Genomic DNA, 144,179 nt, shown 5'->3' with positions numbered 1-144,179 from the left:
GTTTCATTTGTTGAACAGAATTCAGAAGAAGTTTTCAGAAATGCCACAAAGTCTGTGCACATCTGTGTGGTTAGATGAGGGAGCTCAATAATGTGTCTTTGACCTTCATTATGTATGTTTTGTTTATACAGTGATAGTAAATAAAATAAAAATAATCTAAAACTCCATTCTCTGAATCTTCTCACATTGTTTCCTATAGTCAAGTCAGACATTGATGGGGCCATTAGGGAGGGCCCTATTGTCTTTCAGGTGTGAATTGCTAAATATTCATGGGCCATTGCCACACCTATGAATAATCCCTTTCGATCACAAAACATGTTTTATAAAATTTAAATCAATATATTGTTTTCTCTGAACGAGTGAACGAGATGATTTTCACATCATTTGGTTGAAAAAATTCTAGCCTACGACATCCAATTATCTAAAGTCTTGTAAAGAAATGTCCTGTATGTGCTTCATGGCCTTATTTCAGTGACTTCAAAACTTTAGATTTTCAATAACCACGCATAAACATAGTTTTCTCAAAAACACAAACATGCACATTAATGTTGCTTGCATATTATTGTAGCCCAATATGTGCTGATTACAATGTAATCTGACTTTAACCATTCATATGTTTTTAAGATACTGAAAAAAGCACAAATGTCAGGGCATGTCAAAACTTCTTCAGGGCCCCAAAACACCTCAGGCCCCAGAGGGTTAAATATGATTGACTTTTTTTTTAATCAATGTACGCTGAGAACAGGAGGCCTCAAAATGGTTTCTGCTGTGCGAGGGCAACACTGTGCAGTATGGGCTTAACAAAATGGCAAAAAGCGTGACTCTGGTGAGACTCAAAACCACAACCTTTGAATGGCCTCATCTGGAATTCCAGAAGTCCAATGCACTATCCATTGCGCCACAGAGCCGGTCAATATGCCAGGCTGGGCCACTGAGGGCTTTTCTTACAGATTTGTGCCTATCCAGCTCAGCCAAGTGGCACGCTGTGTGGGCAGAAAGACAGGTCCTCAGGTCTTTGCACAATTGAGGCACGGTTCAAAAATATACAGTGTAGTTGGGGTCTCCCATCCAACAGTGAGACCAGAGACAGCCACCGGTGGAAAGGCACCGCTGGGATTCAAACCCAGGATCTCCTGTTTACAAGGCAGGCGCTTTGACCAGCTAAGCCACGGCGCCACCTCGGTTGGATCCGTTAGCCTGGGATGCTATCCTTCAAAAGCAGGTGAGAGGGTAGTGTTGCAAGAGAAACCGCCCGCTAACCTCGAGCTTCTCTGTGTCCCCATTCGCCGTCCGTTTTTTGGTAAAGCACGAGCTCGGCTGTATTGTGGCGCGCAACCAAAGGCATCGCTGGGATTCGAAGGCAGGATCTCCTGTTTACTAAACTAGCCTGGCAGCACGTTAGCCCTCCGGGAGGGCGACTCAGACGATCCAGGCTTCCAGAGAAGAGGCCAGGGGTTGGCTGACCGTGCGCTGGACAGCTTTAAGGCGTTTGCCGACAACTGAGTCTGGGCGATTTGCAAAATTACCCACTCGCTGCCCTTGCTATCCCTGTTTGCGGGTCGCTTTTGGAAAAGTTTGCGCTTGCTGGACTGGAAAACCGCCCAAGGCACCGCTGGGATTTGAACCCAAGATCTTCTGTTTACAAGACAGGCACTTTAACCAACTAAGCCACGGCGCCACCCCGCACGTAAAGGGGTGGGGAGGGCGGCTCAGAGGATGCATGAATCAACACTTTGAATGTCCTGCTGCCTCCACTTGATGCAAGACAGTGATTGCCATACCTCACTGAATTGGTTCTTGGGCATGTTTTGCTACCTTTTAAATATGATTGACATTTTTTTTTTAAATCAATGTACACTGAGAACAGGAGGCCTCAAAATGGTTTCTGCTGTCTGAGGGCAACACTCTTATTATGGCCTTAGTATGGGCTTAACAAAATTCCAAAAAGCACAAATCTGATGGGACTCGAACCCACAACTTTTGAAAGGCCTCATCTGGCAGTCTAGAAGCCCAACACGCTATCCATTGCGCCAGAGAGCACGTCCAGCTTGGCCGAGTGGCAAGCTGTGCACTGAGCAAGCAGGTCTGTGCACAATTTAGGGACGCTTGCTGGACTAGAGCTCAGCCCAAGGGACCGCTGGGATTTGAACCCAGAATCTCCTGTTCATTAGACAGGCGCTTTGACCAACTAAGCCACGGCGCCAACCTGCATGTTAGGCGTGGGGAGGGCTGCTCAGAGTATCAAATCAGCATATTAGATTTCTGAAGGATCGCATGACACTGAAACCTAGAAAAATAATGATGCTGATTATTTAGCTTTGCATCACAGAAATGAATTATTTTTAAAATTATATTAAAACAGAAAACATTGTTATAATGACATTTCACAAAATCACTTTATTTTTGTATTTTTATCGCATAAAGGCAGATTTGATAAGCATAACAGACATTTGACCAATACTGTAATTGATTCTTTTTGCTTCATAATTTTTTTTTTATCTGCTATAAAATCTTAAAATATGGTCCACCCAAAAAGTTCAAATTCTTTTATCTCTCTCGTTATAAGAATTAATGTGTTTTGCAGTGCAGTTTCCTTGAGTTAATATTTTGTAGTTTTCTTGTCTTTTGCAGTTTACTTCAGTTAAGAGTGTGATGACACAGTTCTGTCTGGGAATGTTTTGTCTGTCTGTTTCAGGGTTATCTGTCGACAGGAAACCAGTTGAGTCTTCCTTACAGTTGCCCTGGATCATCTGTAATTTTCCTTCCCATATGTAGAAGTATTTGCTTAAATGATATGTGAATCCCCGCCTATATGAAGGCTTGTAAGGGTGCTGTATAAAAGATGGGACTGCCCCATCTTCTTTGGTAGATAGCAATAAACCAACTTGTATTAGACTTTGGTGTGTTGTTGTCTATCCCAAGCGCTTGTTGCTGATCCACTCGACAGACCTGAGAAACTGCAGTGACCCAGAACAGAGGTTCTCGTGTTATTCCAAACCTTAATGGCTTTGTTACTTTTTGTATTCTTTCTATATTTTAAATATGACATATTATGAATTAAATTTTAGTTTGTACCATGCACTTCATCATCTATCAATCTTATTTGATTCTGGTGAGCCACACATTTTAAATGTAAAATGCATTGGTTTAGGTTGGCTGGTTCAGGATGGGCCAATGAACTTGGAAGCTATTCTGGTGGTAAACAAAAGTGGAGAGAAAGAGAACTTGACACAGCCTGATAAATGAAAACCAGACAACAAGCACAACTGTGAACTGTGTTGCACCCTCTCAAATGATGAATGTGAATTTATTCAGATTTGACTATTAAGCAAAACGTTGCATTTGTAATGCATTGTATTTAGATATTTCGTATCTAATAGTGTTATATTAAGACTAAATTTATGGCAAGAAAATCTAATGTGAAGATTCATAAACTACAGATCAACTATCAAAACAAACCTATGCCCTTGTATGATGATTCAGCAAAACATTTAATAATAGGCTGTTATTTACAGTCGCAGATTCCAAGGATGACTATGATGCAAGACACCAAGTTCCTGTCTTGGATTTGTACTGAAATGCAGCCCATATTTCATGTTTTTTTTCTGGCATGACAAGGCCCTTGAAGAGCTTCACCTCAACATTCAGGTAATCTTTACCTGTCTGAAGGCTGTCATCAGACGTGGCCACTGCAAGCTCAACTCCCCATCTGTGATATACTGTTGAGGTATATTATATATTAGACAACATATTAATTCGCTTCACTGGAAATCATTTTAAAATGTCAAGTAAATGATGACAATTTTCATTTTTGGTGAACTATCCTTTCATCAGTTTCTTTAATTTGAAATAAAGTTTCTGAGCTAGCTTGAGATTAAATGTGGGTCATGTTCTTTGAAGTTATATAGTTCTCCACTGTAGTCTTCAAGCTTTGCACATGTACAGTAGCTCTTCAAAGTTAGCCTGAAGTTGTTAATCAACACATGCACACAGTTTCACAAAAAATACATACAAACTCTCATTAGATCACATTGCACATACACAACTAGTGCATCTAAAAAAAAAAAATAGAATATCATGAAAAAGTTCTATATTTGTTGCAATTTAATTCAAAAAAGCAAACTTTTTTTATTCTAGATTCATTGCACACAAACTGAAATGTTGCTAGATATTTTTTGATGTATTATTCTGATGCCTGGGCTTCAAAAACGCCTCAGCAGTGCCACAGGATTATTGCCTCCATGTCACGCCGCATTGAAGCCGTAATTTGTGTAAAAGGAGCCCCAACCAATTATTAAGTGAATAATTAAATCTACTTCAGAGATCTTGAACATTTCTGTTTTGTATATCTTTTTGATCTTTGGAAAAAATATTCAAATTTTTTGAGGGACTGATTTTTTGTATATATATTTTTAGGTTGTATCAATCTGAATTAAAACTAAAAAAAAAAAAACCTCTTGAAATATTTCAGTTTGTTTGCAATGAATCTAGAATATAAGAAAGTTTCCTTTGAATAATTAAATTACAAAAAATAAAGAACTTTTCCATGAAATTCTAATTTTTTGAGACACACTTGTACACATGCAAACAGAAAACATATTTAAAATGCATAAAAAAGTAAAAATAAATAAATAAAAATCACAGGAAAAGGTTATATAAAATACATTTTCACTACTAGTGTTTATCCAGTTATGGCCAGCTACATTATTACCTTATTAGACATTATAAACTCACATCCCACACAGAATATGTTGTCTTTTTTGCTATTGTCATCACACACTGAACTGCCTAAGTCTGATTGGGACCATGGGTCTCCAAATATGAAGACCAGCCTAATAGGTCAACAATGGGGTCATGGGCAAAATCAGTCTCAAATGCCCTTGAATAAAAACAAAACCATTCACAACAGAACTTTCAAATCTGTGGACTCAACCAAAATAAATGACCCAATGTTCACATGTTGGACTTACATTTAATACATTTTATCTTCATGAGCCGCAGGGTGTAATTTGGATTTGTCTGTGCATGTGTTGTTTTACTTTCAAAGGTTTGGTGCCCATCCACTTCGATTATATGACTGACAGACTGCACCGGTTTTAGTCAAAAATCTTTGTTTGTGTTCTGCTGAAGAAACAAAGTCACCTACATCTTGGATGCCCTGGGGGTAAGCAGATAAACATCAAATTTTCATTTCTGGGTGAACTATCCCTTTAACATAATTCCATAGCTGTAGATGTGTGAAGAAATGAGAAGAGGGTAATCCAATGAATCACTCTGTTGTCTAAACATGATTTTGCAAATGGTTTTTCAGGTCATTTTGATATATGAAACTCTCCTCACACTGAAGACACTTGTAAGGTCTCTCTCCTGTGTGTATTCTAATGTGAACTTTTAGGTTTCCTTTAACCGTGAATCTCTTTCCACACTGAGGGCAGGTGAAAGGTTTTTCTCCAGTGTGAACTCTCATGTGATTCTCAAGGTTTGCTTTTTGTGTAAAACTCTTTCCACAGTGATGACTCATGAAAGGCGTTTCTCCAATGTGAATTTCAACATGTTCCTTAAGGTGATTCATGTCTGTGAAACTCTTTTCACATTGATGACATTTAAAACCGTTCTCTCTTGAATGAATCCTCATGTGATTATTAAGGCTTAAATTATTTCTGAAACACTTTCCACACTGATTGCATGTGAACGGGTTCTCTCCCGTGTGACTTCTAATGTGAATCTTAAGGTTTCCTTTAACCGTGAAACTCTTTCCACACTGAGGACAGATGTAAGGTTTCTCTCCGGTGTGAATTCTCATGTGGATATTAAGGCTTTCTCTGTATGAGAAACATTTTCCACACTGATCACATGTGAAAGGCTTCTCTCCAGTGTGAACTCTCATGTGAATCTTGAGTTTTTCTTTTTGATTCCAGGTTTTTCCACACAGTTTGCAGATGAAAGGCTTCTCTCCAGTGTGAATCCTCATATGATTAGAAACGGTTGATTTATGTGAGAAACGTTTTCCACACTGACCACATTCAAACGGCTTCTCCCCAGTGTGAACTCTCAGGTGACTCTTAAAATCCTCTGTTCTTAGGAAGCTCTTCCCACAATGTTGGCAGGTATAAGGTTTCTCTCCAGTGTGAATTTTAATGTGGACTTTAAGGTTTCTGTTTTTACTAAAACTCTTTCCACAATGTTGGCAGAAGAAAAGTTCCAGTCTTCTGAGCTCTTTTTTGAGAGGAAGTTTTTTCAGTCTGTGAAAAACTAAAAGATTTTTCTCCAGTTATGAAATCATGTTTTATATCTTTCTCTTCCATTTCATTCAGATCTTGACTCTCCACTTTTACTGTCACAGTGTCTAAGGCAAAAAAACAAATGCATGTTAAGCCCAATTGAATAGCATAACACTATGCTATCCGTTATGGAGCGGAATTATTATTCACATTTTGAGTTTGTGTTATGCACCTTTACATAGACATATAAGCATGCTTGGATGGCTAGAAACACTTTTAAAAATTTACAGATAATGTACTCACCCTCTTGTCATCCCAGATGTTCATATCTTTCTTTCTTCAGTCGTAAGGAAATTTCAGGATTTCTCTACATATAATGGACTTCTATGGTGCCCCAGAGTTTGAACTTCCAAAACAGCTTCAAAGGGCTCTAACTGATTACAGCCAAGGAAAAAAAGGTCTTATCTAGAAAAATGATGGGTTATTTTCTAAATTGTTTTACAATTTATATACTTTTTAACCTCAAATTCTTGTCTTGTCTAGCTCAGCAAGACGAGGGTTTGAGATTAAAAAGTATATAAGTTGTAAATGTTTTTCGAAAATACCCATTCATTTCGCTAGATAAGTCCCTTCTCCTCGTCTGGGATCATTTAGAGCCCTTTGAAGCTGCATTTTTGAAAGTTCAAACTCTGGGGCACCATAGAAGTCCATTATATGGAGAGAAATCCTGAAATGTTTTCCTCAAAACAAAACAAAAAAACACCATTTGTTTACGACTGAAGAAAGAAAGATATGAACATCTTGGATGACAAGGGGGTGAGTACATTATCTGTAATTTTTACTATAGTACACAAGTACTATCTAAATTATTCTCAAAATGTATTCTGTTTGTAAATGTAAAGTAAAAAACAGCAATAACTCACTGGATCATATACAAGCTAGTCTCAGTCTGTCTGAAAAAATAATGTCGCTAAAGGTTCATTGAGAGTTTGTTCCTCAAATTTACATCGTGGGTCTTAATATGAAGAAGATTCCACACATCTGCTGCTGCTACGTGAAGAAGAGAAGAAACACTCATCCTAGACCAACTTCTGATGATACATACATTTACAACTGAGCTGGACAGAAGATCAAGGTCATAACAGAGGTTTATTATTATTATATATATATTTTACATATTATTATGCGTTATTATAAACATACTGGCCATGTTATCTGCTCTTTAAACCTCTATAAATCAAGAACTAATGTAGACAGCATGCAGTAACTAGAGCAAGCTGTGTCAACTGGAGAAATGTTTCATTTTACTAGCAGACTGATGTTTTTGAAGCTCTGAACATTGTAATATCCAAGTTTTAGTATTACACAAATAAAATGTTTAATTACTACACAAAACATTAAGTTCTATTAATTTCTGTAGAGCTGGACATTTTAATAATGATCAAATGAGTTCAGCTTTGAAAATGAAAACCAACCTGTTTGTTCCTCAGTATCTTCATGTTTGACTCTGAATGTTACCTCAGTCTTCATGTCTTCACTCTCCTCTTTAAAAAACGCCATCTTGACAATTGTGTTGCGTGGATCTCAGTTTTACCAGGAGTTTTTCTGTGTGTTTGAACACTTTGTCCTGTTTAAGTTCAGAATAATAATGAAAAAATAAACTGAAATGAATAAAAAGGACACACAGAAGATTCCTATTTGCATTAAGTTTAACTTAGTCTTTACTGAAATAGCATGCTACATTTAAAGTATTACAGGTTCATTAAAAAATCATTACCCATGCTGATTATTATTATTATGTTATTTTCGTTGCATTTCCAGTTTTGGTCAGCAGCGTGTGTTGATTCGAAACAGTGAATCATTTTGCGAATCAACTGATTCAATTGACTCGGAATTTCTCAAAGATCCGTTTCTCCATCACTGACTGAATTCGTGTTTATGATAAACTGGTTCAGATATAGGGAGCGAAATCAGATGCACTGTTTATGAGCGCTTTATTCACACAAAATAACCTTAATAAGTTACACTCTGTAATACTTAATTTCACATTTTTATAAACAATTCTCTCAACGAGTTGTTTTGATGTAAACACTTTAAAAGTTTAAAAACACTCTTCAGCCGAATCACAGACGGGAGCGCAGCGCAGCCTTATGACGTCTTCACCAGGCCAAAATAAAAGTCCTGTTCGTTAGAGTATAGAATTTATTATTAAAAGTCTTATTTTTAAATGCAAAATCAATATCTTTTCATCAAATTACAGGACTATAAAGGCAATAATATTTGGTTCATAATATTTATTTGGTTCAAGTGGATTTCATTAAAGGTCCATACAAATGTAAAGGATTACATTAAAAGTGGATTTAAAAAAGTTGATTTTGACAGTCTGTCTGAATGGAAATCTTTAATTAAAATGCTTATATATATATACTATGTTAATAAAATGTAATTTACATTTCCCCAGATTGTCTTTATTAAAAAGATATAGTATATAATATCTATAATTTCTTTTTATTTTAGATTAAAGTATTAAAGGTATTAAAGTACCTTGGAGATTAAAGTAACCACAGAAATAAGCAAATAGTTACTTAAAATAGATGTGTGTTCATAACAATTACTGCAAAATATAATTATGCTGGTCAAAATTTAATCATAGCCTAAGAAAAAAAAAGCAGATAGATAAAATAAAAATAAAAGGAATATATTTTGCTTAACATGATTTCACATGTGTATTTATAGACATATTAAGTGTCACATTTTGTCTTTATTGATGCTTCTGCTTAATTTCTTTAATTGGTGTCTTTGTTCCTGCTGATCAATATCTGAGTTAAATGTGAAAGCAGTGTCTGAAGGTGATACTTTCCCTGATCTCTGTGATAATGACTGTTATTATGCTGATAGTCGCTGAAAATCTGGGCAAATTCCTGTAACTGCTGTACATTAACAACCTTAATGTACTGTTTTATTCCAACAGCAAACAAGGGCATTTTTCAAAAGAATTTTTTTTTTACTTTTGTGTGTCATATGTATTCAAATGTATTGCAATACTTATGTATTGTTGTATGTGTAATATGTAGATCATAAAACTAAACAAATGGCGTAAATATCTCTACATTGAAGAAACATAGGTTAGCAAAAATGGAGACATATGGTCTATTTGAAACCCCATACAACAAAGGTTCATGTGAGCACCTGACAACTTGTAGAAAATACTTTATCTAAATGCTTTTAAATTTGTGTTTTGGTTGTTCTGTGCTTATGAGAAGACAGAATGTTCTGTGCTTAATGAAAAAGACAAAGAAGACACTGTGTAACAAACTGTTTAGCAAAATGTGTGTGTGTAGTTGCGAACTCTCTACATTTATGTCATCTCTGAGAAACCTTTGTTTACAGGCACGTAGGAGAAAAGAAGCCCTGCAAAAGTAGTAGCAATTTGAAGGTCACTTTAGACTAGACTTTTGGTCACTCTAAGAAGAAGAATGGGATGGGGCTGTATTTTCTTTTCTGTCCAGGAACGGTTGGCGATAACAGGCCCTGATTGGAGGAGAATGGTTGAACGATATCAGGAGGAGAGGCCTGCAGAATCAAGAATATAAATGCATATTTTAACTTTGTGAGACATTCCTGGACTGCCCAGAATGTCAGATTTGATATTGGCTGTTCTGGAATCCTGAGCTCAGCACTCTTTGATTTTACTATTAAATTGGCTTTAAACGTTGACGCGGACTCGAGCTGTGTTATTTAAAGGGCGAATAAACGAGCTGGGGGGAAGTAGGTATTTTTACAATACCGGCAAATTTCAACAATTTGGAGGGGGGCACCCGGATTCGCCCGAGACGAGGAATCAGAAACTGAAGGACATCTCCATTTCAACTCCTCTGCGCAGAGAAATAAATAACAGGTAAGCAGTTACCTTTTTCATAAAAAACTGCAGTTTGGCTACTACTAAATTGAAGAGTTGAATAGGAAGTGAATATCAGTTTTGCGTTTTGTACAAAATTGGGTAAAGTCAAAGAGTAAGAAAGTAAAATAGGGTAAAGGATATCCAGTGATCTCAAATAAAGGAATTAAATTAGTAAATGAAAGAGAACTCCTAAAACATAAGGTTTTCCTGACGAGGTTGAGTTTTCCCAAGGATTTCCAACAAATTAGAAAGGACATAAGATAAGAACCTCCTAAATTTGAGATCAAGTGCATGTGGCATATGCGTTTTGTGAAGTGAAAGAAGTGTGTATGTGTATCGTTTATGTCAGTTGATCTTAAATAAAACTAATATATGAAGAGAGAGTACATATAGAAAACTATAATAGTTGAATTGAGGGGTACGATAAGAATTCAAAGAACAAAAAAAATATTCCAAGAAATTGGTTGTGTCAATTGTTTGGACATCGTCCAGACTGCAGACGGTGTGATACAATTGTGAAACTCAACTGTTGATAAAGAAAGGATAAAAGTATAAAAGTTGGAATGGCGACATATAAGGAAAGTTGGCGAAAATTGTGGAAATGGTAATTAGGAAGAAACATAAATAAATATTAGTAAATACTTTACCAGTATCAGGTTTCAATGAATGAATGTTAAAGTAAGTTAAAATAAATATAACAAACAATAAATAAATAAGTAAATAAATAGATAACTAAATAAAATACATATTGAGCAATTTCTGATTTATTTCATTTTGTTGCAAAGGCAACAGTTTAATATTTTTAATTGAGCCTTGTAAATTATTTTAATAAGCATTAGTTTTAATTAAAATATAATAACATGGGAAATGTTGTAACCCTTGATTAAAAAAAGAAACAGTCACAAGGGATGGCCCAAACAGAGCCAAAAGAGATTAAGGGAAGGCAAAAAGAATTATTAGGGTGTTGGTCACGCATGGCTAGCATAAGTGAAGGCATGAGTGACCACCCCTCAGCACAAAGAGCTGAATTGCGGGCGTTGATATGTGCTCTAAAAATGGCAATAGGCCAGAGGGTCAACATTTATTATGACTCAACATATGCAGTATCAGCAGCACTTACTGAGCTGCCAGGGTGGGCAAGATTTGGTTTAGTAATGTCAACAGGGAAGCCGATTAAACATGCCCAAGAAGCCACTGAGCTATTGCAGGCCATACATTTTCATTGGCTATCAAAAAGTGTGTGAAGCACACACAGGGGGTGGGACTTTGTAGCGCTGGGTAACGCTGCACCTAATGCAGCAGCTAAAGGGGCTGCTGGTTATACTGACAGTCAAATGCTTCCAACAACCAGTGACAAATTGACTTCTTTAGCTCCCGAAATTACTGTCCGATATACAACAATTGACTGCGTCTCCTGAAGAACGCATATCCTGGTTAAACTTGGGAGCAGTGAGGGATGGGAAGGGAATTTGGAGGGGTCCAAATGGCAAACTGGTGCTGCCAGCTTCAACGGCGGTCTCGGTACTGTCAGAAGCTGACAGCATGTGCCACAGGGGAGAGAAAGACATGAGAAAGCGTATGAATTTGACTTTGAAACAAAAATTGGCTGAAATATGTTCTGATACAGGGACGAATTGGCTTAATGTTATTTCAATTGGTTTGATGTCTGTACGTTGCACTATTAATAGCACAACTGGTCTAACACCATTTGTGCTGTTAAAAGGGCGACAATTTCTTGGGCCTTGGGCCCCTTTCAGTAAGGAAGCTGGCCTGTTGCCACATGGGGACTACTATGACAAAGTAAGGGCGGTTATTAACATATTATCTCCCCAGAACCCCACCTTTTCACAGGACTGGCAGCAGGTGACTGAAGCCCCCAGAATCAGTGGGTAAGACTGAAATTGATGAAAAGAAAATGGCTGTCTCCTAGATGGTCAGAGCCCATGAAGGTCACTGCAAGGACCTCACATTGTGTTCGACTGGCAGGTAGGGGAAAAACTTGGTATAACACATTTTGTGTGAGCTGTGATCCTCCTTCCAGGTCGCTGCAGGCTACCAGAGTTGACCTGCGAGCAGGTCAAAGAGAGGGAGAACAGGAAGCAGAAAAGGACACAGCAGAAGAATCAGCTTAACCCTCAGAAGCCAACACAGGGACACAAAATTACTGTTCTAGAGAGGGTGGGAGATTTGCTAAAAATTAGCGAAGACATTCCAATTGCACATTGCATTTGCGCTGACTATGCACTAGGGGCAGGTGTAGCAAAGCAAATAAGAGACAAATACGGGGTAGAGCAGTTGCAGAAACATATTAGCACCCCAGGTCAGTGCATTCTAACCACACATGAAATAAAAAAAAATATATAATAATAATAAAAAAAAATTAATTAAGATATTTCATTTAGGTACTAAGTGGTGGTGCAGGGACCTGCCCACGTACAAACACTTAAGAGATAGCCTAGAAGAGCTCAAAGAGCTGTGCAAGAAAAACAAAGTACAGGTAATGGCTATACCAAAACTAGGCTACAGGTTAGACTGATTGGACTACACAAAAGTCAAGGAAATAATTGAAAGTGTATTCGCAGACGGGGACATACAAATAATTGCACTGAGCAGAGATGGGTTTTAGGAGACCACTAATAGTGAGAGGGGGTGGACCAGGGATGTACCCTTTTAATGCAGATGGGACAACAACAAGAATATAAACCTTGGGGGTACTCAGATATGAACGCAGTTTTGCTGAAGTTTCCAGAACTACCTAAGGAAGAGACAGAAATAGACAAACTGAATACTCAATTGTTAAAGATGCAGATAGAAACCGAGAAAGACAAATCTAAAAAGAAAGGAAAGGAAGTGCAGCAAATGCCAGTGCAAGAACAAACAAGCCAGAGTGCTCCCCCACCACAGTTTCTACAACCTACAGCACCACAGCCCTATTGGCAGACTGGTGTCAGTCAACAAAAGGATCCCTATGATCCATACACAGATTGGCCTCCCACCAACAGGGGCAGGGGATTAAAAAGGGGTATGAATATGAAAAATGATAAGGGAAGGGGTCTGTCTGCTCCACCATCGAGGGGTTGTTTCATTTGTGGAGACTTGAGTCACTGGAAGGGCGAATGCCCACGGAAGGGACAACCTCCTGCAGGGGGACGGGCTCCCTTCGGAGGAGGGGCTCTAAGGAGAGGGGGAGCTGTCCCAAATGCACTTTCATTGCCTGCCAACCAACAGGTGCCCGGTCGATGCCCAGTCTGGGACCAGGCAGGTGATGCGGAGTTTTACTGACGAGGCCCACAGAGAACCAGCAGGGGGGCAAAGGTTGAACCCTACCTACAGGAAGAAACACTTTCATCTGACACAGTGAGAGTGCGAGGGTTCTCTGGGGAGTCAGAAAGGTGGCCACTAACTAAGCTTATTCTTGTACTCCATAGGTGCACCATCACCCTTGTTGGGGAGAGACATTTTAGTGAAATTGGGGGTAAGAAATTTTTTTTTTTTGTAGTCCAGATGGGATCTATATAAGATTTCCAGATGGCACAATTCATAATTGCTCCACTGGAGGGGGGCTGGTACAAGGGGACACAGGACAATGGGTTCTAGAAAAGGTGGTGGAAAAAGGGGCAGATATTTATTGGCTATTGCTAACTACACCAGACATGCCAGACGTTACTAAAATTGTACAAGAATGGACTTCATGGATGTCCTCAAAATTTTCACTGTCAGCCCCGGTTGATCCGTTGCAATGCACTCTATAGTATGACAGGGAGGGAGATGAGGTATATATGGAAGAATTTCAGAAAGAGGCAGGGATGAAAAATGCTAGGAGTGTCTTAAAATGGATTTTTGAGGCAGAACAGGAATCTATAACACTAAAAACTGATTTGGCCAAAGCTGCAGAACTGCAGACCCCAGATTATTCTGTACCATTCCATTTGGATGTCAGTGAGCAAGGGGCTAGTGTGAGTAGGGTACTGTTCCAAAAACAAAACCAACAGTGCAGGGTTCTGTTGTATGTGAGCGCCCCTTTGGACCCAATTGAAAGAAAACAACCCCCTTGTGCGAGATTTGATGGGCCAGACAGGGTTGAAACATTTATAACATTGAGAGTAGATGTGTCAGGGAAGGACCCAGTAGGACTTATACGAATACTGGTAGAGAGCAAAAACGCCACAACTGCAACTGGTCAAGGATATCACAAAGCCAGGTAAAGTTATTAGAAGTACTGATTACAGCAATATCACCCCTCATGATATAGTTACAATGGAAACAGGGTATAAAGAGACAAATTTATGGATTGATTGGTTACATGGGAGAGCAGCTGAATTGAAACTGAGTGGTTGTCTGGCTTGTGCTGCGGCTAGACCTGAACTTAATACTGAGCCAGCTCTGTTACATCCTGAAGACAAATGGGGTTAGGAGTGTATATTGAACATGACAAAAATGGCAGAACCAAAGAACTGTTCTGAACTGAGCAAAATTTATACTGTTACAACTAATCTCACTTCTGTAGGGGCTGCACACAAGGTAAGAGAGGGAAATTATACCTGTTTCAATTTCACTTCCTCTGGAAACGGTAAGCTAGTAGTAGGGAACTTCAGAGTGTCATGGTGCACAGTAATCCACCAGAGGGGGCAGGAAATGGTGGGGTCATGGGATAGAGCAGGTCTGTATTGTGCATGTGGTACAGGTGTGATGATAGTTAGGCCAACAGAAATAGCAGAAATTGTGCCCTATGGTGAGGATGGCTGTGCCTTTAACTTTGAATGGAAACAGGTGGAAGCAGGTTGAGAGCAACCTGGTTAGGAGAAAAGAGAACCTCCTCCGTACCAGATGCCTTTGCTGACAGATGAGGGTGCATATGATGATGAGGATGAAGAAGTGTGATCTCTTTCAGAGATCAAGAGAGGGAATTGTAGAAAATACTTTTTGTTAATGCTTTTAAATTTGTGTTTTGGATGTTCTGTGCTTATGAGAAGACGAAATGTTCTGTGCTTATGAAAAGACAAAGTGTACACTATGTAACAGAATCTGTTAGTAAAATGTGTGCGTCTAGTGGCAAACTCCCTACATTTATGTCATTTCTGAGAAACCTTTGTTTACAGGCACGTAGGAGAAAAGAAGCCCTGCAAAAGTAGTAGCAATTTGAAGGTCACTTTAGACTAGACTTTTGGTCACTCTAAGAAGAAGAATGGGATGGGGCTGTATTATCTTCTCTGTGCAGGAACGGGTTGGTGAACACGCCCTGATTGGAGGAGAATGGTTGAACGATATCAGGAGGAGAGGCCTGCAGAATCAAGAATATAAATGCATATTTTAGCTTTGTGAGACATTCCTGGACTGCCCAGAATGTCAGATTTGATATTGGCTGTTCTGGAATCCTGAGCTCAGCACTCTTTGACTTTACCATTAAATTGATCTTAACTTTGATTTTAACGCGGACTCGAACTGTTTTATTTAAAGGGCGGATAAACGGACTGGGGGGAAGTAGGTACTCTTAGAATACCGGTAACTTCCAACTGTTGTCAAAAATCAAATTATAAATTTTTTTAAAATCTTTTATTGTAGGCTGGTCCTAATATTGGAAAGCACCAAGGCTTGATATTAACACCCGCCAACCTGTCAAATAAAGCAATGATGAAGACACAAAGTAGTTGGGTGGTGAGCCTCAAAAAGAGTGAAAGTTTCTGTGTAATTCTGTGACTTATTTACTCTTCCTCGTTGTGTGTTTGAGAACCACCAAGTCGTGGTGAAACTACATATTCTACATGCCACATCTTTGGTGATGTCATTTTTGGTGCTGTAATTTTGGCAATGTCACCGTGTTGCACTGTTGCGGCCTGTAAAATAATGTTTGTATAGAGACTGAAATATTCACAAAATAGAGGCTATATACAATTTTGCATTTTTCAAAAGATATAACTTACACCTTTTGTAATAACATATGTAGCATCTTTGTCTATGTCACTGCACTTGGGTAGTGTTTTGCAAATGCCACGCTTTTGCACTGGTTCGCCCTGTAAAAACAAACTCAATATAAACTAAACATACTCAAAAATGTACGCTTATTTTATTTAATGTCTATATATTTAAATTAACTCTGAAATTACCATCTGAATAACATCTGTAGGTAATGTTCAGATAAATGTTTTGTTAAATGTATCTTTTGTAGACTTCCTTGGTCGGATAAGTACATCTTGCGGAAGACTGTTCCTCAAGATGTATTCAGTGTATCGTCCCTTTAGTGAGGTGTACATAGTCATAATGAACTCTGTTGGTCTAAGTTTATGTTTTCTTTCGAGAATTGATTTTTTTTACAATACCAAACCAATTCTCAGCGTAACAGTTGGTGTCTCGTGTTTGGCATTGGTCTTCAGATGTAGATGGCAAGGTTGCAGGAAGATCCACAGAATCTCTCTTTAGGTCTCACGCATCAAATTCAAGACACTGATGCTGGCATATAGGACAGCCACTGGATCATCACCTGCCTACCTCCATTCACTACTACACATCTACACTCCTTCCAGAAGACTGAGATCCTCCAGTGAAAGACGCCTCATTGTACCACCACAGAGAGGTATTAAATCACTGTCCAGAACATTCTCGGTCAATGTTCCTGCCTGGTGGAATGATCTTCCCACCTCTATCTGGAATGCAGACTCCTTAACAGCTTTCAAACGGCTGCTGAAAACCTATCTTTTTCGACACTATGTGACTCAATAAAAAAATAAAAAAACATTCTCCTCTCTTCTTAATCCTCCCTTCTAGCCTGTTTTTCCTCTCTTTCTTGATCTTCTCCTTCTAGCCTGCAGTCTTCTAACAACGCCTGATATATGGTATTTTTGAGCACTTCCTATGTTGATCTGCCTCCTTAGGATGAATCACTTGTTGTATTCCCAATTGTAAGTCGCTTTGGATAACAGCGTCGGCTAAATGAATAAATGTAAATGTAAATGTAGGTTACCCAGAAGTATGCCGCTCCAAAGTGGAAAGATTGGCATGTAAGTCTCCAAAAGAAATGGGACAATTCCTGGGCAGTAGTATGTATTTGGTTGGCATTCCTCATTTGTTTCTTCCTCCAAAGTTTTCAGAACGGATTCAAAGATGCATCTGAAGTGTCTACTGTAAGGAGAACCACTATTCCACTGTTTGAGATGCTGTTTCATCAATTTCCCAGTTTGGGGACTCTTCTGTTGTTTCTTGCATGGGTATTTCTTGGATTTATCATGTCCTGCAAATATGCTACACTGATTGATACACTAGCGGTGATGTGTCTTGAAAGCAGTGAAAAACACAGGGCCTTGAAAATGTCCACCGCATCGACCACACACATGGTCTTTTGCAGTCTAGCAAATACAAAGGTGGCAAAGGTTTTCAAGCCTTTATTGTTGGTTTTTCTGTGAAAAGCAGCAGAGATGGCTTTGATTACGTGTGCCGCGCACAGATGCAAAATGGTCTTAGATCAAATGTCTGACCATTTTTTTCTGCCTTTCGCAGATCGCATGCACACAAGCACTGATTCTTTGTTGAACGACAGAAGAACTGCTTGCATTAGAGACCAGCTGTAATCCGTCTCTACACGGTGTATTTAAACAGTGGTATACGTGGACAGTTTCAGTAAAAACTGCATGAGCCAGAAAGTAATAGGTGGCACAGAATGGTAAGGTCAGAGCATAGTACAATATTCTCTTTTTTTGACTTGGTACACTGGAGATGACAATGCCTGTAGAATCTAAATACAGCGTCACAGGGGACTTCTTTAAGCAATGTGCTCAAATAGTCATCCCCTTTTCGGTGTAAAGGTGGGCGCCAAATGGATTGACTTGAAAATTGCGTACATACCCCGGTGTGTTATGGAATGATGTGTCTGTTTGTCTGATAATTGACTGTGTCAGCTGGGTCTCCAGTAAAATGTTGTCATGAAGCTGCATGTTTTTTTGTTTTTTTTTTCATGAGAGATGTTTTTCAGGATGTTTTTATTGAGGCTGTGTGTTATATTTCCCGCAACAAGCTCCTCAGCTGGGGTGTTTCGCAATCTGTTGTAATATAATTTGCTCACAACTTCAAGGACATTTCAGGCTAGAGCTCCCCGCCTGATGTTACTCGCTTGTCTAAAGCGCTTATGAGATTTTTGTGAAGAATTTCACCAGAGCGGAACACGTACTGATGTTTCAATGGTTTACGTGTGATAGTGAAGTTGTAAGTAGCACGATAGTGAAGTTGTAAGTAGCACCGCATGTCTGGAAGATACATTTGGCCCTCACCTTTATATATGGACAATGACTTTTCGGCTTCCTGTTACACGCACGTGTTGGTATTTAAACTTAAGTGGACAGCAAGGACTGATTTTCCGTAACTGTATTCCTTTCAAAGGTGATATTTTTTTCCATTTTTTTGGTTTTATAAGGAATTTGTTGATTTATGTGTGCTTTCCGAAAAAAACGTAACAATTACCTCTGTACCCCCAGCTGCTGCCTGTCACAGTCTGGCTGGGTTGAGGAGTGAAGATGGAGCAGGATAAATGGAGTAGATAAATATATAGAAGTTTATTAAATAAAACACTGCAAATGAATACAAAACAAACAAAAACCGGGAGCAAGAAGGAGCACATGAAACATAAGTAACATTAACAACGGACAGCTGGGTACTCAGACACAGACTTGAATACACAGAAAACAAGGCGTCGTAACAAACAAGATAACGAGATGACGAGGGGGGAAATACAAATATGGGCAAGACTGAACCAACTAATACAAAACCAAAAGGGGGGAACACAGGACTAAACCATTATCAACTAGAAACAGGGGGAAAAACACTGGGAAAACAGAACAAGACAGGACGAAATACTGACACTGCCCACATGTCTTTTCTTGCAGCACCCTTTCCCCTTTTTGTTTTTGCCATTGTAGATTGTACAATAGGTAGATTGTAGAAATTCTACTGTTTGGTAGTTTGCTTTCTTATTAAAACTGAAACACTAGTTGCGGCACCTTTATAACCAGGGGTCTGTTCTTCGTACCTCGCTAACTTAGTTAGCTGGATTTGTTTGTTAAGAATTTGCGTGATCTTGGATCGCTCGGTTCTTTGAAGCTCATCCGGGACTTGCTGTCATAGTAACAGGTGCGCAAGCTTAAACCTGCTCTGGAGCAGGTTTATTTCATGTACACAGGATTTAGGCTGCCCTCCTGGCGGGTTATGATTGGTTGAAATGGCGAGGTCACATCTGATTGGTTAAAGAGCAAGACTGACGCGGACTGACTCACGTGGGAAAAGAAGTATCTTGCAAGAAAGTGTATATATATATATATATATATATATATATATATATATATATATATATATATATAAATACACACACTACCGTTCAAAAATTTGGGGTCAGTACATTTTTTTTTAAAGAAATGAATACTTTTATTCACCAAGGATGTATTAAGTTAATAATTAAAAATGTATTAAAAGTTTATAATAAATAATTTACATTGCTATATATTAGAGGTGGGCCGTTATCGGCGTTAACGTGCTACGTTAACGTGAGACTCTTATCGGGCGATAAAAAAAATATCGCCGTTAATCTATTATCAAAGTTGGGTTGGGAGCTGGGTCTAAACTACGCAAGCTATGATGACCTTCACCTTGATAGTTTAGCGCGGATGTCTACCTAGCCGAATTGAGTGTATGAAGATCCGTGATCCGTACGGACCAAACCGGTTCGGCACGCATGTGATTCGCGGATTAACTGTTAAATTTAACCATCATAGAGTAAAAGTTTATAATTGGCACATGTTTTGTCTCGCCAATTTACCAATTCAAACAATTTAAAAAGGGAACACGCACGCTGACGCACACACCTGAAGAGAGCACGCGCACCGAGAGAGAGAGAGAGAGAGAGAGAGAGACAGAGCCAGAGAGAGACAGAGAGGCACGATTCACACAGATTGATTCCTCTTTAACTTCTTTTTGAACGGAAACACACAAACAAAGTCGTGTCTTACAGTTTTTTTCAGTCACTAACAAGCGTTTGTCCAAACAGTTGTCACATTTTCAAAACTCTAAACACAATTAGCACAGCATCGGTCTTTTGTGGCCATACCATTCACACATTTCATGTCGTTTTCACCCAATATGCAGTCAGTGAACACATTTACACAATGCTTACATTTTCTTAACAGACAAGCTATACCTCCCAACAAAACTATGGATTGTTTTTGTAGTATTTACGAATGTTAACACACAACATCCCACAATAGCAAAAACAATATTCCAAACCTTAGATACAGTATAAAAACCTCTGCTTCTGCAATGATATCAGTTCAAAAACAATATCAATATCAAAAATATATCTCAGCTGATAATAAACAAACAATTGAATAATTGACACACTGCTGATTTATGTTGGGTAAATTGGGCCAACCACAGCTGATTCCAGTCTGGCTTAGACTCAGAGGCAGTGGTTATTTTTTTCTATTACATTTACACTTATACAGTAAAATGAGGACTTTGAGGAGTGATGTTTTGGAAACAGGGTTGGGGTCAATTCAGGAATGAACTCAACAATTCCAGTTCAAAGAAGGAAATGGAATTGGAATTAGAATTCAACAACAATTACAGGAAACAGAGTTGGAATTGAATTGGAATTACAGGATGTGGAATTCAATTCAGGGAAATTTCACTGAATTCCATTCATTGCTGTTTCTGAGCATCTATTTGTGATTGCATTTAGAGACATACATTTGAACTTTATTTATGATGCTTTACAAATATCAAGTAAAGTACGAAATAGAGTTGATCAAATGCAAGTAAATAAAAATTTAATTGAATGACAGTGGTGATAAGTTTCTGTATGTACTGTACATTCAATATATGATTACCACATAATATATGTCAACTCACAAAAAAAAAAAATTAGTCATGTTCATGTATTTCATTCACTTTTTATTGTATCGAATTATCATCATTTTCTGAAATTTGGCATGTGACATGACCATGCTTAACATTCTAAACATACAGTACTTTGTATTTCTTTTATATGTTTGTTGTTTATGTGATTTACAATATTTAATGTACTATAAACTAGCAACTCAAGTGGAATTTTTTTGAATTTATTTGATTTCTTTTTTTTTTTTAGACCGCCCCCTTTTTTTATCTGGGCTTTTTGCTGTTGTTATTTTTTTTCTTTTTCTTTTTTGTTCAGAATGCTCTTGTGTGTTTCATGGATATTTTGTTCACTGTAAGCAATACAGAAAAACTTTTTCTGTTCTATCATAACATGTTTCTACTGTAGCTCCTGTAATAAACAGAAAAAGAAACTTTGCTTTTTACTGGAATGCTTTTGAATGTGAACATTACTGTACATGTGGACAGACAGTTCCCAACCAAGAAATTTAGTGTCAAAATGGTGGATTGCATGTTCTGCATGCAAATACCTGTAAAACGGAAACATAAAAAGTCAATGCAGTTTTTGTAATGTCAACAATAGCCAGTATTTTGAAACCTGGTGTACTTTGATTGACTGCATGTACCGTGTGAAGTGAAAACAAGTGTTATTCTTTGACAGAATAATTTCATTTTGAGTCAGATTTCCAGTGTTTTGGTAAAGTTAGTGTGTGCAGAGAACGATGTGTTCTATTTTGAAATGAAGAGTTAGTATATATTTAACAAAATGTATTTTTGAGAAGAAAATTATCCATTTGGCCAATTGTGTTTTGTAGGTGTGAGTCTGTGTTAAGAGTTTAGAAAAAGTATCTGAAGTATGGGTAAACGCTTGTTAGCGATTGAAAAAAACTGTAATACCCGTTTTGGTGTTCTGGTAAACACAGTCGGTTATGTCTTCAGTGAACCGAAACAGCTGAGAAAGAGATGCGTGCCAGTAGTCGGTACGTGCATTATGCCTTAGAGAGACAGCATCCTATAAATACCTGCAGTGAGAAGCACTAGTTAATTACAATTAATTATTAAATTTCCGCACCTGAATTCTAGGGTTATTGATTTTATTAGTAACTTTATGTTGTATTCATTTACACTTGTTATTTGTGTAATTGTTCTTGTTTTGTTACTGACTTTATTAGTTCAGCTAGTAGTGTTTGCTGTGGATTAGAAGTAGCCTACTTAAAGTAAGCATTCAGTAATTAGTAAAAAACAAACTTTTTTGTTTTGTTTTGTTTGTTTTTTGCTGATCCAAAAAATGATCCCGATCCGTGACTCCAAATCCATAATGTGATCCGAATCGTGAGTTTTGTGATCCGTTGCACCACTAATATCCATGCCCTTGCGCATCTGTGTATTAATCTGCAACGCGCACGTCGCGCAGCCTTTTACTCAGAAGTAGGCTACATGCAGTGTGGGAATAGTTGGTTACACAAGTTTGTATAGTTAATTGTGTTGTAAATGCAATTGTCAAGCAGTTTGTGATGCATTTTGGAAACAGGAGATGGGCCCCTGGTCTAATGCGCCACCTGGCTTGAGAAACCCGATCTCAAAGACTTACTTTTAGTCATTATTTGGGTAGCACACACATTCTGAATGCCTTAAGCAGAATTCAAATTAGCCATTTTAATCTAGATTAATTCCAAAATTAATCTAGATTAATCTAGATTAAAAAAATTAATCTATGCCCACCTCTAATATATATATATATATATATGGAAAAAAATTATACAAATAAATATAAATACAAAAACTGAAACAGTTTTCTATTTTAATACATTTAAAAATGTATTTATTTTAAAATTAATTTATTCCTGTGATTTCAAAGCTGAATTTTTAGCTTAATTTCTTCGGTCACATGATCCTTTAGAAATCATTCGAAACAGACTGATTTGCTGCTCAAAAAACTATTACTATTATTATTATGCAAAAAACAGCTGAGAATAATTGTTTTAGGTTTCTTTGATGAACAGAAATTTCAGAAGAACAGCATTTATCTAAAAATGGAACTTAACATTTTTGTAACATTATAAATGTATCATCAGTTTTGATCAATGTAAAGCATCCTTGCTAAATAAAAGTACTAATTTCTATAACTTCCCCCCAAAAAATTTCTCCTAAAATTAATTATTTACTCCAAGCTTTTGAATGGTATTGTGTAGTAATGTTAAAAAGCTTTTTATTTTTTATTTTATATTTTTCTTTGGATCTTTCTATTCAAAGAATCATGAAACATCTCAACTGTTTTAAATATTGATAATAATTATAAATGTTTTTTCAACAGCAAATCAGCATATTAGAATGATTTCTGAAGGATCATGTGACAATGCTGAAAATTCAGCTTTGCATCACAGGAATAAGTTACATTTCAAAATATAATATTTTACATTTCAAAATATTACTGTATTTTGGATCAAATAAATGCAGGCTTGGTGAGCATAAGAGATAAAAAAAAAAAAATTCTAAACAGTAGAGTACATTTTACAATGCATTCTTGGAGTAACATGATGCCCGATTTGGACAAATCACTGCAGCATCTCATAAGGCAGTATAATTTTGTTGTATACTGTTTAGAACTAACCGTTTCAAAACCTAGTAAGCAGCACATCTAGGAAACATGTTTAGGTACATTTGAGACTCTAAACAGCAGGAGAAAAGCAACAGAGTAAATACTGCAGCAGCTCTAAAGCTGGTGTCAAGTCCATTACCTTTTTTGCTTCTGCCGATCTCTTTCTTTCCGTGAGGAAGGTCCCAGATGCTGTCCTTTCTCCAGTTCTTCACCCGCAGCCTTCAGGACGTGACCCTGCACTGAGGTGGGCAGCTTACCAATCAAAGGGGCCACTAACCAGACCCCTGAACGCTCGGAGGAACTGGAGGAAACACAAGAATAACATCAGTATTTGAGAAACACGCAGGGCATGAGCCCAAGCTTAGACATTGATAGGGACATTGATTTGTGTTGTTTGAAAAAGAGAAGGCCAGTCCATCAATTCCATCAAACTAAAAGTAAATAAAAGCAAAGGGCCCTCTGCTGCAAAGCAATGATTGGGGTCACTGACCTGAGAACAGGTTTGAGTTTGCTGGCACTGTTGCTATTGGAGACAGAGCTGCCCGAAACAGCAGAGCCATTCCAGGTTGGGTTACTAGAGTTCATCTCAGCAGACTTCTGGAAAACTTCAATGGTGGCCTTGGCGATGTTCTCCAGGAGAGAATACAGCTCCTGTAAAGTAAAGAGTAGATTCAGGTACAAACCTTGAAGAAAAGATGAGAAACCATCAAGTTGAGATGAACTCAGTAAACACGCTTCTGCTTACGTTATTTGAGCTTTGCTTGATCATGAGCTGCAGTTCCAGAGAGGACTGTCTCATGGTCCACTGGTCCATGTTCTGTAAGCAGAAAAACAGACGGAATATGGAAAGAATGCTTTTAAAGAAATGGAAGCAGAGCTTAAGGGTGTTTTCACACTTGGCCCTTTTCAGGGGTCTGAGCACGGTTCTCTTGATTTTTGTCCTGCAGGATTTTTAAGCTCAAATTTAATACTTTAAGACTTTTTTAAGACCTGCACAAGTAAAATTAATACCATAGCAGAGTAGGGCAATGTCTACGGTAACATATTAAACTGTAAAATAATTTACAGCATGATTTACAGGTTTTTACAAAAACAAAAAGTTGTATAAAATTGTCAAAAGTATTAATTATATTAATCTTAAAAAATATCAATCAATTATTATATTAATTAATGCATTATCTTCTTGTCGATCCACTAGTTCACATTTACAACTTACTGCATGTTTGCAGTGTAAAATCTTTGGTTGATTTTCACTTTGGTAGAACAGAAACAGCAGACGGCAGACGGCCTTATTGGAAATGCAAATTCATTCTCTGCCAGCAGGTGGCATTTTCAGAGCGGCAGAAATATTGCAGTTTTCCGGTTAACTGCAAATTTAAGACCTCTTGAAATCATAAGACTTTCTTGTACAATTTTAGACTATTTATGGCCTTAAATTTGATACAACTACAATTAAGACTTTAAGACATTTTAAGGACCCGCGGAAACTCTGTGTCCCATTTATGTACATTCCGAATGATCTAAGACCTCTCAGAGGCAAAGTGAACCGAGACATGGTCTGAGTAGAGTTCGCTTTCGGCTAAAGGTACGGTTTGCTAAAAACACATGAACACAAACTGACCCGGGCTCATCCGCTTGACTGGTCTGCATAAAGCCAAGTCCTAATTCCAGTTGAAGACCTCTGGTGTGACTTTAAATTCAGACCTTGAGCCAGAATCTCATCACCAAACACCAATCACTTGTACATACACTATATGGACAAAAGTATTGGAACACCCCCTTCTTTAGAACAGAAAAAGGCACTTCTAAAACTGTGGCAACAAAGATGGAAGCATAATTCATGTATTTAAGAATTGTATTTCCATCTCTATTGCAGAGGCTTTGGAAGTGTGTAAAATAACTGTACCTTTATGTACAAGTCATTGGTGTTTTGTGATAAGTTTTTGACTCAAGGTCTGCATTTCAGGCTTTCAGCTGGGATTACAACTTGGCTTTATGCAGCCCAGTCAAGTTCTTCCATACTGACTGAATCAATTATTTGTATTTGAACCCTGCTTTATACACAAAGGGATTGTCAAGTTATAAAAGAAAAGGGTCCCGTCCAAACTGTTGCTATAAAATTAGAAGCACACAATTTCCTAGAATATCATTATATGCTTAAACATTGAGATTTGTACTCATGGAAATTACTACAGTAGTCAAACCAGGTCTTTAGAAGGGGTGTCCTAATACTTTTGGCAATATAGTGTTTTGTCTCAATCGAACAAACATCTGGGAAAGAAATTCCATTTGTAGCAATATACTGATTTGTGCATTACTGTAGTTCTAGTACAGCAACCTAATATGAGAATAAGTAGAATCCATGCTATTCATACGATTAATATGCATTTTAATTTCGTCATTTGATTATTACATTTATTGCTTAAATCCTGCTTTTAAGGATACCTATAATGTATGACAACACCCTAAGAGACCCTGCTGGATGTTAAGTGCGAGGAGGCTCTATCTTCACTAGAGATGTTTCGATACCCTTTTTTCCTTCTCGATACCGATTCCGATACCTGGGCTCGGGGTATCGGCCGATACAGAGAACTAATCCGATACCAGGGTGTGTAATTTTATATACAGCTGTAGATAATACTAATAAATTATTTTATGGTGTGCTTCAGACTTATCCCTTAATAAAACAAACATACAGTGATATATACAGTGAACTAGAGTATTTTTATTATATGACATACATTTAACAGTAATATTTTTTATATAGTTAGTATTACTAATCTGGTTTTCTGACGTACATCAGCCCTGTTTATAACAGAGAATTTTGGTCAGAATTTGAAAGATTCTCACTAGATCTCGCTTAGTTTCGCTTTCATTTCGCTTGCCGTTTTATGTTTCTTATCTGAACAAAGCGGTGGTCGCGCCAGTGTGACCGCTCACGAAAATTAGTCACACTGGCAGAAAAAATGGTCACAGTCTGGAGCCCTTTAATATAAGTGTCACGCGCGCTTCAGTACAAGTAGTAAACAAATCCATGCGCCTGTACCATTTACTAACACAGCCACGCATAATTCATATTTAAACAGTCAGTTTGCGGCTTAATATTAGTCCATATCACGATTTGATTTAAGTGTAATGACCTACTTTTGATTAATGCATCAAACTTCGACAAATTCCATGACGTTCCGCATTAAACTGTAAATTCCGTTTTATGACTGGATTCCGCGATTCCGTCAGTGTTTTCCGCGGAAATCATAAAGCCCTACATATGAGACATGTTGGCGTTTTACTGGCTGGTTGGTCCAGTCTGAGATACTGCCAAACAGCGGACATACTGCTAGCACGTTTGTATTTCTTCTTCGCTGCTCTAAACAGTGGTTGCTTGTGGCAACACAGCACTACTCCCTGTCTTGCATTCTGAGCAGCGAAGAACTGGCTTCCGATTTGCTAGAGGGAATAACATATTTTGTTTAAGAAAATGGTATCGGATCGGTACGTGGGTTCAAGTACTCGCCGATTCCGATGCTATATTTTTTTGTGGCATCGGCGGCATTTCCGATACTAGTATCGGAATCAGAACAACCCTAATCTTCACAGTCTATGAAGATGAAAACCAACCCAGAATAATGAGCTGCTGTGAGACCCACACAAATCATTAATGGCTTAAAGGCTAAAGGGTGTGAAATGAATAATTAAGCTTGGGGAAATGACTGTCTGATCACTCTCTGCTGCTCTTCCATCGCTGACAGACTCAATGGAGCTGCCTGGTGTCAGAAACTTGTGGTTTGACTTCATGTACGTAGGCTTGGCCTACTGGGTTTTTAAGCTGAATTGTGCATTTTCCACAACGACAGCCCTTGTATGGGTTATTCCGCAGAATTGGTGCAAACTGCTGTCCCACAACCAAAAACTCATTTAAATAGAATATAAATATTCAACATTTTAATTCAACAGCATTGCATGATATACTGGTACTAAAAAGGTATCACAATACCCTGCTTTAAAAAAAGGGTACGATTTTGCATTTTACTAGTACCAGTACTTTAACAAAGCATTTTGATAAGAGCCATATTAACACTGTTATTCTTTTGTTGTAGACAACACTGGAATATATAGATTACTTAATTAAATTACAGCCTGCACTAAGCACTTTTGCAATATGGATTTTAGTCTGAATGACAGATAATTTGCCAAAGCAACAGTGCAATGTTAAAGGGCTTGTATTATTATAGGTATAAACATATTTTTGGTTTAGTATAAAAACTGTGGCGGCACAAATTAGGCTGCCTTGGTCAAGGATATTAATGGGAAACGCTAATGTTTAAAGTATTATTTAGGCGTAGTTAAGCTAATGTTTTTGATGTAATGTGAAAATCAAAAGTTTTTACTCTATACTACAACAAAAAGCTTCAACTCGGGAGCAGATGTTCTGATGGGGTCATGTGAAAGCGTGTGACCTGTAGGATGCGTTTGATGCGCTGTCTCTGAGGATTCTCGCCCTCCTCGCTGTCCAGCTGCCTGTGTGGGTAACAGATGAGCTGCAGTAACCGCTGGGCCTGGATGTTCACCAGCACTGGATCCTGGAGCGCACTGCTGTCCTCCGACAGAGACTTCAGACACCGCTCACCCACCCACTCCTGAATGAGACAAAATTCAGCTAAATTAATTGCCAACATCTTAAATGAAGAAAAGAGTTTCATTTGTCTACAGAAAAGACTTTCCAGACTGGATCTTGATCACTTTTAGAGTCTAAGTCTAATTCTGGGTAATAGTGAGGGCACAGGTGATGTATTTTCTCATTTTCAAGCTAGTGGTTAGGATGACTCTTAAAAATGCACTTCTGTCCCAAGCAAAATATTTCCACAACTTCAATCTACACTCATATTACAAAATGAATTATAACCGCTAAAACTCCTCCAAGTATGACAATCTGATGCTCTTGAAATCATCACCTGTTGGCAGATGCTCTTCAGCACATACTTGGCGTAAACCACCAGACTGGCCGTTTCAATCGAGACATTACGTCCTCCGGATTTTTTGGACCCCATGTCATCCTCTCCGATGTCATCCAATCCAGCAGGATGGGAGAAGCCTGAACCCTTCAGCTCAGCGTCTCCTGGAGAAATAAACACAGTGTCACAGTTATTAGGGACCAATCAATTCTGAATGCATAACCTTCCAGCTGGGTCCTATTAGCGCCATCTTTCACTCCTCTGGCTTTCTTCTTCCTTTACCAAATCATTTCATGCCTTTTCTGGTGCTCTCCATTCAGTGGGTATAGTTAAATCTTCTATATGATAACCATGACATATTAAAGAAATAGTTCACCCGAAAATGAGAATTTGCTAAAATGTAGTCATCATCAGGCGACCTAAAATCTAGAGGAGTTTGTTTCTTCATCGGAACAGATTTGGTGAAATGTAGCATTCCATCACTAACTCATCCTTTGCAATGGATGGGTGCCGTCAGAATAAGAGTCCAAACAGCTGATAAAAACATCACAATAATCCACAAGTAATCCACTCCAGTCCAGTCCATCATTTAACATCTTGTGAAACTAAAAGCTGCATTTTAAAGAAACAAACCCGTCATTACTGCGTTTCAATTTTTGTTACTTCTGGCCAAAACACTAGTCCAGCATCCATAATAACCAGGGGTTATACGTTTTTTTTAGCCTGGTTCTCATAAGAGTACCTGGAGATTTAGTTGGTCCTCACACTACACATAGTGTGACCCATTAAATATAACTCTTAAAAAAAAAAAATAGTAATAGTGATAATAATATTACTGGACTTATTTATTTTTTATATAAAATAATAAACAAAATAATAAAGTGTGGTAGTAGTGTTATGTTTTAAAATAAAAAATGGAGTATTAAATAAAAATACAATTATTTTATAGTAATCTTTAAAATAAAACAATATTTACTTTTTATGTGAATTTTCATCATTTTCAAACCTAAATTAGCAAGCTTTTATTTTGGCGGGTTGCCGACAAGTACATAATGCGAACAGAGCACGGACGCAGACGGCCTTCAGTATACGAGCTCCCGATTAAAGAGTGTTAGTAAAAGAAATGTCACGTTTTTGCATTGTGCTTTGAAAACGGCAGCAAATAGCCTATAATTATGCTTTCAGTTCTAATAGAAATCTTATGCAGTATTACAATTTTTATCTAAAATGGTAATTGTACATTAACAGCTGCAACCATGTCGGTACGCAAATGCGCGCTGTGAACTTATTAGCAGTGCATTTTCTTATATTGGTCACGCATGCTGACATGCAGACCACTTACAGTGTGTGCACCCCTGATAATAAAGCTTCTTCCAGTGAAAAAGTTAATCTCCTACTGTTTCTGACGCCAACATGTTTGTTTAGGGCTGTTGTGGAATGTTTTCAACAGAGCTTGATCTCCGCATATTTCTCTCCTGATTTAGACATGATTTTGTTTTACAGGAGGAGCCAATATTATAAATTATGGACTCATAGTTTAGCTGAAAGCGTCACGTTAAAGTTTTGGTGTGGATTACAGTGATGTTTTTCTTAGAAGTTTGGACTCTCATTCTGACAGCACTCATTTACCCAATTAGGACCCAATGGTGAGTGAGTGATGCAATGCTGCAGTTCTCCAAATCTGATGAAGAAACAAACTCATCTACATCTTGGATGGCCTGAGAGTGAGTAAATATTTTAGCAAATTTTAATTTTTTGCTGAACTATTCCTTAAGTGAGTAGATCACTTAATGTTCATGTCTTTCTTCAGTCATAAAGAAATTGTTTTTTTGAGGAAAACATTCTAGGATTTTTCTCTGTATAGTGGACTTCTATGGTGCCCGCAAGTTTGAACTTGCGCAAAGCAGTTTAAATTCAGCTTCAAGGGGCTCTAAATGATCCCAGGTGAGGAAGAAGGGTCTTATCTAGCAAAACGATCAGTCATTTTCTACAAAATATATTCTTTTTAACCTCAAATGCTAGTCTTTTCTAGCTCTGTGTAATCCGGGTCAATACAGTTAGGGTATGTCAAAAAAGTCCCATCTCATTTCTCCTCCAACCTCCAGAGCTACATGAGATGAGCATTTGAGGTTGAAGTACATAATTTTTTTTTATTTTGGAAAATGACACTGTTTTGCTAGATAAGACCCTTCTTCCTCGGTTGGGATTGTTTGGAGTCTTTTGAAGCTGCATTTAAACTGCATTTTGGATGTTCAAACTTGCGGGCACCATAGGCTTTATGCCGAACGTCACATGACCAACCCCGGAAAACAGGTCTCATTGCTTCCGCTTGTCGGAGAACGTGTTAATAGCCGTAATAAATAATGGCGATATCGACGGACTTTTAAGGTAATCAGTTAAACAAGCCAGCTGTTTATTGTGGACGTTTCATTCGATATTTATATATAAATGTTAGTGAAAAGAATAAAAATTTAAAACTTTTATATATCAATCCACATATGTGATGGACATTGGTTATGATCATTTTTAGTGTCTACTTTGAATGAACCTTGAGTAAATCATGTTCATATTTAAAGAGGGATATGCAAAACGCGTGAACCGGAAGCAAGGAGATCTGTTTAGCAGAAAACGGAAGCCTGTTGGGCATAACCCCTATTAAAGTACAATATAAGGAGATAATTCCTGAAATGTTTTCCTCAAAAAACACAATTTCTTTACCACTGAAGAAAGAAAGACATGAACACCTTGGATGACAACAGGGTGAGTACATTATCTTTTTTGTTCTGGAAGTGAACTACTCCTTTAATCCCCCTGTTTGATTGGATAAAACAGAAATACACAACAGAAAGTCTCACCCAGCATGAAAACGGCCTTTAACACGGCAAACACGGCTCCCACCACGATGCTGTTCTGAGAAGCAGCCAGCAGGTGTCGGTCACAGGATGATCTGATGCCTACTGTGGATTTGTCTGTGGACAGAAAGATTATTTTTAGGTTTATGTCTAGAGTTGTTCAGGTGGCATGTGTAGAGTTGATTCAGAGGCAGTTGTTACCCGATTTGGTGCCGTCCTGAGGACAGGGGTTGCGCTGTGGGGTTCTGAACAGATGAAGCAGGATCCTACAAGTCAGTCTGGCTCCAGGTTCAGAATCCTGCTCACTACAAGCTGAACACACACAAACACACAAACATGTCACAACCAGAGACTTCCATAAAAAGGCACTGGCCCCAGAATATGACCCCATCATTTCTGGCTCACAGCTGCATCAACGCAGCACAAACAGAAAGAGACGATCACAATATTGTATCCTGCCAGACAGACAGACCACCTGTGACTCAAGCAAGCAGGATAAATAAACACCCAGGCTAAAGAAGCCTTTGAAGTTTCCAAAAGAATCCTCAGACTTGATTTAACCAAACTCAAACATGCTGGCATGAATTACTCAACCTCATGTTGTTCCAAAAGGAATGACACAAATGTTCTCAAAAGAAGGTACACATAAGGGTGATAGATACTAGGGCTGGGTAAAAAAATATTGATTCTCCGATTTTAATCGATCTCCAGTTTAACGCAACGATATCGATTCGGGAAATCCCCGAATCGATTCTTAATGCGCGTGCTTCACCTAAGAAGATATGAATATTCACCACTCCTCCTGAGGGTGTCACCGTCAGCTGCTTTTTTTGCAGAAAAATCTGGTGATCAAAAATAATAAGGCTGTAGTTAAGAACTGTTAGTTTTATGAACAGTTAGAATGTTTTGTATACGCAGGCAAGGGCTTTATGATGGGCGTGTTTTGTAGGGCTGGGCGATTAATCGAAAAGTAATCGAAATCGACATTCAGAACCTATAATCGATCAAATTTTTCCAGGTCAATTATTTCAATTACTTTCCCTTTAAAAACACTACTGCGTGTGGAGTCACGTGACCCCGCTCCGTTACGTTACGTTATTCCTCAGACATGTTGATGGAGAGCTTAAGCAGTATTTATACAGTAAAAAGTATTTACAGGATATACAAGAGTAATTTTATTTAGAAGAGATACCGCTTATTTTCTACTTTTAATATTTATTATTATTTTATAAATAAATTATTTTGTTTCCAAAAGTGCATGTTATTTATTTTCACTAATTTAGGAAAAATGTGAATTTTCGTTTTAAGCAATGTGTGCTTTAATTTCAGTTGTTCAACACTAATGTTCAATAAATAATCATAGATAGTGTGTGCACCCTTCATTCAAAAATCTCTCACTTGTAATATGTGAGCATATTTACTGTACCAAACTTGTCAGTGAACTATGAAGGCAAAAATATATATATATATATATTATTTAAATATAAATAAATATCATTTTATTAATGAATAAAATAATCGTTAATTAATCGTAATCGGGTTAAAATGTTCAATTAATCGAGATTTAGATTTTAGGCCAAATCGCCCAGCCCTAGTGTTTTGTACATTTCAAATTTAGAAAAATGTTTTATTTCTTAAACATGTTTGAAGTTCTTAATAGATTTCACTGTTGCACATTTACAGTCTTTTTATTTTTTTACAGTAATGTGCATTTTGCAGTTTGTTTACATGGTGTACAATGGATGCACATATTTATGACTTCTTGTTAGTGTTCATTTAAAATAAAAGTTGTTTAAAATAAACAACTGTGTGCACCCTATTATTAATGTAGATGTGTATTTCAGTAATAAACTTAAGTGCAGAGTTTCAGTTACCAGCATTTATATCAAAATATGGATCCCATGTCTGCAAAACTAACATTTTAAATGAAATATTGATAGCTAATCGATATCGAATCGAAATCGAAATCAAATCGAAACCATAAAAATTAGAATCGAAACGCAGAATTGGTCACAATACCCAGCCCTAATAGATACTACTGTTGCACGACATACTGGTACTAAAAAGATATTACGATAACCTTTTTTTAAAAAAAGGTTCGATTTAGCATTTTACTAATACTGGTTCTTTAAAAAAGCATTTTAATAAGAGCCATATTAACACTGTTTATGCGAAGCAGAAAACATGGACAGAATCACGGGATCCGGATATAAAAACAGAATTAACTGTATAACATGGAATATCATAGATTTTGCCTATTTAAATATGAATCCTGCACATTTGGCATGTCTCTGTATGAATTAATCAACGCACAGTTCACCACACACATACTGAAGGGCATGTGACAGTGTTTTCAGCCTCTGCCGCCTCAATATACGGGTACATCAACACATAAGTAGTATCTAGAACTGCTGTGAGAGTCAGTTCATGAGCATTTACTGTTACTTTTGAGAAAAACCTCTCTCATATCATATACAAACTGAAACTTAAAGGCAGCAACCCGTCAAAATAAAAGTTTGGTTTAACTTGAAAGAAAAAATACTTAATGTAATGATAGTAGTACTTACTAATAATAAAAATGTTATTAAAACAATATTTACCAGACAAATTATATACCAGAATTTATTTACGAGAAAATTGTAAATACACAGGACTGTATTTCTGAGAAAAAAAAAAAGTCTCTATACATTTATTATACATGCTTTTGATTATTAAAATGTAATGAAAGTATTAAAATGGAAAGCAGAAAATTAAGAGAAAACAGATTCACAAAATTTGATAAAAATAAAACTGAATTTGAGAAAAATAATAAAACGCATTTTATAGGGCCTTAAAATGTAATGTCTGTTAAACTTATAAGGAATTGCTGTTAATCGTGTGCATTTCATGATTTCAATTAATTAGTCATGCTTTTTGATTAATATGTTTTATTGTAACCATTTAAATAGAGGCAAGAAAAATTAAAAACTGGAACAACGGAATTTGTGAATAAAACTAATTTCGTAGGGCCCTATTTATTTCATTTGTGTCTTTGTTTTATTGTATTTGTCCTTTAGTTTGTTACTTGCATCTCTGCTCTTATTATTAATAACAGATAAAATAACAAAAATGGACAATATCATGATATAAATTGTTACTGTGAAATAAAATGACTATATCATGAAATAAGATTTGGCTTTATCCTTTTAGCTATTAAAGTTGCAAAGATCTCTATATACCTGTAAGCTCGGTAGTTGTTTTATGTGATTTTTATTATTATTATTTTTTTTTAAAGGGGGATAAAATGCTTTTTTTAATAGATAGAATAACTATAACCTCCATTTGGATAATCTATGATTCATTTACTTTACCAGTCGTTCTATGTTTTTGTTATAGCATCGGTTCAGTGGTAGTATCAAGATATTTTAGTCAGGTATCATATCGGAGTCAAAATTTTAATATCGTGAAAACACTAATAGATAGTGTTCATCAGTATTTGTAATGTGAACAAACATTGACACGATAACAAAATATGTTCTCCCTACATTTACACATTTTTCACTGCCTTCTCTAAATACACACTTCTATAACAGCATCTATCCATCTTTCCCTGAATAGCTCCTTGTGCATTGAGCCAATCAAAGACAGAGAGAGAAAGAGAGAGAGAGAGAGAGAGAGAGAGAGAGAGAGAGAGAGAGAGAGAGAGAGAGAGAGAGAGAGAGAGAGAGAGAGAGAGAGAGAGAGAGAGAGAGAGAGAGAGAGAGAGAGAGACACTGTGGGCGGCAGAGGCAGCTCTCTGACCGCAGGACACACACCAGCACAGCTAAAGATAAAGCTGCTCCGTGTGAAATGCGGAGACATCAAACAGGCTGGCAGTTAGTACTGACGTCTTTCTGAACTCTTTTAGGTAACTGTGAAAAGCCGAACGACTGCATTTTCAAGAGTGAGGTATGCAGTGACTGTATGTTTGTATGGCAGGAGGTTGTGGAATACTGTGGGGCATGGAATGAAAGAGCCGTACCTGCATTTAGGAGGGAGGGAATGGCCACACATCGCACCAGATCCTCCAACAACAAACACTGCCGAGCGATCAGGATGGCAACGAATGTCGCCAAAGAGTCGTGGAAAGACAGATCACTCACCTGCCAAAGAGAAACACATTCGATTATCACCAGGAACATCTAATACAGCTATTTAAAGGGATAGTTCAAACAAAAATGAACATTTGCTAAATTTTACTCAACCTCAGGCTATCCAAGATGTAGATTACTTTTTTCTTTAGTAGAAGTGTAAGGACAGTTTTTAGCTGGAACTAAGCCGGTTCTTGGTGATTTATAAAATGCAAGTCAGTGGTAGGGATGCACCGAATGTTTGGCAACCGAAATTATTCAGCTGAAAATAGCAAAAAAAAAAAAAAACCCAGCTCTTTCTGTTTTCAGCCAAATAAATTATACCGAACAATGACATGACACAATCAAATAGATGCACGCACTAATGTAGCAAACATGCCGGCAGTGAGAAAGCATTTAAAACTGTCAGAGAAAGATGCAAAAATCATTACAAGCACTGACAGCACAAGACTCTTTAGTATTGCATTGCATGTCTTCCATGAGAAGAGAAAGGGGTGGTTGTTGCTGGTTACTGTATGATGACTGAAATCGCAAAATGGCCTTAAACCATTAGTAAATAAACTACAGAGCGTTGTTGTCTAATACATGGACAAATTGTATTTATTCTGACAGCCCTGCACGTCTTCGTTAGCCAGGGTTCAAAGTCCAAAGCGAAAGGGAAGTCTGCGCAGAAGCAGCGTAAATAATGTTCAGTTTCTTGCACAGACAGATTGTTTCACTTTATGAGACCTCAAAATATCGTTAGGAGCCACAGGGATTAATTCTGTGTTCCTTGATATGCTTTTTTAATTTTTACGAATGGGCAGCCACTGAATGCTTTTTATGATTCACCAAGGGCCACGGTTTCACCAAAAAAACAAAAAACAAAAAAAAACTTCTTTACTGTTTTTCTGAAGAAAAAAAAAAAAAATCAAGTACATCTCAGATGGCCTGAGGATGGGTAAATTAAACGATTGCACTTCCAGAATTTTTTTTTCCAGATAATCAGTCGCAAGGATATTACATTTTTTTTGAGGAAAACACTCTAGGATTTTTCTCCATATAATGGACGTCAATGGTGCTCAACATATTGAAGGTTAAAAATGCGGCTTCAAAGGGCTGCACACAATCCCCTGAGTAATAAGGGTCTTCTCTAACGAAACAATCAGCCATTTTTTTGTTTTAGCTATTTTTTTTAATATTTATACACTTTTTAGCTCTGCAATGCACATGCATATTCTATGCACTCCGTCATACTTGGGGTATGCTGAAGAACTCCCATTTCATTTCTCCTCCAACTTCAAAATCATCCTACACCACTGTTTTACCTTTTTTGTAAAGTCTGTTTGACCACCTTTACGCATTCACTTTGTAAACAGTGGGTTGGTTCCTTTGAAGCATTGTAGGGCGTTTTTTCAGGAGTTTTGCGACATACCCTAACTGTTTTGAACCGGAGTGCACAACGTACACATTGGCATCGCAAAACTAGACTAGATGACCATTTGAGGTTATTTTTTTTTAGAAAATAACCCTTTATTTCGCTAGATAAGACCCTTATTCCTCGGCTGGGATCATTTAGAGCCCTTTGAAGCTGCATTTTTAACCTTCAGTCTGTTGAGCACCAATGAAGTCAACTACATGGAGAAATTTTTTTCCTCAAAAAAAAAAAACCTGAAGAAAGAAAGACATGAACATCTTGGATGACATGGGAGGTGAGTAAATTATCAGGAAATTTTCATTGACAAGTCAGAAAAATGAATCTTAACCTGTTTAAGTCAAATGTATTGCAAATTTGCTTAAAAGACCAAATGAGATAACATGATATGCAAAACGTGTCAACACAAAACATGACGCACGTCAACGTTGCAGAGCAGATCATTGAAGCCGCAGTTGCCGTTGTTGGAGGAGCAGCAGAGTGCTTTGAGCACTCCCAACCACTCAGCGCTGAGAGAGCGACAGTACGCCGTCAGCTCCGCACACAGGATCCCGATATCATTCACCCTGAAACAAACCACAAACATTTGTTAACTGAGGAGAGCAGGTGCAGCTACAGATGCCATGCAGCTGTTCTGCCATTACTGAAGATGCTTATGGAGAATTATGCAAGACGCCTTGGTCATTTTTATAAAGGCAATACATTTTTAAAGACTTTTTATTTGGCCATTAAGTTTCCTAGCGACTAAATTAGACCATTTTTGTCTCGTTAAATACAGATGATACTATAATTTAAACTTTGAAAGTAAAATGGTAAAATCATAAAATTAAAAACAGGGCTCAACAATAAGGACTGCATGAACGAGGATTGGGCAAACTGTCAGAACTCTCACTTTCCCGATGGGGCTAGTGCACATCATACGAGTGTGTGATATATTGTCTACGATAATATTATAGGTTAACTGTTGTTTTAATGATCTTACATTGTCGAGTATGTCCCTCACTTGAGGCAAAGCAAACAAAAAACATGCAGTCATTAAACTTCTGTGTGTGCAAATTTAGAGCGGATGCTTTCACTGCATGATTTAGTCTACTAAAATGCATTTAAAATACACCAAAAATTCAAAATCGGGGTAAAAAGTTGCCCTGTATACAGGGCTCGAAATTAACTTTTTTACTTGGTAGCGCTGGTGCTTCTAGCTTCAAAAAGTTAGGAGCACCCAAAAAATTTAGGAGCACCCAATGAATATTAAGGTGCACCACAACTGCCAATTGCCCAGTATTTTTTTTTAGTAATGCACCAATCTTGATTCTTCATGGCTGATTCTGATTGCTGATTTTTTTACAAGCAAATGGGCTGATTCTGAAAGCCTTTTTTTAAATATTTATTTTATGCTTTAAGCAAGGGACAAGAATGAATGAAAATATGAGCACATGAACAAGATGTTTATTTTCTCTATTACAGGTAGAGCCGTTTAAATTAGAGGCAACCACTGCATTTTTAAACAATCTAAAGCAGAATTAAAAAAAATAAACAAAGTTCTTTCTTACTCGTATTAGGTGCAAACAATAAATGCAGCCATAATCAAAGTAGGCTACTCTCTCACTATTCAAAGTGCAAATAGAGACCGAATTTTTCAAGCATGATACAGAGCTATAAACAACTACACAACCTATTGTAGCCTACATATTAATGACAGCCTAAATATGTTATGTAGCCTAATTTACACACATTGGAAAGTCGAAAAGCTTTTGAATGCGTGCACGTTCTATTTTCAGTTTCGGTTTAAAGATTGTGCAAAACTCTCAGCGGTGCTGAGCATGCATTCTGCAATGCAACAAGCGTTGTACAATCTATTGAGATGGAGGTGCCAGAATTACATCTGAATGAATGTGCGCTGTAGCACGAAATATAGTATATTTCTTCAAAAGCAGATTGTGGAGACGCAATCAAAAATTGCCACATTACACACCCTTACTTAAATTTTACTTGCAAAAACTCACAAAATAAAAAGTTAAAAGTAAAAAAATTGTTTTTTTACTTAAATTTCACATTTAAAGTGTCTTTACATTTTTAATAATTCCCAAAAAGAATATTCAACATTTCATGTTTGAAAACATCAAAACTTTTTTTGCATTTGTGATAAATAACATTTATCAGAAACAAATGAAACTATTTTATAACTTTTTTTTTTAGAAAAAAAAAAAAAAAAAAAAAAATCAGCCTACAGGCTAATTTACTGTGATATTTTACTGTTTGATTATTAACATTAAATTGCTAATTATTAACTGAACACTGGTTTGTTTTCTAATGTTGATATTTTATCAAAAAAAGTAAAGGCTTATTTATTTACTATTTATATACAAATTTGTATTAATATTCTGAAATTCTGAAATTTTAGTATTTTCAGTTTTCGTTTTAATTTGTTTAATGTGCATTTGTCAATTTTGTTTATTGGGGTATTTTATTTATTTTTATTGCCATTTAGTTTAGTGCTAGGTTTAGTTTAAATTTAAGTTCTATTGACAGTACAATATTTCGTTTTTTATCTAATACTTGCATCTTGTTTCAATTCTTAAACTATTTAATCATTTATAAAGAACTGGTTCAAAAGATAAATCAACAGAATCAGATGCCAACCTCTCGGGATCACGGTGGTCCACGCATACGTCCATGAGCACGTTACACACGAAGCTGTATCGGTTAGCTGGGCTGTCGTTGAGGATCTTTCCCACCATGGAGTGGTTGAGGTTGTGTGCGGTAGGATTAGCGATGGCGTCGATCATGAACATCTGATCCCAAAGCATGTTAGAGTCTGACGGGTCGATGTTATAGTAGATAGAGTTCTTCACCTTTGAACAAAACTCACTGTGGGAATTCACAGGAAACCAAACACCATTAGAGACGAAGAATATGGAAAAAATTCTTACAAAGTAGTATGGATTCATTGCGCTCACCTGAAAATCTCTCCAAACTTGCTCTTCAGGTGACTGCAGGAGGTATAGAGGTCGTAGAGATAGGCCAGGATACAGCGTTCCGCTGAGGAACAGTCTGCAGGGTTCACTCCAGACTTGACTACAATCCTCAGCCTGCAGAGAATGATACATTATGGTCCTCATTGACCAAATAGCTTCCTTTTAATCCCAAAAAAATGTCCTAAACATCAGTATGACGTACCCATCAAAGACCTGTGCGGTCTGGTCAGGGTTGAGGATGAGGCAAGAGTGGTATCTCCGCAGAACTGCCACGATACACAGACAAAGACCTGTAGTGTAACTGCCTGCCAGATTGGAGGACTTCAGCAGGAGTTCTGCTTCCACCAGACTCAACTCATTCAGCAGCTACAAGACACAACACATGCTGAAGTTAATCACTGATAGACAAAGTAATAATGCTTTTCCTTAAAAAACATGTATGAGGTAGTATATTAAACACGGGAGAACATCTACACTGCCAAACGGACAGCATGTATTCACTTGAGGTCGACCGATGTATCGGTTTGGACGATTAATCTGCACCGATAGTTGATTGGCGGAACTATTGGTTATTGCTATCCATGTCGATAGTTTATCCAGGTTCGGCCTGTTGCTAGAGCAGCAGAGAAGGTCCTTATTATACAGCAAAGTCCCTTTAGTCTTTGTTATACAGCACGAGAGCAGCCTCTAGTGGCGGAAATCACTGACAGCACGTGCAGTTTGTTTAGACACATGCACAGGACGGGACACTGGCGCGAACTGCTGATTTAAATTGAAAAATCATGATTGATGATTCACAGTATATTGTAATGCATGTTTTCATATCATTACTAAGTGATTAATCTGTTGACGAGATGCTGCATTAAGACCTTTCTACATCGATAGCTAAAAAGCTAAATGAATATCGCACACGATGATGCGCTGGAATAAAACAGCAGATTCCACAACCAGTCTGACATATCTTTTCAGTTTCGCAAAGCGAAAGCACACCACATTCACTCTCTTGATCTTCCGTATTAAAAAAAAATTGATTGAAACATTTTTCTACTTTTCTATACATAACAAGCACAAGATTTGTGTTACATATAATATACACATACATATGTGACCCTGGACCACAAAACCAGTCATAAGGTTACATTTTACAAAACTGAGATGAATACATCTTTTGAAAGCTCAATAAATACGCTTTCTATTTATGTATGGTTTGTTAGGATAGGACAATATTTGTCTGAGATACATCTATTTGAAAATCTGAAATCTAAGGGTGCAAAAAGTCAAAATACTGAGAAAATCACCTTTAAAGTTGTCCAAATTAAGTTCTTAATGCATATTACTAATCAAAAATTACATTTTGATACGTTCACAGTAGGAATTTTACAAAAAAATCTTCATGGAACATGATCTTTACATAATTTCCTAATGATTTTTGGCATAAAAGAAAAATCAATCATTTTGACCCATAAAATGTATTTTTGGCTATTGCTACAAATATACCCCAGCGACTTAAGACTGGTTTTGTGCTCCAGGGTCACATATAATTATCATTATACTGCAGATCACAATCGGAAGTTATTACAAGCACTCAAAGATGGTTTAAAGTGGGTTTAAAGCAAATACATGAATAATTACTTACATTTTCAAATGTGGCATGATGCTAACTTTACCTCAATTTATATAGAAGCAATTATATGTTTTCTTGTAAGCATTATAGATAGTTTATGTCTCTAGCATACAACCAAACTTTATCTTGAGTCAATGCTTCATATTGAGTGGTGGACGACGTTAAACCATATATAATATACATATCTGAGGAAATATGCATTGTTGGTCGTTTTTGCATCATGCTCAGTGTGGAAAGGCCTTTACTGTAGAAATATTAATATTTTTATTTACAAAATTTTTTATTTAGTTGAGCACTATTTATTTTCCATTCAGTAGCCATTTTAAAAAATATCGGTTGATAAATCGGTATCGGTCAGTGTGATCCAACCTAGCTATCGGTATCAGTGAAATGCAATATCGACCTCTGGTATTCACACAACCACACACAGAAAGTCAAAGATGATGTTTTGGGATCAGCGTTCCTACCTGTATAGCAAAGTCAATGAGGCCACTTATATTGAGAGAATACTCCATGAGGTCAAAGATGAACTGGATGTGTTGGACCAGTGGGAGGTGATAGGACATCCCTAAGGCAAAGCTGGTGATCTGTTCCAGAACATTCCTGGACACCTGTGAGAACACAAACACACCATCTGAATGACATCTGAATGCTAATGAGATTTGGAGATGGGCATGACTTACAAGGAATTTAAATCAGTAGGCTTGGATACTCTACACAAATTTGGCCCAGATTTACAGTCTGGATGCTAGAAAATCAGGGCCAGTCTGCGGATATTAGGAGGCTGGAATCAACAACTTTTTTGCAGAAAATCATGTCTCTTATTTATTTATTTTTTAGCTCCAGACAAATGACAATGATCACATCCAGCTGGGGGAGATCAAACATGTTTGACATTTTGAAATGATTTCAGAACACAATGTTTTATTGTTGTCATGCATCTCCTAGTAACAAGGTGATCATTCTGTGTGATTGTTGCAGTCTGGTTGTGTGATCCTCAGTTGTTTAGTATATGATTTCCAGTTATTCCTCTGTAAACATTCAGGCAAAATGAGTCAGAATGAGCACATCTTCAAAAATGTTTTCTGAAGACTCCAAAGCAAAAATCACCAGGTTTTTCCTATTTTCCTCCAATTCTCTTCTTAATGATAATTGCTATATTATTAAACACATTATAGCTTTTTTTATTTTAACTTTGTTATTAAAAATAAGCACAAAGATGCAAATAAGCCACAGTTTAACAAAGAGCAGCGAGTGATTCCATCATTACTTTTAATGTTTGATTAAAATTGAGACAGATCTATATCAGGACCTACTGTAATGCATGGATCTAATTTAATGTTACACATCAGATTATTGCCCAACCATTAGCTCAAATTATTTGTGTGACTCTCACAAAGACATTTTACAATAATGTACTTTATAGAGAGATCGTGTCCTGTACGCACTTTGCAAAAGTGAGTCAGCACGATTGTTTTGTTTGATCAGCATTGATTTGAAAATCATAATTTACTAGTTTCACCATGTCATCAATAATTCAATATACATATTCACAAAACTGGAATGCTACACTTTGCAATAACAGACCTACAACTTGTGAGAAGCAGCAGCAGTCATCCAGAAGTGAGCAAAGAAAAAGGTAATCCTATCAGAAAACCTACAAATAAAGATCACTTTAGATGTTTAATCACTATGTGGAGCATTGGAATTGCTAGAAGAGGGCTTAAAGAACTAATTTCTGTGAAAACCTCAAATTTGACAATAACTGACATTTTTCACTTCTTTTGTCTGTAGGTCAAAATTTGACAGCGCCCATTCAGACTCATTTTGTCAACATGAAACAAAAAACAAAACAAAACATGGGTCACTTTTACAAAGTTGACCAGTGTATGATGCCTAATGTTTTAAAAATAGCTCAGAATTTAAGATCTGTGTAGTTTATTCAGGTTTCAGTGCGGTTAGGCAATCCTAACAGAGCTCACTGACAGACAGAACTCTTAAAGGCACAGTAACAAAAACAACCTGTTAAGGTATAGTCACATTTTCCATAGCTTGGCATTTCAACTGGAATTCATAATATTGGGAGTGTCATGTGAGGTCAGAACTTTTCCCCACATAGATTTTGCTTATATTCAAGTTGGTCACACAAATCTGGACCCTTTTCACAAGACTGTGATGACACATTTTAACGGTCATCATTATCATAAATCCTTGGAAGTTTTTCATAACTTGATTTTTTTTTTAAATGTATGAACATTTATAACACTATTCTTCAAGTTATAAAAAAATATTCTTGCTTATGCGAGAGTGTTTCTAATGGGAGGGATGGTAAATTTGACATCGACTGCCGATATAAGTCTCGAAACATTTTTTTTCCTTTGATTGAAGTCATGAAAACACTTTCGTGGAGTTTTTAATTTTCCTATTTGAGAAAAAATATATTTGTGGTACTCTTCTATTCACTGCTATTGGATTTTAGCCAACTCTGATGATTTCCACTATGAGAAACCTGAAAATGTGAGGTCCATTGGTTGAAGGTAGAAACTGTTTTAAGTGCAACTTCTGTGCTAGCATTGCTTCATGCATTACTGCGCTATTGAGAACAGACCTTTCTTTCCTGTAAAAGGAGCTGAAATTTTGCTTATTTGACTAGCTGCACATTTAAAGTTGGAGAGACTGTGGAAAAATAAACTGCTTTTCGTGCAAGATACTCATACACACAGTTGAGGCTTTTGAAATATAATCCACTGTCTGAGAGTGTGAACAATGTATACACACTACTTCATGAACACTATTTGAGCAAAATCAGAATGTGCACCAAAATGATATAGAAGTATATTTTGATTTATGGCAAAAAGTAGGTCAAAGCAGTTCATTGATGCAAGTCAGACTGACCTGTGAGGTGACCTGGTGCTGGTCAAAGTGTGAGAGGTGCTGGAATTTAGAGAAAATGTCTTCAGCAGTGGGAAAGGCTTCGGGTTTACTCCTCTTCCTCTTCTGACCTTCCTCACCTCCTGAGGAAAGAAAACAAAAGACAAAAATCAATGAATAGACAGCACGCATGAGAGATAGAGCCCTAACAGGATTTCAATAAGATGAAATGGAGAGATCGCTATCAAAGCATAAAGTGCCCTCATCCAGAATCCATCAGTCAACCACAGGGGCCAATCCATCAAAGGCTTTTTCAAATGAAAAGCTCCCGAACGGGTGACTTATTCACGAACAGAGCTGCCACGGGGTTACGGGTCAGTGTTGTGTGCCGTGCCTGAAATAATAATAGCTGTGGGTTGAGCCATTTAATGTCAGCACCGAGGATCAGTCTGCTATGAGGGAAATAATGGGATGTTCAATTACACCTCTATTAAAAAGTAAAAGCAAACGCAGGGCTGCTCTTTCTGACCGAGTCGGCGGCTAAGCTTGAATCTAATAAGTCAATGATTGCTATTTGCATTGAAATAGGGTCACATCTATGAATATTCAATGACAGCAACAGAAGTTCATTGCCATGAAAGGCTGTTAATAATGGAGGAGAGAGGAAAAAATTAATGAAATTATTAGTGATGAACGGTCTCTATTCGGCCCATGAGGAGAGAGGCGACCTAAATGTGTCACTCAGAGCCGAAAGGTGAAGCTAAAGCACACAACTGCAGCCAAGACTGATTGTGACTGTCATTATGCAGCACAAATGATTTGTGGTACATACCAAAAAGCTGCATGAGGATTAGTAAATAATGACTTTGACCCCCGGTTTCAAAGACAAGGCTTAAGCTGAGTAAAATGTAAGTCTAAGCTGTTTCAACTGAAAAAAAAATTGCACTGATTGATCTTAAAATATATCAGTGCATTTGTTTTGTCTTAAGATGCACACCAGTAATGATTTTTCCTAAGCATGTTTATGAAAATGACTTAAATGTCCTAATTGAACTATGGCTTAGTCTAAGCTCTGTCCGTGAAAGTGGGCCTGAATGTACCATTCCTTAAACGAGCTTTGCACTTAAATTTCCAGAGGAATTAATAATACAGCTAGTCAAGAAAATCTGTCAGTTTGAGTTGTGTTTAGGGATGCAATGAAATGAAATTCTTTGGCACGAAGCCAAAGAAAATTACACACTGGGCTGAAGGCTGATTATCGAACATGGTTTTTCCCCCATGCATTGCCATTTTTTTACCAATGCATAAATTAAATAGCTAATATTTGCTTTTTACAGTTTTGTCTTGCTGAACATTTTTAGTAGACATTATAGCCTACCAACAAAGCACAATGTAACTTAAAATTAATAAGTTAGTCAAATAATATTCTTTGGCCATTTTAAGACCCCCTTCTTGAATCAGGCATGTGTTTTTAATGTACAAACAAACCAGCCCTGTTGAGCAAAGGAGAATGTTATAATAAATGTATTTAATAGAGCTGTTGTAATGATTATCATTATTTTTGTCTTATTTTTTTATTTTATTTTACAGAGCAACATTAAAATTACAATACTAACATTTATGAACCTTGAATTATTTTGGCAGAAACCCATAAGAATACCTCTGCTGACAAATTTATGAATGAATCTCATTACACTCTTTCAACACAGATTTTCCTCATGCTTTAGGCTTCAAAACCTGGCTAACAAGCTTGTGCAGCGCTGTCAGAATACATACTATTTGTGCGTGTATTAGACAGCATTTTGCATCTTTCTCTGACAGTTTTAAATGCTTCCACACTGCCGACATGTTTGCTGCATTAGTGCGCACCTCTGATTGATTGCGTCACATTATTGTTTGGTATAATTTATTCGGCCTATTCGCTCATTTGGCCAAACGAATAAGCCTAATTCGCTATTTCCAGCTGAATAATTTTGGTTGCCAAACATTCAGTGCATTCCTAGTTGTGTTCATTGACGTACCTGTCTCTGCTGTACTTTTCCGGTTGAGAACCTTCAGGATGTCTTTGGTGATCTTCTTAATGGCGTGGCGAGCTTCATCTCGCTGTTTGCCAACCCCATAGAGAACCACCAGACGCTGGTTACACTCATGACTTGCACTCTCCTCCTGAAAAACAACCGGTCTTTTATGCTCAACAAACTTGCATGCATTTGATCAAACATACAGTAAAATCAACAATCTGAAATGTTTTCTATTTTAATACATATCTCAGTAGATTTTCAGACAGTATTTAACATAGATGGTTCAAAGAACAACATTTTCAGCTTTATATTTTGTATACAGTACAGTCATCTGTAAATATTTATTGATTTTTTTTCTTGAAGTGACTTTTACACACACGCACACTTTTTTGTGCCCTCAAAAAACTATTCACATGCACATGGGATTTTTTTGCATGATTATGCATTAAATTTTTATATTTATATAACCTATTTCCTTTGTGCATCACTATGAATAAAACAAGAGCATGGATGCACATGAATTAACAGAGAGCTACTTGCTCAAAATTTGACTTTTCTTATTGTATTACTAATATCAAGGCGTAATGTCCAATTTAACACATCCTCTGTGGCGGCAAAGAAAACATGCATGAAATTGTCAGATGACATCAAATTTGCCAGGTACAAGGGTCTAGAAAAAAGACTGGTACTCTAAAAATGGTTTCAATTTCTCTTTTAGGGCAGTATGCAATGTTTTAAATCCTTAGGTCTCTTTAACATATACTTTGTGGAGACCAATAAACCACACTGTAAAATGAGCTGATAACACAATAAGTGGCTCAGTGTGCATTGTTCTATATGCTAAGTCTAATGGTTTCTCGTGTGCACATAAAAGTCTATATATTTTCTATTTTTGCAAAGGTTTTGCAAAGAATATTGTAAGAAGGAAACCAAAATGCTTATAACCTGCAGTTTGCATAATCAAAAAGTGCATATTTGACAATAAAAGAATCACTAAACAGCTGCCATAAAATCTCACTTAACACAATTAATTTTAATTAAATTCTTTATTTTCTATTATAAAAAAAACCCTGAAATAGTCTGGAAACAAATATTTTTCCAGACCTGCAAATTACTTAAATCAAATTCTATACTTTTCCATAATTTTCCAAACCCTGTAGGAACCCTGTAAAGTGTGATCTTATTAACATATCTATATCTATGTTGTGAAAACATAATTTCCCATCAGTCCTGTGTGAGCTCACCTGAGGAATGGGGAAGTGGGTGGCGTACTGTATGTGTCGGGGCTGCTCGTAAACCAGTGGGAAGGCCGGGTCCATGCCCTTATCCTTGGCAGTGCTTTTGCTCTCCTGCTCCGGGGCAGGTTTCTCCGGCGAAGGGCTTCCCTTCGACTCACAGTGCATTGGAGGAGAAAACATCTGCTGAAGGTTCAGACAACAATACATTTCATCAGTGACCTCGGTACCATTACTACTTCAAAACAGACAAGTGTAGTAAAATGCATTCTCCAACCTCATCAAAGTTAGCGCTTGAGTTGTGATCAATCTCCATTGACTCGGACATACCAGTATCCTAAGAAAAACAAAAACCCAAATACAGTTAAAAGCAATAAAAACTGACTTTGACTGTGACAGAAAAAAAGCTACATGCCTCCATTTTTACACTGCTTCCTGCATCCTGCTCTTTGCGCTCTGATTCGTCAGAGGGCTCGTCGCTGGGGGAGCGTGGACGGGGCAGATGGGAGTCGGATGCCAGGTCACCACGTGAGATGAGGGTGCACATGTAGATGTTGTGCGAGAAGACATCATGACGGATAAGCTCGCAGAAAAGCAGCACGAGATTCGAGAACTCCACTCGCTCGCTCTCGTTCCCCGGCTCAGCTTCATGGACACACAAAGATTTTGTTAATTTTAGGAATGCACTGAAATTTAAATTCTTGGCCAAAGCCGAAACCAAACAAAATGAAACACTGGGTTGAAGGCCAATTACAGAACACGTGTTTTTTTTTTACCAATGCTTAAATTAAATAGCCAAAATGTGCTTTTACTAGGGATGCACCAAAATGAAAATTGTTGGCCGAAGCCGAACAAAATGAAACATTAGGCCGAAAGCCGATTATAGAACATGGTTTGTGTTTTTTCCCACCATGTATTTGCCATTTTTTTCACAACTGCATAAATTAAATAGCCAAAATGTGCTCTTTACAGTTTTAACACTTTTTACAGTCTTGCTTTTAAAAGAAAATCTATTACAAAACGATTTTAAAATATTTACTTAAAGGGATGGTTCGGAGTAGAATTGACTTCATTGCTATGCACTCCGAAGCCCATCTAAATACCCCATCCGAAGTTTTTTTTACCTTAGTCAAACATTTATGGCGATATTAAGAGTTTTTCGAATTGCTTGTTACAGGAGTGAATGGTACATGTGATGTATCTCGTAAACTGCACCACTAAACGTGCAAGTAATCTTACCAAACTTGTACAGTAGTGTAAATAGGTTATGTACTCACAAAACGCTGCATCAGAACATTTGTAAGTCCACCATGAGTGTTTTAAAAACACGTTTTAGCCGAGAACTACTAGTCTCAGAAACTACAAGTCGACGTCACTTCCCTGGTTTGAAAAAAGCACGTAAAAGTCCTCCTACTACATCTGTCTGCATGTCAACTTGGAGGACTTTAACGTGCTTTTTTCAAACCAGGGAAGTGACGTCGACGTGTCGCCATTTGTAGTTTTTGAGACTAGTAGGGATCGGCTAAAACGTGTTTTTAAAACACTCATGGTGGACTTACAAATGTTCCGATGCAGCGTTTTGTGAGTACATAACCTATTTACACTACTGTAGAAGTTTGGTAAGATTACTTGCACGTTTAGTGGTGCAATTTACGAGATACATCACATGTACCATTCACTCCTGTAACAAGCAATTCGAAAAACTCTAATATCTCCATAAATGTTTGACTAAGGTAAAAAAAACTTCGGATGGGGTATTTACATGGGCTTCGGAGTTCATAGCAATGAAGTCAATTCTACTCCGAACCATCCCTTTAACACTGAACATTTTTAACATTCTAGTAGACAGTATAGCCTACCAACAAAGCACAATTTAACTTAAAATTAATAAGTTAGTCAAATAATATTCTTTGACCATTTTTAAGACCTCTTTCTTGAATCAGACATGTGTTTTTTAATGTACAAATAAACGCAGCCTTGCTGAGCAAAGGAGAATGTTATAATAAATGTATTAATAGAGCCGTTGAAATGATTGTTATCATTATGTGTATTACTTTATATTATTTTACAGAACAACAGTAAAATTACAATACTAACATTTATGAATGATGACTTTTGTTTTATTTGAAACAAAGCAGACCGCAAGACCACCTCAGTACTTCCTTTTGTAGACATGTGATACTAAACAGTCTCTCGCTGTCGTGTTTGTTATGATTTTTGCATCTTTCTTGCAGTTTTAAATGCCTCCATTTGCTGCATTAGTGTGCATCTCTTTTCGATCACGTCACCTCATTGTTCGGTATCATTTATTCAGTCTTTTCACCGAAAGAGCTTTTTTAAAGGAACTGGAAAGACAGCCCTACAGATGCTAAAATATTAACTCACTGAGTACAGGAGCTTGTGTGTCCAGGAACTGCAGTAGGACGTCCTGGAAGACAGGCAGAGTGGCAGCAGAAAGAGACCCTGAAGACACAGAGCCCTTCTCATCTACGACCTCTGACTCTCCACACCGCTAAAACACACACAGGGACATATTAACGATAAAAATTGTGCTGCTGGACATTACAAAACCATAATGGAAAATTAAGGTTCTTAGCAGTACCTCTGCCTCAATTTCTGTCTGCCTCTTCTCCAGGAGTTTGGCCACCACCATGGCTCTGTGCGGCCCTGACCTTTTACAGGAAACAGCCCACTCACACAGCAGGGTCACCACCGCATCGTCGTCTGGACTCATCTACAGTGACCAGCACATTATGTATAAATATCAGATCAATTTAAAAACAACTTATATTTAGTATTTCATTGTCATTACATTAAGTTACTGAACACCTGTCCAAGTTTCACAACAACAAGATTCTGAGAGCTAAACTGTGTCAGAAAAAAATAATCTTGATAATGATTAGATAACTTTGATAGAAAGGAATGTAATTTTCAGTCCCAAATTTTTATCAATTGTATTATTATTAAGAATTTTTGTATAATATGTCAGTTTACTGAGCAAGGCACTGAATCCCCAGTTGCTCCCCGGGCGATGGAGCAATGACTGCTCAGTGCTCAGGTGTGTGTTCATAGTGTGTGTGTGCACTTGGATGGGTTAAATGCAGAGGACCAATTTTGAGTATGGGTCACCATACTTGACAAAACTTCCCGACTTTCACTAGTATAAAATATAAAAAATTATATTCGGTGTCTGAATAATTTTTGGTTTAACCATGTCTGATTACAATTAATAACTGCATTATCAGTACACTGCCATTCAAAAGTCTGGGGTCAGCAAGATTTTTTTTTCAATGTTTCTGATGTCTCTTATTCCCACAAAAGCTGCAATTATTTGATCAGAAATGCATTAAAAACAGTAAAATTGTGAAAAATTTACAATTTAGATAACTGATTTCTATTTGAATACATGTTAAAACATAATTTATTCCTATCAGTGTTGTTTTCGTCAACGATGACGATGACGAAATCATTTCGTTGACGCCACTTTTTTTCATGACGATAACGAGACGTTGACGAGATAAACATGGCTCGTTGATGACTAAAACATGACGAGACGTGTGTGAGTTTTCGTTGACGAGACGAGAATAGACGAAAATGTTAGTGGGTGGTCCGTCAGACGTTTAAAATGCATGACATTTCCGCTTATTGTGCATGCCAATTAAAACTTAAAAAGTATCTGACGCTATGGCAAGCCGTTCTAGCATTAAATACTCTTTGCTATACTAGTATGGCAAGCCGTTTTAGCATTCCATCCTTGTTTGTCTTTTATGTTCTAAACCATTCCTTCATTATTGTAATTATTGGTGAAAATAGTCGATCCGGAAGCTCACATTGTGTTGCACTATAGATCTGCTATTTTCAAGAACTTATAAGTGACACTACCCAACAGCAAAATACTTACTGACCTACATTAATTTGTTAAAAGACTACTTTTTTCCCTGTTTTTGACTAAAACTAGACTAAAACCTTTTTGACTTTTCGTCGACTAAAACTAGACTAAAACCTTCTTGACTTTTCGTCGACTAAAATTGGACTAAAACTATCACATATAGAAGTGACTAAAATTTGACTAAAACTAAGAAGCATTTTAGTCCAAAAGACTAAGACTAAGACTAAATCTAAGATGGTTGTCAAAAACAACACTGATTCCTCTGATCAAAGCTAAATTTTAGCATCATTACTCCAGTCTTCAGTGTCACATGCTCCTTCAGAAACTCTACTATGCAGATTTGTTGCTCAGGAAACATTTTTGATTTGTATAAATGTTGAGACGAGATTCTTTGTTGAATAGAAAGAACATTTATTTGACATAGAACAAAATAAAAGTCTTGATCGTCTAATCTGTCCTCATGGAGTAAAGTTACAAATTTCTGATAGACCCCAATCCACAGAAATTCAGTGGGACCCCATAACAACAAATTAAAAAGACAGTTTTCTTTACCTCGTGTCCATCTTTGCTCTGTCCTGAGCCAAAGATCCTGTTATACAGCGAATCTAGGGAATTGCTGAAGTCAGACTTCTCAAAGCTGTGATTATCCAAAACCTCCAATGTATGCAGAACCCGGCTGATGGTGAAACCTATCGGACAACAATGAATGATATATAACACAGGCTTAACCAGGACTAAATAAGTCCTGTTCACAATGAGATGCTGAAGACCTTAATCCCCACCTGCTGTCGTCTCCTGACACTTATCGAAGGACCAGCGAAACTCCACCGCCTGTCCTCTTTCTTTGATCTGCTCTTCAATCTCTCTCACCTTGGCACGAACCTGAGAAACATCACATTCCTTCAGATAAACTGCTTTGATTGGATGAAGTGCCAGTAGATCAGATCTAGGGCTAAAACGATTCCTTGAGTAACTCGAATACAAAAAAAATCAGGGGCAAATTATTTGCCTCGAGGCTTCATTTAGTCCATTTAATGTAGCTATGCATGAAACACTGCGTTTCCCCATGGACTAATATTACTGACACACACCCCGATAAACGCTGGACATATTTAAAACCGAAAATCAATATGGTGGCAAGTTATGATGTCCCTAAGTTAGCTATGTTTTGTGAAAGACTAAGCGCCATTAATGTTGATATTCTCATTCTCTTTCTGTGACACACACAGAAAGTTAGAAAGTTAGTCAATATCACATGAAGAGTGCTGGTTTTCACCTTTAAAAATCACAATTACAAATGTAATACTGATTTTATGCAATGGTTCAATAAACAAAAGTTAACATTAAGAGACACCATATTGCCTGTTTTTGCTCTATTTCAGCAACAAAACATCATTTCAAACACAGACACAGCACTGTTTTGCATCTTTGAGCAACATGACAGTGTTTCGTTCCTGAATGAATCACCCGTTAAACGATTCAGTTTAATCGCAATGACTCACTGATTAACAGTGACTTGCCGCCAAGTTATTTATTTTTATTTATTTTTTATTAATATATTTGTATTTGCATTTTGAATGATATTTGGCAATTAAATGGGTTTAGTTTTCACGGGTTATTAATGTATGCAATTTCAGCAATAACATTTTATATTTTTCATTTTTCTAAAAAGGAAACAAATTAGCAAATTAGTTGTTCATTTTATGAGACCTATCTTATCTTCTCTTGTATATTTAGTAGGGATGCACGATATTTATCGGACAGATAAATTATCGACCGATATGGGTAAAAATGACGTCATTTTTATTGCTCCGATAAATAAATTAAACCCGATCCGATAAAGTACTCTTGCTGGTAAATCAATCAATCAGTCTGGTTTATCAGAGATTCATCTGCTTTCCGAGTGCAAGTGACTGCAGCTGTAAACTGCAGTGACTCTCAGCCTTTGTCGCGTTTAATACGTCATCATCTGTGTCGACATCATCGCCTTCGCAGGTCTGGAAGTTTTTCACGGTGACAGAGGAGGACGATGCTATTGCTATTTGCAACCCATGTTTAGCAAGGATTCCGAGAGGAGGTAAAAAGCCGTTAAGTTTTAACAATCTTATATCTCACTTCAGCGGTCGGCATCGCGGTGAATCTGTTTTAGGGGCCGTTCACATGTCGCGCCTAAAACGCGTGGAAAACGCTGAAGCGCCGCCTTCTCTTTCTTTCCAAACCCAAAGTCTTTGCCAAACCGCTCTGTAGTTTGAGCTCCAGTGGCGTCTGCCGTTGCTAATGGCATGACATGCGCTCTCCATAAAGACGCGGTAGTTTCAGCAAAGAATAAATACATTTTCAGCATTAAAAATCACTTGCAGTAGCTCTGTTATCAAATTTATTTAAAAATGTTTATTCCTGTACAGCTTTGATAAGCTGTTTCTCCACCTTGACAGTGCTATCAGTGTTATTAAGGGAAAGGATAAAGCTGAGTGGTTGGTTCATGTCACATGACCTGCGTTGCGCTTGCAGAATTCTGAAGAGTTGAGACGTTTTTATCTCGATTCTGATGTTTTATTCCCTGCTTTGTACGATTTGGCTGCTGCACACATTCATAATATGATCAATAAGAATGGACTGCATGTAAGCTTTACCACAGACATTTGGACATCTGACGTTACTCCATGATGCACTTTTAATTTTTTCCAGGTTGACAAAATGTCAAAGCATTTTATTTTATTTAGAATTGTGGTGCCTTACACAAAAAAATAAAAACATTTTTGAAGAGTCAGGACTGTTTGCTATGATTGTTAGACCCAGATATATAATATAAATTTCATTAGTTTATCTTAGATTTTGTATTCTCCTGTGTGCACAAAACTATCATATAAAAATATGAATGTATTGGTTATCGGTATCGGCATCGGCCAAAAGAAGGACTTAATTATCGGTTATCGGTTAGAATTTTTCATATCGTGCATCCCTAATATTTAGTATTGCTCTTTCATAAAGAAAAATGACTTCTTATCAGATTACACGATTAATCGATGGAATAATCGGTATAATACTCAATTACTAAAATTATCGATAGCTGTAGCCCTAATCAAATCATGTAAAATCAAGTGAAGTCAAACCTGCTGGTTAAAGCTGCTGTTGCCCCCTGGCATGGGCAGGTTTGAGGGGGCGATTGGCAAGAGGTCTAATGGTGAGCCGGTCTTAATACGGCTATCTGTCAGAGAGTAGTGCCAGACCAGAGCGCTGGGACAACACAACACGATACTCTAAAGAGGGACAAACAGAACAAAACCAGTGTCAAGAGAAACTCAATGATAGGAATTGCAGCTAGAATGGCACATATATGCCAGTACCTGCAGCATGCAGCTGAGTCCAAACACCACAGGCCTGTGTTGGGGACAGATGTAGAAGTCTGTGAAGGGGGTCTGGGGCTGGTTGCCCCCTGCTGGCTGGGAGGTTGGGGTCGGGGGCAGAGCATTTCCTTGCTGTGCCGAAATGCCGTGAGCTGGGTGTCCGCCAGGACCTGGACCGAGACTGCCATCACTTAGCAGTAAATTGAGCCGCCGTGTGCAGAAATACGCCAGCCGGCGAGATAAATAGGCTGACTGCACAAACTCTCCAGAGTACTGAATGAAATAAAGACAGGTTCAAAATAAAAACACTCCATTCAGAAAATGAGCATGTCAAGACAGACTCAATCTTTTATAGGTTCTCTGTCCTGATTTTGAAAGAAAATCAGCAGAAATCTCTGGAAAAATTAGGTTAAATTAAGCTATAAGTATTATACTACTATAGTTTATGTTTTGGGTCAAACCAGGTTAAATTCTGACTACATAAGGCTTTAACTAGGGTTGCTCATTTCGGTTAATTTTCCTGACCGACAACCTCTGCTCGTTAATCGAACATTGATAAAAAATAGAATAATAAATTTGTTTAAAATAAAAATAGAATGCACGCTTATCTGTGATGATACATAAAAATACTAATGTTTTATTTTAACGTGCAAACAGCAGCATACAGAGCAACAACAAAAACTGCATTCATATATGCTCAAATTATCCCGCATCAGCTGCGCTTCTGACAACAGAGAAAATCAGAATGAAAAAAAAAAAAGAATAATATAAATAGACCTACACTAAATATTTATAAATTAAATAATTACCTAATTAAGATGACAAAACTAAAACACACTGAATCCTTCTATGCGCTTTGAAGAACGGTACCGGTCTTATTCTTCGTGTCGGACATAAAAACATATAGCAGGCCAGCCTATACCTCAGTGTACCTAGTTTTTAAATTGTCAACATGCTGTACGGATGGACTGGAATGCTGTCTGTTAACTCTTAGATCTGCAACAAAAACACATCACAAAAATCCTTTCAATTTGCGGTTCGGGTCTTTTCATCCACTGGTCATGTGTTTTCACAGCGTTCACAGCATTTCACAGCGTTATTTTTTTTTTTACCATGCAGCGAACGTAAAAAAGAATCTGAACCGTTTAACTGATAGTAATAATCGGTTAAAATTCTTACTGTCGGTTAACGGTTAAACAGTCAATATGAGCATCCCTAGCTTTAACCATCGAAAACGTACTAAATAATTCAACAAAATGGACACTGCATCACATTGGGCGGTATGGAGATATTTTTAATACTACTTCAGTTACTGGCATGCAAATTTTGAAAAAAATAATATTTATGGCATTCAGAGTGGTCTGTTCTATGCAAATCTTTTGACAGAGGGAAACCAGATACATCTCTAGTTATAAGACTTGTTCTTCAGACATTCTTTTTTTTTTAAATAAAAAATAAAACTATCAGCTGAGTGCAAAGTGAAACCACCTTTGGTTTCTGGACACTGAAATTGTGTACAATTTCACATTTTACCCCATGAAGCCAATTTGAGATTCAAGTATCACTGCAAAGGAACCATGTAGGGCCTTAAAAATGAAGATGCCCAATAGAAAGTTTGTTAAGACCCAATATCTGAAACAGCATTAAGATAGATTTAATACTTCTTGAGTTACATGCACGCCAACTTTGGAAAAATGGCATTTGGACAGGTCTGTTTTATGCAAAAATAAGCAGTAACAAAGATACATCTCTAGTTTCGAGATTACTTGCTTTTCAGACATTTCTCTTTAAAACAAAGAAAAAGTATCAGCTTAATGCAAAGTGTCTCACATTTGTTTTCTAACTAAAAAGTGCTTTTTCCAATTTGTGAACTGTCACCATCGGCATAAAATGCAACAACAATTGCTAAAGTCAACAGATTTTATTAATAAACTTAACTAATCTCTGTGTAAAAATACAATATTGATACTGTCATCTTTAAGTCAATTTTACCATCCAGCAATTTGGCTCCGAACCTCAGGTGAAAATGATCATTTCAACTACAAAATAGTGGATTACTCAGTAAATATACATCCGTAACATTTATTATTTTAGCTTTTTCTTCATTTATTTTTTTATCATATTTATTTTATTATTTCTTTCGACAAAATATTAGCAAAATAAAAAATTTAAGCCGGGGATCTATAGTTGAGTTGACATAGCATGACCCAACATTAACTGAAATAAAATAAAATAAAATAAATTAAATTAAATTTCAGCTAGTTGCCCAGGCAATTATTTCACGTTTTTAAATACAACGTCAACTAAAAGTAAATAAATGAGAACTACAAACTAAAACTTACATAGAAAAAAATTAAATGTTAATAGTATTTAATTGAAAACAGAAAATGTAAATCACAATATGTACTAGCATACCAATGGAAGTAAAATATCAGCTCAATGCAATTTTGAAATGGTGCACATTTATTTGAAATATACAATCAATTTAACCAGAGTTGCTGTGTTCACGCATCGTAATGCTGCGTTAACTAACCTGTAACAGGATTGGCAGCAGAAATCGCAGAAGCTCGTCCTCTCCAGGTCTGATCTTCTCAAAACACTCCAGCACCCAGGTGAGGAACTCATGTCTGTCTAACATGCCATCCTGTTACACAGGTACACATACACACAATTAATAATCCCAACAACACACAAAAAACACTCCTCTTTTGCTAAAGACTCATAAATGGACAATGAAGAGTGACACATCTAATGTTCTTTAAAGTGGCATGACAGGTGATAGTATCGATTTGGAAGATCACCCCAGCCATAATACATGAACTACAGTTCAAATATCTAGAGTTCAAATAAAAAAATAAAAATAATAATAATAATAAAAATTAATACTTATATTTAGCAAGGATGTATTGAATTGATCAAAAGCAACAGTGACAAAATTTATAATGTAGAAAAGACTTTTGTTTCCAATAAATGCTGTTGTTTTGAACTTTCTGTTTAAAGAGCAGGAAGGAAACTGCAACCTGATAAGTTGATAACCTGATAAGTTCCTTCCTGCTCGACACTCGACTTATCGTGACTAAATTCAAGATGGCGGCGGCCGGTAAATTTCTTGCAGGTACTGTCTGTATAAATCTTCTTGTAAATAAACTACCGGTGCTTTTTCTGAGTTCTCAATGTCTCGTTTTAAATGTCAGGGCCCTTGGAAGTCTACCAATGAAGTGTGGAGCTACTTTGTGCCTGGTAAATGGCATAAAACAGTGATTTATTTACATGGCTACTCCGATGCCCTATTCACCCTCATTGACAACCTGTTGTTAGCATCGGCTAACTAACCCCAGATTTCGGACTGCAGGGCACAAACCGAGATGAGATGTGTGACCCTGGACCACAAAACCAGTCTTAAGTCGCTGGGGTATATTTGTAGCAATAGCCAAAAATACATAGTATGGGTCAAAATTATTGATTTTTCTTTTATGCCAAAAATCATTAGGAAATTAAGTAAAGATCATGTTCCATGAAGATTTTTTGTAAAATTCCTACTGTAAATGTATCAAAATGTAATTTTTGATTAGTAATATGCATTGTTAAGAACCTAATTTGGACAACTTTAAAGGTGATTTTCTCAGGATTTTGATTTTTTTGCACCCTCAGATTTCAGATTTTCAAATAGATGTATTTCGGCCAAATATTCTCCTATCCTAACAAACCATACATCAATAGAAAGCTTATTTACTGAGCTTTCATATTATATATGCATCTCAGTTTTGTCAAATTTAACCTTATGACTGGTTTTGTGGTCCAGGGTCACATATGCAAGGTACGTTCACACTTGGTATAATGATTCAACACACGTTAGGTCAGTATCACACCAGACTTCTCCTTTAATAAGACAAAACTCAATGTTTCTTTATTGCACTCACTCACAAACTGGCAGACCTCTGTATTACACGAGACAGCCGCACTGCGTCTTTAAATAAACCTGGGCCCACCTACCTGAAACATGAACATGGCCAACTTCTCATTGTACTCCCACTGCTTCATGGCAGTTTCCACTTCGGCAGGAGGAGCAGGCAGAGGAGACCCACAACCCTGGCTGGGAGACTGTCTGTAAAACTCTGCCACCTTCTGCAGCTGCTCCCACAGGTATTTAGTAATTATCTGCGTCCATTCTGCACAAACCAGATAAAACCAGTGAGGCATTGCAGCACAAAGCCCAATTACACAGCACAACAACAGAGGACGTTTAAACAAGCACAGCGTTGCATGTTCGATAGAGCAAAATTATCACAAGAGCATATAGAGCGATGCATAATAACCACACTAACCTATGCAGGGGTCAATGACATGCCTCTTCTTCACCTTGGTTTCGGTTATGGCAGCGTGATACGCACATGTCATTTTAATCATCCAAGCAGATCGCATCACCGGCACAGAGTACTTGGCAAGATAGCCAAACACTTCCTCTTTCTTGCTGAAGATTGGAACCTAGTGCACACACAGCAAATAAACTAATGATTAAAAATCATTTGACCTTGTAATGTGACATTCAGAGAACAGCATGTTCTGGATCTACACAAGCGAGCTTATTAAGAGCAGCATGACTAAAGCAAACCTTTTTAGCGAGCTGAGTTAAGGGTTTGGTCCCAGCCAAGTCTGTGAACCAGTTATTAATGGAGCTCTGTGACCGCGCGGTGACGAGCCAGAAGTTGTCCTTCTGATTGACCTGCGGCTTCCTCTTGCCAGTGTCTGGAAATGTGTTGCAGCGCAACTTCTCCGCAATGATGCTGCTGAAGTTGGAGCTGATCTGAAACGCAGAAGGTAACAGGAAAGCCAAGTGTAAACAAGTGAGGTTGGTTTTTTCATGGCGAGTAACAAGTTGAAATCGCATAAAAGTGCAAAAACCTCAAAATGTCAGTTAGCTTCATATTAAAAGAGATTTCAGGGTTGATTCTGTCTCTGACTTCGAGAGTGTTTAACAAGTAAAATAATTTCCTAAGAGAACTTAAACCAGCGTGGAAGATCTTTATTTGATATTGTGAACAGGACGTTGTTGTAAAGCAGCAGTTTTCCATTGCTATTGCTTTGGCATAATAACACTTGTTGAATTTGTGCTGTCAGATGAAATCTGATCACCAAAATATACACAATTAAGATTATTCAATAAACTGCTCATTTTTAATTAAACTTCCTGCTTTTCTTGAGAAAAATCTTTCAGGTCCCACAAATTCTTTGAATTCTTCGAACCCTTTCCAACAATGACTGTACAATTTTGAGATCCAGCTTTTCACACTGAGGACAACTGAGGGACTCATATGCAACTATTACAGACGGTTCAAACACTCACTGATGCTCCAGAAACACAATGCATTAAGAGCAGGGGGTGAAAACTTTTGAACAGAATGAAGATGTGTACATGTTTCTTATTTTGCCTAAATGTCATATTTTCTTCATTTAGTACTGCCCTTCAGAAGCTACAGACGATACTTACATGTTTCCCAGAAGACAAAATAGTTAAATTTACCCTGATCTTCAACTTCAAAAAGTTTTCACCCTTGGCTCTCAATGCATTGCATTTCCATTGAAGCATCAGTGAGCGTTTGATCCTTCTGTAATGGTCCCTCAGTGTAAAAAGATGGATCTCAAAATCATACAGTCATTGTTGGAAAGGGTTCAAATACACAAAATGCTGAAAAACCAAAGAATTTGTGGGACCTGAAGGATTTTTCTGAAGAACAGCAGGCAGTTTAACTGTTCAGGACAAACAAGGGACTCATGAACGACTATCACTAAACAAACAAACAGCTGTGGATCATTCAGGTAACAACAGAGTATTAAGAATCAAGTGTATGTAAACTTTTGAACAGGGTCATTTTTATAAATTCAATTATTATTTTCTCTTGTGGACTATATGTGAACATACTTTATGTGAAATATCTTATTCAGGTCAGTATGCAATAAAAAATAGCATGCATTTCGTATGATCCCTCTTATTTTGGTAAAATAATTAACATAAGGTACATGTAAACATTTGACTTCAACTGCCCTGATAATCTTACCTTAGAAGGGTTGAAATTGACATTTTTAGCGCTGCCATGCTCATCGCCCGAAACAGCTGGCTGGTTGTTAAATCCTTGCTTGACGTTCAATGCCGTCAACTCATCCTAACCAAAAAAGAATAATAGTTTTGGTTTCATAGATGACTCATGCAAGCATATCTCATTCTTATTTAATCTGGAGTTAATCAAATGCCAGAGACTTAAATCGTCCTACATCGCTGTCTTACCTTTTTTTGCAAAGGGCGTTTTACCTACTTTGCACGATCACTTTTTAAACTCTGGGTTGGAACTTCTGTCACGATGTAGGACGATTTTAAAGTTGGAGGAGAAAATGAGATGCGAGTTTTTCAACATATCCTAACTGTATTGAACCGGAATACACAGAGTACAAGCATTTAAGGTTAAAAAGTATATAAACTATACATTTTATTTAGAAAATAACTGATCATTTCGCTAGATGAGACACTTCTTCCTTGGCTGGGATTGTTTACAGCACTTTGAAGCTGCATTTTGGAAGTTCAAACTCAGGGCACCATATAAGTCCACTATATGGAGAACATTTTTGAAACATTTTCCTTAAAAAAACAATTTCTTTACGAGAAAAGAAAGACATACGCATCTTAAATGACAAGGGGTTGAATAAATGATCTGTAAAGTGAACTAACACTTTGATCAGTCATTCATTAGGATCTCTCAAAATGCATCATGACAACAAACACTGAATTCAGAAGTCAGAAAAATCTGCAGGTGCAATTCTAAGACATCACATGCAATGCTGAAAAATAACTTATGTAATGAAACATATATTCAAATATACTTTCATATGCATTTTCTGTTGCTTCCATTTGCTGACAACTAAGACTGTGTCTAGCTGCACAGCACCTAAAGACATTTTTTCCATTTGCATGCACAGATTATTAATGTGCAAAATGTTTAACGAACCCATGTTGCCTAGCTAAACGGCTTTGCTTGCTAGGTTTTAAAACGCATCCATAACAAACACAAGAATTCAAAAGGAGTTGTCAACAAACATACACATCCCGACAGTACTAGCATGCTAGGGATTGTTTACATCTTAAATATTTATTTACAATTAGCATATCCCAGAATAGCATACATTTCTTTCTTAAAATCAATAAATAACGATTAATAACGGTTGTAGGTTTGACAAGGCCCTTTTTAAATGGCTCTGGAACGATTAGAGCAGCTTTAAATAAAAAGCACGATAAATACAGATTCCCACGTCATTTTAAAAGCTGAATTTCAGCACTAAAACGACCACTTTTCCTCTTTAACCATCTGAAATAACAACCAAAGATGAAAAGCGAAAACATTTGAGGCATAAATGATGTTTTTTTTTTTCTGTTCGGCTAACCGAGACGTTCGTTTCATTGTTATTGGCCGTTAGCTGACGGCGGGGCCTGATCTCCACAGCCCTGGAAAACACTCTTTAATTCGCTATTTAAATATTAAATATCGCTACAGAGGAAGAGGGAAAGTTGCCTAACCTCTTTTTGCTTCGGGTCCTGAGGATAAACGTCTGGAGGACCGAGTCTGGGCCGTTTAAGAGGCCTGTGTTCGTAGCTCAGAATGCCGAAGGCAGCCATCATCCCCGCGGCATGTCAGCCCGGTGTGAAGCCGATCCTGAGCGCTGCTACTGCGGCTAGAGCTCCGCCGCTTCACCGATGCTTCCGCTCCGACGAGAATGATGGGTAAACACGAGACAACATAAAAGTCCCTCCAGTGGAACAAATCCAGCTGCTTTGATGGATTTTACTTGTTATATCAGTAGGTCCCTCAGCGTCATTGTGGTTAGTTTGCTTTGCTTTGTGTTGAGGTTTTGATGAATGATCATATTAGGAAAATTAAAAATGTATTTTCAAGTTTACTGTTCGGGATGATAAAAGTCCTAAGTGAGCGCTATGGTTAATTAGTAATTTTCAAACATAATGTTTACATAACGTTTGTCTTTATATAACGTATGACATATTAAAAAAAAAAGTCCAGGCAGGTGAAATAACGCAGTATTATATACTAGACTACCAGTTAAAAGTTTTAAACAGTAAGGTTTTGTTTTTAAAGAAGTCTCTTCTGCTCACCAAGCCTGCATTTATTTGATTCAAAGTACAGCAGAAACTGTACAATTTTGAAATATTTTTACTGTTTAAAATAATATATTTTAACATGTAATTTATTTCTTCATTTCAAAGCTGAATTTTTAGCATTATTACTCCAGTCACATGATCCTTCAGAAATCATTCTAATATTCTGATTTGCTGCTCAAAAAACATTTATTATTAGTATGTTGAAAACAGCTACTTTGCAGTAGAGTACACTGCAAAAAATGCTTTTCTTACTTAAATTTTTTAGATGTTTCCAGCCAAAATATCAAACAATTCTTAAATTAAGAAGGATTTTCTAGAGAAGTAAACATTATTTTCTTGTTTTCAGAAATAAATCAAAATGAAGTTTTTTGCTTAGAACAAGCAAAATAATCTTATTTCAGACAGAAAACAAGATTATTTTTCTTACCCCATTGGCTTATTTTGCTTAATTTTGACTTGCAATTTCTGAAAACAAACAAAAAATCCTTCTTGATTGAAACATTTTTAGATATTTTGGCTGGAAACAATCTAAAAAGGCCAAGCATTTTTTGCAGTGTAGAAAGTTCAAAAGAACAGCATATATCTGAAATCTTTTGTATCATCATAAATGTCTGTATCATCACTTTTGATAAATGTAAAGCATCCTTTCTGTAATATTTTAATCAAAATATCATAGTAATAATAATAAATGTTTCTTGAATAGCAAATCAGCATTTTAAAATAATTTCTGAAGAATCATGCGACACTGAAGACTGGATTAATGATGCTAAAATGTAGCTTTGATCACAGGAATAAATTACAGTTTAAAATATACTTAAATAGAAAGCAGTTGTTTTAAATAATAAAAGTATTTAACAATATCACTGCTTAAAGTGAATTAGAAGCAGAAGAGACTAAACATTCAAATCTTTTGACTGGTATATATATATTAAAACACACACACACACACACACACACACACACACATCAATGTTTTACGGAGACTTTCCAGACATAATGACTTTTATACTGTACAAACTATGTATTATACTCCCTAACCCTCACATAAAACATTCAGCATTTTTACATTTTCAAAAAACATGAATATGATTCATAAACTTACCCTCACAAAAGGCTTTACCAGAACCACACACACAAAACAGTTAAATGTATAAATATATTTATTCAATAAAGCATTTTATAACAATCATAAAACGTGTTCATAAAACAACCACAAAACTATAATCTCTGAATAATAAAGAACAAGGCAACTCTTAATGATTAGCACACTGTATCTAAGCTTGTGTGAACCGGTTTCTCTGCATCTTGATATTTCTAAGATAAATATCTAAACAGATACTGCAAAGTATGGCATATTTTTTTCATACAAAAATATATATAGACCCCCAAAGGCCTATAGACCCTTATTCTTGCATAATTCAGGTACCTAAACATGTGCAACTTTCAGCCTAAATAAAAAATAATAATAATAATAATAAAAAAAAAGTCATCCATTCCTGAAAACATCAGAGATATGATATGAAGTAGTACAGGCACTCCTCAAGAATTAAGGAGATATTCAAGATCAATACCTTCCCAGCTTCTCACCTTGATTTCAAACATTAATAAAGTCTCTTTGGATTCCACACATCGTCTGAGAAAATAAGCAAGCATAATGACAATCAATAAAAGTTTGAAACAAAAATAAATCCTCAAAGAAATAATAATAATAACAGCACTGTCTTGTTGAATTATTGCAAGAATTCACATTGCACATTTTCATCGCTAAAACTCTATTTGCCCAATGCTTTCGACAGATATCTGCCAAATGTATAACAGCAGAGGCACAGGATACAGTATGAATAACAACAGAGGCATACAAAATAATTCTAATAAAAATAAAACACTTTGTGCTAATTTCTGGAATGATTGATATGTGTGACTGATCTGAATGTCATCTTTGGTTGGATTCTTATCCTTAGAAAATGTCAGATACAAATAAGGCAAATCAATAAGTTACCTTATGGTCGATACATATCTTATAAATTACCAGTGTGCAAAAAGTACTCCTACCAAACAGGCAGAAGTTAGTAGTGTTTGAGAAACACACTCATTCAACACTTGTTCAGACTGACTGCAGGAGGCAGGATTATTCAGCCATGTAACACAAATAAAGTGCCATCAACATGAACGTTCCCATTGGAAAGCTCTTCTTCATGACATTATATACTATATAAACTCAAAATCTCTCCGTGTGCTAACTAAAGCATTATCATTGTCTTAAAGTACAACAGTTTGAGCAGCTTCAAGGATTTCAATCTCGTGTGAATCTTCTCAGCAGGCTGGAGGAGTCTTCAGTGCCTGCTTACTTCTTAGGAGTGATGAAATGTTTCTTCTGCTGCCTCCATCATGGCACGAAAACGCGAATTTTCATCTGCCAGCAGGTTTGAAGGGGTGTCAAACTCCAAAATCTATTTCAAAGATGATAAGATGTCACATGAACATGACTTGGACTTACTGTATACAGTCCATAATGTATGTATAGGCAGTATTGTGACACAAAATATCAAAAGAAATGCGATCTCTGAACAAAGGGGATTCACCAAATCCACGGTTCGGTTCGATATGACACAGGGGTGTCACAGTTTGGCACATTTTCGATACAGCAAAAAGAGAGAAATGTAAAGTTGTTTCCTTGATTTTCTAAAAATTCTTACATTAAGAAGGATTTTCTAGACAAGTAAAAATAATTTTTTTGATTTCAGAAAAAAACAAGTCAAAACTAAGTGAGTTTTTGCTTAGAACAAGCAAAGTAATCTTATTTCAAACAGAAAAACAAGATTATTTTGCTTGTTTCAAGCAAAAAAGCACTTAATTCTCACTTGTTATTTCTGAAAAGAAGAAAATAATTTGTACTTGTCTAAAGAAACCTTCCTAAACTGCAAAAAAATGCTTTTCTTACTTAGATTTCTTGTCTTGTTTCCAGCCAAAATATCTAAAAATTCTTAAATCAAGAAGGATTTTCTAGACGAGTAAATTTTTTTTCTTCTTGTTTTCAGAAAAAGCAAAATAATCTACCAATGGGGTAAGAAAACAGAAAACAAGATTATTTTTCTTACCCCATTGGCAGATTATTTTGCTTGTTTCAAGCAAAAACACACTTAATTTTGACTTGTTTTTTTCTGAAAATAAGACATTAATTTTTACTCGTCTAGAAAATCCTTCTTGATTTAAGAATCTTTAGATATTTTGGCTGGAAACAAGACAAAAAAACTAAGTAAGAAAAGCATTTTTTGCAGTGTAATTTAAGAATCTTTAGATATTTTGGCTGGAAACAAGACCAAAAAAACTAAGTAAGAAAAGCATTTTTTGCAGTGTAGAAAGGGCAGCGTTTCAAAAGAACAGCATTTATCTGAAATATAAATATTTTGTAACATTATAAATGTATCATCACTTTTGATCATTTAAAGCATCCTTGCTAAATAAATGTATTCATTTCTGTAATTAAACAACATAAACAATCCTGAAATGTTTGAAAAACGTATAATCAATAACTCCAAAATCTATTTCAAAGATGATGTCACTTGAACATGGCTTTGACTTACTGTATACAGTATATTCTGTATGTATAGGCAGTATTTTGACAAAATATCCAAAGAAATGCAATCTCTGAATAAATTACTAGGGGTGTAACATAGACAAAATCCACGGTTCGGTCTGATACGACACACAGGTGTCACGGTTCGATACAACAAAAAGAAAGAAATGTAAGCAAACCCTTCCGAAATTAAATACATAAAATATTTTAGACTTTGGAAGGTCTTTTGACTCTTGATGTTTATCTATGATAATTTTGGAAGCTTTTTTAACATTCGTTTCTCATGGCTTGTTTCCATGAAGCAGTACGGTTCATTACAGTAGCGCACAGTACAGAATTATTTCCGTTTCCATTGTCGGAAGTTGTGAATGGTACCAAAATAGTGAACTGCACCGTAACACTTTTTTGGTACCCTTTCGTTGGGCTGCCTACACTCTTAAAAATAAAGGTGGCTTTAAAAGCAAAAAATGCTATTCTTACTTACATTTTTTTTGTCTTGTTTCCAGCCAAAATGTCTAAAAATTCTTAAATCAAGAAGGATTTTTTCTGACAATAATTTTTACTCATCTAGAAAATCCTTATTCTATTTTGGCTGGAAAAAAGACAAAAATCCAAGTAGGAAAAGCATTTTTTGCTGTTCTTCACAGCGATGCCATAGAAGAACCATTTTTGGTTCCACAAAGAAGCAGATGAGACCCACCTGTCCCTGGTCAAGGACCATGATCCTGTCACAGTTGAGCACAGTGTTGAGGCGATGGGCGATCACTAGAGTGGTGCAGCCACTAAATGAGGTGCGGATCGTGTCCTGTATGAGGCGGTCCGTCTCTGTGTCGATAGCAGCTGTTGCCTCGTCTAACAGCAGGATCTGAAACACACACATCACAAGGCATGCATCACAATCAAAAATCTGTTGAATAGCCAGTTGTTTTGTACTGTCCTTTTTTTCAAGATTTCAAGATTTCACAAAATGGTTTGAAGAGCAGTTTATCGTGTGTTGACATATGTCTGATTGAAACTGTGGCAAGACATGTTGAATAACTTGTCTTGTCATTTTTCGAACAGCCAAAAGTCTTTATTTTCCTCCTTCTGTGGAGCATAGAAGATAATGAAGAAAAAGAAGGTAACTAAACAGTTTTACTTCCAATAGACTTAAATTATATTATCTATTTTGTCCACATAATAGAAGTCAATAGGAACCAAAACTGGCTGAAAATGGATTGACTTGAGTTTTAGAGTAGCCAATAGCCTCTATTTTAAATCTTGTGATTTTTGTTAAGTAATGCACAAATTATTCAGTAAAGATATATGTTTATGATTTAAACTGAGTTATTATTATTTGTCTGAATCAGTGGTCCTCAACCAGGAGACCTCAGCAAATGTTTACGAGATCCTCACAATGACTTAAAATAGATATTTCTTATTTCACGCCCTCAGCAACCGTTTCATTTGAAGAACCCTTGACCACAAAACCAGTCATAAGGGTCAAGTTTGAAAGATGAATAAATAAGCTTTTCATTGATGTATGGTTTGTTGGGATAGGGCAATATTTGGCCAGGATAAATAATACAATTCATATTATAATAAAAAATGAGTACTAATTAATAATAAGAAATTAGGTTTTGATATATTTAAGGTAGGATATTTACAAAATAGCTTCATGGAACATGACCTTAACTTCACATCCTAATGATTTTTGGCATAAAAGACAAATCGATCATTTTAATCCATACAATGTATTTTTGGCTATTGCTACAAATATGTCTGTGCTGCTTAAGACTGGTTTTGTGATCCAGGGTCACATATGCGAAAGTCTCATTTTAAAAGTGATTTCTGCTTATTTGTAATAATAATAATAATAATAATAACATCTTTAAAATCCATAGGATTACACATTTGTCTAGTCATGCATAAAATAGAGCAGAAACTGTGAGTAAAAATATTTTTCATATTGTTAAATCACAATGAAAGGTAAGAGTCGTGAAAATTCATTGGTTAAAAAGAGTTGGAACCTTGAAAGACACTCAGCTCCTAAAAAGCCAGGAATCCTGAAAAGTAATTACTTATAATTATTTTAGTGGCTTATTTTAATTTACAGAGACTAGGAGTGCCCATAGTTGAGGTTCGTGGACCTTTTAATATTTTTGGGCACAATGTGGGGCTTTGGAGACAAATCATTCCGAGCCACTGGTCTAATTTTTTCCCTGAAGAGAAATTAAATGTCTGTGTGAATGAACCTCTGCTGACGTAAGTTCTCATATCAGTGCACATATTGTGGAATGCTTTCTGTGTTTGCATTATCAGCAAGAGAGAAGACTTTGGAAACAACTCTATACATGTGATTTTTCAGTAGTCATTCCCTGTCTGCCATGTGGTGGCAATGTTTTACCATTTAACAACAGTGCTTCGCAACAGCAGGGGGAAAAACAATGCTGAATGCAAATAACATACTGCAACTAACAATGCAATCAAATATAGTCAAATCAGCTAAATAAACCGGTTTATCCATGATAAAGAGGTAAAGAAAACTCTTTAAAAACTTTAATTCCTGGTGATATTATAGCACAAATTCTCTTATTTAATAAAAGCTAGTCAAATTAGACAGATGCTTGCTCTAATCCTTGAAAACCATTAACAAAAAGTGAAAAGTGCAGCTGTTCATGCAATTAAACACATGCAACAACAAAACTGTAACCCTAACCCTTTTTTTTTTACAATATAAAATTCTAGGTTTATTTACTTTTCCAAGAACAATGTGCTGTCAAATAAAAAATTACCAAATTAATTGCACCTTTGTCTGTATTAATAATGCTATAATGTTTCATTGAAGCTCCAATTTAATGTAGAAACAACATAAAGATGGTATATTTTATATATGTTTAATAGCATCTTTTTACTAAATAGCTTGTTATTAATAAAGATCAGTATAATTAGTAACAATACTGCTACTGATGTCTCTATTAAATGCATTTTTACCTCAATTATAGCTATTAATAATAACATGACAGTACATTTGAAAGCCATTATTTTTAACATTTAATAGGCTTTGAAAAACATAGCACTCAAAACAACATTTTATACATTTTATATGCATGAACTGAATATGTGACCCTGGACCACAAAACCAGTCTTAAGTCGCTGGGGTATATTTGTAGCAATAGCCAAAAATACATTGCATGGGTCAAAATTTTAGATTTTTCTTTTATGCCAAAAATCATTAAGAAATTAAGTAAAGTTCATGTTCCATGAAGATTTTTTGTAAAATTCCTACTGTAAACGTATCAAAATGTAATTTTTGATTTGTAATATGCATTGTTAAGAACCTAATTTGGACAACTTTAAAGGTGATTTTCTCAGTCTTTTTGATTTTTTTGCATCCTCAGATTTCTGATTTCAAATAGATGTATCTCGGCCAAATATTGTCCTATCCTAACAAACCATACATCAATAGAAAGCTTATTTATTGAGCTTTCATATGATGTATAAATCTCAGTTTTGTCAAATTTAACCTTATGACTGGTTTTGTGGTCCAGGGTCACATATAAATTAATATTTATTTAAGCAATAGAAGTGAACCAGTTAACTCTTTTGTTCTTTGATTCACATTCGTGACAAGACTACATTAGTTTTTATTTTAAAAGCAGCACTGTCTCTTTAAAACCTGATGCACATTTAATCTCATTTAAGACTGTGTTTACAAGACCACTCACTAAAAACAGGCATTTTGACACAAGTTTGTGTGGATTTGACGTGAATAAACTTGCGTCTTATCTTGCTTGATAGCATGTTCACATAGCCTACTGTAACACTAACCAAAGATGCCAGGCAAAAATGGATGCTGCATTAAATATTTTTAATGTGTAGAACTGAGAAAAATGTAAAATAATCGCACTACTAACAAATTAATTTTGACAATACTAGTTAAAGCCGACTGAGAAGCAGTGTTGGAGTGCATATCTGTACCTTGCTGTGTCTGAGAAGAGCTCTGGCCACACACAGCAGCTGTCTCTCTCCCACTGAGAAGTTTTCTCCATTATCTGTCACTTCTGAATGCAATGAATTCGGCAGCTGGCTCACCTAAAACCAAATCAACACGTGACAACCTCAACCACAAGGCACAGCTACCCCAACGCCAATGCAAAGTCAGACTTTGGAAAATCAGTCCAAAACATTCTGCTCTTACTCACCATGTCCTTAATGTGTGTTTTCTCCAGTGCTTCCCAGATCTGTGCATCTGTATATTGATCCCAGGGATCCAGATTTGATCTGTTGGTTACATAAGAAACATAAACTGACCCTAGTCTTACTGTGCACGATTCATCAAATGGATGATATTCTTTAACAAAAATTGACAGATAATTCACTCACCCCTTTGTCATCTAAGATGTTCATGTCTTCCTCTCTTCGGGCGTAAATAAATTGTCTTTTGCGGTAAACATTTTAGGATGTCTCTCCATAAAGTGGGCTTCAATGGTGCCCATGAGTTTGAACTTCCAAAATGCAGTTTAAATGCAGCTTCAAAGGGCTCTGATTGATGCCAGATGAGGAAGAAGGGTCTTATCTAGTGAAACAATCGCCATTTTCTAAACAAACTGAAAAAGTATATACTTTTTAACCTCAGATTCTCCTCTTGTCTAGCTCTGTACTCTGTGTGCTCCGGTTCAAGACAGTTAGGGTATGTTAAAAAACTCCCATCTCATTTTCTTCTCCAACTTCAAAATCATCTTACATCGCTGTTTTACCTTTACTCGGTTGGTTCTTCTGCAGCAATGTAAGATGATTTTGAAGTTGGAGGAGAAAATGAACATTGTTCACGCAGAGCTAGACAAGACGAGCATCTGAGGTTAAAAAAGTATATAAACTGTCAATTTGTTTAAACAATAACAGACCGTTTTGCTAGTTAAGACCTTTCTTAGTTGGCTGGGCTTGCGTTTAAACTGCATTTTGAAGTTCAAACCATAGAAGACCACTATATGCATCATTTCTTTATGACTAAAGAAAGAAAGACATGAACATCTTGGATGACACAGTGGTGAGTAAATTTTCTGTAAATTTTTGTTCTGGAAGTGAACTACTTCTTAAACAGGAATCTTTCATCAAAATGTAATTACTAGCTCTACTTCTGAAATGACATTGTTTTGGCTCTCTTTTCTGCTACACTGCCTTGAAAAGTTTTTAATGTTTTTTACAGTCTCTTATGCTTATCAAGGCTGCAATATAAAATAACAGTTTTCTATTTTAATATACTTGTAAAACAGAATTTATTCTTGTGAGGCAAAGCTGAATTTTCAGCATTATTTTCAACAAATGATCCTTCAGTAATAATTCTGATATGCTGATCTGATTCTTTTATTATCAATGTTGAAAGCTGTTTGCTGCCTAATACTTTTTTTGGAACCTGCAACACTTTTGATGACTAAAAAAAAACTGTATTTTTTCAAAATAGAAATCTTTTTTAACAATACAAGTCTTTACTATCACTTATTATCAATTTAATAAATCCTTGCTAAATAAAAGTATTAATTTCTTTAAAAAATATTTTTGAACAGTTGTGTTACAAAGGATTTCTATTTTAAATAAATGCTGTCCTTCTTAACATTTTATTAATCAAATTTTTTTTTAAAAGTATCAGATTCTGAACTGTTTAAATAAGCATATTAGAATGATTTCTGAAGAATCATGTGACACTAAAGACTGGAGTATTGATGCTGAAAAATTTTGCATCACAGAAATAAATTACATTTTAAAGTATATTAAAACAGAAAAGCATTATTTTAAATTGTAATAATAGTTCACAATATTACATTTTTTTTTCTGTATTTTTAATCAAATAACATAAAAAAAATATTAAAATATTACTGATCCAAAACTTTTGAGTGACTGTGTAAGTAATGCCTACTTTTCACAATTCCATCAATTCCAGATGGATAAGTCTTTACTATCACTTTTTTTTTCAATCTAACACATCCTTGGTGAATAAAAATATAAAAATCTTTAAAAAAAAAAAAGAAAGAAAAAAAACTGAATAACCTCAGATTTTTGCACACTTGTGTACAGTTACAAGGGATTTCTATTTTAAATAAATTCAGTTCTTTTTAACATTTTATTCATCAAAAAATCCTGAAAAAGCATGAATCAGCATATTAGAATGATTTCTGAAGGATCATGTGACACTAAAGACTGGAGTAATGATGCTGAAAATTCTAATTTGCATCACAGAAATCAATTACATTTTAAAGTATATTAAAACAGAAAAGCATTATTTTAAATTGTAATAATAGTTCACAATATTACAGTTTTTTTCTATATTTTTAATCAAATAACATAAAAAAATATTAAAATATTACTGATCCAAAACTTTTGAGTGACTGTGTAAGTAATGCCTACTTTTCACAATTCCATCAATTCCAGATGGATAAGTCTTTACTATCACTTTTTTTTTTCAATCTAACACATCCTTGGTGAATAAAAATATAAATTTCTTTCAAAAAAAAAGAAAGAGAAAAAAAAACTGAATAACCTCAGATTTTTGCACACTTGTGTACATTTACAAAGGATTTCTATTTTAAATAAATTCAGTTCTTTTTAACATTTTATTCATCAAAAAATCCTGAAAAAGCATGAACCAGCATATTAGAATGATTTCTGAAGGATCATGTGACCCTAAAGACTGGAGTAATGATGCTGAAAATTCCAATTTGCATCACAGAAATCAATTACATTTTAAAGTATATTAAAATAGAAAAGCATTATTTTAAATTGTAATAATATTGTACAATATTACATTTTTTTCTGTATTTTTAATCAAGTAAATGCAGCCTTGATGAACATAAGAAACATTAAAAACATTTAAAATCTTACTAATCCAAAATTTTAGTTTTTTTCTACTTATCAAATTCTATCAATTCCAGAAGGATAAAATGTCTAGCCCTACATTTTTCTTGTTGAATATCCTGTTTCACATTGAAGTACTGTATGTGACATTGCGTAAGTGAAATAGGTTGCATCATTTTGACTTCAGGACTTCTGGAATGATAAAGTGACGCAGACCGTACCTGACAGTACCAATGAAAAGAACCGGCTCTTGGGGGATGACTGACAGCTTGCTCCTCAAGTCCTCCAGACCAATGTGAGCGATGTTGACACCATCGATGATGATTGATCCTCGGCTGAGCTCCGCTAGTCTGAAGAGTGCGACGCCCAGTGAAGATTTCCCTGAAGAAACAGCCGACCTGTGTCACAATCCATTTCCTCCACCAGTACTATGACCCTCAGTACAGACGAACACAAACAACATCTGATAGAATAAAAAAGCCAAGGAGACCGCCGTACCTGAACCGGTTCTGCCAACTATCCCTACGGTCTCCTCTGGAAGTACACTAAAGGAGAGATTCTTCAGAACCAGAGGAAGGTCATCCCGATAGCGCATTTCTACATTCTGGACGGAGATTCGTCCTTCTTCTGGCCAGCTGGAAGCGGGAGCCGAGGAGCCGCAGATCTGTCGAGGACCTTCGCTTTCCAGGTTCTGAGTGAATAATGATTAGCCACATTAATTTTAGCATAAGAGCAGGTGGGGCCATTAGCAACTTGAATGTGCAAGGGTTCCGGTGTCATTTGCTTAGTTATTTTAGCTGTACAAACAGTCTGTTATGCTGCTTGGTATTACAAACTGGTATTTGTTACCATATTATTTCAATGTACAATTATAAACACACTGGCTTTAGCATGTGTGAGACTTGTTGACTAGAAAATACTATCCTTTTTTACATTTTATTTGTTCAAAGGCTTGTTATACTACTGGTTATGCAGGAAAGGAACTTATTTGATGGCAAATGTGACCCTGGACCACAAAAACAGTCATAAGGTTAAATTTGACAAAACTGACATTTATACATCATATGAAAGCTCAATAAATAAGCGTTCTATTGATGTATGGTTTGTTATGATAGGACAATATTTGACTGAGATACATATATTTGAAATCAGAAATCTGAGGATGCAAAAAAATCAAAAAGACTGAGAAAATCACCTTTAAAGTTGTCCAAATTAGGTTCTAAACAATGCATATTACAAATTAAAAATTACATTTTGATATGTTTACAGTAGGAATTTTACAAATAATCTTCATGGAACATGAACTTTACTTAATTTCTTAATGATTTTTGGCAAAAAAGAAAAATCAAAAATTTTGACCCATGCAATGTATTTTTGGCTATTGCTACAAATATACCCCAGCGACTTAAGACTGGTTTTGTGGTCCAGGGTCACAAGAATACCTGGCTGTAAATAATGTACAGTTGAGGTTAAAAGTTTACATCCCCCTTTCAGAATCTGCAAAATGTTAATTATTTACTAAAATAAGAGGGATCTTAGAAAATGCATGTTATTGTTTATTTAGTTCTGACCTGAATAAGACAAAAAAAGCCAGTTCAAATGTTTACATCCCCTTGATTCTTAATACTGAGTTGTCACCTGAATGATCCACAGCTGTGTTTTTTTGTTTAGTGATAGTCGTTCATGAGTCATTTGTTTGTCCTGAACAGTTCAACTGCCTGCTGTTCTTCAGAAAGATCCTTCAGGTCCTTCACATGTTTGTGTATTTGAACCGTTTCCAACAATAACAGTATGATTTAATGATCCATCTTTAACACTGAGGATACCTGCGAAACTCATACTGTATGCAACTATTACAGAAGGTTCAAACACTCACCGATGCTTCAGAAGGAAACAAAAAGCATTAAGAGCCAGGGGTGAAAACTTTTGAACAGAATGAAGATGTGTGAATTTTTCTTATTTTGCCAAAATATCAATTTTTTCTTTGTTTAGTACTGCCCTTCAGAAGCTACAAAAGATAGTTACATGTTTCACAGAAGACAAAATAAGTTATACATTTACCATGAACTTTAAATTCAAAAAGTTTAATGCATCGTTTTTCTTTCTGAAGCATCAGTGAGTGTTTGAACCTTCTGTAATAGTTGCATATGAGTCCCTCAGTTGTCCTCAGTGTAAAAGGATGGATCTTAAAATCATACAGTCATTGATGGAAATGGTTCAAATACACAAAAATGCTGGAAAATCAAAGAATGTGTGGGACATAAAGGATTTTTCTGAAGAACAGCAGGCAGTTTAACTGTTCAGGACAAACAGGGGACTCATGAGCAACTATCATTAAACAAAAAACACAGCTGTGGATCATTCAGGTAACAGTACGATATTAAGAACCAAGGGGATGTAAACAGAATGTGAACTAAAACAAGTAAATGTGATGTTACGTAACATATTGTTTCCAAGCTGCTATACTGACGTCTTTCTGTGGTTGAAACACTGATTGAGTGAGTACTCAAGTTGTACTATAAAGTTGCAAGTTGTACTTTCTTTTAACAAACCTTCGGATGTTCATTAATGTTTATTTGGTGCAGTAACTGGTATTAAAGCGGAAGACATTAACGAATGGAATGGAAATCTGACACTTTGTTTCATATCAAAAGTAACAAAACACAAAGCTTATTGCGAATGTTACGTTCATTAACTGAAAACAGACTAGACTAATCAATAGGCTGTATGCACGGCGGTGAATGACGTACTTCCGGTGGAATATAAGGATGCTGGATTACTTCCGTTCCGGCGCGATTGTAGAGTGCTGTGGACTATTTTTTCTAATAACTTGTATTGTCTTCTATACTACAGTAACGTTAGTCACAAAAACAGACTCCACTCATATTGTTGATGCTTATTTGCTTTATTATATTAAATAAACATATAAAATGACATCTAAACGTATGAAAGTATCTTTTCAAAGACGGGAGGACAGCCCCTCTAGCCACCACTGCTGTGTGCCGCAGTGTACAGCATCTGCTAAATTTAACACTTTTCTAAGTTTCCACACGTTTCCTAAAGAATGTGTGATTATAAAACCAACTTTGCCGCCTTGTATCTCCATTACCACTGTTTCAGCTATAATTAGCAGTGATAATGCAGTGCTATTCATCTGTCGTAGAACTGCATTACATTTTTTATTCTTATTATTTTGTACAATAATCATCCATACTAGCTAAGATAATAGCTGTGGTTATCCAAGCTGAACAGTGGTAACGTTAGAAAAGTAAAAACTGAACTGGACTGAACATGTCCAACAGAACTTTGAACGTCACTTTTAAGCTAACGTTACTCTACTCTCAGTTGGTGTGGAGTCTCTGCTTTCCTCATAGAGCGGTAGCAGTGAGCAGTGAGCTTTCACTGAGATCTCATTTGTGGCCCTGATTTTACCTGACACTTTCAGACAAAATTACAAACACGCCTGCTGCTGGACGAATCGTAAAAAAATAATAGAAGTTCAGTTCAGGCGGTTCAGGTTAGCTGAATTTACCTTCATAATTGCACAGATACGAAGACACATAAAACTTGAAACCTTTCTCAAGTTTGCTCTGTGGCGTTGTACTGCACATCAGTGATTGTACATTTGGGCAACTCTTGCAAACACCGAGTAAAATTCGTCGACTCTGCCATAATCGCGTTTTTCTCCGCTTCAAACCTCTCCATCCGGAAACGGAATAGCAGCCTTGCGTCAAACGCGGAAGTACTCGTGCATAGAGCCTATTCCTGTGATTTAAGAATCAATGTTTTGTAAAAATGCGAATCAATTAAAATCAAGAAATCTATATATTTTTTTACCCAGGCCTAGTTGCAAGTAGATAATTCAAACAAATTATTTAATTGTAAACCGGACAATCACTCTAGACTGTTTGTCTGAAGCTCTGGATTACAGGTAATAATGCTGTAAATAACATTCAGTGTCTTGCACAGATAGATTGTTTCGCTTCATAAGACCTCATTATATCATCAGGAACCATGGCTATTACTTTTGTGTTTTTTGAAATGCTATTTTTTATACAAAAAAAAAAAAAACACAGCCGCTGACTTGCATTTTATGAATCACAATGGACTACTGTTTCAGCTAAAAATCATCTGTTCTATTCAAGAAAAAAAAAAGTCTTGAATGGCTTGAGGGTGAGTAAATAAACATCAAATTTTTATTTTCGGGTGAACTACCCTTTAGGAAGGCAAGGAAGACAAATCGCCTGTAGACTATATGGGTTGCCAGTATGGGGTTTGATTCATAGATTAAGCATGACAAGTTTACTGCACTTTCCTCTTCTTTAGTTATTTACCTATAGCAGCTAATGAACTGGACGTCTTACAGAAAAAGCTTACTTTTGCATTGCGACAAAAGCTGGGTACTTTGTACTGCATTATTGGCTTCATTAATCACTGTAAAATGCTCTCCGCCACTTGGGCGGCAGCTAAGACAGCTGTACTGTTCTGCTTTGATAAGAGCCTCCTGAAACAAGCTGTGTCATACGCTATGATGTTCTGTCTGGCAATAAACGTGTCCCATGAAGCCTGCTGAGCGGAGTGTAGCGGGCTCACTATGCGGCGCATTGACCGCTGGGCTCAGCGGCCTGTGCAAAGTAAAGAGCGGATGTCTTTTGTGCACCGTGTCAATTGAATAACAAATGGTCCATCCCTTTCTATTTGCCATTAACACAACCAGCACGCCTGTGTCACCGATGCCTCTACCTTTATGTAATGATTGATCCGCTCCACTGATGTAAAACGGGCTTCGGTTTCAGAAAGCAGCCTCACGGTGAACTGAAACAGGCCGTTTAGCTGGAAAAGAAAACGGGCAGTGAGTAAGAACTCTGAGCAAGGGTAAGCAATGCTAATTAATCACGGCACAGTAGCGGTGCTGCCCTACAAGCTTCCCGTGCAACACGACACCCACTCAAATACAGTGTGAGAGAGCGGCGCACCTGTACGGCGTAGGAGATGGCCAGACCGGCGTAGGCGGGAGGAATGTGGCCGTGCATGAAGACGATGAGGAGGGCTACAGTGGTGATGAGAGAAATGCTGATGAGGTCCAGACGCACTGCCAGCCAACGCATAGCACAGCTGAACAGATAGTAACACGCCTGGTTTGTGTCAAGCAGAGCTTGATTCCTGGTGGAATATAACCGATATTTAGCCAAAGTCCTTATTTTGTACATTTATTCACAACATACTTTAAATCTTTTATATTTGATCTGATATTGTTATATATACAGTGCATATATCATTTTTCAAAGAAGCCTCTTCTGCTCACCAAGACTGCATTTATTTGATCAAAAATACAGTAAACACTGTAATCAAACATTTTAATTAGATGGTATAATGCAAGAATGCTTTGATAATGCTAGATCTATATACAGCTGAGGTCAAAAGTGTACACCCCCCTTTCAGAATCTGCAAAATGTTCATTATTTTTCAAAATGAGAGGTACAACATACAAAATGCATGTTATTGTTTATTTAGTATTGAGCCGAATAAGACATTTCACATAAAAGATGTTTACAGAAAATAATAGTTGACTATAAAATTGACCCTGTTTAAAAGTTTACATACACTTGATTCTTAATACTATGTCGTTATCTGAATGATCCACAGCTGTTTTTTTTTTTCGTTTTGTGATAGTTGTTTATGAGTCCCAACAGTTAAACCGCCTGCTGTTCTTCTGAAAAATCCTTCAGATCCCACAAATTTTTTGGTTTCCCAGCATTTTTGTGCATTTGAACCATTTCCAACAATGACTGCATGATTTTGAGATCTATTTTTCACACTGAGGACAACTGAGGGACTCATATGCAACTATTACAGAAGGTTTAAACACTCACTGATGCTCCGGAAGGAAAAAGCATGCATTAAGAGCTGGGGGTGAAAACTTTTGAGCAACATAAAGATGTGTACATTTTTCTTATTTTGCCTAAATATCTTTTTTTTTTTTTCATTTAGTTATGCCCTTCAGAGGCTACAGAAGATACATGTTTTCCAGAAGACAAAATAAGTTAAATTTACCCTGATCTTCAAATTCAAAAAGTTTTCACCCCCTGACTTTTAATGCATGGTTTTTCCTTCTGAAGCATCAGTGAGCGTTTGAACCTTCTGTAATAGTTGCATATGAGTCCCTCAGTTGTCCTCAGTGTGAAAAGATGGATCTTAAAATCACACAGTCATTGTTGGAAAGGGTTCAAATACACAAAAATGCTGGAAAAACAAAGAATTTGTGGGACCTGAAGGATTTTTCTGAAGAACAGCAGGCAGTTTAACTGTTCAGGACAAACAAGGGACTCATTAATCACTAATAAAAAAAAAACAGCTGTGGATCATTCAGGTAACAACACAGTAAGAATCAAGACGAAAATCTCTGGTGGATTATATGTAAAGATCTTTCATGTGAAATATCTTCTTCAGGTACTAAACAAACAATATGCATTTTGTATGCATCTTATTAAGATAACATAATTAACATTTTGCAGATTCTGAAAGGGGGGTGTAAACTTTTATATAATGCATTATCAAAGTAATTCTTAATTATATTTTAAATTTAAAACTCTTTTTGTGAAATGTTTTTCTTGAAAAATGTGTAGCATAAAGTTTCTTTAAAATAAAAGCCACTGGGTTTGGTATTTGTTCATGTTTTTCTGATGCAATGACATTTCTCAGTGTGGCTTGAGTATTGTCTGTCTGCTGTTTGAACTTTGAGCAAACTTTCTGGGGCCATGGTATACACAGACCTCAAGCAAAGTTTCACTTCAGTGTTTGTTTCAGAGAAAACTTCTGCAAAGTCATAGAGGGCATTTTGTTTGTCTGAATATTACCTGTGTATGAAGTCGGCACCCCTGCCGTAAGCATAGATAGTGGACAGTCCTTGCAGACTGCTGGTGATATGAGAGGTGAAAGGGGATTGGCTGATATTTTCCAGGCGCTTCAGCTCACGAATGAGAACCCTTTGGGTAAAAAGGACAATCGGAAAAGTATACTTATATATATATTTTTCAGTTCCTGACAAAAAAAAGTCGGCTGAGTTTTGATCAAAGCTCTGGCTCATCTCATCTGCTTATCTGTGTGGCTCACAGAGCTGCCTGTGATGTGACAGGTTAGTGGCTTATGAGATGGAGGCCCACAGGGGACAATAACGGTGAGACTGAGGGGATCTTGCTGGCTGAGCTGCAGTCATTTCTGGCTTCTAAACTGATTTATACGGGGCTTTATGGGGCCTGTCAGATGTCAGCGCTAACGCAGGCAGGACAGTCTATCTGCAGCGTCAGGCAGAGCCATTACTGATGAGAAATCAAGCTGATTTCAGCCCATAAGTGCACATATTAAAAATGCATTGCTTGTGAATAATGTTGGTAATGAATCATGTTTTTCTTAAAGAGAAGGAGCCAAGTAAAGGAGGACAAACCTGCCTTTGACATGCTTCCTCTAAAACAGATACATGTATAAGGGTGCCTCTGTTGTCTTTTAGTAGTGCTGTGCAATGATTAATCATGATTAATCACATGCATAATAAGTTTTTGTTTACATTATATATGTGTGTACTGTGTATATTTATTATGTATATATTCATAAATACACACGCACATGCATGGATATATTTAAGAAAAATATGTTTATATATTAAATATTAATTTTAGCAATATTTTAAAATGTATGTGTGTGTGTGTGTGTGTGTATTTATATATACATAATAAATATACGGAGTTCACACACATATATTATATAAACAAAAACTTATTTTGGATTGCACAGCACTACTTTTTAGACATAAAAAAATTATATAAATGTATATTATTTGAAATTATTTAGCATTTGTACAAAATTACTCTAAAAATCTTCTCTAAAAATTTGCTAGGAAATTTTACAAACAATTACAAATAAATGTCAAGTAAAACTTCAAATTAAACGTGAAACTTAGAAGTAGAAAAACTGAAAGAACATTTTTTGTTTTATATACATATATCTGTAATATATATATACAGTATATATAAAGAGAGATATATAAACATTCAAATATTTATATTTTCATAATAAAGATAAACATTTTCTATATATGAATTTGTTTCTATTGTTTCGTTAACATTAGTTAGCATTAAAAATATTCTAGAAATATCTTTACTTAGAATTTGCTAGGATTTTTTTTTACAAACAATTACAAATAAAAGGCAAGTAAAAAACTTAATCAAACGTGAAATTTATAACATACATATATAAATTATGTGTGTATATAATATCTGTTATATATATATATATATATATATATATATATATATATATATATATATATATATAATATTACATATATGTTTAAATATTTACATTTTCAATTAATATAATTAGAACCTATTAACTATATATCTAAAATACATAATTTAAAATAATATATGATAATAAAGATAAACATTTTCTATATATCAATTTATTTGTATTTTATTATAATTGTCTCATTAACATTATTTAGCATTTTTACAAAATTTGTCTAGAAATACTTTCACACTTAATTTGCTAGGAAATTTTACAATTACAAATAAACGGCAAGTAAAATACTGAATTAAACGTGAAATTTATACCTAGAAAAACTGAAAGAGTTTTTTTTTGTTTTATTTACATATATAAACTGTGTAAAATAAATTATCGAAATAATTATCTGTAAAATGTATATAAAATTTTTAACATTTCCTTTTTTAAATAATATATTAACTTATTAACTAAATATATAAAATATATATAAAAAACATATATATATAATAATAAAGATAAACATTTTCTATATATTATTTTTTTCTATAATTGTTTTTATTAACATTATTTAGCATTTTTACAAAATTAGTAGAAAAACTGAAACAGCATTTTTTTTGTAAAACATTCTTTTATGCCAAAAATCATTAGGATAGTAAGTAAAGATCATGTTTCATACAGATATTTTGTAAATTTCCTAACATAAATATATCAAAACCTAATTTTTGATTAGTAATATGCACATCAAAGAACTTTTTTGCACCCTCAGATTCCAGATTTTCAAATAGATGTATCTCGGCCAAATATTGTCCTATCCTAACAAACCATACATCAATGTAACGCCTGTTTCACACAAACTCCGTATACAGTGTGTATGCAGTTTGTGTGCGTTTTACATATGCGGTGCAGTAGCAGCACGGACTCGTTTTGCTTTCACACAGGACGCGTTTACAGTCCGTTCCTTAACCGTGGCTGTTTACCACAAACACACCATTTATCTGTTATTTTGATTTCAAATACAAACATGCTTTTTCAGCATTGTGATCCTCTTTTATTGCATCAGTGTTGTTTTCGTCAACGATGACGATGACGAAATCATTTCGTTGACGCAACTTTTTTTCATGACGATAACGAGACGATGACGAGATAAAAATGGCTCGTTGATGACTAAAACATGACGAGACGTGTGTGAGTTTTCGTTGACGAGACGAGAATAGACGAAAATGTTAGTGGGTGGTCCGTCAGACGTTTAAAATGCACGACATTTCTGCTTATTGTGGATGCCAATTAAAACCTAAGAAGTATCTGTCGCTATGGCAAGCCGTTTTAGCATTAAATACTCTTTGCCATACTAGTATGGCAAGCCGTTTAAGCATTCTATCCTTGTTTGGTTACGCTCAACACGTCACATTGTTGTCACTCAGACAGACAGACGATTAACCATGATGGCGGCAGTTTGCACATTATTTCAAATATATGTCTTATGTCTAAAATCATTCCTTCATTATTGTAATTATTGGTGAAAATAGTTGATCCAGAAGCTCACATTGTGTTGAACTATAGATCTGCTATTTTCAGAACTTATAAGTGACACTACCCAACAGCAAAATACTTACTGACCTACATTAATTTGTTAAAAGACTACTTTTCCCCCTTTTTTTGACTAAAACTAGACTAAAACCTTTCGACTAAAATTGGACTAAAACTATCAGATATAGAAGTGACTAAAATGTGACTAAAACTAATAAGCATTTTAGTCCAAAAGACTAAGACAAAGACTAAATCTAAGATGGTTGTCAAAAACAACACTGTATTGCAGTACAGTAATACAATCATTCATAGAAATATTCACGTTTGAACTCAATAAATTAAACGTATTATTCATTGCACTTGACTTCTAGATTTATATATGTGACCCTGGACCACAAAACCAGTCATAAGGTTAAATTTTACAAAACTGAGATATATATGTCATATGTAAGCTCAATAAATAAGCTTTCTATTGATGTATGGTTTGTTAGGATAGGAGAATATTTGGCCGAGATACATCTGTTTGAAAATCTGGAATCTGAGGGTGCAAAAAAAAAATCAAAATACTGAGAAAATCACCTTTAAAGTTGTCCAAATTAAGTTCTTAACAATGCATATTACTAATCAAAAATTACATTTTGATATATTTATAGTAGGAATTTTACAAAAAATCTTCATGGAACATGATCTTTACTTAATTTCCTAATGATTTTTGGCATAAAAGAAAAATCAATAATTTTGACCCATACAATGTATTTTTGGCTATTGCTACAAATATACCCCAGCGACTTAAGACTGGTTTTGTGCTCCAGGGTCACATATTTGTTGCTTAATCATCTGTTTCGCCCAATAAATCTGTAAGACCAAACCTGGAGATTCGGTTGACGATGAAGAGAAACGCCCCTAAAGGAATGATGGAGAACAGGAACCAGGGAAACACAGCGCCCACCATGCCCAGGCAGAACAGCACAAGTGTCACATTCTGAAGCATCATTTCAGCTTGCATAGCCAGACGCACGTCAACTACGCAAAGAGGAAGAACAGAGAGCGAACGTGTGAGACAGCGAGACATCAAAACGCTTTGAGACGCCCCCGTCATCCTGCATTTGAAAGGATTTGTGAAGAAAGATACAGAGAGAGGTTCCTCACCCTCATCCATGTCCCTGGAGAATCGGTTGAGAATGCGTCCCAGGGGTGTTGTGTCGAAAAAAGCGCATGGGGCTCAGAAGTAGAGTCTTAAATAGTTTATCATGCAGAACTGAGGCTGCCCGCACCGTACACTGCAAAAACAACAAGAACACACACAACAGTGTTAATAATGCATGCACCCACACACACTACAAAAATGCTAATAATTGAGCCGGTGATTTAAAAAGCTATAAAATGCTTTAGTTAGGTCCATAATGCAAATAAACAGGTCAGGGATGTGCACAAACATTTACACAGCCGTAATAGCTGGATTTATATGGGGGGGAAAACTTGGCAAGCATACAGGAACGCTTCTGCTCTGTGAGGCCCAGCCTGAGGACGTCACACACAGCCTCAGGAAAATAGGTACATTTTCTGCTTTGTTAATGGACAAAAAGATGCCAAAACAGCTTAAACAATGTCGCATGTATCAAGGTCATGGCTAAAACTCCACAGGGTCCATAGAGGCCAAAGACCACTTCACCTGCTTGACCCTGGACCACAAAACCAGTCATAAGGGTACATTTTTTTTTATTGAGATTTATACCTCATACCTGAAAGCTGAATAAATAAGCTTTCCATTGATGTATGGTTTGTTAGAACAGGACAATATTTGGTCAAATGCAACTATTTGAATATCTGCAATCTGAGGGTGCAAAAAAAATCTAAATATTGAGAAAATCACCATTAAAGTCGTCCAAATGAAGTTCTTAGCAATGCAATTTACTAATCAAAAATTAAGTTTTGATATTTAAATATTTACATTTTAAAATAATGTAATTAGAACCTATTACCTATATATCTAAAATAATATATATGATAATAAAGATAAACATTTTCTATATATTAATTTTCTAACATAATTGTTTCATTAATATTATTTAGCATTTGTACAAAATTAGTCTAGAATTACCTTCATTCAGAATATATATATATATATATATATATATATATATATATATATATATATACGTGTGGGTGTGACCCTGGACCACAAAACCAGTCATAAGGTTAAATTTTACAAAACTGAGATGTACACATCACATGAAACCTCAATAAATAATCTTTCTATTGATGTATGGTTTGTTAGGATAGGACAATATTTGACTGAGATACATCTGTTTGAAAATCTGGAATCTGAGGGGGCAAAAAAATCAAAATACTGAGAAAATCACCTTTAAATTTGTCCAAATTAAGTTCTTAACAATGCATATTACTAATCAAAAATTACATTTTGATATATTTATAGTAGGAATTTTACAAAAGATTTCCATGGAACACTATCTTTACTTAATATCCTGATGATTTTTGGCATAAAAGAAAAATCAATAATTTTGACCCATACAATGTATTTTTGGTTTCCAGGGTCACACACACACACACACACATATATATATATATATATATATATATATATATATATATATATATATATATATATGACCCTGGACCACAAAACCAGTCTTAGGTATATTTGTAGCAATGGCCAAAAATATACTGTATGGGTCAACATTATCAGATTTTTCTTTTATGCCAAAAATCATTAGGATATAAAGTAAAGATCATGTTCCATGAGGATATTTAGTAAATTTCTCACCATACATATATCAAAACTTAATTTTTGATTAATAATATGCATTGCTAAGAACTTAATTTGGACAACATTAAAGGTGATTTTCTCAATATTTCAGATTACAGATTTTTAAACAGTTCATTCACAGTTCAACATCTCAGCCTGTGCTAGCATACATGAATGGAAAGCTGATTTATTCAGGTTTCAGATAATGTATAAATCTCAATTTAAAAAAAATAACCTTTATGGCTGATTTTATGGTCCAGGGTCACAAATAAATGAGGCCTTGGTAGATTTTGTATTAAAAAAGACACAAATGATAGTATATATTTAATGCATTATATTGATTTAAATATATTTTAAAAAGTGATCTGTGACCCTGGATCACAAAACCAGTCATAATTTTTGAAATTTATTTAAACATGAAGGCTGGATAAATAATATTTCCATTGATGTATGATTTGTTAGAATAGGACAATATTTAGCTGAGATACAACTACTTGAAAATCTGGAAAAAAATTAAATATTGATAAAATCGCCTTTGAAGTTGTCCAAATGAAGTTCTTAGCAATGCACATTACTAATTAAAAATGAGAAACTTACAAAATATTTTCATGGAATATGATCTTTACTTTATCCTAACGATTCTTGGCATAAAAGATAAGTCTGTAGTTTTGATCCATACAATGTATTTTTGCCCATTGCTACAAATATATCTACTTAAGATTAAGGTCACATTTATAAATTAAATAATTTGGTCATTTTAAGTCACGCAGGGAAAATAAAGTGCCTGGGATCGCTGCGCAGTGCATCAGAAATAGAAAACAGACATTGAACTAAGGGCACATTCAGACAGGCTTTGCCACAAAGGGCACTTTGAATGTAGACAGCTTTTTTTAATTATAATGAAAGCAATCTAACTTTGGTCTAATGCACAGACTGTATCCACTGTAGACACAATGACACTCTTAGCACTTTATATAATCTAACACACACATGAGACGTAGTAAATGCATGAACGCCATCACTGTCTGCAACACATATAAACACAGTGTTACATAAGTACAAATATTGTCAAATACATGTCAGGAGACTATTGAGGATATTCCAGACATTTCTTCACAACAAAATTCTTCATGCTACGCTCACGGGAGAACATGTTACTTGTTGGATTTGATGGTTTCTGGCATAAGGGGACGAATTCATTCCATTAAGCGAATATGTAAAGTTCCCAAATTTGCAATCTTACCTCTGGGTAAAAAGAGATTAGCCATCATCGAGGAATTAGTGAATACAAGTGGCACACAATTACACAGACACATAACCTCTCTAATGTGCTGTCGGCTCTGCTTAATGGAGAAGAGGGCACGGGGTCCTGAGGGGACACGTATACTCAACCCCTCCAGCTGAGAGTCAAGACACTGGACAGATAAATGGATTTAGCCCGCAGGCAATTTCAATTAAAGAGCAGGAAAAAAGAGAGAGAAAAGCAGACACTTGGCAAAGTCATGGATTACAGAGCAAGGATTCGGAGTGGAAATGAAACTGAAACTATGGAAAGCACACAGTGCTTGATTTTTCACTTCAGGATTATTGAGGCCAACAGAATTCACTGTACCGATATTTCACAATATCTATAGATATTGATTACATGTGATCTGGATTACATAATCAAGTACAAGTAGCAAAAAATCATTCATCTTTCTAATTCCACATTTTTATCTTTTATATTTTCCTTTCTAAAATAGCCTATACTGCTTATATACAGTCGTGGCCAAAAGTTTTGAGAATGACACAAATATTAGTTTTCACAAAGTTTGCTGCTCAACTGCTTTTAGATCTTTGTTTCAGTTGTTTCTGTGATGTACTGAAATATAATTACAAGCACTTCATACGTTTCAAAGGCTTTTATCGACAATTACATGACATTTATGCAAAGAGTCAGTATTTGCAGTGTTGGCCCTTCTTTTTCAGGACCTCTGCAATTCGACTGGGCATGCTCTCGCCTCTTGAGGATTGACCACAAGTTCTCAATGGGATTAAGATCTGGGGAGTTTCCAGGCCATGGACCCAAAATTTCAACGTTTTGGTCCCCGAGCCACTTAGTTATCACTTTTGCCTTATGGCACGGTGCTCCATCGTGCTGGAAAATGCATGGTTCTTCACCAAACTGTTGTTGGATTGTTGGAAGAAGTTGCTGTTGGAGGGTGTTTTGGTACCATTCTTTATTCATGGCTGTGTTTTTGGGCAAAATTGTGAGTGAGCCCACTGCCTTGGATGAGAAGCAACCCCACACATGAATGGTCTCAGGATGCTTTACTGTTGGCATGACACAGGACTGATGGTAGCGCTCACCTTTCCTTCTCCAGACAAGCCTTTTTCCAGATGCCCCAAACAATCGGAAAGAGGCTTCATCGGAGAATATGACTTTGCCCCAGTCCTCAGCAGTCCATTCACCATACTTTCTGCAGAAGATCAATCTGTCCCTGATGTTTTTTTTGGAGAGAAGTGGCTTCTTTGCTGGCGTTCTTGACACCAGGCCATCTTCCAAAAGTCTTGGCCTCACTGTGTGTTCAGATGCGCTCACACCTGCCTGCTGCCATTCCTGAGCAAGCTCTGCACTGGTGGCACTCCGATCCCGCAGCTCAATCCTCTTTAGGAGACCATCCTGGCGCTTGCTGTACTTTCTTGGACGTCCTGAAGCCTTCTTAACAGTGCAGTGGAAAGTTTTTTTCGGGATTAAGTTAATTTTCATGGCAAAGAAGGACTATGCAATTCATCTGATCACTCTTCATAACATTCTGGAGTATATGTGAATTGCTGTTATAAAAACTTAAGCAGCAACTTTTCCAATTTCCAATATTTATGTAATTCTCAAAACTTTTGGCCACAACTGTACATTCAAAAGTCTTAAGATTTGGGGACATTCACACACACACAAAAAAAAACAATTATTAGTCAGGTGGTGACACAACATTTGGCCACTATATACAAAAACCAATTCAGGTTTAGGAAGTGTTTCAAAATTACTGATAGACACATCGATTTTTTTATTTAAATGATCACTCTGTATGTTATTTAACCATGTATTTCTGTCTTTGGAAGGCTTTTGTCTTTCAAACACATTAAAAATCACAAACTCACAAACTTTTTGTCATCTGATCCTCTTATATTTACCCCTGAGATTTTAAAATAAGTATTTTAATGATTAACATATCACATTTGCATGTTTGTTGGTTCTCTGACATGCAAGTAAACAAATTTAATATTCAATATTTAAATCTTTTAGTAAGGTTTTTATATTTATTGATTTTAAAATGACTTATTTTAATGTTATATTGTTCATTATTTAAATTTTTTTATACTTTAATTATTTAATACTTTTTTACTTTATAATTACAGTGATGTTTAAGTGTTAAACTTTTCCAAGTTTTTTTTAATACAATAGTAAATAGCAACTATTGCAAATAGCAAACATATCAAAACTGTATTATAACAAAATTATGGCTTTAGAAAAACTAAAATTATAAAACAATAAATATGAACATATGATAAATAAAACTGTATATAATAAATATTTTATTTTATAATTGTATTTAACATTTTTACAACTGTGAGTACAATAATTAGAACTTTTGATTTTTTTTGTTTGTTCTTTTATGCATTTTTTATTCCTAATCTTGCTTTTTATTTTGCATTCTCGTCACATGATAAAATGTATCTTTTCGATGTTAATCTGAGTTTTTGTCCTAACTAGCCATGACGGCGACACATGAAATTTCTATTTTTTAAACGGTTTCTATTTCTGCAATATCGCAGCTGGAACAACATGACAATTATAATCTTAGGTATTGATTATGAATATGTGCTTTATTCAATGTTAAAAGTGTCTAATGTGAGTTTGATTATCATAATGTGTGATGTTTATAGCCATACTGAAAGCACCAATACATAATTTACCTCAGATCTTGAAAAAACATTTCAAGGAAAAAAACAAACATATAGTCTAGGTTAAAACAAATTAACATGTGTTTCCCATAACAAAGATTGCATCAGTTACTCAATATGTGTCACGGATTGGCCAGGTTCTACTCCCTCACTCACTCAACGATCACAGTCACCTGATTACTAATCATACGCACCTGAATCCAATCACCAGCACCACATATAAGCACACCACACACCTCACTCAGTGTCCGGGCTCGTTTGCACGAAGCGGACTCATTGTGTTTCTCTGTCGAGTTCACAAACCTCAAAGACATACTTACCTCGCTATTTACCTGTTGAAACTTACCCCTTGTCTCGTCTATTCCAGTACGAAGTCTGTTCTCTGTTCCAGTCAGCTGTGGTCAGCCATAAGCCTGTTCGTCGATCACCAACGGTGTGTGTGTGTGTGTGTGGGTCGGAGTCCTCCTCCCGTCGTTCCTGGAAAGGAAAAGGATCTGTATTCAGTAATCATCTCTAGTCAACGAATATCATACTTGGACTGTTATACTTACCCGGTTCTGCACGTCATCTTATCCACAACGCTCTGCTGATAATAAACATTGTTATATTGATCACTTACCTCTCTTGTTTGGTCTGCTTCCGTAACAGTTAGCCCGGACCAACACAGTATCAGCATGAGCAATCGGGACCCGTTTCAAGAGCTGGTGGACTCGCTCAGGAAGGTTTTGTTGGCTAGTCATGCCACCACACCAACTTCAGCTCATCCCACCGCACCACCGGCACCCAGCACTTCTTCGGCTCCCGTAAACGTCCCTTCCAGTCCCATGGCCCGACCAGCGCCCTACTCTGGCGGGGCGGAGGAGTGCAGCGGATTCCTGTTACAATGTTCATTGATATTCACAATGCAACCTGCTCTCTATCCCACAGATTCTTCGAAAATAGCCTTCATCACGTCTCTGCTTACCGGACCAGCTCTCAAATGGGCGGACACGTTATATCAGCAGGCCGGGCCGGCAACCCATTCGATCCAGGCTTTCGTCGCTCATTTTAAAGAGGTTTTCGGACGTTCTGATGCAGAAGTATCCGCAGGAGAGCAATTGTATCATCTTAAGCAGGGAAGTATGACGACACAAGATTACTCCCTGCGTTTCCGAACTTTGGCCGCTGCCAGCGGATGGAATGAGCGATCGTTACTGACCACGTACCGGCTCGGCCTAGAACCCAATCTCCGGATGCAGTTAGCTGCTTTGGACGACTCCATGGGATTGGAGAAGTTCATTCAGCAGTCACTTCGTTGTTCAGATCGTCTAAGATCCTACCAAGACCAGTCCGTCACTACTGCACTCCTCCGACCAGTTACATCCGCCAGCCCTCCAGAACCAGAACCAATGATCCTGGAATCAGGGAAAATCTCTGCAGCTGAGCGACAGAGAAGACTGACCCGGGGTCTTTGCATGTACTGTGGGGCTGCGGGACACGTACGACTCAACTGTCCTATGCGTCCTAGACGATCTTTGGTGAGTGTAATACGTTCTGAATTGGATAACATGCATCCTCTGACTACCAATGTTCAGTTAACCACCCACACTTCCTGTGTTACAGTCGCAGCCCTCATCGACTCCGGGTCAGCGGGAAACTTCATCTCCAACACCCTCTGTCGCCAGCTCCAGCTACGCACCCAAGCATCAACCACCATCTACCAGATTCAACCGATAACTAACCGGATAAACTCACGGACCCGTATTCACCGGAAAAGTGAACCCATCATCCTACAGATTGGAGTTTTGCACCGTGAGGAGATTCAGTTTCTGGTTCTGGAGGGAGCTACTATGGACATCATCTTGGGGCGCCCGTGGCTGGTGAAGCATGATCCCATCCTCTCTTGGGGCACAGGAGAGGTGATAAAATGGGGAAAAGAATGTACCAACCAATGTTTTCCAGATCTTCCACGTCCTAGACACAAGATACTACCTGTCAACGTCACCTCCGTCGAAAGTCCTGTTGAGAAGCAGTCAGTCCAGATTCCTGCCATTTACTCGTCGTTTCAAGACGTCTTCTGCCCCAAGAGAGCTTCCCAGCTACCTCCACATCGGCCATGGGACTGTGCCATTGACCTAGTTCCGGATGCTCCAATGCCCAGAGGTAAGATCTACCCGCTGTCGCTTCCGGAGACCAAGGCAATGGAGGAGTACATACAGGAGGCTCTCGATCAGGGTTACATCCGACCATCAACATCACCCGCAGCATCCAGTTTTTTCTTCGTGGCAAAGAAGGATGGAGGGCTGCGGCCATGCATCGATTACCGTATACTCAATCAAGGCACCATCAAGTTCCGGTATCCCCTTCCTCTCGTCCCTGCGGCCCTCGAACAACTACGCACTGCCAGGGTGTTTACGAAGTTGGACCTCCGCAGCGCGTACAACCTCGTGAGGATACGTGAGGGGGACGAGTGGAAGACTGCCTTCGTGACCCCTACTGGCCACTACGAGTATTTGGTCATGCCCTATGGTTTGGTCAACGCCCCCTCCGTATTTCAGAACTTCATTCACGAGGTACTCCGGGAGTTTCTGCACCACTTTGTCGTTGTCTACATAGACGATATCCTGATTTACTCCCGGAGTGAGGCCGAACATCGCCTCCACGTTGCGGAGGTCCTTCAAAGATTACGGGATCATCACCTATATCTCAAGGCGGAGAAATGTTCATTTCACCTACCAGCAGTGCACTTCCTTGGATACGTCATCGACCAGAAGGGGGTCCGTATGGACGAGAGGAAGGTATCTGCAGTTGTGTCCTGGCCAGAACCCACCACTATCAAAGAGCTTCAACGATTCTTAGGTTTCGCCAATTTCTACCGCCGGTTTATCAAGAACTACAGCATCATCACCGCTCCGCTTACCAGTCTACTCAAAGGAAAACCACGAACCCTACTCTGGAACCCTGACTCGGCCGCAGCCTTCCATAACCTCAAGGAAGCATTTACACAGGCACCTCTTCTAACCCATCCTGACCCTGATCTCCCTTTCGTGGTAGAGGTAGACGCTTCTACTACCGGCGTGGGAGGGATTCTGTCACAGTATCACGGTACTCCTCCATTGCTTCATCCCTGTGCCTACTATTCCCGGAAGCTCAGCCCTGCGGAGAGGAACTATGACATCGGCAACCGCGAGCTTCTTGCCATCAAGCTCGCTCTGGAGGAGTGGCGACATTGGTTAGAGGGATCCAACCACACGTTCCAGGTGATAACAGATCACAAGAACCTACAGTACCTCCGAGACGCCAAACGGCTCTGTCCCCGTCAGGCAAGATGGTCCCTGTTCTTTTCACGATTCAACTTCACCATAACCTACCGGCCAGGATCCAAGAATACCCGAGCTGATGCTCTGTCTCGCATCCATGATTCTCACGACTTGCCTGACACACCCACGACCATAATCCCCGAAAACATCATCGTTCAACCCATTGAATGGACCAACCCGCCAGCTGTCGCCACTCCGGAACCCAGATCTCCGCCGGGCTGTCCACCTGGTCGCAGATTCATCCCTAGGACCCAGCGGGTAGATCTAATCCATTCAACACATACCTCTCTGGGCACTGGGCATCCAGGGGCCAACAACACTCTCTCGCTGCTGACGGACCGCTTCTGGTGGCCGCACATGGCAAGGGATGTGAGGAGGTATGTCCAAGGATGTAAGGAGTGCGCAATGTCCAAGAGTCCACGTCATCTGCCTGCTGGGAAACTCCATCCCTTGCCTGTGCCGAACCGCCCCTGGTCACACCTAGGAGTTGACTTCATGACAGATCTCCCCTCATCTGACGGTAACACCTGCATCTTTGTTATAGTTGATCGATTTTCAAAATTCTGCCGACTGATACCTCTGAAAGGTCTTCCCACAGCCTTAGAGTCTGCCGAACTGCTCTTCAACAAAGTCTTTAGGTACTATGGCATTCCGGAAGACATCGTCTCAGACAGGGGTCCACAGTTTATTTCACGGGTGTGGAAGTCTTTTCTCAAACTCCTAGGTGTGACCGTTAGCCTCTCCTCTGGATACCACCCTGAGACCAACGGGCAGACGGAGAGGAAAATCCAGGAGGTGGGGCGGTTCCTCCGGACATTCTGTCATGGTCACCAGGACTCCTGGAACCAGTTCCTGGGTTGGGCAGAATACGCCCAAAATTCACTGCGGCAACCCACCACAGGACTCACGCCATTCCAGTGTGTGCTCGGCTTCCAACCACCTCTCTTCCCCTGGAATGGCGAACCATCACAGGTGCCCGCAGTGGATTACTGGTTCCGGGAGAGCGAGAGAGTCTGGGACGAGGCTCACCATCATCTTCAAAGGGCAGTGCGCAGAACCAAGTCCACTGCCGATAAGAAGAGGATTCCTGGTCCCACATACACTCCTGGGCAAAAAGTCTGGCTCTCCACAAGAGACATCCGTCTGCGCCTGCCCTCGAAGAAATTGAGTCCCAGGTTTGTTGGCCCCTTCACCATCGTGGAACAGGTCAACCCCGTCACCTACAGACTCCAATTACCACCACAGTACCGTATCCACCCCACATTTCACGTCTCATTACTCAAACCCTTTCACCCACCTGTGATTCCCTCCACAGAACCTGGTCAGGAAGAGGAACCCCCTCCCCCCTTGGTCCTGGAAGAGGGATCCATCTACTCGGTCCGAGAAATCCTTCTGTCCCGACGTCGTGGTGGTAATCTGGAATATCTCGTCGACTGGGAAGGCTACGGGCCAGAGGAGAGGTCATGGGTACCCAGAGTTGACATTCTAGATCCAGCCCTCATGGAGGAATTCCATCGTAACCATCCTGAATGTCCAGCCCCTCGAGGACGAGGTAGACCACCACGACGTCGGAGGCCTCGGCCCTCAGGAGCGGGCCCTGGGGAGGGGGGTAATGTCACGGATTGGCCAGGTTCTACTCCCTCACTCACTCAACGATCACAGTCACCTGATTACTAATCATACGCACCTGAATCCAATCACCAGCACCACATATAAGCACACCACACACCTCACTCAGTGTCCGGGCTCGTTTGCACGAAGCGGACTCATTGTGTTTCTCTGTCGAGTTCACAAACCTCAAAGACATACTTACCTCGCTATTTACCTGTTGAAACTTACCCCTTGTCTCGTCTATTCCAGTACGAAGTCTGTTCTCTGTTCCAGTCAGCTGTGGTCAGCCATAAGCCTGTTCGTCGATCACCAACGGTGTGTGTGTGTGTGTGTGGGTCGGAGTCCTCCTCCCGTCGTTCCTGGAAAGGAAAAGGATCTGTATTCAGTAATCATCTCTAGTCAACGAATATCATACTTGGACTGTTATACTTACCCGGTTCTGCACGTCATCTTATCCACAACGCTCTGCTGATAATAAACATTGTTATATTGATCACTTACCTCTCTTGTTTGGTCTGCTTCCGTAACAATATGTAGTTTTAGTAATAAAAAAAGGTTTAATATTTATGAATTAGATTACAAACTTTTTATGGGAGTGCAGTGCACTTCTGCACATCTTAACGTCTGTTCACCCTATTAAACAATGCCACTGAACCAAATGAAACGCACATATTTTGCTGATTATTGCTGCTGAAAATAGTCAATTATTGTTATGTTTTGTGCTGTATCAATCGGTCAAACCGGGAAAAACATCTGGAGTACTACAGACTGCCAAAAGTTATAACAAATCGAGGAGAGGTGCAAAAAACAGATGAACAAAATGCATTTGTAGTTCTGGCCAAAGTGAACCAGGATTTCCAAAACAAGAATCTTGGCAACATTTGTGTTTGTTCTTCTCATTTCCAGTCAGGTTGATCAAATATTAGGCTAATATCTTAATTAATACTGCTTGCATATATCTTTACCACCTATTAACGTTAGTTTGTCAATTTATTGCACCCTTTCCTGCTTACTAAATCCTTCTCTATATGTGACCCTGGACCACAAAACCAGTCTTAAGTCGCTGGGGTATATTTGTAGCAATAGCCAAAAATACATTGCATTGGTCAAAATGATTGATTTTTCTTTTATGCCAAAAATCATTAGGAAATTAAGTAAAGATCATGTTCCATGAAGTTTTTTGTGAAATTCCTACTATAAATATATCAAAATGTAATTTTATGATTAGTAATATGCATTGTTAAGAACTTAATTTGGACAACTTTAAAGGTGATTTTCTCAGTATTTAGATTTTTTTGCACCCTCAGATTCTAGATGTTCAAATAGGCGTATCTCGGCCAAATATTGTCCTATCCTAACAGACCATATATCAATAGAAAGCTTATTTGTGACCCTGGACCACAAAACCAGTCTTTAGTCGCTGGGGTATATTTGTAGCAATAGCCAAAAATACATTGCATGGGTCAAAATTTTTGATTTTTCTTTTATGCCAAAAATCATTAAGAAATTAAGTAAAGTTCATGTTCCATGAAGATTTTTTGTAAAATTCCTACTGTAAACATATCAAAATGTAATTTTTGATTTGTAATATGCATTGTTAAGAACCTAATTTGGACAACTTTAAAGGTGATTTTCTCAGTCTTTTAGATTTTTTTGCATCCTCAGATTTCTGATTTCAAATAGGCGTATCTCGGCCAAATATTGTCCTATCCTAACAAACCATACATCAATAGAAAGCTTATTTATTGAGCTTTCATATGATGTATACATCTCAGTTTTGTAAAATTTAACCTTATGACTGATTTTGTAGTCCAGGGTCACATATAATATAGCAGCTTCCACACATTTGTTTCCATTGTTTTGACAGCATAAATTAGCAGAACAACGTATTCAGTAGTACATTAACCATGCAATCCATGCTGTTGTTTACATCCGAGTATCACCGATATGGCTGCACATCCAGGTAACTGACCAAATTGTGAAATAAGTGCAAACCCTCTATAACGTATTGGTTTTCCAGACTACACCGCCGTGGGAAAAATGCAATAATTGCGTTGCCCCCTTGACAGATTAACCTGCTACTCTCAGGTAGATTCAGGCAGTGATGAATAGTACATGAGCTAAGAGGAAATGCATCTGCCTAAGGACCCAAGCGTTTGATAAAAAATTCAGCTGTGTGTAATGGAGACAGGAAGCCTGACAAATAAACTCCAGATTACCTTGACGAACACCAGCCCTCGCACCGTCTTCAGGAAGAGCGCCACCCCCATGGATAAGACGTACACCCTGGAGTAGTACTGTATGTGCGGATTCAGTCGCATGCTGTCGCTCTCAACGGTCTCGTTCCCCTGCAGCAGCGAGGAATTCTGCAGGGACAAAGGAACATCACCTTGGAAACGTGATCCATCCCTAGAGATTCCCAACAAACCAGCTGAACAGTGTGTGCCAGTCCCAGTCTCAATTATTTTACAGAATGCGAGTTAACTGCAACATCTGTTGCCATGATTGTCCCTCTGAGTAAATCTTGTGGAGTCTGGCACTTCTAATTAGTTTCGGGATTGATGTTCGTTTCAGCTAAGCATCAAAACTCGGCGATTAAAGCTGGTGGTCTGTCGCCTTAAAGGAATAATTCACCCAAAAATTACAACTAACGTCAGTTTTTTTTCATCATCATGGCATTTCAAAACCTGTAATGAATTAATTTCTTTTGTAAAACTCAAAATTAGAGATTCTGACCTGTTTGTTTTTCTTGCAAATGAATGTGTAATGAAAGGACACAAAAGTAGCAAAAAGATATCATTGTCAATTTTAAAAGGTTATTTTAGTCTAAAATGTAAATTCTGGCACCATTTACTCACCCTCGTGTAACTTACAGTAGTTAACATTTTAAGTGGATCAAAAAAGTTAATCAAAACTGTCTTAATAAGACAAGAACGGGTATTGTTTTGGTTTTAGGACAACTTTTGATCCACTTCAAATATTACAAACCCATGTGAAATTAAACGTAAAATTTTTTAACACAATTATAATACTTTTGAATCAAAACTTGGAGATTTATGTCCCTCATGTACTAAAACTCGTCTTTACCCAAAGCTCTGATGCCTCACAATGTTTGTAAAGAGATCAAATAATAAATCCATATTAATCGAGCAGTTTAATAAATGTCTTCTGGAGCCATCCTCGCTTTATAAACAGAAGCTTACTGGCATGTTTTCACAAGTTATCACGGTTACCTCACCTGAATATGTTTGTGTTGGATGTCTTCGACGGGGAAAGCAGCTATCTTTGGAATGTAAAAGCTGTTTTATTTGTAGTGTAAACATGCCTCAAAGGAGCAAAAGGCCGAGCAACAGACAAACAGATTCACCTAAGTGAATCATTTATGCTGGAATCGCGTATTGTGAAGTTTTTGTTTCAGATCGTAACATCAGAGAGCGATTCGCATATCATTTGATCGGAACTTCGGAATGGATTCTCGAATCATTTTATTCAGATCGGTGATTCAGAGCGTGAATCGTGTATCATTTGACCAAAACTTCGGAGCAGGTTCTTGAATCATTTGATTGGATATTCAGAGCGTGAATCGCGAATCATTTGATCGGAACTTTAGAGCTGGTTTATGAATCATTTGAGTCAGATTGGAACTTTAGAGCTGGTTCACGAATCATTTGAGTCAGATCGGAACTTTAGAGCTGGATTACAAATCATTTGAGTCATATCGGAACTTTAGAGATGGTTTGCGACTCATTTGAGTTAGATTGGAACTTTAGAGCTGGTTCACGAATCATTTGAGTCAGATCGGAACTTTAGAGCTGGTTTATGAATCATTTGAGTTAGATTGGAACTTTAGAGCTGGTTCGCGAATCATTTGAGTCAGATCGGAACTTTAGAGCTGGATTACAAATCATTTGAGTCAGATCGGAACTTTAGAGCTGGATTACAAATCATTTGAGTCAGATCGGAACTTTAGAGCTGGTTTATGAATCATTTGAGTTAGACTGGAACTTTAGAGCTGGTTCACAAATCATTTGAGTCAGATCAGAACTTTAGAGCTGGTTTGCTAATCATTTGAGTCAGATTAGAACTTTAGAGCTGGTTCACAAATCATTTGAGTCAGATCAGAACTTTAGAGCTGGTTTGCTAATCATTTGAGTCAGATTAGAACTTTAGAGCTGGTTCACAAATCATTTGAGTCAGATTAGAACTTTAGAGCTGGTTTGCTAATCATTTGAGTCAGATTAGAACTTTAGAGCTGGTTCACAAATCATTTGAGTCAGATTAGAACTTTAGAGCTGGTTTGCTAATCATTTGAGTCAGATTAGAACTTTAGAGCTGGTTCACACATCATTTGAGTCAGATTCGAACTTTAGAGCTGGTTCACAAATCATTTGAGTCAGATTAGAACTTTAGAGCTGGTTCACAAATCATTTGAGTCAGATTCGAACTTTAGAGCTGGTTTGCGAATCATTTGAGTCAGATCGGAACTTTAGAGCTGGTTTGCGAATCATTTGAGTTAGATTGGAACTTTAGAACTGGTTTGCGAATCATTTGAGTTAGACTGGAACTTTAGAGCTGGTTTGCGAATCATTTGAGTTAGATTGGAACTTTAGAACTGGTTTGCGAATCATTTGAGTTAGACTGGAACTTTAGAGCTGGTTTGCGAATCATTTGAGTTAGATTGGAACTTTAGAGCTGGTTTGCGAATCATTTGAGTTAGATTGGAACTTTAGAACTGGTTTGCGAATCATTTGAGTTAGACTGGAACTTTAGAGCTGGTTTGCGAATCATTTGAGTTAGACTGGAACTTTAGAGCTGGTTTGCGAATCATTTGAGTCAGATAGGAACTTTAGAGCTGGATTACAAATCATTTGAGTCAGATTGGAACTTTAGAGCTGGTTCACGAATCATTTGAGTCAGATCGGAACTTTAGAGCTGGTTCGCGAATCATTTGAGTCAGATTGGAACTTTAGAGCTGGATTACAAATCATTTGAGTCAGATTGGAACTTCAGAGCGGGCTCGCGAATCATTTGAGTCAGATTAGAACTTCAGAGCTGGTTCACAAATCATTTGAGTCAGATCGGAACTTTAGAGCTGGTTCACAAATAATTTGAGTCAGATCGGAACTTCAGAGCTGGTTCACAAATCATTTGAGTCAGATCGGAACTTTAGAGCGGGCTCGCGAATCATTTAGCGAACTGAATATAAATATGATCTTAGTGGTTTTTGAAGCAGTCTCATAGACTTCCATTATGTGCACTAAAAATCTTTCTTTGTGTTCATCTGAAAAGGCATGAGGGTGAGTAAACTATGAGAGAATTGTATTTTTGGGAGGAGTATCATCAGAGTCCATGTGATGCAGAGGCCAGTAATATGGAGGCAGAATAAAAGAACACGTGTTGATTTACTGATGAGTAACATAGAATTAAAACATACGATACTGACTTTTAAAGTCACCTTTTGTGTTGTCTATTCATCACCCCAGTCTGGAACAATAATTAATCTTTTAATTGTCTATTTGGGGCATGTGGTTTTATTTTGTTAGCAATTAATTCATGTAATTATTTCGAGTACTGCTCTTGAATGTATAATCATAATAGCAGTTACGCTCTCCCTGGTAAAAACATTACTAAGCATTCTTTACAATTAAAACCCTTTAACGAGTTGTTTTGTTTGTTTGTTTTAATCTGTTATTCACAAAGATAATTGTAATGCACCCTAATTGTCTTTAGCACTGATAAGAGATCATGAGCAAGCAGTGAGGAAACAAATCATTCTTTTGAGTCAGATCATGCAAATGAATAGGATGATAGGAATGACTCACACAGAATTTGTCCTTTCGTTTCCTCAGAAGAGAAAGTGAGTTAAGTGAAGATGAATGAGTTGTTACTGCTGGCTGAGTTATGCCTTTGTCTTACCCCGCTGCCCTGCCTGATCCAGTGACTGAGCCACCAGTTGCTGAAGGCGATGCTGCCGGTGGTGAAGAGGAAGAGGAGGATGTTTACGATGAAGGCCAGAGGCCCTCCGGCAGCCTTGATGTAAGCAGCGTACACAGGCCAGGCCACAGCCCCGCTCCCCTTTTCCTCTGCCTGCATGAGCTGATCTGTGAGGTGCACATCAGACAATAGAAAGACAATAAAACAAGAGTGACTCATCCACCGATTGTTAAACCAACGCTTCTTAAAACAGGTCACATGGTGGTCAGCCTATGAACAAACAAGATCAAAGAAATCAGGCAATTTATTTGCTGTGGTGTTCCAGAAGTCTTTACAAGTTTACATCCCTTTCAGAATCTACAAAATGTTAATTATTTTACCAAAATAAGACAGATAATACAAAATGCATGTTATTGTTTATTTAGTACTGACCTGAATAAGATATTTCACATAAAAGATGTTTATATATAGTCCACAAGAGAAAATAATAGTTGAATTTATATCTTAAAAAAAAAAATCAATTTGTTTATAACCAGTTTTTTGTTTTGTTTTGTGATAGTTGTTTAACAGTTTAACAGTTAAACTGCCTGCTGTTCTTCAGGAAAAATCCTTCAGGTCCCACGAATGACTTTCTGATCCATCTTTTCACACTGAGGACAACTGAGGGACTCATATGCAACTATTACAGAAGGTTCAAACGCTCACTGTTGCTTCAGAAGAAAAAAAAAAACATCCATTAAGAGCCGGGGGGGTGAAAACTTTTGAACAGAATGAAAATGTGTACATTTTTCTTACTTTGCCTAAATATAATTTTTTTTTATGTAGTACTGCCCTTCTGAAGCTATAGAAGATAGTTAAATAAGTTAAATTTACCCTGGTCTTCAAATTTCAAAAGTTTTCACCCACCAGCTCTTAATGCATGTTTTTTTCCTTCTGGAGCATCAGTGAGTGTTTGAACCTTCTGTAATAGTTGCATATGAGTCCCTCAGTTGTCCTCAGTGTGAAAAGAGGGATCTCAAACTCAAAAAATCATTGTTGGAAAGGGTTTAAATACACAAAAATGCTGGAAAACCAAATAATCTTTCTGCAGAACAGCAGGCAGTTTAACTGTTCAGGACAAACAAAGGACTCATGAACAACTATCACTAAACAAAAAAAAAAAAAAAAAAAAAAACACAGCTGTGGATCTATCAGGTAACAACACAGTATTAAGAATGAAGGAAATGTATCTTATATATCTTATTCAGGTCAGTTGTAAATAAACAATAACATGCATTTTGTATGATCCCTCTTATATTGGTATATATACACAGTATGTCTTCGCAAATAATTATTGCTAAAAATGTTAGTGTATATAGAAAAAATAACCTTTTCTATCAAAACAAGTCTTTCATATCACTTTTTATAAATTTATCACCTCCTTTCTTGCTCTCAGTATGCGGCTTGGCTGCGTGGTTGACCTGCAGGGACCGTGGGCTGCTCTCCTCCTCAGCCTTCTGCTTGTTTTTCAGGTTCTTCCTGACTAGGTTCTGGATGAAGGATGAAGAAAAAGAGTAAGAGCGAGACCTGGTAAAGAGCAACCGGCAACTGATTAACAGAACAAATCAGGCAGAACAATGGCTGCTGGGCTATTAATACAGAGATCAGTGACAATGTCCCTCGGCCGTTACTCCTACAGATCGATTCACTTATAAATTACAAAAGTGCGGCGCGAATTAACATTTCAAACCCGGTGGCTCTGCAGCCCGTGGTTCATGAATTTTGCAGTGGGTGATGTAGGATGATTTGTGAATGTGCGACCCTGGTGTTTTCCCACAGGGCTCCGCTGCTGCGGGCGGCGTATCGCACCTCTTGCTGCACGTTGTTGAAAAGGGCAGCGTAGTCTCGGCCTTTCTCCATCAGCTGGACGTGTGTGCCGTGCTCCGCTATCTGACTGTCCTTCATTAACACCACCTCATCACACTCTGGCAAGAACTGTAGAATAAACACACACCGAGGAAAGGACATGGAGTGTCAGAAAATACAGTGAGGAGACCTTGTTACATTAACCTAACCTCAAGCATATTAATATCACATTATAAGTCATTTTTGTCCTTTAAATAGGAATGCATGATATGCCATTAGTTATCTTTTTTTTAATCAGTAACAGTAAATATTATATTAACAGTACATATTTAGTAACATATCAGTAACAGTAAATATTGGATATATCCCCAAGAATCCCAGTCATTTGCACACCAAAAATAAAACAAAACAAAATAAAATTAAATTAAAATTTGTTTCTTCAAAAAAATCTAATAGGCATGCATGCCATAATTTATCACATTTTATTATTTAAAAAAAATATTTACTAAGATTTTTCATTTATTAGTGGCAGTAAATATTGGGTATATGTCATCTTTTTCTTCAAAAACAGCTTTTAAATAGTGCTTTTGGATTTTTAAATGTGACCCTGGACCATAAAATCATTCGTAAGTAGCACATGTATATTAGTAGCAATAGCTACAATATCATGTTTCATGAAGGTATTTTTGCTACTTAAGGAATTTCCTACTTTAAATATATCAAAACGTAATTTTTTTGATTAGTAGTATGCATTGCTAAGAACTTCATTTGAGCAACTTTAAAGGCGATTTTCTTAATATTTTGCACCCTCTATATTTTTTGTGGTTCAAAGTCACAAATTTTGTGCACTTTCTAATTTTTTAGATCACCACAATGCCATCTAATGCTTACTCAAAATGAATATTTAGTTCATTATAATGATTATTAGAAAGTCATAGCATTTAATCATTTAAAATTTATATATTTTATTTAGACATAACAGAATATAATTTTAATCTGCCATTTATCAGCAGTTTTATTGTTAACTATTAAAAAATGTTTTTTGTTAATTGAAAAAGCGGAAATAAAATAAAAACTTTAAATGAAAAATGTAATTTAAAAAAATGTAATGAAAATTAGAAGTGTTGCCTTGGCAAACTAACTGGAAAAAAATAAGTTTAAGCAGAAATACTAAAATTACAACAACAAAAAAAATAAATAAAAAAAATAATAATAAATAAATAAATAATAAATTTACTCAACCGAAACCTGAAATATATAAAAAACCCTGACTCTGGACCACAAAACCAGTCTTAAGTCGCTGGGGTATATTTGTAGCAATAGCCAACAATACACAGTATGGGTCAAAATTATTGATTTTTCTTTTATGCCAAAAATCACTAGGATAGTAAGTAAAGATCATGTTCCATGAAAACATTTTGTAAATTTCCTACCGTAAATATATCAAAACCTAATTTTTGATTAGTAATATGCATTGCTAAAAACTTAATTTGGACAAATATTTTCTCAATATTTAGATTTTTATTTGCAACCTTTAGATTCCAGATTTTCCAATAGCCAAATATTGTGCTAATCTAACAAACCATATATCAATGGAAAGCTTTTTTATTTATTTATTATTATTTACTTTTTAAAAAACAATGACTCTTATGACTGGTTTTGTGGTGTAAAGTCACAAATTTTCTCTACTTTTACTTTTTTAGATTACCATTCTGCCATTCTAATGCTTACTCAAAACAAATATTTCGCATATTATAATGCCTAATAGAAAGTTATAGCATTTAACATGACTCATTTTAGTTTTTAATATTTTATTTAGACAATTTTAATCTGCCATTTATCAGTAGTTTTATTGTTAACTATTAAAAATGGCTTGCTAATTGAAATAAAGCTAAAATAAAATACAATTATTAAAAAATGTAAACAATATGCCAAAAATCATTAGGCTATTAAGTAAAGATCATGTTTCATGTAGATAATTTGTAAATTCCCTACCATAAATATTTCAAAACTTAATTTTTGATTGGTAATATGCATTGCTAAGAACTTCATTTGGACAACTTTAAAGGCGATTTTGCTTTTTTTGCACTGCCAGATTCCAGATTTTCAAATAGATGTATCTCGGCCAAATATTGTCCTATCCTAACAAACCATATCATATCAAAAATATCAAATACCATATCAAACCATATAAACCATATCACCATACATCAAAGTTTATTTATTCAGCAACATTTTAATTAGTTTCTGAGACATTTGTGACCCTGGACCACAAAACCAGTCTTAAGTCGCTGGGGTATATTTGTAGCAATAGCCAAAAATACACTGCATGGGTCAAAATTATTGATTTTTCTTTTATGTCAAAAATCATTAGGAAATTAAGTAAAGATCATGTTCCATGAAGATTTTTTGTAAAATTCCTACTGTAAACCTATCAAAATGTAATTTTTGATTAGTAATATGCATTGTTAAGAACTTAATTTGGACAACTTTAAAGGTGATTTTCTCAGTATTTAGATTTTTTTGCACCCTCAGATTCCAGATTTTCAAATAGATGTATCTCGGCCAAATATTGTCCTGTCCTAACAAACCATACATCAATAGAAAGCTTATTTATTGAGCTTTCATATGATGTATATATCTCAGTTTTGTCAAATTTAACCTTATGACTGGTTTTGTGGTCCAGGGTCACATTTTATAAGCACAATAAGGTATTTAAAGCCCTACTGTGTTATCACTATAGTCATGTCTAACGGCCTTTGCAATACAGCATGGCCTCTCATATCAACCGTATTCAATTCACAGACTTATATAATCTCAGTGAAGCTTGGTGGACGAGCACAATGTCACCTGTCCCGGTCTGTGCCGTGTTTATGTTCCCCTGCGGTACATCACATGCATTCATAAGCCTCTTGCCTGCAGTTGGTGCGTGACAAAGATGACAGTCCTGCCCTTGGCCGCACGGCGGATGGCGCTGTGGAATATGTGCGAACCCACGCGAGCGTCGACGGCGCTGAGGGGGTCATCGAGCAGAAGGACGGGTCTCTCGCTGTACAGCGCACGTGCCAGACTCACTCTCTGCCGCTGGCCGCCACTCAGGTTGGCCCCTCTCTCTCCAATCTACAGCAGATCATTCACGTCAGCCACATTTTAATAGAGATATCATACGAGTGAGATCTGAATGACCTTGTGCTTTGATTGTGTTTGTGGAGGTCGGAGCATTATAATGCAGATACCTCAGTCATATCGCCATATGGTAGCTCACTAATATCAGGAAATAAACAGCAGGCTTCTAGAACCGCATTGTACCTGGTGAGAGATGAGCAGAAACTTGTTTCATTTTAGAAGAAAGGCCAAAGTCATTTCTTATGCAGAACTCATAAATGCATGAATGTGCTCCCTACTTCTCCTCGATGTATTTTTTTCCAAACAGGATGTTTTCCCTGAGGGAATCGTTGAGGATCCAGGCCTGTTGAGCAACATATGCGAAGTCTCCGTTTACAGCTACCGAGCCGCCAAGAAGGGTCATCTAAGACAGAAGGCGAGGAATCAGACCTATACATCTGCTTTCACCCTGCTGGGAGGACCAGCTGCTTTATGTCCAAGCTGGTTTATGATGGTTAAAGGGGTGGTTATAAAAAGTAAAGGTTTTTCGTTATTTACTTTCATTTGGTGCCAAACCCATATGCTGTTATTTTCTCAGTGGAACTCGTAAGGAGGAACGCTCATCCTTTTTGTAAAACAACAGCTGCCAAGCTACTAAAACGACAAATGCCGTAACATTGTACCATATTACTTGGATACTAGTGTTCAAAGTCATATGGTAACTTTTTGTGAAAAACAAGACTCATTGATGATCAAAATGTGTCCTTTTTTATGTCTACTGTGATTACTGTCTTGATATAAATCTGTAAAACAAAGCATCATGCATAAAATTATGCATTTTAACTGTTCAAAGTTTAGGAATGCTACAAAAATTGAATAAAAAAGTATGTTATGCTCATAAAGGATGCATTTATTTGATCAAAGATGCAATACAATAAAAACAGTAATATTATGAAATATTATTACAATTTAAAATAACTATTTTCTATGTGTATATATTGTAAAATGAAATTTATTCCTGTTCTCAAATCTGAATTTTCAGCATCATAACTCCAGTTTTCAGTGTCACGTGATCCTTTAGAAATCATTTTAATATTTCAATTGTGCTGCTTTATTTATTTTGTAGAAACTGGGATACAATTTTTTTTTTAGGATTTTTTGATGAATAGATGAAGTTTGATGAACAGAAAAAAAAGTTTTTTAAAAAAACTTTTAAAATGTTTTTGCTGTCATTTTTGACCAATGTAATGTGTCCTTGCTGACTATAAGTATAATTTTTTTTCTTTCATTCTCACTGACCCCAAGTTTTAACCTTTCAAAGTTTAGAGATGCTATTTTTTAAGTCTCCTATGTTCAGAAAGAATGCATTTTTTAATCAAAAATACAATAAAAACTGTAAAAATTGTAAAATAGTATTACAATTGAAAATAACTGTTTTCTATTTGAATATATTATAAAATGTAATTTATTCCTGTAATGCAAAGCAGAATTTTCAGCATCATTACTCCAGGCTTCAGTGTGACATGATCCTTCAGAAATTATTCTAATAGTTCAATTATTAATGTTGAAAACAGTTATGCAAACAGCTTTATATTTTTCTAGAAACTGGGATAATTTTTTTTCAGGATTCTTTGATGAATAGATGAAGTTTAAAAGAGCAGCATTTATTTGAAACAGAAAAAAAGGTTTCTAAAAACTTCTAAAATGTTTTTGCTGTCATTATTTAATGTGTAATGTGTCCTTGCTGACTATAAGTATCATTATCCTACTTTCTTTCTTCAAAAAAACAACAACAATGAAAAAACACTCAGCATTCTCACTGACCCCAAGTTTTAACCATTTAAAGTTTAGAGATGCTATTTTTTTTAATAAAAAAGTCTCTTCTACTCAGAAAGGATGCATTTATTTGATCAAAATACAATAAACTGTACAAATTTTAAAATATTATTACAATTAAAAAATATTTATAATAATAATATTATGAAATATTACAATTAAAATACAATTTTCTATTTAAATATATTGTAAAATGTAATCTATTCCTGTGATGCAAAGCTGAATTTTTAGCATCACTACGCCGGTCTTAAGTGTCACATGATCCTTCAGAAATCATTCTAATATTTAAATTATTAATGTTGAAAACAGTTGTGCTGATTCATATTTTTGTATGTGTCCTTGCTGAATATAAGTAATAATATCTTTCTTTCTTTCTTTCTTCAAAAAAAAAGACAAATCACAAATACAATAAAAACTGTACATATTTTAAAATATTATTACAATTTAAAATAATTGCTTCCTATAAGAATATATTGTAAAATGTAATTTATTCCTGTGATGCAAAGCTGAAATTTCAGCACCATTACTCCAGTCTTCAGTGTCACATGATCCTTCAGAAATCAGTCTAATATTTTAAATTATTATTAATGTTGAAAACATTATGTTGCTTCATATTTTTGTAGAAACTGTCGTTCATTTTTAAGGATTCTACTTTCTCGAAAGAGCAGCATTTATTTTAAACAGAAAAAAGCTTTCTAAAAACTTTTAAAATATTCCCATTTTTGACCAATGTAATGTATCCCTGCTGAATGTAAGTATTAATATATTTTTCTTTCTTAAAAAAAAAAACACTCAGCATTCTCACTGACCCAAATCTTTTGAACAGCAGTGTATGCAATTTCTCACCTGTCCCAGTAGAGCAGATAACAGCGAGCTCTTTCCACTGCCGACTCCTCCACAAATCCCAACCAGCGACCCCTGGGTGTACAACACAGAAATCAGGCTAGAAATTACATCACAGATCTTTTATGGAAGTAGAGTGAGTTTAATGCATGTTATGAAAAGCATTCTGTCACTAAATGTTCCTGCATCCGAGACTTGAGCTTTCTGAATATCATGAGAAATGTTGAAAAACACACCAGACCTGAGACACTGTGCTATGAAACAAACATAAAACCACACATGAAATGGTAAAAATGTACCTTCCGAATGCACAGCTCTATGCGGTGCAGGGTTTTGTGCAGCGGAGGTCGGATGCTCTGTGTGGAGGAGATGGTGCTCTGTGGGCTCTCCTGCTCCATGTGTGTGAGGAGGTGCTCTGCGTTGGGTTCCTCGGTTTTCCCTTTGCTGTCCTCTGTGCTGATGTACAAGCTCAGTTTCTCCCTCCTCAAAACTCTCTTCATACCTCCTCTTTTCTGCTGGGCTCGGCTCTTTTTCCCCGGTGAGCCGCAGGCCTTCTCCCAGGCCAGTGTGGCGTCTTTAAACTCCACCGCATTATAGGGATCTTCTGTTTTGTTTGAGATCAGCTCCCTGTCCTCCATCAAGAATAGCTTCTGTAGGAGTAATGCATGCAAGAATGAACATTTTGTTGTTACTTTATGAACATTGGTAACCAAACAGTTGCTGGTCCCCATTGACTCCCATAGTATTTATTTTTCTATACTATGGAAGTCAATGGCTGCTAGCAACTGTCTGGTTAACAGCATTCATCTTTTGTGTTCAGAAGAGCAAATAAGCTGTTACAGGTTTGGATCAACTTGAGAATGAATAATTGATGGCAGACTTTTTATTTCTGAGTTAACTGTCCTTTTAAAACAAGGAACCCCAAACTTCTTTCGCAAACATTACAAAGATCATCATTTATACACCATTAAGTTGTTCCAAACCTGAAGGACTTCTTGTGAATACATAAGGATAAATACAGTAGAATATCCAGGCTCTTATAGTACAAGTGAATGAGGACTGGGACTTTTAAAGGGACAGTGCAGCCAAAAATTATTTTATAGCATGCTGGTAACCAAACAGTTGATGGTTCCCATTGATTTCCACAGTATGGAAAAAATCATTTAAAGATTAGTTCACTTCCAGAACAAAAATGTACAGATAATTTACTTACCTCCTTGTCATCCAAAATGTTCATGTCTTTCTTTCTTCAGTTGTAAAGAAATTATTTTTTTTGAGAAATTTTCTCCATATAGTGGACTTCAATGGCGCCCACGAGTTTGAACTTCCAAAATGCAGTTTAAATGCAGCTTCAAAGGGTCCTAAACAATTCCAGCCGAGAAATAAGGGTCTTATCTAGCGAAACAAACAGTCATTTTCTTAAATTAATTACAAATTTTACAAAAAAGGTAAAACAGCGATGTAGGACGATTTTGTATTAAGTTGGAAGAGAAAATGGGATGGGAGTTTTTTGACATACCCTAACTGTATTAAACCAGAATACACAGAATACACACACACATTTGTGGTTAAAAAGTGTATAAATATTAATTTATTGAAGAAAATGGCTGATCGTTTCTCTAGACAATACCCTTCTTCCTCAGCTGGGATCATTTAGAGCCCTTTGAAGCTGCATTTTAACTGCATTTTGGAAGTTCAAACTTGTGTGCACCATAGAAGTCCACTATATGGAGAGAAATCTTGAATGTTTTCCACAAAAGAGATATTTTTTTACAACTGAAGAAAGAAAGACATGAACATCTTTGATGACAAGGGGGTGAGTAAATTATTTGTACATTTTTGTTCTGGAAGTGAACTAATCCTTTAATATGGAAGTCAATGGGCACCATTAACTGTAGAAAGAAATTCATACAGGATTGAAACAACTTGAGGGAGTGTAAGGGGCTGTTCACACAGAACGCGTTTTTCCATTCCAATGTTCTTCTTTTTCATTATTTTTCTATGTAAAAACCTTAGATGAATGTGTTCTGTCTCTTGCATTAGCGTTTTTAAGATGACTTGTCAAGTTAAAAGAGTTTCAACATTTGCACCCAGCGTTGTTCATCAATGCCAGTTCCAAAACAGTGGACCAATCAGAAGACCCTGGAGGCGGGGCAAGCTTTTGTTTACATTAGCAAGTTGGCACGGCAACTGTTTTGTTTGACAGCAACATGGCAGAGGAAGCATTTTGGGCTCCGCTTTTTTAAAAAACATTCCTGAGCGATGGGTTCTGTGGGAACGGCCCCTAAATGTTGTTTTTGGGTGAACTGTCACTTTAAGTTTTAAGTAGCCAGTCTTAAGTAGCACAGGTATATTTGTAGCAATAGCCAACAATACATTGTATGGGTCAAAATGACATTTTTTTCTTCAAGTCAAAAATCATTAGGATATTAAGTTAAGATCATGTTCCATGAAGATATTTTGTACAATTTCTACCGTAAATATACCAAAACTTAATTTCTGTTTAGTAATATGCACTGCTAAGATCTTAATTTGGTGATTTTCTCAATATTTTGATTTTGTTGCACCCTCAGATTACAGATTTCAAATAGCTGTATCTCAAACAAATATTGTCTTATCCTAACAAACCATGCATCAATGGAAATCTTATTTATTCAGATGATGCATCACCCTTATGACTAGTTTTCATGATCATCATCATCAAAAGATCTTAACTAAGATCTAAGTTAATGTTCATCTCAAAATAGTACAAAATTATGATTCTTCAGTCAGTCAGAAGACAGAATTCATGTATTCAAATATTAAAACAGGTTTTTCAGCATAGTTTTGCTCATGCTCATAATTTAGAGAACTTAGCAGCTTTTATAGGGTTGAATCATATTCTGTGTTATACTATCGCACAGCTTCAGATGACCAATATATGAAACACTTTTATGATACATTTATTGTGCTTTTTGTCTTTTTGGAGTCCACAGTGTTCACTGTATTGTAAAAAAGAGCTGACTGGATGTTCTTCACAATTTCTCCATTTGCATTCCACTGAAATAAATGCATGCTTTAATTAACATAAGGGTGACAGAATAATGGCAGAAGAGTTATTTTTGGTTCACTTGTGGATGTGGATGTGTTTCCGACCTGAAATCGCTTCACGGCCACGGAGCCTTCAGACAAAGCACGCACCGCCAAGGGCGTGACCTTTAGAGCAAAGGTCATGGAGTTGAAAACAGCAACGACGGTGAAGGCCTGCAGGTTGTGACAGAAATTAAAACAGGTCTCTGTGAGTTCAAGTTCGCAGTTGTTTACAAGTCTCAGGCAGAAAGCCGAAGAGCAGAGACGTGGCTTTACCTGTGCCGCGGTGAGATCGTAACCCAGAGCCATGTGAAGAGTGAACGTGCACACGCTGGCTATCACCACTACCACCGGAGCAACGCCCACCGTCAGGCTCTGAACACAGCCGGCCCACTCCAGGATCCCCCTCTCTTCTGACCGAACCTCTGCAGACGCAAACAGAGTTGTCAAAGTAGCAATTGCATTCACAGTCAGTGTTTGACACTGACAGCTGAACAACTAACAGGTGCGATTCTCACAGTGTCCTGGAGCTGGTTGCATAAACTGCTTAGGCTAGTCTTACAAGTTTGTCATCACGTTTTTTCATTAAGACTTGTCTAATTTAAATCTAAACCATGGATTAACATAATTTAACAAAGATGGTCCGACTAGTTTTTAAGAAAAGGTGCTGTATTAAAGCAAATAATAAGTTTGCATATGTTTACGTTCACATACTAGAGATCGACCGATATGTGACCCAGTCTTAAGTAGCACGGGTATATTTGTAGCAATAGGCAAAAATATACAGCATGGGTCAAAATTATTGATTTCTCTTTTATGCCATAAATCATTAGGATGTTACGTAAAGATCATGTTCTATGAAGATATTTTGTAAACTTCCTACCGTAAATATATCAAAACTTCATTTTTAATTAGTATACTGCATTGCTAAGAATTTCATTTGGACAACTTTAAAGGCGATTTTCTCAATATTTAGATTTTTTTTGCACCCTCAGATTCTAGATTTTCAAATAGTTGTATCTCGGCCAAATATTGTCCTATTCTAACATATCCGACATCTTATACCTTAAAATTCTTCATATAGTGAACTACCAGTAAAATTGATAAAAATTTGTGATCAAAAATTATTCAGACACTTTGACTTGAGTTTTTTCCTTAATTGCGAAAGCGACCTTTTTACTTCACAGACTGAACAAAATCAAGCATTGCTTGGTAATTGTTCAGCAAAGTACTGATAATTGTGTAAATATTGCCATGCTAACAATTGAAGTTTTGGTTGATTGAAATCCAATAATCAAATACATACCTTTCTACCAAAGTTATCTGACATTATCAAGATGAATTTGACATATTTTAGTACCATTTTCTAAACTATAGTGAATAAACTATGATAATGTGAGAAATGCTGAAGGTTGCTGAATAAATGTTGGTTTGACTGTATATAACAATAAATAAAATTAAGTGAAAATGAGTAATAATAATAATTTAATTGATGAATTTTGTTTTATTCACCCCACTGTATGGCAATGTGTCAATGACAGATGAGCTAAAAAGAGAAATTATGTAGAAATGTGCATATCAAATATGATACAGTAAGCTTAGGGTTAAATAATTTTCTGTGTCACTTTATCGCATGGCTTCAGACGACTTCTTGTATCAACCACTTTTATGATACATTTATGTATTAGTTCTCTTTTAAAACTGAACTCTGCATGAACAGAACCATATTTATCGCTCCAAACAACACTGAAAACCTGCTTTCTCCGTGTAGCCATATTGCATTTCCATTCTACAACGCAGTTTGTAATTTACAGGAGCCACACTATGTTCAATCCGGCGGCGACACGGAGAAGTGCGACTGTAGAGGAAGGCAGATCATAATCATAAATGGGATGTTGCAGTAGATGGGAATGCTGAGGCATTGGCTGGTGTCCAAGTGGCCCATTTCACCTCCCTCTGCTGCACTAATATTTGTCTCCCGACTGCCCGCAAGCTGGCACATTCATCCAGTGCCGCTCTCTGGCTTACAGCCAAAGTGTTTTCCTGCTGGTCTAAACAACCAGAAGCGCTGGACGTAATCTCTGAAAACACTGCTGGATCTACATAATTCATATATAGAAGATGTTAATCTATGCAGGTTGTGATATTTTATTCATAAGTGCATGCAAAAAAGGTGTAAATGGAAGATTTACTGCTCATTTACTGCTCAGCTAATTAAAATGGATTGCTCGAGCAGTATCCCTGTTTAAAGGGTTAAATGATTCATGATTCATTTTCTCTGAATATTTAAGATTTCCTATATACTGTATGTATATATATATATATATATATATATTATATATATATATTAGGGGTGGGCATAGATTAATTTTTTTTAATCTAGATTAATCTAGATTAAATCTTGGAATTAATCTAGATTAATCTAGATTTAAAATGGCTAATTTGAATTCTGCTGAAGGCATTCAGAATATGTGTGCTACCCAAATAATGACTAAAAGTAAGTCTTTCAGAATGGATCATAAAGCTCATAAAGCTGTTCTATGATAATTTGTTGATGAAAATAAATTATGTTCAATAAGATGTACTTGTGTTTACTAACTAAGTAACAATGAAATTATTTTTTCTACCTATTAGATTGTGTTTTTTTTAACGTCAACACCTACCAACCCTAAATTTAGCCCTTACTGTAATAAAAAAAAAAACAGTATTTTTGTTGTACAGTGTGATAAAAATATACATCTATCTATATATATCTATGGTAGCCAGTGTTTCCCCTACGTTTCCAGCTTTGGGGGCGGGGGGGGGGGGTTACATGTTACACCGTACTTTTATTTTGACAGGTTGCCGTGAAGTTTCTGTGTCATACAGTATGATATGATGCGAGTTTTCTCAAATGAAACGGTAAAAGTGACACTCACAGCAGTTTTGGAGATTGAGTTTATCTGTTCATGTGAGATGCAAATGCCAAAAATTACCGGGAGCGTCACGTGTGTTTCAGTATGCGTGTAGTAAAAGCTCGTCTCCATCATTCATACATACAGCTAGGCAAACGGAACATACCGGATTCATATTAAAACGGTCTTTTTGCATTTCAGTTTTCACATACACTAGTCCATATCGCGATTTGAATTAAGTGACTGACCAACATTTGATTTATGAATCCAAAAAACGACGAATTTACGTGGCATTTCGCTATAGTAGATTCGGTTTTTATGAATGGAGGACGACGCGATCCCATCTGTGTTTTGGCGGAGGAGACGTAAACGCGCGACCATATTCTATAGTCTTTGGTATACATCCGCGTTAAACTATCAATGTGAAAGTCATCATAGCTTGCGTAGTTTAGACCCAGCTCCCAACCCAAATTTGAGAATAGATTAACGGCGATATTTTTTTTATCGCACGATAAGAGTCTCACGTTAACGCAGCACGTTAACGCCGATAACGGCCCACCACTAATATATATATATATATATATATATATATATAGAGAGAGAGAGAGAGAGAGAGAGAGAGAGAGAGAGAGAGGAAACTTTACCATTCAAAATCTGGGGTTGTTTCAGTTGTTTTGGTAAAACTTTACAATAAGGTTTCTTATATTGATCAATGTTTCAATATATTGTTACATTTTCTTAATGTTAGTTAGCTCAGCTCCATTACATAACATCAACAGATACAACTTTTGATTTTCATAATGTATTATTAAATGTTGGAATCAGCATTAAATAAGATTAACAAATGCTTAAGAAGTATTTTTCATTGTTAGTTTGTTAACTAATGTTAAAGTTTTACAGATTTTTAAAATGTTTTTGAAATAGCATGCAATTGTGATAAAAATACAGTTAAAAGTTATATCGTGAAATAGTATTATAATTTCACAATATCATTCAAAATCATTTAAATACCCTTGAGTCTAAATAATGTGTTGTTACCTGAATGATCCACAGATGTGTTTTGAAGATGTGATTTGAAGATCAGGGTAAATTTTAATTATTTTGTCTTCTGGGAAACATGTAACTATCTTCTATAGCCTCTAAAGGGCAGTACTACGTAAAAAATGCATATATAGGCAAAATAAGAAAAATGTACACATCTCCATTCTGTTCAAAAGTTTTCACCCTCACCTCTTAATGCATAATTTTTCCTTCTGGAGCATCAGTGAGTGTTTGAACCTTCTGTAATAGTTGCATATGAGTCCCTCAGTTGTCCTCAGTGTGAAAAGATGGATCTCAAAATCATACAGTCATTGTTGGAAAGGGTTCAAATACACAAAAATGCTGAAAAACCAAAGAATTTGTGGGACCTGAAGAATTTTTCTGAAGAACAGCAGGCAGTTTAACTGTTCAGGACAAACAAGGGACTCATGAACTAATATCACTAAACAAAAAACAGCTGTGGTATCATTCAGGTAACATCATTAAGAATCAAGGGGGTGTAAACTTATGAACAGGGTCATATTTTTTTCCCTAGTAGACTATATGTAAACATCTTTTATGTTAAATATCTTATTTTATATGATCCCTCTTATGATCCTAACTTATTCTGACCTTAACTGTATTTGAAATAGAAATCCTTTGTAACATTATAAATGTCTTTACTGTCGTTTTTCAACAATTTAATACGTCATTGCTGAATAAAATCGAATGGTAGTATAACCGAATCGTTCTTGTTTAACATTCAACAAAGTCAAACCATCCAAAGGCATTATGAAAGAAAGCTAAATGCTTTGTAAGTTAATCTGAAAGCTCAGCGACTCTCAGGACATTTCAGTGACGGAGGACTGAGAAAGGACAGAGCCAAGACAGTGGATTAGGAAACTTGAGATTGTTCCTTTGAATGCAGTGCAAAGCCACCGAGATGATCCTTTGATTTCCATGGAGACTATGACATCTAAGCGCTCAGTCACTATCATTACACGCTCACTTCCTGTTTGGCTGAGTCAGTGCTACTGTTTGAGTGGGTGCACTCGAGAGCTGTCTTACTTTGGATGTTGTTGGCAAACGCAGTCTCCCAGCAGTACATCTTAATGAACTTAATACAGCCCAGGATCTCGTTCATCAGCCGAACGCGCCGGTCCGTAACCGCCACACACCTTTTACGGAAATATGCCGTCAAGCGGGAGGCCAGCATCTGCAGGAAATAATTAAAATGTGAAGAACGACCTGTACAGTCAGACACAAGGCTACAGTGTGTCCTGTCTCAAAGGGAAATCCCCAGAGTAAAACTGGACCATGGCAAGCATTTGTAGTTAAAAGTACATTACATTTAGATTAAGGAACACTATTCACTATTAACACATTGCTTATTTGCAATGCATGCATATTAGTTTTTAGTACTGTTTATTAGTACTTACACTACCAGTCAGTAGTGTATTCTTAAAGAAGTCTCTTCTGCTCACCAAGCCTTCAATTATTTGATCCAAAATACAGCAAAAGCAGTAATATTGCGAAATATTTTTACTATTTAAAATAATTTCTTTCTATGTGCATAAATTTAAAAAAATGTAATTTATTTCTGTCATCCAAGCTAAATTTTCAGCATCATTACCCCAGTCTTCAGTGTCAAATGATTCTTCAGAAATCATTCTAATATGCTGATTGGGTGCTCAAGAAACATTATTTAAAGGATCATGTGACTGGAGTAATGATGCTAAAAATTCAGCTTTGAAATCACAGGGATACATTTCATTTTAAAATATATTTAAATAGAAAACAGTTATTTTAAATAGTAAAACTATTTCAGAATTATACATTTTTGCTCTATAATAATTGCTTTGTTTTTTACTTTAAAAAAAAAAACATTAAAAATTAAAAAAAAAAACTTGCTGTCTAAAAACTTTTGACTGGTAGTGTATAAAGCATATATGTGACCCTGGACCACAAAACCAGTCATAAGGTAAAATTTTACAAAACTGAGATATATACATCATATGAAAGCTGAATAAATAAGCTTTCTATTGATGTATGGTTTGTTAGGATAGGACAATATTTGGCCGAGATACATCTATTTGAAAATCTGGAATCTAAGGGTGCAAAAAAATCAAAATACTGAGAAAATCACCTTTAAAGTTGTCCAAATTAAGTTCTTAACAATGCATATTACTAATCAAAAATTACATTTTGATATATTTACAGTAGGAATTTCACAAAAAATCTTCATGGAACATGATCTTTACTTAATATCCTAATGATTTTTGACATAATAGAAAAATCAATAATTTTGACCCATACTATGTATTTTTGGCTATTGCTACAAATATACCCCAGCGACTTAAGACTGGTTTTGTGGTCCAGGGTCACATATTAATTCATGACTATATTCTAGATCCCTTAATCATACCCAATACCTAAACATAACTACTAAAACAAATAGCTTACTGTCAATAAACAACAAATTAAGAGTTTATTGAGGTAAAACTCTTAATCTAAAATGTTACCAAATGTAAGACTGGTTTTGTGGTCCAGAATCATATTTATACACTATTCTTTCTTATGTTTGTCAAGGCTGCATTTATTTGATCCAAAATACAGAAAATATTGTGAAATATTATTTCAATTTAAAATAATGGTTTTCTATGTGAATATATTTTAAAATGTAATTGATTACTGAGATAAAAAGCTACATTTTCAGCATCATTACTCCAGTCTTTAGTGTCACATGATCCCTTAGAAATCATTCTATTATGCTCATTTATTATCAATGTTGAAAACAGCTGTGCTGATTAAAATTTTGTTGGAACCTGTGATAATTTTTTTTCAGGATTCCTTAATTAATACAAAGTTTAAAAGAACAGCATTTATTTAAAACAGAAATCTTTTGTAGCAATATAAACTACCATTTGAAAGTTTGTGGTCAGTTCATTTTTATTCTTTATTTAATTAACACTTTCATTCATTTTTTTTCAAAAAAAAAAATTATATATATATATATATATATATATATATATATATATATATATATATAATGTGTGGTTTTTTTTATATATTAATAGGGAACACCATTATTTTATTTTAAACTATATATTTCACAATATTATTTTTTTCTGCATTTTTGATTAAGTAAATGCAGCCTTGATGAACATAAGATACTTCTTTCAAAACATTAAAGGTCTTACTGACCCCAACTTTATATTCTATGCAAATCTAAGCTAATTATACATTATTCATGCCAATGATTCAATTCATGCATTTAGATCGTCCTAAAAATCCCATGAATTCTGACATTACTATTAAAACTGAAGTCATATTACAAAACCCAAGTGCATATTTGCACATAAGTGTCTCAGATCAAAATGAAAATGTCAGATTAATTGTCTTTTGAGAAAATGAGAAAGAATGAAAGATTTGGGCCTTTCAACAGCAGTGTTCAACATTCCTTTTAATAACAAAAGGATAAATATATGTGCTTTTCTCACCATGGTGGGATAGAAGATGACAAAAATTGACGATCCCACGAGTGCAGTCGGTCCTAAGAAATAAACGGTGTACAACAGACCCAGAATCCCAACGAGAGGCCCTCCGGCCAGCAGACAGCCCACTGAGACGGCCTCGTACAGCCGCTGTCCATCACTGGAGCAAATGTTTACCAGCTGAAAGAGTAACAGGATGAGTCATCACAACTAAGACATGGCACGCTTAACCCGCATCAGTGCTGGCACAGCGCATTAGCGTCATATAGCACTCAGACCTCACAAACACAAGCCAAACTGGTTTTAAAAGGCCAAAGGGACAGATGAAAAAGTGAGCTTAAACTACGTAAAGAACCCGAACCCTCCCATGAACCCTCTCGGATGATATTTTTTCCTTACGTTTAAGTAAATAAGGCATGACCTAAGAAGCTGTTCTGTCAATATCAACATTTTTAGAGGAAAAGCTTGTTTACAAAGTGTCGCTCTTAATAGTTTAGTATTTATTAGGGCTGTCAAAATGAATGCGTTAATAATGCATTAAAGGGGTCATCGGATGCAAATCTAACTTTTACATGTTGTTTGTTAATGTGTGTTGGCAGTTTGTGTACACAACCATCCTACACTGATAAAAATCCACCCAGTGGTTTTTTTTAATCTTTAAAAGTAATATCGCCTTTTTAAAATCAGCTCATTCTCAGCTTCTTGTCGTTGTGACGAAGCACAGTTGATTGACATGAGCGTCTTACTTTAGACCCGCCCTCGCCGAGCTGAAACAGTCCGAATACGATTGCCATTGTGTGACTCAGGTGCAGAGGAAGACTCTGATTGAGCGATTGAGGTGTTCTGTTGTTGGATGTAATAATGAACATAGCAGCAGTCATTTACTCCCAACATCTGAGCTGCTGAAGATGCAGAGGATAAACGTTACTTTCGGTTTACAAAGGAAAGCACCGATCCTGATCTACATATGCATCTATGTTCATGTGAATCATTTGGGATGCAGGTTCACTCACAGCAGAAGAGAGCATAAGGGTTTTTTATGCATCTTTGCAAATGGCCTTTCTTAATAATGTGCTTGTTGGCAAGTTTCGCCGATAAACGCAGCTAAATGTGGCTGAAGTAAACATTACGTCTCATAATCCCTCAGCAGAGAGGGGCGGGGCAAGCAGAGCTCATTTGCAATTAAAGGGCCCATGGAATAAAATGAGCTGATATTTTGCTGATTTTAACAAGGTAAAAGGGTGTTTTTTTTACACTACTATTGAGAATTTTTAACTAAAGTATATTATAGACTTTCCATTAAGACCCTAAAGAATCATATGAAGAATCAGATGACCCCTTTAAATGATTGACAGCCCAAGTGTTTATTATGGGAGTATTAACACATGGTTCACCTCTCCGCTGCTGATGTCTTTAGTACTGCGAAGTCGCAGGATCTTCTGGAAGGCGAAAGTGAGCGCGGCTCCCCGGAGGCGTGTGGCCGTGCGGTAGTTGACGGCCCACATGAAAGCCAGAGACCAAGAGCGTGTCAGATCCATGAGGAAAATCCCACCGACCAAAGCCAGGCCGTACAGCAGATTCACCTCCGCGCACTGAGAATACTCCAACAGGGATCGGATCAGCAGAGCCTGAGAACAACACGGCACAACAAGATGCTCAGGGAGGAGACAGGTGTACAGAGAGTTTGTAGAGTTTTTGTGTTTTTTATTTGAACAATCATAATTACATGAGGAGGGATTCAGACATCAGCTTTGAGGTTTTATGGTATCAGAACATCTTCTGTTTTGGACAGGGAACATCAAGAGATCAAGTGCTGCTCATAGAAAAACACTGAGTCTTTTTCTTTGACTCAAACTATTCTCATTCTAATTATAATAGGGATCTGGTCCCGGATGCTAATCACACTGTTAGAACTTTGAATTTGATAGAATAAAGAAATAAATACAAAATAATTGAATTGGAACAGGAAAAAAATATTTTTGTTCATCCCTTTTTTTTTATTTAATGACTAATTAATTTGTTAAAATTGATGGCAAAATACATTTATAAAATACATTTTAAATTTAAAAAATGGAATTGGAACTGGAAAAATTAATATCATCCTCACTTTTCAAATAGATTTTATGCCTTTGACCAAATACAATTTTAATTTTTTGGGAATATATATATACACACACACACACACACACACACACACACACACATACACACACACACACACACACACACACACACACACACACACACACACACATACACACACACACACACACACACACACACACACACACACACACACACACACACACACACACACACACACACACACACATATATATATATATATATATATATATATATATATATATATGTCATACTTAATTTTTTTGGAATATTTTATTTAAGTTTTAGAAGTTTAACAGACACAAATGCAAATACAACTGAAAAAGAAAGAAAGAAAAAATATGTCATACTTAATTACTTTTCAGATTTTTCTTATGCCTCTGACCAAATGCATTTTTTATTTTTACTTATTATTTTTTTATTTATTTATTTATGAAAAAAGATTAAACACTTTTATAAAAAAAAAAAAAGAATTGGAACTGGAAAAATGAGTCATCCTCAATCACTTTTTAAATGGTTCTTATGCCTCTGACCAAATACTACTTTTATTTTATTTATTTAATTTAAATAATAACATAAAACTAAAACACTTTTATTCAGTAAGGACCTATTAAATTGATTTAATCATTTAATACCATTACATTTTTTTTTAATTGTTCTTATGCCTCTGACCAAATCTTTTTTCTTTTTTTTTTTTGGAAAAAGATAAACACTTTCATTCAGTATACAATTAAATTGATCTAAAGTGATGATAAAACATTTATATAATACATTTATCTAAAATAAATGCAGTTCTTTCGAACTTATTATTCATCAAAGAATTCTAAAAAACAAAACATATCATGATTTCCACAAAAATATCAAGCAGCAAAAACTCTTTTTAACATTTTAACATTGATAATAATTATAAATGTTTCTTCAGCACCACAACTTTGCCATCAAATAAATAAACAGCATTTTAAAATATATTCAACTAATACAAAAAATTGTCATAATATTTCACAATTGTACTGTTTTTACTTATTTTTGATCAAATGCAGCCTCTGTGAGCACTTGTGACTTATAAAAACATTTACAATTTCTAACTAATCCTAAACTTTTGAATGTTATTTTAAGTAAGCCACAAGAGTCGTAAGGAAATATTTAATTTATGACAAGAAAAGAGCATTAAAATGTACTGCAAATGAAAACGTGAGCTGATGAGACAATGGCTGACCCATGCAACACTAAACAAATCAACGCAAGGAAATAAGTGTGCTATTTTGTAACATGTAATCCCTGATAATGCTATTAAGCGAGAGCTGTCAGGGGCATGTGCGGCCTTGTGTGGGGAAATAAAATTAACAGCTGCGTTCCTAACAGCGTCGCAGTAAGAAACTCCCAGCTACACCAAAATAAATCCCCTCATAGTGCAACTAATAAGATCAAAAATGTGTAGTTTTTTTTTTAGGAGATTTTTTTTCTTAATCCGAACTCTAAATCATTCTTTGTTGAATAAAGATCTAAGCTCATTTGGCAGCAGAAATAAAGCGGCAAGCAATAACATGAATAATATGAATAACAAGCCTCCTGGACCATGGAAAATCCACATGCACGTCACAATCCTGTGGATTAATATTAGTTTGGAGTATGAGGAGGTATGAAAAATCTCTGGTTTATATTGCGATTTTCATTTCGAGCTTGCATGAGCTGCAAATATAATCTCTTGATTGATTCCTTGAGTATTAAACTGTTAATAAATGTGTGCAGGTATGTTTTCCGTGTGAAGCAGGAAAGTGCTGAGCCATCACAGGGTTCATGAACGCTCTTATATTGCCAGCCTACATTCGTTATCATTAACTTCCTGCAATTATTTGTGCACTAGGGCTGGGCAGTTTGGCCAAAATACTGTATTACCACAGCATTTTCTGCCATATCATACGTTTTTTAATATTTATAAAAATTTACATTGTTATACATTGAGAATGAATGTAAAGACAATTAGTTTGTTCAGAGCTAAACTCCAAAAAGCTTACTTTTAATTTAGGGCCCCATGAAATCCGTTTTTTGTTATCTTCTAAATTCTGTTTTCCATTTAATTTTGTACAAATTTATCATTAAAATTGTGTTTAATTAGATTCATTATTACAACTTTAACAAATGAATCAATCTTTTAAAATGTGAACACAATTTAAAATAATGAAAATAATAAAATGAAAACGTAATTTACAACAAAACATTGCATTTTTGCAATGTTGCAAAAAAGATGCTTCAAAACAGCACTGCATAACTACAAATTAATGAAAAATTATGAAAATCTTTACCAATTTGAAATGGTACAATATTATTAGTACAACATTATTAGTAAAATAGTGCAATAGTAATATTTTTTTGTCATAATTTCTTCAAGTTAAACCAGACTTTTATTTTGACAGGTTGTCTTAAAGGTCTTTCAGTTTTATTTTCAGTTTCATTGTGAGTTTGAGAAATAAATGGTGTAAAACAGCTCTGTAAATATGTGCTGGCAAAATGAGTCGGAATTGGCACATTTTCAAAAATGAAGTAATTTTTTTTACATTGTTCATTAAAATTTCTTTCAAAATTATATATGACTTGTTAGAGTTAAATTTATTTTAAAGCCGATAGAGTCAGCAGAGTTAATTTAGAAAAAAACTAATTCAAGTTTTCTGAAGTTTCCAAAGCAAAATCACCAAGCGCAACGTTGCATATTTTCCTCCAATTCATTTCTTAGTAATAATTACTATATTATTAATCACAATATATATTTTTGATTTCATCTTTGTTATTAAGAATAAGAACAAAGATGCAAATAAACAGTAGTTTAATCAAGAACAGCGAGTGATTCCAGTTTTTCTTTTAATGTTTGATTAACATTGAGCCAGATCTATAGTAATGCATTATCTACTGTAATGCATTAATGTTAAACATCACATTTTTCCCAAACCATTAACTAAACATTCATGTAAGACATAACAGTTTATGTTTGACATATTTTGCAATAATGTACTTTATAGGGAGATTGCAAGCTTTCGGAGAGGTCAAAGACGTTAAGATGTCCACGTCAAAAGAAATTTACAAAAGTGATTTTATGCCCATAAAAAGCACATTAAATGTAAGTAAAGTTTCTATTTTTAAGGTTTCAAATACGTTTTTGGAGAACAAAATGTCAAAATTTGGTTGAAATAATGTTACATTGTCATTCAGTGTAACAATATTTATGTAAAAATTCAAACAACATGCTTATTCTGACTTGTACATATCAAAATATATATATAAAAAAGAGAGCATACTAAATATTATTGTGTTTTAAATTAGCAAAAAATTCTTACTGACAAATGGGCAAAACCTAGGATAGTGGCAGATTTAGCTAATTAGTATTTGAGTGACAGTAATTCATCTTTTAATGTCATAAATAGATTTTTGTTGTAAATATGCCTGACCAGACTATTACACTGACTGACATTTTAGTGGGTGTCTTCTATAAATTGGTAAAAAATATGTGATATTTATTTTTTGCTCAGAAAACAAAAAACAAAAATGCAGTTAAATTAAACAGTAAACTTTTTCATATTTCTTTGGAAAAACAACAACAGTTTAAAGCAGTATTACACTTATTGTTTTTATGCTTAAACCCTTTTTTGTTTATGAACAACATAATGCACATGCCATAATTGCTATTTTTAAATTAGTATCCTTTATCCTCTTGGTTCTCATAAGACTGATATTAAGAATGGCATGGAAAGGAAAAAAAACAACTATGTTAACATTCATAAACATTACCCTTTTTTATGGTGAACTACCAGTGAAGGGGAAGCAGGTCAAAGGTCAGCATACAACCAGACAGTTATGACAGAAAGAAAATGATGTCAACTTACAGGTCCAACAAATCCAGCCACCATTGTGATGAGCAAGGAGAAGATGGCCACCAGCATACGGGTCTGACAGAACCTCCAGAAAACCCGCGACAGAGATGCGCCGTCCTTCCCCCGCCGCTTCAGCTCCTCGTGCCACAGCCACTCCAGTCTGAATGATGCATTAGTAAAAGACAATGTGTGTTATAAACTACAGAACATGGAAAATGCACAGACTGCTGTTGTAACATGAATAACATGCATGCTTTAATTGAATCCTTTTTAAAAACTGGAGTTTCAATGACTGCATTCAAGGACTATTGATATGAGTCTTTTTCAAATACATGTTAAAGTCTAAATTAAAGTGGCATTAAAGGAACACTCACTCTATTGAATTCTAAATGCATGTTATAGAACTTTAGAGAATTAGATTTTTTGTCAAATTTTTTTCTTTTCTGATATTGTAATGATTAATCATAATGTCATAACTAGATCTTGCACTCAAAAGTATGCACTCAAATCACATGTTGAAAATAGTAGTCAGTAATGCAATCAAGATTACTCATTTTAGGTAATGTATTCTGACTTCTTTTAAGATTAATTTTGATTCGATTTAAATGGCATTACTGTTATAAAAATAATTTTAATCATGTAATCCATAGAAAAAGTAACTGTAATCTGATTATGAGCATTTAAACATTTTATATGATGTAATTACAAGTACACAGTTTCTTGAAATCTGATTAAGTAATCCTGATTGCATGTAATCAGCTACTAGTTAGGCCTATTACCCAGCACTGCTCACGTTTATCTGCCTCCACTTCTGGGTGAAACACCAACATCAAAACATCCATTCATTGCCACTTTAGGAAATTAAATTACTAAATTGTCTAAAACGCAAAATTAAATGTAAAATATCACAATTACATCAGGAAAAAAGCTTCTGTCACTTTATCAGACAACTCTCTGCCATGCTTGATTCTGATTGGCCAATAGCAGCATTCTGTGCTTAAAATCTTTGAATAATTATGCTCAAGTCTATAAGTTATTGATGTTCCTGGCAAACAATTTCCTACATAGCTGTCCATTGTTTCTTTCTTCTCACATAACAAAATGATAATTTTTCTTTTCATTTATAAAAACCTGCAGAATTGGGACATAAACAAACATAAACTTGCAAATCTGGCTTTTTTTCTCGAAATTGCATGATATAAACTTGCAATTGTTAGTTATAATGTCAGAATTACGAGACATAAACTTCAAAACCTGACTTTTTTCTCAAAATTGCATAATAAAAACTCACAATTGCAGGTTATAAAGTCAGAATTGTGAGAAATAAATGCGCAAACCTGACTTTTTTCTCAGAATTGTGTGATATAAACTCACAATTGCGAGCTATAAAATCAGAATTGTGAGACATAAACTTGCAAATATGATTTTTTTTCTCAGTATTGTGTGATATAAACTTGCAATTGTGAGTTATATGCAAGTTTACATCATGTAATTCTGAGGAAAAAGTCAGATTTGCGAGTTTATCTCCTAAATCTGACTTTTTTCTCAGAATTGAGTGAGACATAAACTTACAAGTCTAACTTTTTTCTCAGAATTGTGTGATATAAACTCACAATTGTGAGCTATAAAATCAGAATTGTGAGACATAAACTTGCAAATATGATTTTTTTTCTCAGTATTGTGTGATATAAACTTGCAATTGTGAGTTATTTGCAAGTTTACATGTAATTCTGAGGAAAAAGTCAGATTTGTGAGTTTGTCTCCTAAATCTGACTTTTTTTCTCAGAATTGCGTAATATAAACTCAAGTTATAAAGTCAGAATTGTGAGACAAACTTGCAAAATCTGACTTTTTCCTTAGAATTGCGTAATATAAACTTGCAATTGTGTTTTTCTTTTCAGAATTGTGAAATATAAACTTACAAGTCTAACTTTTTTCTCAGAACTGTGTGATATAAACTCGCAAACCTGACCCTTTTCTCAAAATTTTGTGATATAAACTCACAATTGCAAGTTATTTGCAAGTTTATATCATGAAATTCTGAGAAAAAATGCAAGATTTGCGAGTTTATGTCTCACAAATCTGACTTATATATAAACTTGTAATTGCAAGTTATAATGTCAGAATTGCGAGACGTAAACACGCAAATCTCACTTTTTTCTCAGAACTGCTTGATATAAACTTGCAATTACGAGTTATAAAGTCAGAATTGAGACAAAAACTCTCAAATCTGTCTTTTTCTCAGAATTGCATGATATAAACTCACAATTCTGTTTTTTCAATCGAATTGCATAATTTAAACTTGCAATTGCATGATATAAACTCACAATTCTGTTTTTTCAATCGAATTGCATGATTTAAACTTGCAATTGCATGATATAAACTCACAATTCTGTTTTTTCAATCGAATTGCATAATTTAAACTTGCAATTGCATGATATAAACTCACAATTCTGTTTTTTCAATCGAATTGCATAATTTAAACTTGCAATTGCATGATATAAACTCACAATTCTGTTTTTTCAATCGAATTGCATGATTTAAACTTGCAATTGCATGATATAAACTCACAATTCTGTTTTTTCAATCGAATTGCATAATTTAAACTTGCAATTGCATGATATAAACTCACAATTCTGTTTTTTCAATCGAATTGCATGATTTAAACTTGCAATTGCATGATATAAACTCACAATTCTGTTTTTTCAATCGAATTGCATAATTTAAACTTGCAATTGCATGATATAAACTCACAATTCTGTTTTTTCAATCGAATTGCATAATTTAAACTTGCAATTGCATGATATAAACTCACAATTCTGTTTTTTCAATCGAATTGCATAATTTAAACTTGCAATTGCATGATATAAACTCACAATTCTGTTTTTTCATTCGAATTGCATGATTTAAACTTGCAATTGCGTGATTTAAACTCACAATTGTGAGTTATTTGCACGTTTATATCATGCAATTCTGAGAAAAAAAGTCAGATTTGCGAGTTTATGTCTCACAAATCTGACTGCTTGATATAAACTTGCAGTTGCAAGTTATGTCAGAATTGTGTGATATAAACACGCAAATCTGACTTTTTTCTCAGAATTGTGATATAAACTCGCAAATCTGACTTTTTCTCAGAATTGCTTGATATTAACTTGCAATTGCAAGTTATAATGTCAGAATTGTGACGTAAACTCGCAAAATCTGACTTTTTTTTCTCAGAATTGTGATATAAACTCACAAATCTGACTTTTTCTCAGAATTGCTTGATATTAACTTGCAATTGCAAGTTATAATGTCAGAATTGTGACGTAAACTCGCAAAATCTGACTTTTTTTCTCAGAATTGCTTGATATATACTTGCAATTGCGAGTTATAAAGTCAGAATTGACTTTTTTCAAATCTGACTTTTTTCTCAGAATTGTGTGATATAAACTCACAAATCTGACTTTTTCTCAGAATTGCATGATATAAACTCACAATTCTGTTTTTTCATTCGAATTGCATGATTTAAACTTGCAATTGCGTGATATAAACTCACAATTGTGAGTTATTTGCACGTTTATATCATGCAATTCTGAGAAAAAAAGTCAGATTTGTGAGTTTATGTCTCACAAATCTGACTTTTTCTCAGAATTGCTTGATATAAACTTGCAATTGCAAGTTATGTCAGAATTGTGTGATATAAACACGCAAATCTGACTTTTTTCTCAGAATTGTGATATAAACTCGCAAATCTGACTTTTTCTCAGAATTGCTTGATATTAACTTGCAATTGCGAGTTATAAAGTCAGAATTGTGAGACAAAAACTCTCAAATCTGGCTTTTTCTCAGAATTGCATGATATAAACTCGCAATTGCGTGATTTAAACTCACAATTGTGAGTTATTTGCACGTTTATATCATGCAATTCTGGGGAAAAAAAAGTCAGATTTGCGAGTTTATGTCTCACAAATCTGACTTTTTCTCAGAATTGCTTGATATAAACTTGCAATTGCAAGTTATGTCAGAATTGCGAGACATAAACTCGCAAATCTGACTTTTGTCTCAGAATCGTGTGATATAAACTTATAATTCCTGGCAAGCAATTTTCTATTTTCTGTTTTTTTTTTTTTTCTCACATAACAAAATGACTTAAAATCATATTTTAAGTCATTTATAAAACACTTCATAATAATACAAGATTCTTCTGTTCCTTGTTAGGTCCTGCTTTTTGGGGGATAATGTCAAATTGACTGGATATATCCCCTGACCTCATATCTAAATTAATAAATTTGGGTTTTTATTTGATACACAGCACTTCATATATGTCCAATCTTTTGGTAGCTTGTTTTGGGTACACGTTTAAAAGTCACGTTTTGATAATGTTCAATTTCTCATAAATACTGTAATGCAAAATCTTGAAACATTCAAGGAAAGCCTCACTAAAAAGATCAAAATCCACCCTCAGAATAAAGAATCAATCAGAAGGACCAAGGTTTTGACCCATGCCAAAGATCCACATAAAAAAAAAAAAAAAATCAACTCACAGCTTTAATCTCTCACAAGGATACAACACTTGAACTTGATCTTATTTTATTTATATTTTAAAAGAACTTTCAGCAGCCTTCTGTTTTGACGATAACACTTTACGTAACTGTCCCAGACCCCGTAAAATATCCACCCGGCTGCACAGCCCACACAAACAAGTACACAGGAGTCCCGGCTATCTCTGACATAAATCCAGTAACGGGAGACATGGACCCTGAGGTCAAACACTGAAAACTGACACCGCTTCTTACAGAGCTGCTGAGGCATAGCTGTCAGGCCATACAGGAGCCTGTATTTAACACTTGATCATTGATCTTGCAACAAAAGAAAGCACAGCCAAAGTCTGATCCAATTCATTCATCCAATATGGGCTAATCTCAGATGTGTGATTAGAATGGGCAGTTACAGATTATAGGTGTCTTTCCATGTTCCCGTGTCCTCGAGAAACCCTTTGAGCCCCGTCAACGAGCCAGCTTAGTCGAGAGGGACACGGGCTGAGATCTGACGCGTTAATGACATAACCGTCCTGCAGGAAAGGTGCAGACTAACTCTCTCTCTGATGTCTAATCCTTGCTATGAATAACACCCACCTGCCATAACTCTCTGGGCTGTGTGAGCGTGGGAGGTGAGCATCTATCATTCCCCACCGTGACTCCAGGGATTCCCACACCAAGCCTTGTTATCAAGGCCTCAACTGTGTGAGACCTTGGCTCAGGAGGTGTTTTCTAATAGTTCTGTTTGTTCACAGTTCAGCATTGGCACATACGAGAGATGTCTAATATATGTGAGCCTGGACCACAAAACCAGTCTTAAGTCGCTGGGGTATATTTGTAGCAATAGCCAAAAATACATGGTATGGGTCAAAATGACTGTTTTTTCTTTTATGCCAAAAATCATTAGGAAATTAAGTAAAGATCATGTTTCATTAAGATTTTTTGTAAAATTCCTATTGTAAATATATCAAAATGTAATTTCTGATTAGTTATATGCATTGTTAAGAGCTTAATTTGGACAACTTTAAAGGTGATTTTCTCAGTATTTTGATTTTTTTTTGCACCCTCAGATTCCAGATTTTCAAATAGATGTATCTCGGCCAAATATTGTCCTATCCTAACAAACCATACATCAATAGAAAGCTTATTTATTGAGCTTTCATATGATGTATACATCTCAGTTTTGTAAAATTTTACCTTATGACTGGTTTTGTGGTCCAGGGTCACATATATATATATATATATATATATATATATATATATATATATATATATATATATATATACACATTTTTATATACTTTTTTATTTTAATTTGCCAATCGGCGTGCTGACACAGAATGAGCAATTGCGAGTTTATATCTCACAACCACACAAAAAAAGTCAGAACTGCAAGTTATAAATACAGAATTATGAGACATAAACTCGTAAATCTGACATTTTCCAAGAATTGCGTAATATAAACTCAAATTTGCCTTTTTTTTTCAGAATTGCATGATACAAACTCGTAATTGCGAGTTATAAAGTCAGAATTGCAAGGCATAAACTCGCAAATCTGACATTTTTCTCAGAAGTGCGTCATATAAACTCAAATTTGACTTTTTTTTCTCAGAATTGCATGATGTAAACATGAGTTATGACAGAATTGTGATAAACTTGCAGATCTGACTTTTTTCTCAGAATTGCGTGATATAAACACAATTGTGAGTTATGTCAGAATTACAAGACATAAACTCGCAAATCTGATATTTTTCTCAGAATTGCAATATAAACTCACATTTTACTTTATTCTCAGAATTGCATGATATAAACTCGCAATTGTGAGTTATAAAGTCAGAATTAGAAGACATAAACTCGCAAATCGGACTTTTTCTCAGAATTGCGTGAAATAAACTTGCAATTGCGAGTTATAAAGTCAGAATTGGAAGACATAAACTCTCAAATATGACGTTTTTCTCAGAATTGCAATATAAACCCACAAATTTGACTTTTTTTTTCTCGGAATTGCATGATACCAACTCGCAATTGTGAGTTATAAAGTCAGATTTGCAAGGCATAAACTCGCAAATCTGACATTTTTCTCAGAAGCGCGTCATATAAACTCAAATTTGACTTTTTTCTCAGAACTGCGTGATATTAACTCGCAATTGCGAGTTATAAAGTCAGGATTGCAAGACATAAACTCTCAAATTTTACTTTTTTCTCGGAATTGCGTGATGTAAACACAAGTTATGTCAGAATTGCGTGATATACAACTTGCAGTTGCTAGTTATAAAGCCAGAATTGCAAGTTTTTGTAAATATTCAAAATATATTTCGATATATATCTCACAATTCTGACTTTACAATTGTTAGTTAATATCTCACAATTTTGTGGAAAAACAAAAAACGAGATAACCTTTTTTTTTCCTTTTTATTCAGTGGCGGAAACAGGCTTCCATACCATGTCGATTAGCAGCATTGAATTATAAATTTACTTTATTATTGTGAAAATACCCAAGTTTGCCTGAAGAACACAGATAAACCCTATAGTGTCACGTTTAATCAGTTCAGGCATTTCTATATTCTTTTTATTCAGTTACAGCGATAGCAGGATGCCTTTGTTCATATTAGGAACGTCATTACTTCTGTGATGCATGTGTGGGTTTCATTCAGACAAACACAACTAGACAGCAGACAAACGGATCAGAGGTTCTGCCCCAGTAGCTCACCTTTGGCAGTTTGTTTCTGAGGCCTCGTGGCAAGACAGACCCCACACATCTTCCATCTTGAGAGAGGCCTCTTTGTGGGCCTTCCATGACAGAGGGGACAGCCATTGCAGGGTCATGAAGGAGAAAAACCCTGCATTGTCCACCGGGTGCTGATGTCTGGGGGTGAAAATGGAAGAGTTTGGCTCGCATCAGTCATCTAGGCGCTATGTGCTATGTCTGAGAACGGCATGACCTTGAACGTGAGAGACAATCTTTACTCGCTGCGGCCAAACAGAAGATGAATCACACGTTCGTGTTTGAACAGCAGTTTGCACGTCCCTCTCAGAACTCTTACGAAGCAGTGAAAAACTTCAGTGGCTCTTTATCGGGCAGCATGTTAAAAACTGAGCCGTCTGTGAGAAAAGGATAAGAGCGCTCTTATCAGGATCTCATTGACTGTCACTTGAGTCCAAATGGCAACGTAGCAAACATATCCTAGGGCCTGTTTCACACCTCGCACAAAAGTATTTCAGTGCCTATGTTTATTTTAGCCCCATATTAACAGGTTTCACACTGTCTGCGTAGGCATAAGTTAAGTTTTTCCACATTGACTCAAGCAGAAAAAATTGAAAATACTTTATTTCTCACAATTGTGAGTTTATATCTCACACCACTGAGAAAAAGTTAGAATTGCGAGACATAAATTTGCAAATATGACTTTTTTGTTAGAATTGCATGGATATAAAACTGCAATTACGAGTTATAAAGTTAAAATTAAGACATAAACTTGCAAATCAGACCCTTTTCTTAGAATTGGGAGACATAAATTCACAAATTTGACTGATTGGATGGATATAAATCCAGAATTGTGAGTTATAATTTCAAAATTTCAAGACATAAACAAGCACTTCTGAGAAATAAAGCTGCAATTCTGGGAAATAATTCTGATTTTTAGACAACTTTTTTTCTCAGAATTGTGAGTTTATACCTTGCAATTATGACTTTATAACACACAATTGTGAACTTTTAAGTCAGAATTGTGAAATATAAACTCGGAATTGTGAGATAAGCATTTGTGAGTAAAAATTTCAGAATTGCAAGTTTTTATCTTGCAGTTCTATCTTTATTTCTTGCAATTGTAAGTTTATATCTCACACCTCTGAGAAAAAGTCAGAATTGCGAGACATAAACTTGCAAATCTGACTTTTTTGTCGGAATTGCATGGAGATAAAAGCCAATTACGAGTTATAAAGTAAAAATTAAGACATAAACTTGCAAATCAGACCCTTTTCTTAGAATTGCAAGACATAAACGCACAAATCTGACTGATTGCATGGATATAAATTCAGAATTGTGAGTTATCATTTCAAAATTGCGAGACATAAACAAGCACTTCTGAGAAATAAAGCTGCAATTCTGGGAAATAATTCAGATTTTTTTAGACAACTTTTTTTCCTCAGAATGGTGAGTTTATATCTCACAATTCTGACTTCATAACACACTGTAAAATATTAAGTCAGAATTGTGAAATATAAACTTGCAGTTGTGGAAAAAAAAACTCTGAATTGTGAGATACACATTTGTGAGTAAAAAATTCAGAATTGCAAGTTTTTATCTTGCAGTTCTATCTTTATTTCTTGCAATTGTATGTTTATATCTCACACCTCTGAGAAAAAGTCAGAATTGCGAGACATAAACTTGCAAATCTTTTGTCAGAATTACATGGATATAAAACCACAATTGCGAGTTATAAGGTCAAAATTAAGACATAAATTTGCAAATCAGACCCTTTTCTTAAAATTGCGAGACATAAACTCACAAATCTGACTGATTGCACAAATATAAATCCAGAATTGTGAGTTATAATTTCAAAATTGCGAGACATAAAACAAGCAATTCTGAGAAATAATTCAGATTTTTTAGACAACTTTTTTTTTTCTCAGAATTGTGAGTTTATATCTCGCAATTCTGACTTTGTAACACACAAATGCGAACTATTAAGTCAGAATTGTGAAATATAAACTCGCAGTTGTGAGAAAAAAACTCGGAATTGTGAGATACAAACTCACATTTGTAAGTAAAAATTTCAGAATTGCGAGTTTTTATCTCGCAGTTCTGACTTTATTTCTCTCAGTTTGTAATTTATGTGTATCTCTCACATAAATTCGCAAATCTGACTTTGTTCTCAGAATTACATGGATATAAAACCACAATTGTGAGTTATAAGGTCAAAATTAAGACATAAACTTGCAAATCGGACCCTCTATAAATTTAAATTTAGACTATAAATTTATTTCAACACAAGCTTTTATAGAAATATAGACTTATATGAAGCAACTAGCAACAGCTAGTAACTATTAAAAATGACAAATATCACATTGAATGTGGGTTAAATGTGCAGTGATGCACACTGACTATAAGTACTGATTCAGATGATACTCAGCTCATACTGTAGTTTCATTTTGAGGTTAGGGTTAGATCAACTATTATTCAGAAATGACTTTATTTTCTTTAATGAGACACTGTGAAAGCACAACACGTGTCTACTGTTGCTTATGCTGTTTGAAATATTCAAGTGCAAATTACAAGCCATTTAATTGTCCTTAAAGAAAGAGGTCATTCTATTTTCCTGTCGATAATTCAGCTGAGAATACCGATTTCACCCATAAACGTAAAAATATCTATTAAAATATTGTTGAATGTGAAAATCGTTCTGTGGCGTAACTGTCGTTATGAATTAAGAAACGAACAGTGGCAAGTGATTTTTTAATCATAAAACAAGCTTTATGTATTTGTGCATATGGGAGTCTAACTGTGTCACAGTCAATTAATACCTTCTCTTGCAGTTTGACATGCTGTACACCAGCAATAACTATTTTAAACATCATTTGCTAATTCCACATTGAACTAAGCAGAAAAAGCTGAAAATACACTATATATTTATTTCAACCAAAGTTTTTACAATATAGACTTATATGAAGCAACTAGCAACAACTAGTCATTGTTAAAAATGACAAATATCATGTTTAATGCGGGTTAAACGTGCAGTGATGCACACAGACTATTTATATTTAATTAAGTACTGATTCAGATGATACTCAGCTCATACTGTTGTTTCATTGTGAGGTTTGGGTTAGATCAACTATTATTCAGAAATGACTTTATTTTCTGTGTGAAAAGTGCAACACGTGTCTACAGTTGCTTATGTGGTTTGAAATATTCAAGTGCAGGTTAGAAGCAATTTTATTGTCCTATTTTTTATTTATTTTTTGTCAGATAATTCAGCTGAGAACACAGACTTTACCCAAAAACATAAAAATATCTACTAAAATATTGTCGAATGTGAAAATCGTCGACTGTCATTAAGAATTAAGAAATACAAAAATGCAAATTATTTTTTAAGCATTAATAATCATGAACAAGCTTTATGTATTTGTGCATATGGGAGTCTAACTGTGTCAAAGTCAATTAATACCTTGTCCTGCAGTGTGACATGCTGCACACCAGCAAGAGCTATTTTAAACATCATTTGCTAATTCTTTTATAATTATTACGCATGCAGTGCTTATGAGCTCAAATTAATTGAGAGACATGCTGGAAGATTTAGACTTGAAACAAGTTCATTTTTCACACATTTAAATAAACAAGTGAGGGGAAAATAGTGGTGTACGATATGACGATTTTTGATCATGGACAATTAAAAGTGTGCACTAAAGGTCTGTCAAACATGCTATTTTTCATGTCTGATTCGCTAATACTGTCAAAGCACACAAGGATTACATATAAACACAGTTGGTTATGTCTAAAGTGAAAGGTTTCATGTTCAACATGTTTTATGTTTAAAAACACTCAAGAGTGAGTAAATGATGACAGAATTGTCATTTTTGGGTGATGGTAGGCTAATAAAACAAATCACAAAGACAAATCACTCACTGCTCTTGACTGAAGAACTTTAATATAGTTGCTTTAATAAAAGTCAATGTATGATTTATGTATATAGTGTTTTATTTTTGCATTTGTTAATACAATTTCTTGAAATGCTACTGATAAATACACCTACTGTACCTGAAAATTAAAACACTGTTTGTTTTATTTGTATATTGTGTGTATTTGTAACATGTAGCCTATCTTTGTTCTTACTTTTTAATAACAAAGAGAAAATAATGACAAAGATATTTATCTGCCATTCTTTTTATTTTATATTTTGTTACCTTGTAAGGCTTTAATTTTAAAATAGAGAAATTATTTTGGCTGTACTGCTCAGACAACTTGTAAAAAAGTAAAACCAACATGACAAAGAATCGTGATAAAATCGTGAATCGTGGTATTTCTGAAAAAAATCGTGATATGATTTGTGATATGCCAACCCCCTAACCCATAAACATAAAAATATCTATTAAAATATTCGCAAATATGAAAATCGTTCTGTGGCGTAACTGTCATTATGAATTACAAAATACAAAAATGCATCAAAATAAACAGTGAAACCTGGCATGTAATTCTTTCACATTTTAAGCATTAATAATCATAAAACAAGCTTTGCATTTGTGCATATGGGAGTCTAACTGTGTCAAAGTTAATTAATACCTTGTCCTGCAGTGTGACATGCTGCACACCAGCACAGTGTTGTTTTTGACAACCATCTTAGATTTAGTCTTAGTCTTAGTCTTTTGGACTAAAATGCTTCTTAGTTTTAGTCAAATTTTAGTCACTTCTATATGTGATAGTTTTAGTCCAATTTTAGTCGACGAAAAGTCAAAAAGGTTTTAGTCTAGTTTTAGTCGACGAAAAGTCAAAAAGGTTTTAGTCTAGTTTTAGTCGACGAAAAGTCAAAAAGGTTTTAGTCTAGTTTTAGTCGACGAAAAGTCAAAAAGGTTTTAGTCTAGTTTTAGTCGACGAAAAGTCAAAAAGGTTTTAGTCTAGTTTTAGTCGACGAAAAGTCAAAAAGGTTTTAGTCTAGTTTTAGTCGACGAAAAGTCAAAAAGGTTTTAGTCTAGTTTTAGTCGACGAAAAGTCAAAAAGGTTTTAGTCTAGTTTTAGTCGACGAAAAGTCAAAAAGGTTTTAGTCTAGTTTTAGTCGACGAAAAGTCAAAAAGGTTTTAGTCTAGTTTTAGTCGACGAAAAGTCAAAAAGGTTTTAGTCTAGTTTTAGTCGACGAAAAGTCAAAAAGGTTTTAGTCTAGTTTTAGTCGACGAAAAGTCAAAAAGGTTTTAGTCCAATTTTAGTCGACGAAAAGTCAAAAAGGTTTTAGTCTAGTTTTAGTCGACGAAAAGTCAAAAAGGTTTTAGTCTAGTTTTAGTCGACGAAAAGTCAAAAAGGTTTTAGTCTAGTTTTAGTCGACGAAAAGTCAAAAAGGTTTTAGTCTAGTTTTAGTCAAAAAAAAGGGAAAAAAGTAGTCTTTTAACAAATTAATGTAGGTCAGTAAGTATTTTGCTGTTGGGTAGTGTCACTTATAAGTTCTGAAAATAGCAGATCTATAGTTCAACACAATGTGAGCTTCCGGATCGACTATTTTCACCAATAATTACAATAATGAAGGAATGTTTTAGAACATAAAAGACAAAAAAGGATGGAATGCTAAAACGGCTTGCCATACTAGTATAGCAAAGAGTATTTAATGCTAAAACAGCTTGCCATAGCGTCAGATACTTTTTAAGTTTTAACTGGCATGCACAATAAGCGGAAATGTCATGCATTTTAAACGTCTGACGGACCACCCACTAACATTTTTCGTCTATTCTCGTCTCGTCAACAAAAACTCACACACGTCTCGTCATGTTTTAGTCATCAACGAGCCAGTTTTATCTCGTCATCGTCTCGTTATCGTCATGAAAAAAAGTGGCGTCAACGAAATGATTTCGTCATCGTCATCGTTGACGAAAACAACACTGCACCAGCAAGAGCTATTTTAAACAGCATTTGCTAATTCTTTTAGAATTATTACACATGCAGTGTTTATGAGCTCAAAATAATTGAGAGACATGCTGGAATATTTAGACTTTTCACACATTGAAATAAAAAAATAAGTAAAAATATCCAGAAGAACTTACTTGTGTGTGATCCGAAATGGCTTGAGTATCTGTAAGCTATGCCGATATCTGCCTCGTCTTTTTGTTTCGGTGCCCAATTCCACCTCATCATCTGGGTCTGGAAGACTCTGTGGAGGGGACAGCGTCAAACCCTCCACCTGTCCTACGGCCTCCAAGGCATCTGAGAACATACCTGTCTCTAATAAACAAACAATGAGGAAAATCACTCAACAGCACTGCACCAGCTACAAAGTACTATCAGACACTTGGGATAAGCTCACGCTTAAGACAAGCAGGACTGGGAATGTCTGAATCTGCTGACTAATATCAGTGCAGTGACACAAACCTTCCTCAGCCGTGTGGCTTCGGCAAACTTAAAGTGTTTATCTATTTAAAGACGCCTGTGGGTGGCCTCAAGGGCTGCTGGATACTGAGACGGAGGATATTCGAGCTCGCTGTGTGTGTGTTGACCCTGTCACTGATCCATCTGTGGCATAAGACACGAAAAGGTAAATCCAGCAACACTGGGACTCTCTGTATCTGCTCGGTGTACGTCAGCGACGACCGCCAGATAATGAAAGATAAGCACATAGTTTCTTTATTTGCACTCTATACAAGAAAGAGGCTGTGTTTGATACAAATCACTAATGCAATCGTACGAATGTAAACAATGAGCATTTTGAAATTTAAAAGGGATAATTCACACAGAGATGAGCATTACTCGTGTCATTCCAAACCTGTATGACTTTGTTTTTAGAATTTAAGAAATTAATCTTGCTATTCGTGCAATTATAATGAACAGCGATTAAGGCTTTCGGGGATCATGGTAGCATCACACAACGTTCATGTGATTTGTGTGCTGTATTTCAGCACTTCTAAAAGATTGATTTTTGCGAGAAACACATTGAAATTGAGGTCATTATTCACTGAAAATCCACTTTAGCTCTCCTTGGCGTATTTATGATACTCCAATACAGACCCTTTTTGTTGATCAGGTCTATACAGTTTAGGTCAAAAGTTTACAAACACCTCGCGGACTCTACAAAATGTTAATTATTTGACTAAAATGCATGTTATTGTTTATTTAGTACTGACCTGAACGAGATATTTCACATAAAAGATGTTTACATCTAGTCCTGAACAGTTAAAACTGTCTACTGTTTATTAGATAAATACGTTAGGTCCCACACATTATTGTGTATTTGAACCCTTTCCAACAATGACTGTCTGATTTTGAGATCCATCTTTTTACACTGAGGACAACTGAGGGACTCATGAAAGAAAAAACGGGTGAAAACTTTTGAGTAAATTTAACTTTTTTGTCTTCTGGGAAACTATCTTCCATAGCCTCTGAAGGGCAGTACTAAATAAAAAAATATGATATTTAGGCAATATAAGAAAAATTTACACATCTCCATTATGTTCAAAAGTTTTCACCCCCTGTTCATAATGCATGTTTTTTTTTTTGTTCCTTTCTGAAGCATTCTGTAATAGTTGCATATGAGTCCCTCAGTTGTCCTCAGTGTGAAAAGATGGATCTCAAAATCATACAGTCATTGTTGGAAAGGGTTCAAATACACAAAAATGCTGGAAAAACAAAGAATTTGTGGAACAGCAGCAGGCAGTTTAACTGTTCAAAACAAGGGACTTATGAACAACTATTACTAAACAAAAAACAGCTGTGGATCATTCAGCTAACAACACAGTATTGAAAATCAAGCGTATGTAAACTTTTGAACAGGGTCATTTTTATAAACCCAACTATTATTTTCTCTTGTGGATTATATGTAAACATCTTTCACGTGAAATATCTTCTTCAGGCCAGTACTAAATAAACAACAACATGCATTTTGTACGATCCCTCGTATTTTGCTAAAATAATTAACATTTTGCAGATTCTAAAAGGGGGGTGTAAACTTTTGCCCTCAACTGTTTTCTAAACTGATGAAGAAAAAACAAACCCAGTGTTGATTTGGCATCAGTACAGGCAGATAATCAAAAACTACTGAGCAATCCTTAATACAGCTCACGCAAACAGTCTTAATGTTTCATTGGTGAATCACATTAATCCGGTTCTAATGACTAAATCATCTAATGTTAGTCAGATTTCGACAACATTTTTATTTTTAGCTAGCACCCCATAGATGACCCTGTTTAACATAAACACACAAAAAATGTAAGCAGTTTTGGGGCTTATATAAGGTGTGCCATTCATGTTTTCTTCCCCAGCTTAAGTTTCAGACTACTATGAATATTTATCCATTTGCATACCATTGAAAAGAAAAAAACAAAGCCAAAATAAATCCTGTACTACTGTTGTGGGTTGATAAGTGTCTGCTAAATGGCCTTTAATTTTAATTATTACATCATTTGTTGTTTTTTTGGGTCCCACTTTACATTAGTTGGCGTTAACTACTATGTACGTACATTTAAATTAATCATTTGGTACAATGTACTTACTGTGTACATACATGTGTATTTATATTTGTTAAAAACCTATATTACATTTGTAATTAATGTAATTACCACTGTTGACCTATCCCTTACACCCTTACCCACCCTTAAACCTACCCATAACACCAAACCTGTCTCTTAATAGAAGCAAAAGTGTTTTGCAATGCAATATGACCACATTAAGTACATGTAAGTACATATTAGTTAAAGCCACCTAATATAAAGTGTGACCATTTTTTGCATTACACCTGCTCACTTTTCCAATCTTGACTCTGTCTATTGTCCTGTTCCCTATCCAGGCAAGTAGAACTGTGTGTTCCCTGCCATTTCTGGAGATGTTCTCCTTTGGGATCCTTTGATAGATTATTAGAACTACTTTTATCTCAATTAAGTAAGTAAAATGTGAACATAAATATTCAACACAAAACTGCCTCAAAGTTTATAAAAACAAACAAAGTTGGATTGTTTAAAAGGTCACTTACATTTCAAACACAAAACGTTGGGAACCCTTTTCAACAATGACTGTATGATTTTGAGATCCATCTTTTTACTCTGAGGACAACTGAGGGACTCATATGCAACTATTACAGAAGGTTCAAACACTCACTGATGCTCCAGAAAGAAAAAAACATCCATTAAGAGCTGGGGGTGAAAACTTTTGAATTTAAAGATCAGGGTAAATGTAACTTTTTTTGTCTTCTGGGAAACATGTTACTGTCCTCCATAGCCTCTCAAGGGCAGTACTAAATGAAAAAAATATGATATCTCCATTCTGTTCAAAAGTTTTCACCCCCTGTTCATAATGCACGTTTTTTTGGTTCATCATTCATTTTTATATACCCAACTATTGTCTTTGCTCTCTCTATGGTCCTGTTCCCTATCTAGGCAAGTAGAACTGTGAGTTCCCTGCCATTTCTGGTGATGTTCTCCTTTGGGATCCTTTGATGGATTATTAGAACTACTTTAATCTCAATTAAGTAAGTAAAATGTGAACATAAATATTGACCTTTCTACTATTCAATGTGTAAAAGCAACACAAAACTGCCTCAAAGTTTATAAAAACAAACAAAGTTGGATTGTTTAAAAGGTCACTTACATTTCAAAATTTCAAAGGGATTTTCACCCTTTCCTTTTCAGCTTCAGGATATCCTCGCAGGTTATAAATGATTTATTCAGAAAGCCAACGCTCTCTGGGTCCTTTGTTGCACATGACACATATTCTTCCCGCAAAAGAAGTTAAACAGCATGTGCTCTGATCCCGTGTAAAAGTTTCACAGCGTTAAAAAAAAGCGCAGTGGAGAGTTTGACGCACCGCTAGAACAGGAGCTACGTTTTGAAACGTGCCACAGCACAGCTGACGGAATTCCCTAAATGCATCCTGCGTCACGCCTGAGCAGCCAATCACAGATTTGCTTGGTCGTCGCTACGGTAACCGGACCTGAGGGGGAAGGAAAAGGCACGTGGTGATCTTTGCAACAACGCCAGACAGATTACCAGACTATTTTGGGCCGGTCCGGTCATCTGAAGAGCATGGCTACTTATGGGATAAGAGTAGTCTGACAAGAAACACTTATTTAATTATTATTTTTAATAGTAGGCCTAGCTGTTGCGGAACTCGTATTTCTAGACAGCGCGCATAGCATAGTATGAAGAAATAGTGCGCGTTCCCGTGAATTCGCATGTTCCTGAGAATGTTACGTAATGATAAGTCTTTAAGAAGTTGCACAGACTTTACTTACTTTAACTTAAAAACAAACCTTGAAAGCGGGCTGCTATCTTTGCGTCTCATTTAGATTAGGTTTAAAGGCTGTATTTGCGTAAGTGAGTAATCACGGAAATGGTTATCGATTATATTACTATCTTAGTAATGTTTTCCCTAATGTAAAGGGCATAACCTTGGGCTGTGTTGACATATGGTATGGTAAACGTCAACTGGCAGCAAGCTTTATGTAACATGGCTGTATGGAGTCCAGTAGTCCAGGCTGAAGAAGACAAACACTGCAGTTTTTGACTAAGAAATGTAAAGTTTTAATACAACACTGATATAAGGTTATGCAATGTCTAATTCTAGCTGCTGTTACTGGTCAACACGTTTTGCAACATTTAAAAATAACGTTTTAGCTGTTTTGTTGTTCAACAAGTACACACATATCATGCTCTTTCAGTTATGAGGTTATAAACACTGTAGGACACTAATAAAACAATAAATATGAAACTTACATTTGCATATTGTGCAAACTCTGGAAATTGAAAATCTGGAATCTGAGGGTGCAAAAAATCTAAACATTGAGGAAATGTCCTTTAAAGTTATCCAAATGAAGTTCTTAGAAATGCATATTACTAATCAAAAATTAAGTTTTGATAGATTTACGGTAGGAAATGTACAAAATATCTTTATTTAATATCCTAATGATTTTTGGCTCTAAAAAAAAAATCTAATTTTGTCCCATACAATGTATTTTTGGCTATTGCTACAAATATTCCTGTTCTACTTAAGACTGGTTTTGTAGTCCAGGGTCACATATAAGGTTATGCGATGTCTAATTCTAGCCGTTGTTACTGGTCAATACATTTTGCCGCATTTTTAAATAAACTTTTAGCTGTTTTGTTTAGTACAAACTTCACATGCTCTTTCTTATTTTCTATTTATGAGGTCAAACACTATAGAACACATAAAACAATTAGAAAAAAAATGATTAAAGTAGTTTTAGTTAAAAAAATATCACTGCTGTGTGTTAAATTAATTTCAGGAACATATGAAACTTACATTTGCATGTTGATATTTGTGACCCTAGACGACAAAACCAGTAATAAGGCTCATTTCTTTGAAATTGAGATTTGTACATCAACTGAAGGCTGAATAAATAAGCTTTCCATCGACCTATTGTTTGTTAGGACAATATTTGGCTGAGATAAAACTATTTGAAAAATATCTTTATTTAATATCCTAATGATTTTTGGCTCTAAAAAAAATCTAATGTTGTCCCATACAATGTATTTTTGGCTATTGCTACAAATATTCCCATGCTACTTAAGACACATATAAGGTCACATATATGGTTATGCAATGCCTAATTCTAGCTGCTGTTAATGGTCAATACGTTTGCAACATTTTTAAACAACCTTTTAGCTGTTTTGTTTAGTTCAACAAGTATAAACTACAAGCTCTTTCTTTCTTATTTTCTATTTATAAGGTCATAAACACTTATAAAACAATTAGAAAACTAGTTCTAGTTAAAGAATATCACTGCTGTGTGTAAAATTAATTTCAGGTACATATGAAACTTACATTTGCATGTTGATATTTGTGACCCTGGACCACAAAACTATTCATAAGGGTATTTTTTAGAGATTTGTACATAGTCTGAAAGCTGAATAAATAAGCTTTCCATTGGTGTAATATTTGTTATGGCAATATTTGGCCGAGATAATACTATTTGAAAATCTGAAATCTGAGAGTGTAAAAAATCTAAACATTGAGAAAATTGCCTTTAAAGCTGTCCAAATGAAGTTCTTAGCAATGCATATTACTAATAAAAAATTAAGTTTTGATATATTTATGGTAGAA

General features: G+C 35.9%; 2 protein-coding genes and 3 non-coding genes across 5 annotated transcripts; all 5 read right to left on the bottom strand.

Annotated features, from left to right (window-relative positions):
• Positions 1 to 1,102: 1,102 nt before the first annotated feature.
• On the bottom strand, positions 1,103 to 1,176 carry trnat-ugu (transfer RNA threonine (anticodon UGU)). The gene has a single exon. It is a non-coding gene; the product is annotated as a tRNA-Thr (tRNA).
• Positions 1,177 to 1,604: 428 nt separating this feature from the next.
• Positions 1,605 to 1,678, bottom strand: trnat-ugu (transfer RNA threonine (anticodon UGU)). Its single transcript has one exon. It is a non-coding gene; the product is annotated as a tRNA-Thr (tRNA).
• A 451-nt stretch (positions 1,679 to 2,129) lies between these two features.
• trnai-aau (transfer RNA isoleucine (anticodon AAU)) lies at positions 2,130 to 2,203 on the bottom strand. The gene has a single exon. It is a non-coding gene; the product is annotated as a tRNA-Ile (tRNA).
• Positions 2,204 to 14,918: 12,715 nt separating this feature from the next.
• On the bottom strand, positions 14,919 to 62,625 carry med12 (mediator complex subunit 12). Its single transcript, XM_073820265.1, has 31 exons — positions 62,462 to 62,625; positions 60,954 to 61,058; positions 59,510 to 59,701; positions 59,223 to 59,382; positions 58,891 to 59,066; positions 57,431 to 57,541; positions 54,898 to 55,170; positions 54,664 to 54,810; positions 52,333 to 52,432; positions 52,103 to 52,239; positions 50,264 to 50,395; positions 50,047 to 50,173; positions 48,077 to 48,306; positions 47,939 to 47,998; positions 47,671 to 47,844; positions 46,427 to 46,571; positions 44,430 to 44,548; positions 42,002 to 42,145; positions 40,113 to 40,276; positions 39,893 to 40,024; positions 39,576 to 39,803; positions 37,357 to 37,501; positions 35,413 to 35,533; positions 31,614 to 31,724; positions 31,416 to 31,529; positions 28,561 to 28,724; positions 28,066 to 28,245; positions 24,354 to 24,425; positions 24,099 to 24,259; positions 23,748 to 23,909; positions 14,919 to 15,006 (listed from the first exon to the last, which is right to left on the bottom strand). The coding sequence occupies exons 1-31, from the start codon at positions 62,561 to 62,563 to the stop codon at positions 14,919 to 14,921; spliced, it is 4,476 nt and encodes a 1,491-aa protein (XP_073676366.1). The 5' UTR covers positions 62,564 to 62,625.
• Positions 62,626 to 64,238: 1,613 nt separating this feature from the next.
• On the bottom strand, positions 64,239 to 141,926 carry LOC141287865 (ATP-binding cassette sub-family C member 5). Its single transcript, XM_073819954.1, is given in 30 exon segments — positions 64,239 to 65,508; positions 67,336 to 67,500; positions 70,596 to 70,709; positions 70,820 to 70,898; positions 73,688 to 73,847; positions 73,965 to 74,157; positions 78,210 to 78,299; positions 78,443 to 78,629; positions 80,324 to 80,452; positions 84,143 to 84,296; positions 84,423 to 84,483; positions 84,485 to 84,553; positions 97,112 to 97,258; positions 100,809 to 100,993; positions 102,244 to 102,355; positions 102,675 to 102,800; positions 105,588 to 105,791; positions 105,908 to 105,980; positions 106,076 to 106,200; positions 108,459 to 108,530; positions 108,755 to 109,105; positions 111,591 to 111,698; positions 111,801 to 111,949; positions 116,507 to 116,654; positions 118,939 to 119,112; positions 120,327 to 120,560; positions 124,932 to 125,079; positions 132,150 to 132,305; positions 138,179 to 138,356; positions 141,708 to 141,926. Coding segments are annotated over 29 exon segments (4,182 nt in total). The 5' UTR covers positions 138,349 to 138,356; positions 141,708 to 141,926; the 3' UTR covers positions 64,239 to 65,409.
• Positions 141,927 to 144,179: the final 2,253 nt, after the last annotated feature.

Source organism: Garra rufa, chromosome 16 (genome assembly GCF_049309525.1).
Source record: "Garra rufa chromosome 16, GarRuf1.0, whole genome shotgun sequence".
Lineage (NCBI taxonomy): Eukaryota > Metazoa > Chordata > Actinopteri > Cypriniformes > Cyprinidae > Garra > Garra rufa.
This window is presented reverse-complemented; position numbering and strand designations above follow the sequence as displayed.

Bases quoted from the DNA above. Each gene is read 5' to 3' on its own strand.
- med12 (XM_073820265.1), bottom strand. From the start codon at position 62,563: ATGATGGCTGCCTTCGGCATTCTGAGCTACGAACACAGGCCTCTTAAA. The intron at 44,549-46,426 runs GTACGTCAATGA...TTCTTTCCTCAG, and splicing joins GAAAAGTACAGCAGAGACAG to GAGGTGAGGAAGGTCAGAAG. The intron at 35,534-37,356 runs GTGCGTCATGTT...TCTCTTTGGCAG, and splicing joins ATCTGCTCTGCAACGTTGAC to GTGAGTGATCTGTCTTTCCA.